The following is a 144,179-nucleotide window of genomic DNA, read 5'->3' as shown; positions in this document are numbered from 1 at the left end:
GCTGCAGGAGAGAGGGAGCAAAGCCTTTCTTTCTTCTCATAGCCAGACACTCAGCTCTTTCTCTGTGACCTTCCTGCCACTTCCTCTTGATCTCACCCGTCTGTACCATTCTCTTCTCTCAGGTAAAAAGCCAACAAGTCTATCTACCTAATTTCCAGACTCATTCCACGCACACAGTTTTCAGCATTGTACCCTTTAAAGTTGTTGGGACTCTCAGTCATTTGGGAAATCTGTCAAATCAACTCTCTTGGTCTATTTTCTGCTGCTTATAACAGTGTCCCTGAAACTGGGTAATTTTTAAAGAAAAGGAATTTATTTCTTACAGTTAAGGAGGTTGAGAAGGCCAAGGTTGAGGGGCACATCTGGTCAAAGCCCTCTTGCTGGTGGGGACACAGCCAGGAGGCTGAGTGTGCTCGTTCGGGTCTCTCTGCCTCCTCTTGCAAAGCCCCGTCCCATCCCTCGATAATCCATTGATCCATTAACGCAGGAATAGATAATCCATTCTTGAGGGCAGAGCGATCACGGCCCAATCATTTCTGAAAGGCCCCGCTTGTCAATGCTGCCACTCTGGGATTCAGTGTCAACACAAGTTTTGGAGGGGACGGACATTCAAACCATAGCAGCAACGACAGGCCTGGGCCCAGAGGGAAGGTCGGCTGGCAGCCGGTGAGAACTCACCCAGGCCGCGGCTGCCTCTGCTAATGGCTCCCCTCCCGCACCCTGCGAGGGAGCCCTGGGCTGGTAAGAGGCTCACACGCGTCTGGGACACACTCTGCCGAGGGCATGGAGATGCCAGTGAGAATAAACACCTGTGGATTTTTACAATAACTAAAAGTGACACATCGCAAGAATGCCAGGCAGCCTCTCATGGGGGCAGGAGCCAAAGGCATTCTGTGCTTGGAGCTTTACCCTGGCATGATGGCTGGTGACTGATGCTGCCCCTTGACTCTATGACATTGCCCTCCCTTGGAGACTTACCGAGCCATTCTTGTGGCAAGAACTTGATTCAGATTCCAGAACGCAGCACGCAGCTTCCCATGCAGGCTGAAGCTGTTGCACAAATTCACACGTTGCCAATGATTTGGCAATTGTTTTCTTCATTTCCTTTCCTTCTTGGACAGAGCAGGAGAAGTCCCAACGGACTGCAAAAGAGCATTTTTTAAACAGTGGAAGTACAATTAAAAGACGCATTCAGGTGAAACTCAGTATTGGAACTTTATAACACTAACACTATTTTTGTTCTCTCTTTCATAAAATGAAACTTCAAAGCCACATTACGTCATATTGTGGATGAAAAGGGCCTGTGTTCAAAAGGGGAATTTCATTATTAACATTACCATGGTTAACCCACGTGCCAAGATTAACAAACCAGCCTAACCCTCGGGCAATTCACTGTCATTTAATATATATTTAGAGCCCACCCTATGTGAAGAAATGGGGAGAACACACACATGGCCCCCTCCCCTCTGGACTTTACAGCCCAAAAATGCAAGGCCCACATCTGGCATGTCTTTTCCATAAGAATATGAAAATGCTACGCAGGCATGGGCTGACCATTTCAGGACTCTGTGAACTTAATGTCTGATAAGGTGCAAGCTCTCTCTGTCTCTTTCTGCTCCACGATGAAACACTTTATGCAGAGTTGGAAGGAAACACCACATTCTTCTTTCTGTTCCTCTGACACTGCTGCTCCCCAAAAGCCACTGAGCTAGAAAAAGGAATGTGGGGCTGAGAAACGTACAGAGCAAGATCTCAAAACTGCTTGGACCAGAAGGGGAGACGGGTATGGGGAAGAGGGAGGGGGCAGAAGTGGGTCAGACAAGGCCACGGTGGGGGTGTTCATGAGCCAGACGTTGAAGGGAGGGGCTAAAGAGCTTGTGTAGACAAAGAGGATGTTGTATGCGGGGGTGGGAAGAGTGGGGGAGGATTTTGGCGGTGAACTTGGTAAGCTAAGGAGGAAAATGGTCAAGTTTGTCATTCTGAGGGAGAAGTTTGATGGCTGGATAGACGACGAATCAGAAAGGCTAAGACTAGGAGACCAGAGAGTAAAGCTGTTGCGATGGCCCAGGCAGAGGTGGGGAAGGCTGAACTCTCAGGTGAGGAGTGTCTGAGCCTTTGGAAGCGCTGCCCAGGCAGGTCTGTAGCCTCTTTACCTTCTTGGTCCCCAAACTGGTCAGCCTGAGCACCTGCCTTTCACAATCACCCTTCCCCACTTAATGAGAAAAGACCTGCCTCTCACCCTTCCAGAGGCAAATGATAATGCAACGTCCCACTGTGGAAAAACTTGGGGCGGGGAGAGGCAAACAAAGAGACAATTCAAAATATAAACATCTGTCTCATCAAAAGATATACTTCCAAATCCTGTTCACTTTTTATCTACTTTTATATAAATATCTTTTTTGTAAATGTACATTTATTAATTGACAAAATTTGTATTTATGCTGTTCAAGTTCATTTTGTACTACTATTAATGGCAGAAATAATTCTCCCCAGCATTTTAAAATTGCATGTGGACTTACAGATGTGTGAAAAATTTTAACGTGTTTTCAATTTGCTTTGTGCAAGAGACGTATAATGGGGTGATCAATGAAAAACTTTCAAGTATAGAAATAATTACATTAGGATAAAATTCTTGGAAGGGTAAAATAGAAATGGGAATTTAAAGAGAAAAATTAATAATGTAAAAATTTTCAATTATCAAGGATGTAGTTTGTGTATATGTGTACATATATATATATTTTTTAACATTTTTAAAATTTGACATGCAGTAAAATTTTCTCCTTGTGGTTTATAGTCCTACAGGTTTGGGCAAATGAATTCACCATCACAATCAAGATACAGAAAAGTTCATCACCTTCTAAAACTTCCTGTATGCTGCCCATCTGTAGTCAGTCCTTCCTCCCCGTCCACTGGTGACCCCTGACGCATACTGTATACTCACAGTTTTACCATTTCCAAAATGTCATATAAATGGGATCATACAATCTTTGGGGTCTGGTTTCAACCATTTTATTGTGCTTATCAATAATTCATTCCTTTTTACTAATAAGTAGCATTCTATTATTTAGATGTATCGGTTTGTTTATTCATCCACTGGTTAAAGGACATTTGAGTTGTTTTCAGCTTTTGGCCACTATGAATAAAGCTGCTACAAACATTTGCAACACAGGTCTTTGTGTGAACGTAAGTTTTCATTTCACTTTAATAAATATCTAGAAATGGGATTGCTTAGTCACGCAGCAAGTATGTGTTTAACTTTAAAAGAAACCCGAACTGTTTGTTGTATCATTTTACATGGCTGTGTGGTTTTACATTCCCACCAGCAATTCATGGAAGTTCCACTAACTTCATATCTTCACCGGCACTTAGGATTGTCAGATTTTTTTTTTTTATTTTAGCCATTCTACTAGCTGTAAAATAGTATTGCATTGTAGTTTTAATTTTCATTTCCTTAATGACATTGAGTATCTTTTTATATGTTTATTTGTCATCCATACATCTTTCTTGAAGTGTTCAAATATTTTGACAACATTTTATTGCAGAGAGTTGTTTTCTTATTATAGAATTTTGAGAGATACAAGTCCTTAGCCACATAAGTGACTTACAAATATTTTTTCTCAGTCAACAGCTTGTCTTTTTATCCTCTTAACAGTGTCTTTGACAGAGTAAAATTTTTTATTTTGATAAAGTCTAATGTATCAATTTTTTTCTTTGATGGTTAGTGCTCTTGGCGTCACATCTAAAATCCCTGGATAGCCCAAGGTTACAGAGATTTTCTCTTATGTTTTCTCCTAGAATATTTATTGTTTTGGGTTTTAAATTTAGGTGTATAATACTTTTGAGTTAATTCTTATGAAAAATGCGAGGTATGGGTCGAGTTTCAAATGTTTTCACAGGACATCCAATCTTGCCAATGGTTTGTGTTGAAACGTATTTTTTTAAATGGATGATGATGAGTATCAACACTGGTATTTAGATTTTACTGGATTTTAAATTTTAAAATTAGATTTGATTTACTTTAAAGAGTAACAATAGGTTAACAAAATGCTTTTCTTTTCAAATGTCAGTGTTGACAATAGGTTGGAAATTAGATCATTTGCAAATATTTGAAATTATGATGAAACATTTTAGAGGAAAGTCTGATAATGTTTGAGAGTTACATAGTTTTCCATAAATATTTTACGAGATATTTTAGCAAAAAAACAAAACAAAACAAAAAAAACCTCTGAAGACCACTCTTAAGCATTGGCAGACAAAACAGAAAGGAAAGGACTTACTGAGGAGTATTCATTCCAACTTCTAAAGCTAATAGTTTGACAGCAGTGGAGAGGAAGGTTAGCAAGAAATAAGTAAAAATATTGCTCCCTGGTTCCTAATCTAGGGGGATATTTGGGTGATATTACCACCAACAAAATTCAGGAAGAGAAGACTGGGGAGGGAGAAAGGAAGTAAGTTCAGTGTCGGTCATGCATTTAGGGTGTCTGTGGATGAAACATGGAAAGAAGCTGTTATTATTTTATGGGGTTAGAGTTTTGTTTTGTTTGCGATTGAGTGGTGTTTTTTCCTTTCTATTTTTTCTTTTCTTTGTGTGTGTGCACACGTGTATATGCATGTGTGTATGTGCTGAAAGGTTGCTTTATGTTGGCTTATTCCTTCAAATTCAATTTAATGCTTGGCTCAGACTAGTAGTATAGAAATTTCTGTGGGCAATGCAAAAGCAAAGCCTCGGGACACATGCTGGCTTGGAGTTGCATTCTACCTGTGCTGCCCTACTGTGTGAGCTTGGGCAACTTACTTCTCTAAACCTCAGTTTCTTTGCTGATAAAATGATGATAATAAGACTTACTTGAAACAGGATATCAAGGGGGACCTTTTCTCTCTTGAGATATCAACCAAGAACAAAGAGTGACAAGTACCCACATACAGGTTCTAACAGGAGGGGCTAGACTGTTTATTTACTTATTTATGCATGTCAACTGAGTTATTAAGTCTGGGAGACGGACTATAATGATGCTAAAGTATTTTTCAAAAACTTATAAAACAAAAAAAGTCATAAAATGAACATGAATCAAAGATCTTATTTAATTCAGTAATTAATGAGGGAACCAGTAAGATGTTATGGCTGGTTCAAAAAACCCCTGAGAAGGTAGGTATTTATAAGTAATTTAGTAAAGGAACATTAGGATAAGATTGTTCATTCAATACAAAACTAGCTAAAGTCCTGCAGGTCCAGGAACTGAGATATTGGGCAGTATCTTTTCTACCAGACAGAAACTATTTACATCTCTACCAGACAAAAATCTACCTATTGGCAGGGCGCAGTAGCTCACACCTGTAATCCTAGCACTTCGGGAGGCTGAGGCAGGAGGATCACGCCTCCCGAGGCCAGAAGTTTGAGACCAGTCTGGGCAATATAGTGAGACCCCATCTCTAAAGAAAACTTAAAAATTAGCCAGGCTTGATGGTGCACCTGTAGTCCCAGCTACTTGGGAGGCTAAGGCCGGAGGATCGCTTGAGCCCGGGAGTTTGAGGTTGCTGTGAGCTGTGATAGGATCACTGGACGCCAGCCTGGGAGGCAGAGTGAGACCCTGTCTCTAAAACAACTACACAACAACAAACAACTCACAAAAACTACATGTTAACCACCCAACGGAAAATCAAAATTGCAAACCCAGAGGAACATCACCAAAAGAACATCCCGTAATCTCCTTTGCCCTACTTCAAAATTTCAGATAATTTTTCTGACAAGGAGAAGAAGAAAAACAAACCAATTAGAGAGAAGTCAGAGGTGCTTTCTAGGGTTAAAAGTACATTTTCCTGTAACGAAACTTAGTTTTTACCTTGAAGCACTACTCTGTGAGATGTGAAAACGCCACCCTCTCACTTCCAGGCCCGGTCGGCCGCTTCCGCGACTCTTCGCGCGCGGCGGGAGCGGCCGCGTCTGAGCTGTGCCGGCGTCTCCAGACGCCGCCGGCCTCGGGTCGCGAGCCGCCACCGAGCCACCACCGAGCCGCCACCGAGCCGCCGCCGAGCGGCCGCCGAGCCGCCGCCGAGCCGCCACCGAGCCGCCACCGAGCGGCCACCGAGCCGCCACCGAGCCGCCACCGAGCGGCCGCCGAGCCGCCGCCGAGCCGCCGCCGAGCCGCCGCCGAGCCGCCGCCGAGCGGCCGCCGAGCCGCCGCCGAGCCGCCGCCGAGCCGCCGCCGAGCGGCCGCCGAGCGGCCGCCGAGCCGCCGCCGAGCCGCCGCCGAGCCGCCGCCGAGCCGCCGCCGAGCCGCCGCCGAGCCGCCGCCGAGCGGCCGCCGAGCCGCCGCCGAGCCGCCGCCGAGCGGCCGCCGAGCCGCCGCCGAGCCGCCACCGAGCGGCCACCGAGCCGCCACCGAGCCGCCACCGAGCCGCCACCGAGCCGCCACCGAGCGGCCGCCGAGCCGCCGCCGAGCCGCCGCCGAGCCGCCACCGAGCGGCCACCGAGCCGCCGCCGAGCCACCGAGCCGCCGTGGAGCCGCCGCCGAGTCGCCGAGCCACCACCGAGCCGCCGCAGAGCCACCGAGCCGCCGCGGAGCCGCCACCGAGCCACCACCGAGCCGCCGCCGAGCCGCCGCCGAGCCGCCGAGCCACCGAGCCGCCGCGGAGCCGCCGCCGAGCCACCGAGCCACCACCGAGCCGCCGCCGAGCCGCCGAGCCGCCGAGCCGCCGCCGAGCCGCCGAGCCACCGAGCCGCCGAGCCGCCGAGCCGCCGAGCCGCCGAGCCACCACCGAGCCGCCGCCGAGCCGCCGAGCCGCCGAGCCGCCGAGCCACCACCGAGCCGCCGCCGAGCCGCCGAGCCGCCGAGCCACCGAGCCACCACCGAGCCGCCGCCGAGCCGCCGAGCCGCCGAGCCGCCGCCGAGCCGCCGAGCCGCCGAGCCGCCGAGCCGCCGAGCCGCCACCGAGCCGCCACCGAGCGGCCACCGAGCCGCCGAGCCGCCACCGAGCCGCCGAGCCGCCACCGAGCCGCCACCGAGCGGCCACCGAGCCACCGAGCCGCCGCCGAGCCGCCGAGCCACCGAGCGGCCACCGAGCTGCCGAGCCGCCACCGAGCCGCCACCGAGCGGCCACCGAGCCGCCGAGCCGCCACCGAGCCGCCACCGAGCCGCCACCGAGCCGCCACCGAGCCGCCACCGAGCGGCCACCGAGCCGCCGAGCCGCCACCGAGCCGCCGCCGAGCCACCGAGCCGCCACCGAGCCGCCGCCGAGCCGCCGAGCCGCCGAGCCGCCGCCGAGCCGCCGAGCCGCCGAGCCGCCGAGCCGCCGAGCCGCCACCGAGCCGCCACCGAGCGGCCACCGAGCCGCCGAGCCGCCACCGAGCCGCCGAGCCGCCACCGAGCCGCCACCGAGCGGCCACCGAGCCACCGAGCCGCCGCCGAGCCGCCGAGCCACCGAGCGGCCACCGAGCTGCCGAGCCGCCACCGAGCCGCCACCGAGCGGCCACCGAGCCGCCGAGCCGCCACCGAGCCGCCACCGAGCCGCCACCGAGCCGCCACCGAGCCGCCACCGAGCCGCCACCGAGCGGCCACCGAGCCGCCGAGCCGCCACCGAGCCGCCGCCGAGCCACCGAGCCGCCACCGAGCCCCCGCCGAGCCGCCGAGCCACCGAGCGGCCACCGAGCCGCCGAGCGGCCACCGAGCCGCCGAGCCGCGGCCGAGCCACCGAGCCGCCGCCGAGCCACCGAGCCGCCGCCGAGCCGCCGAGCCACCGAGCCGCCGCCGAGCCACCGAGCCGCCGCCGAGCCACCGAGCCGCCGCCGAGCCACCGAGCCGCCGAGCCGCCGAGCCACCGAGCCGCCGCCGAGCCGCCGAGCCGCCGAGCCGCCCGCCCGCGTGCCCTGCGCGTGCCCCGTGCGTGCCGGCTCCCGCCAGGGCCGGCAGGCCGCGCCGCGGTGGCAGGCTCTCCGCTGCCTGCACGTTCCAGTCAGAGAGCGCCGAAAGTGGGCTTCTGTCGCAGAGCTCTGGTGCTGGCGGGGCCTGCGGGGCGTCCGCGGACCTCGGGCCGCTCGCCTTGCAGAGCACGCCTCCCCGCGGAGTGCTCCTGCGGCTGCACCGCGAAGAAGCTGGGTCGCTTCGCCTGGGGCCACCAAAGCCATTGGGGACACGGTCATTCCCTCTCCGTCAGGACAGGCTTGGGGCTCCGAGTCCACTGCCCCTCAGTGGCACCCAGGCCCACTCAATGCTAGCTCTCTCATTTTCTTTCTCTCCTTAACAACTCCTCCCCACTAAGCGCAGCCCAGGGCCCCTGTCCGGCGCGCGGGGGACGCGGTGGCACTGGCTACGGCTGATGGCCCAGTCGCCCAGAGCGCCCGAACCCAAGCTCCGAGCGGGAAACTCAGACTTCGCTGCCTTTGTTCCCCAGCCCCTTCCTCACACCTGCCCTGAGGAGATGGCCAGGCCGGCCTCTGCGCCCCTGGCCAGAACGCGGCGGTGGAGGGAGTGGGGACCCCAGCTCACGCTGCACGCGTCCCCACCACGCCGGCTTTACACGATGGGCACGCAGGTGTGGCCTCCGGTGTCCCAGTGCTCGGGAAGCCCTGACCGCCCGCGGTCCGACCGTGGCTGGCCCTGAATCATCGCCGGCGGCGGCGTGGGCTTGTGGCACGCGCGCATTACGGCTGGCTCGGGCGGCAGCAGGCGCCGGCCACCACGCCCTGCCCGCGCGCCCTCTCCCCGTGCGCCGGCCACCACGCCCTGCCCGCGCGCCCTGTCCCCATGCACCGGCCACCACGCCCTGCCCCGTGCGCCGGCCACTACGCCCTGTCCCCATGCGCCGGCCACCACGCCCTGCCCCGTGCGCCGGCCACCACGCCCTGTCCCCGTGCGCCGGCCACCACGCCCTGCCCCCGTGCGCCGGCCACCACGCCCTGTCCCCGTGCGCCGGCCACCACGCCCTGCCCGCGCGCCCTGTCCCCATGCACCGGCCACCACGCCCTGCCCCGTGCGCCGGCCACTACGCCCTGTCCCCATGCGCCGGCCACCACGCCCTGCCCCGTGCGCCGGCCACCACGCCCTGCCCCGTGCGCCGGCCACCACGCCCTGTCCCCGTGCGCCGGCCACCACGCCCTGTCCCCGTGCGCCGGCCACCACGCCCTGCCCCGTGCGCCGGCCACCACGCCCTGTCCCCGTGCGCCGGCCACCACGCCCTGTCCCCGTGCGCCGGCCACCACGCCCTGTCCCCGTGCGCCGGCCACCACGCGCTGCCCCGTGCGCCAGCCACTACGCCCTGCCCGCGCGCCCTGTCCCCGTGAGCCGGCCACCACGCCCTGCCCGCGCGCCCTGTCCCCGTGAGCCGGCCACCACGCCCTGTCCCCGCGGGCCGGGCCTGCCAGGGTCGGCAGCGCGGCTCCTGGCAAAGCCCGCCAGTTCCCTCAGCACCGTGGCCGCCAAGGGCCTGTGTTTTCTCCGAGACGCGGGCTTGAGAACGGCCCCGCGGTCTGGCACACACTGCGTTCTCAGAGCGAAGAGGACAGGGAGGCGCCGCTGCTCTCCGCCCGGCCCGCAGCCCGCCGCTGGGCATCAGGCCACGCGAACGCACACCCCGAAAGGGCCTGAGGACCATCTAACCCAAGCCTTTCCTTCCCCAGGGAGGAAACCAAGGCAGAAAGAACACTGCCCACCGCCCTGCCGCAGCGCGCCTTCCCTCCGCTCGCTCACTTCCTATGGGTTTTGCCTTCCGCTGTGCTTTCAAAGACCCCGTGGGCTGGGTTTGTCTTATTTTAGAAAATCAGTAACCGCTGCCCTTCGTGACTGAGCGGCCTCAGATCTGGACCGGCCTAGACGGCCCTGTCGTGGCCAACTTCGGCGAAGGAGCTGGGCCCCGAACTAGGTCCGGCTCGAGTCGCGGAGCCGGTCCCATCCCGGTCAAGGCGCAGGTGAGTGCTCAGTAGCCCGGCGGAGAGCCTGCATCCGGACCAGGGTGCTGAGGGGCACCCGACAAAATTTTGTGTCCCAGTAGTGGGTTTCACAGTGGGTAGTGACAATCCAAAGAGAGTCTCTCTCTTGGAAAGGTTTGCACACAAGCCGCGCTTAGGAGTGGAGGTAGAACGTGATGGAGGAAAGATGCTGAGTCCAAAGAGGGAAGGGGCAACGGCCACCAGCTTATGAGCAGGAGCAAGACGAGCAGTGCCTCGGTTCCAGCTGGGTGGCTGAGACCAGGAAGCCTCACCGTGGGGCTGCCCAGGTGGCCACTGACTTTCTTCCCTCCGTACGTAACTGAGGGACCCTCCCCTCACCACCAACGTCTCTGTCCCTCACAGCCTGAAATAGCAGCACGATTACAATTCACATTTCTGATAACCGAAATGTTAGCTCTTGTGACACTGGGGTTTTATTTTATTTTAATGACAATATTTCTAAAGAATGCACTTGACTCTCTTATAACCTGCTGTGCCCACAGCCTGGCTCATGGGCGATGCTCTCTGGGCGACTTGGTTCATCTCTTGTTTCCTCGGCCCCAGCTGTGCACTGCCCTTACCTACCCACCCCAACCCCGTTAAACATGTTCTCTTAACTCTTCTCCCTGACTTCTTTTCTTGTTCTTCCATCTACCTTCAGCTGTGATCTCCTTTTCTACAGAGAAAGCTGAACTTTACCATTATCGACACTTTTGACCAAGAGAAACGGGTTCTTTCTCGTGGTACATTTTGATCCACACGAAGAGAACCCAGCCAGGCCCCATGTTTTGTGCGCTCTGCCGTGACCGTCCCAAAGTCTGCAGGGACAAGGGAACATGGCAACTCAGAGCCCTCACCCCACCCCCTATCTCAAACGCGATCCCCACAATCCCTCACTCCCATGACCCGGCCGCCAGCTTCTAGCGCCCCGCCAGCTTCTTCCCTGGGCTCTTCCTGCAGGGGAGACCACAGAGCCGGCCTGTGCATCCCACGGCCCAGGGCGCGGGGGCCAGGGGCGGCGTCTGAGAGAAGAACGGGCAGAGCAGGGACACTGGACTGGGTGCACACACAGGCGTAGGCCTCCTGGGCAGCTAGGGCCAGCTCCTCCTGCGTGGCCATGTTCTGGGATGGGAACTTGAGGGCTGAGAACGCCGAGTCCTCCCAGGCCATTAGGCATATTTATCCACTTAGGAGGATAGAACATATTTTATTCAACAGTTCTTAGATTGATTTATGACTTTAAAATGAGAAAATGCACTACAAGGCTTGTAACTTGTAACTCTTGCCCCAGACCTTGTGAATAGGAGGGTAGGCCTGGACTCGTGTATTAGTTGCAGTTTTATTCACCTAGATTTGTCCTCTCTTTTCCCATAAAGACTCACAAATTCTCCTGAAATAAATTAAAGGAGATTAGAGTAGCTTGTTTGGCCTGGACTCGAGATTAAAACGCATAAGCAAACTTCCACCAGGAACTCTATTTGCAGATTTCCTCTGCCTCTCCAATTCATCAAACCTAAGTTCTCAAAGTCCAGATATTCCAAAAGCAACTTTTAAAGGACTTCTTTATACTTAGGTTGCTGAGCTTATCTGAAGTATGACTAACTCCACAAGTGCATACTCAGGGAATTCTTTCCCATCCTGCTGATGACTCAGAAGGACCCGATTTGCTCTAATGAATTTTCTTGATCTCACAAAAGTAGTGCATGTATTCTGTACTGCAGACTCTGGGTTGAGTGCCCTTGCACTGGTAGTGAGTTTATCCACTATAACGCTTACTCTCCAAGTGGAAGCGAAGCCTGCTAGTTTCTCATGACATGCATTATTAGGTACTCACAGGAAACAGCAGTTTGCCAATTGGAAAAAGTTATTGCCTAGTGTCACTCTGGGAAAAGTGTTCCTGTGACCTAAACTTACACTTAAGAGTAGAATGGCTAAGAAAAACTTTTATTGATATAGAAGTGTGTGAATACTGAGTTTTTATGCCACCAAGCTCTTTTGAATTTACAATAACATCATTAATAGACAGACCTTTGCAATCCATCTGCCATATTTTTAAATTATAGACACACATGTATTTGGTGTGATTATTTTAAGTAGTATATAGGAGGCTCTAAAGAAAGTATTTCCTCTGACTGAAGAAGGCTTCCTTCTTCCTCATTTCTGAAATGTATCTCATGTCCAAATATTGAAGGTTCATTCTGAAAATAATGAACATGCCTTTATCTTAACTGACTTTAGAAAAGTGAAAGAAATCCTTTCAGTTTGGGGGAGCCAGTACAAAGTCAAGCATGCTTGAAATTCAATTCTGGCCAGCCCACCAACTAACTATAAAACCTCAGGAAAAGTACTTAAATTTCTGTAAGTCTGTGGCCTCATCTGTCAAATGGAGGTAGTGATACCTACTTTATTATTTTTTTCTAAGAATTAGATAATAGCAGACATGTAGAGTTTGGCACGGTGCCTAGCTAACAGTAAGCACTCAATAATATATCTGTAATATTGTTGTCATTGGTTTCTGAAATTTGCTATTATTGAAGTATATCAACTCTGCAATTTGTCTATCATTTCTTTCAAACAAATAGCTTGAGTACTTTTTTCAAACGTAGTGGCCAGTCTCAGTGGCTCATGCCAACACTTTGGGTGTCTAAGGAGGGAAAATCACTTGAGGCCAAGAGTTCAAGACCAGTCAGGGCAAAATAGTGAGACTCCTTCTCTACAAAATAGGAAAAATTAGCTGGGTGTGGTGATGTGCACCTGGAGTCCCAGCTACTCAGGAGGCTGAGGCGGGAGGATCACTTGAGCCCAGGAGTTTGAGGCTGCAGTGAGCCATAATCACACCACAGCACTCCAGCCTGGATGACAGAGCAAGACCCTACCTCTAAAACACACAAAAAACAACCGCTGGCGTTTTGGTGGATTTTGTCAGCTACTGCCTGCGTCCTCTGGCGAGCGCGTCTGGAGGTCGGAGCCGCGGCCTCCCACGCCGGCCTCGGCGCGGCGGAAGGCGCCAGGACCAAGGGCGCGAGCGAAGCTGAGGGCGACGCCTTAGCTTCTGGCGGAACACAACACGCACGCTCCTCACACAGCCAGCCGGCATTTGACCCCACACTTTAACCGGGCTCGCTCGCTCGCTCGTCAAACCGCGGCGGCCTCAAAGCCCGGGCGGCGGCGCCCTCTGCCGGCGGCGGCCCGCAATCGCGGGGAGCGCCCGCCCGCGGCTCCGGCTCCGGGGAGCGGCCCTCAGGCGCTGTCCGCTCCTCCCACGCCGCCGGGCTCCGGGCAGTGTGGCCGCGGCGTCTCCGCAGGGTCTCCCCGACTCGGCGCCGGGCGCGTCTCCAGGCTTTCACCTCACACTCACTTACACTTAGAAGCGACTACAGGTGGCCATCCCGTTGGCTGGCGTCTCCGCCTGCAGACCGCACCCGGCGGCGCGGGGGAGCGCGGCGCCCAGAGCCGACCGTGGGCGGCGGGCTCCCACGGGCCGTCCCCCACGCGAGCACCGGGACCTTAGACTGCACGTCGGTGCCCCGCACCCGCCGCCCACTCTCCGGGTCACCGGGTGCCCCGCACCCGCCGCCCACTCTCCGGGTCACCCGGTGCCCCGCACCCGCCGCCCACTCTCCGGGTCACCCGGTGCCCCGCACCCGCCGCCCACTCTCCGGGTCACCCGGTGCCCCGCACCCGCCGCCCACTCTCCGGGTCACCGGGTGCCCCGCACCCGCCGCCCACTCTCCGGGTCACCGGGTGCCCCGCACCCGCCGCCCACTCTCCGGGTCACCCGGTGCCCCGCACCCGCCGCCCACTCTCCGGGTCACCGGGTGCCCCGCACCCGCCGCCCACTCTCCGGGTCACCCGGTGCCCCGCACCCGCCGCCCACTCTCCGGGTCACCGGGTGCCCCGCACCCGCCGCCCACTCTCCGGGTCACCCGGTGCCCCGCACCCGCCGCCCACTCTCCGGGTCACCCGGTGCCCTGCACCCGCCGCCCACTCTCCAGGTCACCCCCTCGCCATTGCCCTGCCCTCCCTCCCCTCCCCGTCCCCGACCCCCCCACCCCCCTCACTCCCCCGCCCCCGCCTCCGCCTGTCCCCCGCACTGCACTTGCCCTGACCCCCTCCCTCCCCCCGCCGCGCCCCCCCCCGCCCTCCCCCCGCCGCGCCCCCCCCTCCCCCCGCCGCGCCCCCCCCTCCCCCCGCCGCGCCCCCCCCTCCCCCTGCCGCGCACCCGTCCTCCCCCCGCCCTCCCCCCACCCTCCCCCTGCCCCCACCCGTCCTCCCCCCGCCCTCCCCCTGCCCTTGCCGCCCTCCCCCTGCCCCTGCCGCCCTCCCCCTGCCCCTGCCGCCCTCCCCTTGCCCCCGCCGCGCCCCCCTGCCGCCCTCCCCCTGCCCTCCCCCTGCCCCCACCCGTCCTCCCCCCGCCCTCCCCCTGCCCCCGTCCTGCCCCCGCCCTCCCCCTGCCCCCGCCGCGCCCCCCCTGCCGCCCTCCCCCTGCCCCCGCCGCCCCCGCCCCCCCCCGCTGCGCCCCCCCCCGCCGCCCTCCCCCTGCCCCCACCCGTCCTCCCCCCGCCCTCCCCCTGCCCCCGTCCTGCCCCCGCCCTCCCCCTGCCCCCGCCGCGCCCCCCCCTGCCGCCCTCCCCCTGCCCCCGCCGCCCCCGCCCCCCCCCCGCTGCGCCCCCCCCCCCCGCCGCCCTCCCCCTGCCCCCGCCGCCCCCGCCCCCCCCCCCGCTGCGCCCCCCCCCCCCCGCCGCCCTCCCCCTGCCCCCACCGCGCCCCCGGACGCTGAGACCCTCGTGTCGGGCGCAGTGACCTGGGGGGACAGTTCATTTTGCACAGAGGCGAAGGAGCGTAAAGGGCATTACTCTGGCCAAGCAAGCTGCACGCCTCACACAGGACAGGCCCCTTTGCGCGGCAGGAAGCCTCTGCCTTAGAGCGAGCGGGTTTCTCCGTCCCGGGAAGTCCCCCCGCGGGGCTCATGCCAGCCCTTAGGTCTCAGCTCCTTCGGGGTCACTTCCTTCCTGGAGTCGGGACCGAGGCGGGCAGGGCCCGGCCACTCAGCCCGCTCTCGGGCCGCTCGCTCGCTCCGGCACAGGCCCTTTCCAAAGCAGACCTGGGGAAGCAGGGGACTGCGGGACAGGCTGCAGCCTCGCCTGACGGCGCATTCCTTCCCCTCGCGCTCCGGCGCGCAGTCCCCCAAGACACAAAGCCGTGCAAGCCTCACCGCAGATCCTCTATTTCTTGTTCAACTGTAATCTTTTTTTCGCTTTTATTAGGGGTTTTTTGGAGACAGTCTCACTCTCCCCCCACCCCACCCCCACCCGCACCCCTGGCTGCAGTGCGGTGGTCACCCAGCTCGCTGCAACCTCAAACTCCTGGCCTCAAGCAATTCTCCTGCCTCAGCCTCCCCAGAGGCTGGGACTATAGGCCACTACACCTGGATAATTTTTCTATTTTTAGTAGAGATGGGATCTCACTCTTGCTCAGGCTGGTCTGGAACTCCTGACCTCAAGCAACCCTCCCACCTGGGGGGGGGGGGCCCAGAGTGCTAGGATTACAGGAGCAAGCTACCATGGCTGGTCTATAATTATTTATTTAAATTTGGGGGGCAATTTTTAAAAGAAAAAGCAAACCTAACCCCACTAGTATTTCCTTCTTTGTGTGCTTCCTTGTAGCGTTCTGCTCTTTCTTCCAGTTAGAGAGAGAGGACTGTTAAAATCTACTGCTATGATTTTGAACTTATCTACTTTTCTTGATAGGTCTGTCAATTTTTACTATCTATATTTGGACACTATGTTATTAAATGCATGTACATTTTATTTTTTATTTCATTTTTATGGGAAGTAATATATTTATTTTCCAACTTCAATTAGGTATAACAGACAAGATTGTATAAATTTAAGATGTATAACATGATGACTTCATATCTGTATATATTGTAAGATGATTAATGCAATTAAGTTAGCTAACTTATCTATCACCTAGTTACCATTTGTGTGTGGGGTCAGAACATTTAAGAGCTGGTCTTACAGCAAAATTGAAGTGTACCATACAGTATTATAAGCTATAATCACTACGCTGTACATTAGACCCCAGTCTTACAAATGAAAGTTTGTACTTTTTGATCAATGTCTCCCCATTTCCCCCACCTCCCAGGCTCTGGCAACCCCTGTTCTATTTTCTGTTTCTATGAGTTCAACATTTTTTTTAGATTTCACATATAAGTGATATCATACAGTATTTGTCTTTCTCTATAATTATTTAGCCTAATGCCCTCTATGTTGCTGCAAGTGGCAGGATTTCCTCCTTTTTATGGCTAATATTCCACCATATATACATATATGCCACATTTCTTTATCCATTCATCCATCAAAGGAGACTTAGGTGGTTTCCATGTTTGTTATTGTGAATAATAATCATTGCAGCATGTTGTGAATAATCCTGCAATGAACATGGGAGTGCAGGTATGATTTCATTTCTTGCAGATGTGTCATTAAATACACACAAATCTTAAGTTATTATATTCTTCTTTATAAAATGAGCCTTTTATCATTCAAGAGAAATCTGCTTTATTTGTTGGCAATGCTTTATGGCTAGAAGTTTCTTCTATCTGATATTAAAACAGCCACATCAGTCTTTCTTTCTTTCTTTCTTACTTTTTTTTTAGAGACAGGGTCTTGCTCTAGAGTGCAGTAGCATAATCAAAGCTTGCTGCAGCCTCAAACTTCTGGGCTCAAGTAATCCTTCTGCCTCAGTCTTCCAAGTAGCCAGGACTACAGGCTAACACCATCATACCCAGCTGATTTTTTTATTTTTGTAGAGACAGGGTCTTGCTATGTTGCCCAAGCTGATTCTGAACTCCTGGCCTTAAGCAATCTTCTTGCCTCAGCCTCCCAAAGTGTTGGGGTTACACCCCACCCAGCCTCTTCTTAAACAGTATATGGTTGTGTTGTTTATCCAAACAGGCATTCTTTTTTCTTTTGACTGGAGGATATGATCCCTTTAGTTTTAGCATAATTACAACTTTGTATTTTCTGTTGGTTCCTGCTATTCCATATAATACATCTCTCTTTCTCTCCATTTTTGCCTTTTGGGAAATTGCTTGAGTAATTTTCACATTTTTTTTCTTTTTTAATATGGAAGCTATGCAGATTTTTATTTTAGTTGTTCATTTAAACTCTGTCTTACTTTTTTTAAAAATCCACATAAGAAATGATTGCTAGGTAGGGTCAACACTTACTAAGATTTACCCACATAGTAGGTATTTTCTTTTCTCTTTATGTATTCTTATATCTAAGCCATTCATCTGGATTCACTTTATTTCCATCTCATGAACAACCTTTAGAACTTCCTTTTTTAGCGATTGCTGGTGAAGAACTCAATTTTTTTGTTTTGTTTTGAGTGTGTCATGAACTTTGTCTCCTATACCATGTGCCCTGTGATGTTTAGAAGAAAAAACACCAGGAGCAAAGATTATTAGATAAAAGCACTTTCACTTACAGGGTTACCATTTATTAATACATTGTGGAATTGTGCTGAGACTCTGTTAGTAGATATTAATTAGTATTATCATATTGCATCTCAAGATAGCTGTATAAATAAATCAAATTCACTACAAACACATTAGTATATATATATTATTATCATGTTAAGATGTTTCTTAACTTTAACTTAGTTATAAATGGCACCTCAAATTTGCTTAAATTGGTATTTCTTTCAATTTGCACCAGGGAGAACATTTTTTCCAGGATACATATTTGCATTTGCTTTCTTATATAAACTGGCATTTCAAATTTTTTGAGGGATCTTTATATTGACCCAGACTTTGGTGATCTCTCAAGAAAATGACCACTTTTCCTTCAGATGAACATTTCTCAACGGCCACATAAACTCTTACTCAACACTCAGGGCTTTAGCTACAGGAGACAAGAAATAAGCAAAAACAGAGAGGCAGACACTTAAGTGGAAAGGAACACTACCCTGCATTGCTAGTATCACTGAGATGAAATACGCAGAATCATAAGTGTATTAAAGTTGATTGCAGATTTAATTCATTTTAACAAAATTCATTGAGAATCAATTATGTGTAAGGAACTGTTCAAAGGCAGTAAGGAGACAAGGAGCTTACCCTCTTGGGTACATGGCAGGAGGAAGAGGAGGACCTCCTAAATACAATAAAAACAGAGCTGCTCTCTGGCTCTTCTCCCAGCCCTACAATACAAAGGACAGAAATGGGAAGGGGATGGATATGGCACGACACTGACTATTTGCTTTAACAAAGCTAACAGGGGTGAATTGTTCTGGGCCTTTGGACTCACACCCAGCAGTAGGGCCATCCTGCACCGAACTCCCAGAGAGAAGAGGAGGCTAGGAAACCACAGGGGGGCTTTGCTGGAAGCTTTTTACCTGCTCAGTTGGGTGTCACTGTGACATGGGACAGTGATAGCAAGGTGTATGCACTCAGCTAGCTTTTGGACTCCTACTTCACTCTTCTGCTCTGAACTCTGGACCTCCTCCCTTAGTAGATGGGCCGTCTTAATCCTAATTATTCTCTGAGCACCAGAGAATTATCTGTATTTTAGGGCTATATAAAAGATTCGTGGTTTACTGGGTAATCCCTAAAAGATGTATGCTTACAATCTTCTATAAAACTAAATTTGCTATCTTTGTAGAAAATAATTTCATGACATTTACAATCAAATTTGTAGTAAATAAATTCTTTATACAGCAATCTCTATGGGGGGGAGAAAGCCTTCTAAATTTCAAATGTCTATGCATTAGTACATATGTTGCATGTGTGTACAGGTGTTCATAGTTTGATTATTTCTTTGTATGATTTTATAAGAATTGTTCTTTTCAAAGTATTATAATTTTATTTTGGCATTCTACTATCACAGTTTAAATGAAAACTTTTTATGTCTCAATTCAGACCATATTTTTTAAAGGAGTGCCTCAGGGGGCAGATAACTTTCCAAAATGTCCCATTAAGATCTCCTAAGTATTCTGTATAATATGTGAATGCTTGTCCTAGCTCCAGAAGGCCTTTTGTTTGGTCAAATGCGTATTTTAGCAGAATTTCAAGGAAATGATTGTCACGTCACTATAGCCTCTTGTAGCAAGACCACATATAAAACACCTTTGCACATGCACAGTATCAATCATCTCACGTGGACAATAAAACTTCTTTTTTAAAGCTTTAGTGCAGGCAGAATGTTATTGATTGCCTTGATTAGGGCAGTTTATTTCTAGATCCTCATATTCCTAAATAATATCAAAGAATTTTCTAATCATTGTATCTTGATATTAAAACAAATATCCTTTAAAAAAAATTTTAGTTTTCAAAGAGTCATGTAATCATTACAAATTGTCGTGATTTGTAATAGGTAAGATCTCTAATGAATGACAAATTTTCTAACCTCTCTCTACTACAAAATATTACGAAACAGCATATGGCCCTCCAGTTCTGTCGCTACCACTTCTCCTTTGGGTGCACTACAAGGTCACAGCATTCCAGCTGTGACCCATGCCCTTTACAGGAGATCTGGAAGCCAAAAAACAGGTACTATTGGTACTGTCTACTTGCTCTCCATCGCTATCCACTGTGGGCATGTGAATAAGAATTAAAAGAAAATGCATTCATCTTTTAAGTGGAGCTGACTATTTGAATTTGATTCAATTAACATCAAGATGGAGAATTTGGTAACTATTCTTCATTTTTACATTAACAGATACCATTAATGCATATGATTATATTTGTCATAGCCCTACTGAAGTATAAAAACATAGCTGAAACAGTTTTTAAATTAAGAAATGATGACCTACAACAGAGAGCAATTATAAAGAAAGTTTTCAATACTCAAGCCAAGTAATGGACCTCCCTCCCTGGTCTTAACTCCCGTGTTTAGAAATATGCCAACTACAGCACACACTATACTAAATTTCCTTTGACTTAGCTTTTGTTATAATTATGTTTATTTAAAAAATGCAGTGCCAAATTAGGCTTCTTAGCTGTTAGTCTTGCAGTTTATACAGTTTGTAAAGTTCCTAAGATAGTATAAATTATTTACCACAAATACTTATTTTGGGGCAAGGTTGGTGAGGTTTCATTTTTAATACCCTTAGAATGAAGACTTTTAAAACAAAGTTCTCCAGGTGATAAGTATTCATTTTTCCTTAGGGTGGGCACTAGAATTTAATCCTTCGAGCTTCTACTTCAGTTATGATCCATTCTCTGAGAACCTATTACTCGGGGCAATGCTTCCCTGCCCTACACTTGCTTCCTGGCAGGCACATCAGACAGGCACCTCTGCCAGTCCCTGTGAGCTCTTCTGGAAGACACTACACAAAAGGTTTGGACAAGCGGTTGGAAGACCGAGGTTCTAGCTTAACAAATACCACTTACTAAGTTGAGGCTTGGGTTAGTCATTTAGCTTCTCGAGCCTCAGTTTCCTCATCTTTAAATAAATGCAGATAAAAATGCTTACTTTGCACAGCTTGCAAAGTGATTGAGGATCAAATAAGATTTTGGGAAAGCTCTTTGTGATCACTGTTAGATGTATTTTTATAACCCAAACTTTGGGGAAGTCAATTATGGCATAATCTAGTATTGGTTAGCATTCTTTCAGTTCCAAGTACCAAAAATACAATTCGAGGAGAATTAAGGTAAACAAAAATATATTGGTTACAAAATTTAATTGTATTTCTATGCAATGAACTATGCAAAAATAAATTTCTATGCAAAAATAAATTTCTATGCAATGAACTATGCAAAAATAAAATTTTTAAAAATCCATTTACAATGGTATTAACAAGAATAAAATACTAGGAATAGATTTAACCAAAAAACCCACCAAACTTATACTTTGAAAATAACATGTTGTTGAAATAAATCAAAGAAGAGCTAAATAAATTGGAAAAAAATCCCATATTCATGGATCAGAAAATGTAACATTAAGGTTAAGATGGCAATACTCTCCAAATTGATCTACAGATTCAACACAGTCCCCAACAGAATCCCACTTGACTTCTTTGTAGAAATTGACAAGCTGATTTCAAAATTCATGTGGAATTGCAAGTCACCTGGAATAATCAAAACATCTTGAAAAAGAGGAACAAAGTAGAGCACTCAAACTTTCTGATTTCAAAGCAAAACTGATCGAGACAGTGTGGTTCTGGCACAAGGCTAGGCGTATAAATCAATGGAATACACTTGAAAGTCAAGAAATAAACTCATGTGTTTATGGTCAACTCATTTTTATTTTTAACAAAGGTGGTAAGACCATTCAATGGGGAAAAATAATGTTTTCAACAAATGGTGCTGGAATGACTGAATAACCACACACAAAAAAATGAAGCTAGACTCTTATCTCATACCATACACAAAAATTAATTCAAAATGGATCAAAGACCTAACTGTAAAAGCTAAAATTATAAAGCTATTAGAAGAAAATTTATGGGTAAGTTTTCATGACCTCATATTTGGCAATGTATTCCCAAATTTACATCAAAAACATAAGCAACAAAAGAAAAAGATAAATTGGTCTTCATCAATTCATCAACATATTTATTTTGTGCATCAAAGGACACTATAAAGAAAGTTAAAAGACAATCTACAGAATAGGGGAGAAATATTTGTAAGTTATATATCTGCCAAGGGACTTGTATCTAGAATATATAAAGCATTTTTACAACTCAATAATAAAAAGACAGCACAATTTAAAAATGGACAAAAGATATGAAAAGATATTTATCCAAAAAAGGTGTAAAATGGCCAACAAGCACATAAAAATATGCTTGCAGGGAAATGCAAATCAAAACTACAGTGAAATAGCAGGATGGATAGAATAAAAAAGTTAGACAATAATTAGCATTGACAAGGATGTGGAGAAATCAGAGACCGGTGGGAATGTAAAATATTGTAGACACTTTGGAAAACAGTCTGGCTGTTCTTCAAACAATTAAGCATAGTTATCATATGACTCAAAAATTCCACTCGTAAGTATATACTCAAGGGAAATTAAAACGTGTATGCAAAACCTTGTACACAAATGTTTATAGCAGCATTATTCATAATAGACAAAAGGTGGAAATAATCCAAACTTCTATGAATGGGTTAATAAAATGTCATATATCCATAGGATGAAGTATTATTTGGCCATAGAAAAGAATGTAGTACTGATACACATGAAACATTAATGAACCTTTAAGACATTATGCTAACTGAAAGAAGCCAGACAAAAAATACCATATATTATATGATTCTATTTATATGAAATATCTAGATAGGCAAAATTTTTTAAAATAGAAAGTAGATTTGTGGTTGCTTAGGGATAGGGAGGATGAGGAGACAGGGAGTGACAGCTAAAGGGGATGGCGTTTTTGAGATGATAAAAATATTCTAAAATTGACTCTCACGATGGCTGCATGTAAATGTGATCATACTAACATCCATTGAATTACACTTTAAATGGGTGAATTGTGTGGTATGCGAATTGTAGCTCAATAAAGCTGTTTTTAAAAATATATTGGCTTACATAACAGTACAGGCGTCCAGACCCGCTACCTCCTGTCCACTCCCCAGTCTTCCTGCGTCTGCTGCCTTTCTCGCTCGGTGGCAGAGGTGACGGCTGGGCAATCCGACCGACCTTTACCGCCTTGTCCGTGAGTTCAGGCTGCCATAACAAAATGCCATGGACTGAGAGGCTTAAACCACAGAAGTGTATTTCTCACAGTTCTGAGGCTGAAAAGTCCAGGATCAAGGTGCTGGCAGGGTTTGGATCCTGGTGAGGCCTTTCCTCCCGGCTTGCAGACGGCCGCCCCTCCCCGCGGCCTCGCACGGCCTCTCCTCAGTGCGAGCACTTGGACAGCGAGGCCTCCGGTGTCTTCCTCTGCTTGCGCGGGCACCAAGCACACAGGGTCTGGCCCCATCCTTATGACCTCCTTCAACCTTCATTACTTCTGTAACAGGGGCCCCGTCTCCAATACACTTACAGTGGGGATTAGGTCTTCAACGGCTGAACACTGTGGGGCCACAAACGCTCAGTCCCAAGCGGCCACCTTAGCAAACCCAGGTGACAGCACACTTCTCTGCCAAAGGGGCAAGCAAGCCCTGAGGATGCCTGCCACGGGCTCCGTGCAGCCCATAATCTTGTTTATGGACGAGTCACTTGACCAGCCAGGCCAGAGTCATGTCGGCCCACCAAACCAGAGCAAGTGCCTTTTCCACAGGGACATTAAGGGTTTCATCAAAGAAAACGGCAAGGTGAGTCCAAGCGGTAAATACCGGGCCCACAGTGCCGCCTGCCGTCAGGGAAGCCGCGTCCCAGGCTGAGGCGTTGCGGAGACCACCGGTGCGGTCGGTCGCAGGTGGGTCGCCAGGCCTCCCGCCAGCAGCAGGGCAGACAGGGTCGCAGGTGGGTCGCCAGGCCTCCCGCCGGCACCACGCCAGAGCGCCGGCAGACGAGGGACGGCGCCGGGGTCGCAGGTGGGTCGCCAGGCCTCCCGCCAGCAGCAGGGCAGACAGGGTCGCAGGTGGGTCGCCAGGCCTCCCGCCGGCACCACGCCAGAGCGCCGGCAGACGAGGGATGGCGCCGGGGTCGCAGGTGGGTCGCCAGGCCTCCAGGCGGCACCACGCCAGAGCGCCGGCAGACGAGGGATGGCGCCGGGGTCGCAGGTGGGTCGCCAGGCCTCCAGGCGGCACCACGCCAGAGCGCCGGCAGACGAGGGATGGCGCCGGGGTCGCAGGTGGGTCGCCAGGCCTCCAGGCGGCACCACGCCACAGTGCCGGCAGACGAGGGATGGCGCCGGGGTCGCAGGTGGGTCGCCAGGCCTCCCGCCGGCACCACGCCAGAGCGCCGGCAGACGAGGGATGGCGCCGGGGTCGCAGGTGGGTCGCCAGGCCTCCAGGCGGCACCACGCCACAGCGCCGGCAGACGAGGGATGGCGCCGGGGTCGCAGGTGGGTCGCCAGGCCTCCAGGCGGCACCACGCCACAGCGCCGGCAGACGAGGGATGGCGCCGGGGTCGCAGGTGGGTCGCCAGGCCTCCAGGCGGCACCACGCCACAGCGCCGGCAGACGAGGGACGCTGACGGGAAGTGCTCGAGAGCCAGAACTCACAGGACTCAGGACTTACAAGGACCTTGGGGATCACCTGACCCTTTCATTTAACACATTTATAAAACTGGTCTATAATAGATGTAAGACAACTTGATATGAGAATCAAGACTCTAGCTGCCATAAATTTTAAGCATGTGACTTCATGTTACTTGGCCTCATTTCATTTTATGAATAAATTGTCTTCTGGTGTTTATGGTTTGGATTGGCTCTTTAAAATTTGTATTAATAATTTGTGATTTCTTTTCAAATAAATAAATAAATATTCACTAAATAAATATTCACTTCCAGGCCTTAAAATAATTGTCAACAAAATAAAAATAATCGTGTACAACTGTTCTCGAAATCAGAAGCGGAAGTGTAGCATGCTCCGGGCCGCAGAGGCCGTGCACCGCGCCCAGGCGGGAGCTGCCTTCTCGGAGTCTGCGTGTGGGAGAGGCTGCTATTTGCAAGATAGTGGGGCCTTTGGGAAACCAATGAATATTTTCATAGATGTACATGTTATAGTGTATTTTTCTGAGGTTATGAAAAAAACATGTTCCGTGTAATTTAGGTCATTTCTATAATAATAAGAAAATTAAAACCAAGTATTGCTTCTTTGCATTGGCTTCGTTAGCCACAATACATAAGAAAATCATGGAAATGATACATAAGTCCAAGAGTATGTCTCCCAGGGAATGGAAACAGATGAGAATAAAACATAAAAAAGAGAGGGTAAGGAAAAAATGGAGTAGGGGTGCCCTCCTGGCTCTCTGCTCCCAGAGCGAAAAGTGAAGAAAGCGGATAGCCACACGCGAGCGATCTGCACTTCCATGGGACCAGCTTTGCAAGCCTGCAGACATCCACCAGGAAACGGAGGGATAGGACCATTTATAGCCTAAAGCAAAGGTCTCCTACACTCGGTGTTCAGGCTCTGGAGTTTGCCTGGACAGGGCTGAGCCTCGTAGGAGGCTGCCTTTGGTGGATATAAGGCAGAGACATTTTACGATCCACACACTATGGTGACTTGGGGCTGGGCCTTTGGCTCCAAAATTTCTAGCCCCGCCTTGGGGGTGGAGCTGAGATAGGAACTGTTCCCGTTCTGGCCATTATCTCCACCTGTGTAATTAAGGACGCAGAAGACGGGAGGCCGCTGGAACAGCCCGGAGACCAGCGGGAAGGGTAGGTGAATCAGCCGTTTCCCCTCCACTGCATCTCAGACTGCTGGTGGGCTCCCCAGCGGGTAGAGAGACCTGCAGACACCAGCCCAGCGACGGCCACCGCCAGTGAGCAACACCACTTACCGGCTCAGAAACTAAACAAGACATGTGAATACCCAAACAAAACCTAAAGGAAAGAAACAACAACTGAGCGACATGGGAAGAAATCAGTGAAGGAACTCTGAAATATGAAGAAACAAACGGAAAACACACCCCCAAGAGGAGCACCAGCCCCTTAGAAACAGACAACCAAATCCTGGCAACCAAAATGATAGAAGAGGAATTTAGCATGTGGATCATAAGAACACTAACCAACCTGCAAGAACAACTCAATAACCAACACAAAGAAACCACAAAAAGCCTCCAGGATATGGAAGAAAAGTTCACTTAAGAGATCGACACAGTGAAGAAAACGTTAACCAAATTCCTGGAGATGAATAATCAACTCAGGGAACTACAAAATACAGTGGAAAGTCTCAAGAACAGGAAAGCCAATTCGAATAACACCAGATTTCTCTAATGAGTCTTTACAAGCAAGGAGAGACTGGGGTCCCACTCTCACTCTTCTGAAACAAAACAATGCCTGGCCTAGAATCTTATTCCCTGCAAAACTAAGCTTCATATATGAAGGAGAAATAAAGACATTCCCAGACAAGCAAAGCCTCAGAGAATTTACCAAGGCTTTCCACTATCTCCACTTCTATTCAACATAGTGCTGGAAGTCCTGGCTACAGCAATCAGACAGGAAAGTGGAATTAAAGGTATCCAAATAGGTGCAGAAGAGATCAAACTCTCACTCTTTGCTGATGATATGATATTATATTTAGAAAACCCCAAAGAATCAACCAAGAAACTCCTGGAACTGATAAATGAATTTAGTAAAGTCTCAGGATACAAAATCAATACACAGAAATCAGAGGCATTCATATACGCCAACAACAATCAAATAGATAACCAAATTAAAGACTCGATTCCCTTCACAATAGCAACAAAGAAATTAAAGTACCTAGGAATATACTTAACCAAGGAGGTAAAAGACATCTACAGGGAGAACTATGAAACACTAAGGAAGGAAATAGCAGAGGATGTAAACAGATAGAAATCCATTCCATGCTCGTGGATCAGCAGACTCAACATCATTAAAATGTCTATACTACCCAAACTGATCTACAGATTCAATGCAATACCTATTAAAACCCCATCAGCATTCTTCACAGATATAGAAAAAATAATTTTACACTTCGTATGAAACCAACGAAGACCCCGAATATCAAAAGCAATTCTAGGCAACAAAAACAAAATGGGAGGCATTAATATGCCAGATATCAAACTATACTACAAAGCTGTAGTAATTAAAACAATCTGGGATTGGCATAAAAATAGGAATATTGACCAATGGAACAGAACTGAGAATCCTGATATAAAACCATCCTCATATAGCCATCTCATCTTTGACAAAGCAGACAAAAACATACGCTGGGGAAAAGAATCCCTTTTCAATAAATGGTGCTGGGAAAACTAGATAGCCACTTGTAGAAGGCTAAAGCAGGACCCACACCTTTCACCTCTCACAAAAATCAACTCACACTGGATAACAGACTTAAACCTAAGGTATGAAACTATTAGAATTCTAGAGGAAAATGTTGGAAACACTCTCCTAGACATCGACCTAGGCAAAGAGTTTATGAAGAAGTCCCCAAAGGCAATCACAGCAGCAACAAAAATAAATAAATGGGACATGATCAAACTACAAAGCTTCTGCACAGCCAAAGAAATAGTCATGAAAGTAAACAGACAACCTACAGAATGGGAGAAAATTTTTGCATCCTACGTATCGGATAAAGGGCTGATAACTAGAACATACTTAGAACTCACGAAAATCAGCAAGAAAAAAATCAAGTAACCCTATTAAAAAAATGTGCAAAGGACTTGAACAGAAACTTTTCTAAAGAAGACAGAAGAATGGCCAACAAACATATGAAAAAATGCTCATCATCTCTAATCATCAGGGAAATGCAAATCAAAACTACAATGAGATATCACTTAACTCCAGTGAGAATGGCCTTTATCAAAAAGTCTCCAAATAACAAATGCTGGCGTGGATGCGGAGAGAGAGGAACACTCCTACACTGCTGGTGGGACTGCAAACTAGTTCAACCTCTGTGGAAAGAAAGCAATTTGGAGATACCTTAAAGCGATACAAGTGAATCTACCATTTGATCCAGCAATCCCATTGCTGGGCATCTACCCAAAAGATCCAATGACACTCTACAAAAAGGACACCTGCACTCGAATGTTTATAGCAGCACAATTCATAATTGCAAGACTGTGGAAACAGCCCAAGTGCCCATCAATCCAAGAATGGATTAATAAAATGTGGTATATGTATACCATGGAGTACTATTTAGCTCTAAGAAACAACGGTGATATAGCACATCTTATATTTTCCTGGTTAGAGCTGGAACCCATACTACTAAGTGAAGTATCCCAAGAATGGAAAAACAAGCACCACATATACTCACCAGCAAACTGGTATTAAATAAGCAGCACTTAAGTGGACACATAGGTACTACAGTAATAGGGTATTGGGCAGAGGGGCGGGAGGTGGGTATATACATACATAATGAGTGAGATGTGCACCATCTGGGGGATGGTCATGCTGGAGACTCAGACTTGTGGGGGGAGGGGGGAAAGGGCATTTATTGAAATCTTAAAATCTGTACCCCCATCATATGCCAAAATAAAAAAAATAAAAAAATAAACAGAAAAAAGAGAAATGAAGAAAAAACATAAAAAGAATAGAAATATTAGGTGTATAAAGTTTGAAATTACAAAATCATGCTCTAATTGCTAAAATTTTTTTTCAATGCATCAGAATCAATATTTAAGGAAAGATAGTAAGGTTGACATAGCAAGAAATAAAAAACGTAAGTAAACAAGTAACCATTGAGCAAACTAAACATAATTGCATTTCTAAAGAAGCATCACAGATCTAGATACAGGTAGTGTAGGAAAAGCAGGTACTCTTGTGATCTAGAGTCTACAAACTGAGTTTTTTTGCATTTTCCCATTGGCCAGGAACACCCATTGTCAAGGAAAGGGCAAGGGAAAGAAAGGTTAGTGCTTGTTCCAAGGTTTGGGAGAGCTGCCCTGGTGTGGGAACGAATTCCAGGGATGCACTCTCCTCAGGAGAAAGGGCAGAGGGCTGCTGCAAATGGAGTCGCAGCAACAGGGACACAGGAACCCTCTCTGCCATATGCCCTCTGCATAGACTTTGAGATGGGGACAGCTGTGTGACTGCTGGGCTGGGTGGAAAGAGGGCAGGGGAATGAATAATTATTCAGGTGCTGAGCTTTGGAACCCATAAAGGTGCCAGGAGAGTGGGTTTGGCCTGAAGAGCGGATCACCTTTGAGTAAACGCTGGAACCTGGGCAAGAAGCACCAGCACCTGAAGCGACAGCCAGCAAGTGCGGTCCGAAGATCCAAGGCCTTTCCCTTATATTTCCTGGGCTGCATAAACCACAGACTCCAAAAGCAAACCCAAGGGAGAGAGTGTGGCTCCTCATAAATGAGGTTGTACTTGCTGTCAACTCTGTGTTGTGGGCTAAGTTCGCTTTAACTTGATTTATAATATAGAAATGTGGTGGCTTTTCTTGTAGCCACGTATACAGACCAATTCTTACCTCTTACTTAAGGTCATTCAGAATCTGATCCCAAGCCACCTTTAAAACTTTTTTCCCCAGCCATTCTCTGCAGCCACTTTATAGTCACAGCACATTAGCAATTACCTGTCTTTAGATACGCTGCCTTTCTCCTAGAATGTTCTCCCACCTCACTCCTGTCTGTCTGCATGGCCAACGCTTCCTCCAGGAAGACCGCTTTGCACACCTGCACTGCTCTCGTGTAGGCCTCCCACAGCACTTTCCCCAATTTGAGTATTGAACAGATGGTATTATTCATCTGTTTCTCTCTAGATACACATTGAATGAATGGCCATAGAAAGAGGTAGCAAGCTACCCAACTCATTCAGTAAATCAAACATAACCCTTTTAACCAAATGATAAAGCAATCTCGCTTCATCATTATCATTATAGTGGACGGTATAAATGCCATCTACCAGGCACAATTCCAAACTTCAGCAAATTGTCTTAATTTAATCCTAACAATGATATAGCTACTTTATTATATCCCTTTTACAGACATGAACACTGAGGCAAAGAAAAGTTCACTTGCAAGTGACAGCACCAGGACTGGGAAATTTGGCTCCAAAGCCTGTGATTTTCATCTTAAATACTAAGAATAGACTCAGCCGTGTATTTTAATGATAGCCTGGCAAACCAAGGAGGCTATCTCAGTCTTGCTGAAGAGGCTTTCGCCTTTCTTACCAAAAAAGTGTTGATAAAAGGTTCTTAGCCATTTTTGTGCCATGGCAAGTGAAACTCAACACAGAAAGTAACCTCCCAACCATTCTCCCTCCCTTACCTCTTAGTAAGAATAAACTTACTGCCAACTCCCACAATCTCAATCACTCCTTAAAGTGGATGTAGGGCTTGGCCCCTGGAACCAATGATAAAGGCAGAAGAGAACCTTTTTTCTTTGGGGAGTTGTCCCTACCTCATTTGGTTTGTTCGCGGGGACACAGTCCTCCATCTCCCTTAGATTGGTCTCGGGATGGCCATGTGTCTCAAGCTTTCTAGAAATCTGAGCCCTGTGTGAAGTCACACAGGGCTGTGGGGCAGCTGGAGCCCAGTGGTCCACAAGCTTCTGGCACCAACTTTCCTAGACTGCTGGAGACTTCTGTGGTGAATTGTGGTGTGGGGGCGGGGTTCCCTTTGCTCTAGTGTTTTAGAACTGCAAAGCATGGCAATGACAAAGGCAGACTGACTTTTAGACAGTTTCACTTAAAAAAAAAAAAATTCTACAGATAATGATGCCCCTTATGTCCTACAACTAGGGCAGACTGCCCCGTGCTACTGCCCTTAGGGGGCCCTGCCCCTCCTCCCTAAAGCCTAGGGCTCGATTCTTTTGAACCCTACGAACCCTTCCGTTTCCTTCCAGCCAATGCCATCTCTCCCACTCACTCTAAAGCTGTCACCAGAGATGGGGTTCAGGGAGAAGCCATCTTTTTAAGGTGGCAGCAAAATGCTGATGAGGCTTTTGCCACTTCTATCTTCCAGTTCAGACTGCATGGCCACTGAGTCTGCAGCTTCAGGGGGCTTGGAAGAAAAGCATCAGATATCAAGTCCTCATTAAGAAAAAAAACACTTAAAATTTGGAACAGGCCAAGACGGGTGGCACATCCTTCCAGTTTCACACTGTAGCCCTGTTTCACAGACTCGCCTGAGGATTAGGTACTTAGGGCAGCAGTTATCAAATATTTTGGTCTCAACAACCTTTTAAAAATTAAAATATCTTTGTGTGTCAGACCTATCAATATACCACATTAGATGTCAAAACTGAGAAACTTTAAAAATGTTTATAATTAAAAATGTAATATGCATAAATATAAAACATATATATTTTTAAAAAGTACGCTTATCAAAAACTATTATTAAGGAGATAGGGATTGTTCTGCATAGAAAAATCTGCCTCAATGTTCAGTTAGTAGAGGACGGATGGATCAGCACATTGTTTTACAGGCTCCATCAGCCACTGGAGCGAAGACGTGATCACGTCATCTAACCTCTGGAAAACACTGTACACTTGGGAGAGAATGAGTGAAAAGGAAATTAACATCTTATTATGAAAATAGTGTTGATTTGGCAGGACCCCAGAAATGGTCTCAGATTCCCCTGGAGCCGCCATGTCGCACTTTAGGAACCGCCGATATAGAGGTTTGACTTCACTATTTACTGCTAAGGGCTTAGGCCCTAAGAAGTTATATATTTTACTCTGTTAAAATGTAAATATTTTCTGTTCACTCAAAAAGATAACTCTAAAGGTCAGGATCTGTGTCTACCTCAGCAAACAATTCAAAATGCCTTTCCTGGAGAAAGACATAAATCCTATTCCTCTAATTCTTCTTTGAGCCAGTGATGCCATCTTACTGGTTCTCTTACAAATGGGTTGAACATAATTTTTAACTTATTTACTCTATTCATATGCTCATGTTTTTAACTTTTGGAAAATTATAGTTTGACATGTTGTTGGCTATTTTTGGAGTATTCAACAAATGTTGTGTAAAAAGGTATGCTTGGGGGGGCCGAAAAAAGATGGCGGATGAGAACACCGTCAGACAGAGTGTCTCTGCAGAAAAGATAGATTCTAGCAGAAATCAGAAGAAAGAAGCAAGAAGACGAGCCTACACTGGATGAGGGTTGGAAGGAGGAGTACCTGAGACCACGGGAGACTCCACGGGAGGAGGTCACGGAGGAGAACTGGAAGCTGGGACCGCCGGAGCAGCCCGGAGACCAGCGGCAAGTATCGGCCATTTCCCCTCCCCTGCATCCCAGACTGCTGGTGGCTCCCCAGCGAGTGGAGAGACCTGCGGACACCAGCCCAGCGACGGCCGCTGCCAGTGAGCGGTAAGCCAGTGACGGATGCGGCACCGGGCACCCAACTCCGTCGGGGCACCTCTGTGTGCACAGACCCGAGCCACGCGGCAGGCACCATATTGCCTTCTCCTCCTCTCCCCCGACCCTACCCGAGGCTGCCCAGAGAGACAGAGAGACAATATAGCCACCAGCTGGAGGCACCTACAGGGAACGGGACCTTCCCTTTTGGGGCCCTACAGCTGACTAAGGGGAACTCAGACTGTGAGTTCCCCGCCAGCCCTCCCAGGTGCTGCTGGCACGGTGATCCCAGGAGAACGGGGCAGACTCTGAGGTTGAGAGACAGAGACCCAGCTTGGGCTCCCTGTGGGTGAATTGGGACTGGCACTGCTCTCCCTGGTGGGGATATAGTTTGAACTCTGGGACCCAGAGGTCAGACCTGCAGACCACATCCCATGCACCAAGGCCTCGCGTTGCCTGGGGCACAGAAGGGATATTTGTGAACAGCCTACTGCGGTGTGTGTGCCTTCAGGGGCAGATCAGCGTCCTAGAGGGCAACCCTCCCCCCAAAAGGAGGCCCTGCACCCAGCCCAGGTGGCGTTCCCGCATAGGGAACCTCCCCGCAGGTAGCACAGCCAGGGGAGGCCTGGTGGCATGTGGTCTGGCCTGCGGGCAGAGGCCCAAGAGTAGCTGCGGAGTTGGGGAGGGTGGAAAGAAGCCAGGCCCGCTCCAGACTGCGAGTGTCAGACAGCCCCATCCCCACACGCAGACTCTCTGACTGGGCTGGGCCATTCCAGCCCCTACCTGAAAGCTTTGCCTGGAAGCAGAGAACAGAACTTTGACCCCTGCTAATGCCATTGGTGTTGCCTGAGGGCAGGCTTACCCAACCCAGCTGTGCCCAGACTCTCTCCTAGACTAGCCGTCACTGAGGGGGAGAAAAGGACACACCTGGAAGTCCCAGGGCCCCACCCACCACCAGAGGCACTAGAGTTCTCTCTACAGGAACAAGAGCTGATAACAGGGCATAAAAACAACAGCATAGCCTGTTCCTCCAAACAAGCGCCACCTACTGACAAGGAGAGCATCCTGCATACCCTTATCAGGACAGGGAGTGGACGAATCGCACCCACAGACACCACCTTCCGGCTCAGAAACTAAACAAGGCGTGTGAATACCCAAACAAAAACCTAAAGAAAAGAAACAACAACTGATTGATATGGGAAGAAATCAGCGAAGGAACTCAGGAAATATGAAGAACCAAACAGAAAACTCTCCCCCAAAGAGGAGCCCCAGCCCCCTAGAAACGGGCACCAACCAAAATCGGGCAACCAAAATGACAGAAGAGGAATTTCGTCTGTGGATCATAAGAACACTCACCGAGCTGCAACAACAACTCAATAACCAACACAAAGAAACCACAAAAAGCCTCCAGGATCTGGAAAAAGAAATGGACACAATGAAGAAAAGTTTAACCGAACTCCTGGAAATGAAGAATCAATTCAAGGAACTACGAAATACAGTGGAAAGTCTCAAGAACAGGGTAGATCAAACAGAAGAAAGAATCTCAGAGCTTGAAGATAACACCCTCCAATTAAATAAATCAGTCACAGAAATAGAGCAGAGAAACAAGAGAAAAAAGCAAAGCCTACAAGAGTTGTGGGATTATGTGAAGAAACCTAACGTGACATTAATTACATTCCTGTTTTGAAAACTAACGAATAGTCTGATATTAGAAACTATCACATTCATAGTTGCCTTTGAATTCTCTTTTAACTTCCCAAAGAAATAAGTAAACTGGCCTAAATAGTAGCTTATTTGACAATATGCAAGAAGCACAGATCACACAATGGACATTCACATTTAATTTCAGACCTACTAAAGCATGTTATAGCTAATCTATATTTCTAACTGTAATTTGTATTACCTGAGCACAGACTTGCTGGAAAGACAAGGATGACTAAGTTGAAAAAGACTCACCTATCCCAGCCATCGAGCTCACGGATCAGGCAGCAGTAAATGCATACTGGACAGACCCCTAGGGACGAAAGAACTGAGCTCTCGGCTCGTATCCTCTGCTGATCTACCACACGACCTTGAGGAACCCCCAAAACTGCTCTAAGCTGCTTTCTCAAGAGTAAAAGACATAAATTAATTGTTCTACATATATAATGTACCTACTATAATGTTCAAATGAGAAAGTGAAAATGCTTTGTAAAACTGTAAATCAGCTTAGCCAAAAATCTCTGGAAGAAAAGAATCAGCTCATATTCAGGGACTATGAATCCTTTTTAATCTTCTAGTTTCCTCATTCATAAATGAGGGATTTGGCCCATAGATAAAGCAGAATTAGAAAAACTAAGTCATTAAAAAAAAAAAATCAATCATCAGCATCTTACACAGTTCAGTCACACTGTTAGTATCAGTAGTGATTATTCCAAAGGCTTAGGGATAATGAATGATTTCAAACAACTTATCCAAGGCATGAATATTAAGGTAAATCTATTTTAAAAACTCAGACACTAATGAAATAGTTGTGTAAATGATATTAAATCACGAAGTTGGCACAGATTTATAAAAGAAAGATAAAATAAGAACAGACATAAAATAGTTTAATGAATCCACTTCCTTTATTGCAGCAACTTCTGTACAAAGCAGCAACTGCAATTTTCAAGGTTAAAACATTAGAAAAGCATTTGTGTGACAGTTATAGTACAGTATTATCAAAATATTACATTTTCAAACTTAGTAATCATCCACCACAGCTCAAATCTTTAAATTATTTCCACAGTCTTAAAAAATATGTAATGTCAGAAAGCATATAAAAAGAATGTAAAAGGGAACCTAAAATACAAATGAATAATGTAACAAATAAATATTTGATTTCAGTAACCGTTAATAATCAGCTTAACACCACCATTCTCTCTAAACCCATTGAATTCTTACCTATAGGAATAATGAACTGTCAAATGCCATTGTGTAATTATTTATTTCCAAGTTATCACCAATGATTAGAACTAAAAAAAGTCGGGATTAATATAATCAAAATTCAGCATAAATAAGGTACAACAATTTCAACACTAGTTAGCCTCTCTAAGAATTAATCATTGAAATTTATTAGAGTACTACAACAACCTTGAAACTTTTGACCTGGTATCTAGTGTTAGGTGAAAGTAATACAATTTTATTTTACGTGAAAAGCTTCTTACATTATTTCACAGACAATATTACCCTCCCTGCATTATGCATATTTAGATATATTTTATGTACTTTTTACACACATGTATAACGCATGACATTTGGTTCCTGTAGTATAGATCACAATGATGTTTTCCTGAATGGGAAAAACTTAAAAAAAAAAAAAAAAAAAAAAAAAGAAAAAAAAAGCAAGTGTACCTGTGTACATGTCAAGATAGCAGCACTCAATCCATACCCTATTATCCATTTTAAAAGTTCACACATGATATTATTTACTGAATACATTTCTACTGTCTTTCCCCCCAAACACTGCAAAACCTGCAATAAATGGAACAATGATATGAGTTATAATGTAGAAAAGAATTTTTAGAAAATCAGTTACTTCATTTTCTTAATATTCTGAATTCAAAATTATCAGATCTCCAATTTATATTAATTGAATTCATACGCATGCAGCAAAATACTGCACCATTGAAAAGAATAATTTTATAGATTTCTATCAAGATTCATGAAACCTGCATAAATTCTAACCATGGAAACTTATACCAATGAATCCACCAAGCAGTATTTCAGATGAAATGTTCTCCATCTTTTAATTGGATAACTGTGTGAAATTACAGCATGCCCTTCAAATGATCAGTTGTTCTCTATGATACCTATGCCCATCAATCTGATTTTGAACTTACGCTTACTAAAACAAAAAAAAAATAATTTAATCTAATGAATCCTGATCACTTTAAAACGCAAAACACCAGCAACATAAATTTCATTATATATACACATATGCATCTGTGTATGCATATACATATACACACACACATATACAGATATGTAGACATAAATCCCTTGAAATGTTTTTAGGAAATCCTTCCTTGAATAAAAAAATGAAAAACTTCACATTAATAATTGTATATAAAGCTTTTTGTAACAGTACCTATGCACTGTCAAAATTGTACTAGTAGACTGTGATGTCAAAACAGACATTTCAAAAGCACAAACTGGCAGTTTTTCTTAACACAAAAGTTTTAAAGTATTAAGAATGGATTAAATTTAAATGTTCAGAATAATCTGTTCAAACCTGAGTGTCTTAAGACTAAGTATATTTGACAATTGAATGAAGTAAGCCTAAAAACATTTCACTAAGAAACCAGTGGTCCATTTAACCATTTGAAGAAACATTATTTTAATGATTTATAAAGGATGGTACAGTATAGTGAAATTCCGCGTAGTGTTTATGGAAATATTCTATTAAATGACATTGCTTTGTCTAAATTTCCTCCAGAAAAAAAATCTGTTAGCATTTCTCAAAAGTCCCTCAGATTTGAGGAAAATTCTAAATTAGGACAGATCTTTCTTCAAATAAATACAAATGATCTTGTTTAAAGAATGATAACATATAATTTTTCAGCATGGTCTATTCCAAGAATTGGATAAATCCTCAACCTTCCCTAAGCTTTCAAGAAATAATAATGAAGAGTGATATAATAGCCAATCAGAATGGTTTAAAAGGGTATTTGGGGACTTTTTATGTTAGTTCTACATTTACAGGTACTCATATAAACCTAACCTTGGGGTCACTTTTTGATTACCATATTTTTTCCCCAATTTTCCATTAACCTGCCCTAATTCTCACCTTTAATATCTAACAGATACCTTCTAAAAATAGAAAACAAACAGTACTCAACATTAATTGGTCAATGGAAGAAGAAAAGCAGTGTCCATTTTGTCTTAAGGTGGAAGAGACTAGAAATAAAAATAATAGCTGAAGGCAAAGTTTGACATTTTATAAATTTATAAAAGAGGATATATGGATGAGATTTGGTTAATTTCAGAAGGCACCTCAAGGCTAAAGGCTTTTTGTACTCCTTTCATCAATCAAAAAATAACACACTTTTATTGCTATTCCAGTAGCAAAGGAAAACTTTACTCTCATGAACTTCAGTCCATCAAAGAATCACCATTCTTTAAGACTGAGATATGGAATTGACTAAAACTGAAGTCTCCATACACATATCAATGGAGCAACTTTCCTGTGTGCTTTCAAATTAATGAAACAGTGAAAGAAAAGTCACCATTCGCCATTGCGATGTTAATATGTCATTGAAGATTTCAGTTACTTCACTAGGCACTGAAGTACCACTCTGGAGGACTGTCCACTGTGTAGAACATTTAGGAATAGAAGGTAAGGACACTCTGATGATTCCCACGGACTAGGAGGATTGGTGGTAGGTCCTTAGATAGAGCTTCTAACCATGCCATGTAGAGAGCACTAGACACAGCACCTTTTCGTGCAACTGGAAGACTCCTGGCAACCAAAACAGAAAGGAAATTGAGCAATACATTTGAGGAGAGTGAAATGTAACAAAAATGATAAATGAAGTCACAATAAAATTAACTAGAATTTACTGTAACTTATTATAATTACAGAATGCTTCTGAGTGTGGGGAAATTCTCCATACAGGAATAGCAACTACAGTCACACGTCTCTTAATGATGGGGATGTGTTCTGAGAAATGTGCCCTTAGGCAATTTCGCCCGTGTCCAGTCATCACAGTGCACTTACGCACACCTAGATGGCAGAGCCTACTGCACACTTGGGCTGCATGGCACAGCCTGCTGCCCCCAGGCTACAAATCTGTACGGCATGGCACTGCACTGAATTCTGTAGGCAACTGGAAAACAAGGGTAAGCACTGGTATATCTAAACATAGAAAAGGGACTATAAAAATACATTATATAATCTTAAGGGACCACTGTCCTACATGCAGTTCATCATTGACCAAAACGCCTTTATGCATTGTGTGACTGCACAAAACAATCATATTACTATTCCTATGTTTTCAATTTTAAACAAAAGAGTTTTAAAAACCCGTTCATAAGAATAGCAAACAAATATATCTATAAACCAAAATACATTTGGTATCTAACACTAAATCCCAAATTCCCTCTTCTTCAATGAGAACAGAATTCTTTTAGAAGAAAGGGATGTTTCTATCGGAATTTAGAAAATGGAAGCTATATATGGATAAACGAACTTCTTCTATTTTTCTGAGTTTTAGTTTCTATTTATAAATGATGGTATAGTGGCTAGTTGTTATGCAGAGTGAAGTTTCTCTCGAAATTTCTACATTTTAGTGTCTTCCATTACAGGTATGTGATCATCAGAAGAACCTGAAACTTTCTGATATACTGAATGTTTATTTTTAAACTAACAATCCTTTAGTATTACTTCTTCCATCACTTGACATGGTTTTTTGGAGGTCTGAGTTTTCCTTATCTATTAAGGACAAAGGCTCCAGAACTGAGAAAATTTGGGTTCAAGTAATATCTAGCTAACCTACTTTAATAGAGGAAGAGCCAAAGTAGGCAATTAGCATCTATATTTAACTCAAGGATAATGCATCTATAGGCAAAGTTGGTGTGGGGAGACCTTGGAGTGGGGATTCAGATAGGAATCTCTCTTCAAATTTAATCCTCCAAATAACTTTCTGGTGTTATTGACATAAAGCAGCAAGCTGTCCAGGATCCAAATTTTAACATGCGACCATCCTACCTCACATAGGTGTGATGGCTACGCTAGTGTTTACAAAGCTAAGCAATTCTGAAAAGGTGAGAAGAAGGGTAAAGGAAAAGTTTCAGAATAACCTATTATGATAAAGAATTACTTAGATTCATATAATGCTTAAGGTTAAAGTTTTTGTCTTTCTTCCTAACTTAAATGATTTCCCCAAAAGCTTAAAGCAAAGTATATTAAAAAGTTTTTTTCCTCCTTGTAACCACTAAGTCATTATGGGTGCTATATAGATATGTACTTGGAATATAAATTAATCCAAAGTACATCATCCTAAAATGAATAACAATAAAATCTTAATACAGATATTACTTACATGACAATAATATTAGCTGTGCTTGAATGTTCCTTTAATAGTTCATTTAACCTGATCTGCCTGTATGTCTGAAATGAAACAGGACAAAGTCATTTCTAGACCATTACAATCGGTTCCTTCCATACCCAATTGCAGTTCTTCTTATTTATGGCTTAAGGATTTTAAAGAACCACATAGAAGATTAACAAAAAGGAAGCAGAACAAAAGAATACCTTGGTTTTATAAAGTTCAAGCTCATTATCTGTTATTCGCCATGGTTCATCTTCTTTCATTTTATCTGCAATATCTTGTTCTTTATCATCTTCGTGAAGTCTGTATGGCTCAATCATCTCATCAAAAGCTACAATACTTAAAAAATTGAAAGAAAAATGACAATTAACTTTATTTAAATTACATAACAAGAAGATCTTAAACACTAAATTCTAATTTGAAAAGTTAGTGCTTCTTATCTATTATGCTCCCCTCCATACCCAAACTATAACAAGCACTTTGACAATTTATTTAAACGATAGCAATGTCTAATCTCTCAAACTGATTAGAAATTCAGAACCATACTGACAATACAGGTTGAGTATCCTTAATCTGAAATGCTTCAAAATCCGGAACTTTCTAAGCATCAACATGATGCTTAAAGGAAATGCTCATTGGAGCATTCTAAATTTCAGATTTCCACATTAGGAATGCTGAATTAGTATGTATAATGCAAATATTCCAAATCCAAAGGAGTCTGAAATTCAAGCATTTGGGATAAGAGATACTTAATGTGTTATAAAATTGCTGTTTTTAACTGCCAAAGCTGATCTCCCTGCATCTACCCCTGCTTCTATGCCCACCCTCCTCAACTTGAATAAATTTTACCAAAGCAGCCAAAATGCAAATTATGTTACTACTTTGCTCCATACACCCAAAGGCTTTCCCAGTTCAAATACCAATGAATAAAAGCAGTGCAAGAAAATACACTAGAACATTTTGAAGGGAGGAAAGGGCAGATACTAAAATTTTAAAAAGATACAGAATTTCTAGATCCAAAGATCCTCACTAGGACAAAAGGCAATAAAAGAACATGAATGGTACTGTAACCCCCTATGAATATGAGAAATATTTTTTAGTATCAAATCTAGTATAAAGCACATGGTATATATTGTTTTATAATAGAAGCAACTCTCCCTGATTACAATCTCAAAAGATATACCTTACTATTTTCCATTTAAAATAAATTCTTTATATCAGCTTCATCATTTCTTCAACATTTATCTGAGAATAATTAAAATTATATCTGATAAAATAAATACAACTATAATTATAACAACATCTGTATACTATTTTCAGGTAGAATATTCCAAGAGTCTGTGCTAGGAGAATTCTGAATACAGTGACTGTAGGTAAATTCTTGGATTCTCCTACTTTAGCAATAAAACAAAACAGTGGAAAGAAATTGGTATTTGGAGTAGGGACTGAATGGTTATAATCAATGTGGGCAGGGACAATGGAAATAAACCACCTTGGCATTAAAAATTTTCAGAAATCACATAGTGATTGAAATCCTCTCCAAAATTGAAAACTCTTTAGACTTACTTTAATATCTGCTATAGGCATGCCAAGTGTCAGTGCTAAATTTTTAAAAATTGACTTCACATGTAACTAATAGCAGGGAAAAAAAACCTCCAGGTACTTAGTTTAAGTTGAATTTGTATCTGAGTAGGCCAACTAAAAAAGGATCAGAAATTTGTAATTTATACAATAACTTACTTTTCTTTCTTTGGTTTGGTATTGATATCTCCTAGGACCATAATATCTGAGAAGTCTATCCGGAACTTACTAAGCAAGGTAGCCATCCTACAATGAAAATGAATACGCACTGAGATACATGAAGGGTGCACAGACGTAGTTTTATTCTATACTGGGTTGAATCCATCTACCTGATGAGCACGGTTTACAGGAGAAGCCTGTAAGGTGCTAACAATGTCCACCTCAATTAATTCACACCATTCATTCACAAGCAGACTTCTAAATCCCCCAGGTAGAGACTACTGTTACATTCTTTTACTTTCTCTGAATCTCTTCCTTGGTATCCAATAGTGAGTAGGCAGAGAAAAACATTAAAAATGAAGTCTGAATAACAACTAGTATTTTAAAGCTAATTTTAGTCAAATTATATTAGTAAGTATATAAATTTCAGTAAAAACTAGTAAATGGATATTATTTTTAGATTATTCTTCCACCCAAGAAGAATGCTTATCTCAAGGCCCAAATACAACTTTGTGGGCCAAACTGAAGATATAGCTAACACAGCAGGTTAATTTCACAGCTTTTTGTGGGGGGAGAGGAAAGAGGGGAACTGGAACAGGCATAGAAAAGGAGCACCAATAAGCCTGACTTTTCAGTAAATACCCTTTTGGAAGCATAGCTGGCAATGAAACACTGGTGGCAATAATAGAAAAGGTGAAGTGCACACACACACACACAAGAAAAGCAATTAACAAAACAGTTTTATTTTCAATAAAATGAGTTTTTAAAGTGTGAGATATTAGAAAACAGATAAGCTACAGGTTTAACTATTAAATTCATTACTAGTATTTCTTGCATAATTCATTAGAAATGAATAAACACCTACTTGAATTCCAGTATCTATCTACCTATTATATACAATGTGCTGAACATTATAGGGCCCACAAAGCTCAAATTTAAGAAAATATAATACGGGCCAGAATGTGAGGAGTGGTAGGTATCAAGTGTATTGTGATTCAGGAAGGAAACATAACAACTAATCAAGGGGGAAAAGGGGGGAAAAAAACAGGGAAAGCCTGAGGAAGAACTGAACTGGGTTTTAAAGAATGGTGTATTTAAACAGATAATAGGAAAGGCAAGTGAAGAGCCATTAATATTTATAGGAGAGACATGAGCATAAGTAGAAGCCTGTTCATTCACAGCATGTTTAGGGCATATGCAGAAGTGTAAGGTAGGGCATACCGGGGGAATACGAAATAGAAATGTAAAGGGAACAGGAGAACATATTATCAAAGGCCTTATAGCAATTAGAAAGACTTTCTCTGGTAGGTAATGGAGAAGTTGTTCAAATATTTTGGGTAGAGGAATCATGTGGTTGAAACTCTGCTTTCCAAGCATGAATTGGCAGGGATGTGTACAATATATGCAGGAATGTCAAAGACAAGGCAAAGGTACTTAAAGTGCAGGAGAAAAGTACTGAAACCAGGACTAGAACTGTGGCAGTACAGACAGAAATAAGGGGATGTATAACAATGGCCTTCTACAATTTCTGTTGTCTAGAAGTCTACAAAATGCATCCCATATATAATATGCAATTTTTGTGTACTTTCTTCCCCAATTAAAAGAACAGCTGCTTAATATTTTAATGCCACAAGAATTGAAGAACCACCTTCTAAATGCTAGTATGTTAAAAATACCACATTTAAATAAAAGTAGGTACCTACAACTTAAACATGAAGACTAAATAAAAGAATGAAGCTATGCTTAAGTAGAATTTTCAGCTTCAGTATAGAACAGAGAAACAAGATTAACATTTTCTGGATTGTCTATTTTTTACCTTTCAAATCTATATTGTGATAATGAAGTGCTACTAGATTAATGCCTTTAAATTTTAAAATGAACTTACGCTCTCCGGTCATGGTCTATTCTGTTTATTTTTCCACCAATGAATACTCTGATCTTACAGTCTTTCCACTTTTTCTTGGTAGTCAGAAGATAAGGTATCAGTAAGGTCAAACCTGAATTATAAAAATACAACATATAATTTACAAAATGCTAACTTCTCATTCAAAAACTTTTAATTCAATTTAGTCTCTAAAGACATGTTCACTACAACTCAATATAAAACAAAATTATTTCTGTCCTTCCTTGATAATTCAGTCAAAAAAGCCATTAGGCAAGCTTAAGCAAGGAGGGAGGCCCAGTGGAATCCGGGTCCATTTGAAGAAGCATGCCAAATGAGACAGTGGACTGGCAGTGTCGGGAGACTCATCTCATACAAGACTGAGGAAATGAGTATATTCAGTGACCCTAGCAGGAGCCAGGTTTAACACTGAAATGAAAAATATGAAAGGGAGAAGCTGGGCTGAAATTGATATTTGATTTCTATGTCTATACACACACACACACACACACACACACACATGCATATTTCCTAGCTCCATCCTCTGGGTGGTCCTGGGAACATATCTAGTATAGCATATGTAATACCTTGATCTTTATTTCTAAATACTATTCTCCACTAAAAGGAACCAGCATTCCTTGGATAAAGGGTTGCTTCCATAGCTGGTGTAGGGAAAGTACAAAACTACAAACTGATCCTGTAACACTGTCTTGTGTCAGAAAGTAAATAAAGAATGACTAGACATGATAAATGGACACAGAAGAGGATTCCACTAGCTAAACATGGGACAAATGGAACATCAAAACAAATAATGAGAGCACAAATTATATCCCACTGAATAAAACAGGAATCAATGACTCCTTCCTGATAGAAATAGACAGAAAGCTCTTCCTTATAGTAATATGCCAACTAATAAACAAGGAAGAAATGATGGGATTGGAAATTATCATTTGGCAATCACAATAGCAATAAATTCAGGAAGAAACATTTATGGATGCTAAAGATAGTGGTATAGGTAAAATGATATATTTAAATACTCTCAAAGTAACTCCTACCCTCCCCTGTCACCCCTAAGACCTGTACTTATAATGGGGGGAGTAATTTTTCAGTGGATAAGCCTGGTGAAAGCCATACTACTCAATGGTCACAGTTAACGTCACCAAGGATGAGTCAGAACTGCCACCTAATGAGATGCAGACAGAGGAGCACAGCATTACTTCTATGATATTTCTGCCACAAATATATAAACAAATTATGATAAAAGAGAACATAGCCCTCCAAATTGAGTGATATTCTACAAAATGGGCTGTAATATTAAAAAAAGTCTTAAGGTCATGAAGCTCAAGATGTACAAGGCAACTTCCACATTGAAGGATACTGAAGAAACCTGACAACTAATTGCTGTGCCTGATTCTGAAACTAATCTATGGGTGAAGGGTGCATGCCATTTCTTATTACTGTTCTCACAACTTCAGTAAATTTAAAATTATTAAAAATATATATTAACCACCTTACCTCCATCATCAAAAAGCCACCAAACATCGATAGTATTCTTTCCTTGTTTTTTTTGAAACTGTGTACTAGCTTCAAGAAGCTTTTGGTCAGCTACATTTAAAGGCACAATAGGGCCTTTGGATTCTAAAGGATTAAGCAAAAAAAAAAAAGATATAAGGGAAGTAAATATTGAAGTCCCTTTTGTTGAACTTCTATTGTTTCCTAACTTTTCTATATTGATATGTTTATAATATAGATAGTTATATATGGTATCCATCTTAAGTATTCAGTTGTTTATAATTTAAACATACTTTAATGGCTACAGATAAATACCTCTTTACAATAACTAATCCAAATTATCTTGCCTAATTTCTAATATTTTGAAGCACTCTGAATGAATGTGAATGTAAAAGAATCATAAATATCAATCAAAAATTATAGTTGGCTGCTAAATTTTGTTGTTTTATTTATTTATTTATTTTTTTGAAAAGCTGTTTTAGTCTAACTGGACAAATCAAGTTTATGCCTGGTCTGTGAAAATATTTCTTTTGTAATCTGGTATCTCAATAATGTAAAGCTCAAGACTTTTTTTTTTTTTAAATAAAAAGTTATCTGTAATATAAATGACAGAAGGGAGCTGAAGACATACTAATACAACCTTACAATTATCACACTGACTGCTTAGTCTAAGGAAAAACTCCCTTGTCTTTATTTACCTTTTGTCCTCTCAGTATGTGACACCCAATTCTAAAGCCATATAACTAGCACATCTTTCTCTGAACCACAGAAAGATGGTAGAGATGTCTTTGAAGGGCACCCATTTGCTGTAAGTCTAAAAGGTAATACACCAAGAGAGCTCCCATTTATATCCCCAGGAAGTTTAAAAAAACAAAAACAAAAACAAAAACAAAAAACAAAACAGTGTTGGTACTGTGCACAAGCAAATGACTATTATGAAACTCCTACACCAAAATTTTAAAAGCAGAAATCCACAGGAGGACATCTGATCACTTTTGCAGAATGTCATTCACTTTTCATGCTGCCATGGTATATGCAAACATGACAAATGATTTTGCACGATGAATAATATGGCTACCAAACCACACTGCTCCATAACTCTCACCTCTATCTCCTCATAAAATTCATGTACGCTGACATGACTGTGTATCTCCCAAACGCAGCATGACTGTGAGAAATATTGTAATTTTTGAAATGAAAAATATATTAGTATCAAAATTGAGCACTTGGCTGCTTACAACTGATGGTAAAGAATGCAAGTGACACTGTAAATAAACCTATTTCAGTGTCCCTACTTATCATCTAAACCATGCAGTTTAAATTAAAAAAAATACTGACTTTTAGGGTTTGAATATTTCAGAAATGCTATCATGATTTAAAAGAATTTGTCTGTGATATATCACCTTTTCCCAAGAAGATTTAATTCTTCAGTTGGTTTAATGATAATTTTTTCTAATCTGCATTTAATAGGTAACTGTAATATCACCTCACCATGGAAAATAAAAACTAAGGTAAAAAAAGAAAAGAATAAGGCTGGAGTCAAAGAGTTAACAGTATGAAAAAAGGGATTAAAATAAAATGATGAAAAATGCCTGCCTTTTTTCAACAGTGGTTGAGTTGGAGTCTTGCCATCCTCTTCCTCGTCTAGATTATATTTAAAAAACACAAAATATAAGTTAATTGCTTTCTTATTAATAAAAAACCTAAATAGAGCAAGCACATTTATAAACAAAACATAGTATAAAGCAACAGTCCACAAAAAAAAAAAAAAAATCAAGGCTGAAGATTAATATTTTCTATACTGAGTGCTAAATATTTTAAAAAGCAAACGTATTTTAGACCTCTCCCCTACATGGCAACGGATTAACACATCTAAACTTTATTTCTATAAAATTATCAAAAAAACTTCAGCAGATTTTTTAAACTTTCATATTTGAAATCAAGAAAGATGTTGAACTATTGCTTATAGAGTAGAAATATGACATTAAAAGACTGATGTTGCAGATAATAAATTTTAACCATGCTACTGCATCACTATGCAAATGACTGAAAAGCAATTTTAGAATAATTAATGTATATTTGGTATTTGTAAAAAACTAATCACTGTATCACCACTTGAAATATTAAGGAATGTGATCAGACAGAAGTCTTTTGCTTTATATAAAATGCCAGGTTATAAATGATTTTTTCCCCAAATATATAAATTTATATATGTATGTGTACATATATTCATCCATTTATATTTAAATATTCTTTTGCAGTTAACGGTTTTCCTAATCTAATTTATTTTCTTAATATAAGCTTGAATTATTTGTTTCGGGTATGTAAAAGTCTAGACTTGGACAAGAAAGAATAATATACGGCAATGCGTCCTGGAGTTAGACTCTAAGATACCAATCTTACCTCTACGTAGCCCTTCTACCAGCTGTGTGAACTTCAGCTAGTTACTGAATTCCTCACCTTTCTCATTTGTAGAAAGGGTTAACAGTACCTACCTTAAGTAAGGCTATTATATTGCAAGCATTAATGCACTGAGCTTAGTGCCTGGCATAAAGTTAATATTCAAAGGGTGTTCTTTCTGTTCCCTTGCACATCATATACTTCAATAATCAAGACAGACATAACCAAATACTATGACTATACACTAACTACACTAGAATGTTCCTAATTCTGTAGACTTTAAAACTGTATAAACTTATGCCTGTTATGGAATATGAACAAATTATCATATTTAATTTTATAGTATTAAATATGCCCTTATAAAGTAGATATTTAATAGTATCTGTCTTTGATGATCACAAAATTTATAAATATAACTATGGACATTCTGTACTCATTTAAAAGAGCTCGGAAATGTCAAGGAAATCCTGACATTTCAAAATGATTTAAACTAAGTTAGACATTTAGATTTTTATAATAAAAAGATGAGTAGAAATATACTGACCCAGTTTCCTTGGCTATAAAAACAATGATTTGATAAGACTGTGACACATATTAATAAGCTAATGTAGGATTAACACCTACATGTATTTGTACAAAGTAGATGTTTGATAAATATTACTTCTTTCCCTCCCATCGCAACTTCACCTATTAATTCCTAACCGACTCTGTAGAGAAAGGATCCAAGAAAAAAGGGCAAAAAAAAGTAAGAGGAAATGAAAGAATGTATATCATAAGTAGAAATAAATGCAGGACATGAGAAACTTTATCAGAATCAGTCTATAGAGTTTTGAGGCAAAACAGAAAAGAAATTATAATCAAACCAGCAAAGAACTGAAAGGGAAACAGGTGTCAACTAAACTTTCAAGTACTACTACTCTAAGTAAACAAGGTAAATAAGAAGGAAAGAAATAAAAAGTAACATTAATGTTTCTAAATAATATTAAAGAGATAAATTACACAGACACATGATTTGTCCAAGGTTATCAATTTCAGAAAAATTGCCATTATTTTACAGGAATCAGAAGTATGATATGGCTTGATGATTTACAGTGCAGATTGCTTTCTTGTGTAGCTGGCAATCGGACAGATGGAGATACTAGACTGAAGAGAGGTGGGAGAGTGAGGGTGGGAGAGTGAGATTTGGAAGTCATTCCTCTTTCCTTCTCATAAACATGAGATACAGATCTGTGGATAAAATTATCTGAAAGTCTCATGAGATTTTTTAATTCTAAAATTACCATGTTCTTTCCAAATTCATATTTAAACTATGCTTCAAATTAAAATGTTTTATTTAAAGCAAGTATAAATAAAAACACACAAGACCATATTAGTGAACAGTCATTTGGCATGGTTTCTGTTCCAGGACCTAATACCTACAGCTAGACACTTGGCAGCCATTTCTGAAAGCCATAAATTTTACCTGACTAACTAAAAATGAACACTACAAGTTTTAGAACAGGTTACTTTATAAGACATATTAATAAAAACCATTTTCCTCCAAATTAAAGCAATACCATTAAAACATTGTTTGAATGAAAATTACCTTTATGTGTAACAGCTTTTTCACCAGGTGGTTTGGAAGTATCTAAATCTGATTTCTTACTATACTCCACACTTAGCACCACATCCTTGGTGCCAGGAGACTTCTCTTGTGATGACAATAATTCTTCTGCAGACACAAAAGTATTCAAAATAGTAACTAAATCATATTTTAACTGTTAAAGAAGACACCGTGGTTTAATAAATAACACTTTTAAACAATATGTTTATTATGAAGTAGTAAGTTTATTACAAATGCTTTCTTATGTAAATAACTATGGCATCCTATCTGAATTGACCACTCAACTATGTGAGCTACAACTTACTGTCAGATACAGGTTAAGTATCCCTAATCCAAAAATATGAAATTTGTTGAGCACCTACGTGACACTCAAAGGAAATGCTCATGGGAGCATTTCAGATTTTAGATTTCTGGATTAAGGATGTTTAACCAGTAAGTACTATACAAATGCAAATATTCCAAAATCCAAAAGTCAAAATACTTTGGGTTTCAAGTTTTTCGGATAAGGGATACTCAACCTATATATGGATTAGGAGCTAGGGAATCAGTAATAAGTAAAACTCATGGAACAGTAGAATCTGGTAGATAAAAGAACACTATGGAGTATGTGAAACAACTCTACCCTCAAAGTCAGTTACACACATAAAACTGCAACATGTTACAAATATTCATATGCAGGTAAGAAGATAATAGACAACACTGAAAAATTCTACCCATGGCTGTAAGTTCCAGAGCAGGGGATACTAAGCATATGATACCATTTCTTCATTTTTAAAGCAGTTTCTTCATTTTTTGGTCAGAGTTAGTAAATATTTAACTTCTACCATACAAAATTCACAGTATGTCCATAATCCTTATCACTTATTTGTGTGAATGAAGAGAAACAAAATAGAAACTATGTGAGTCCAGGTGCCAGCACTATGCAAAGAATTCACAGGCCTTTTCTCCTCTTTAATCTTCACAACAACCCTGTGAGGTTACTACCTTCCAACAGATAAGGAAACTGAGGCTTGGAAGTCATGAAATTTTCCCAGGCTATAAAACCACTAAGAGAAAAAGTTGGGATTTTAAAAACAGATCTGCCTGACTCCAATGCCTATACCCTTAATTCCTCTGCTAAGCTAAATTCCTATCTCAAAATCTTAATGACAAATAGTAAGGCTTTCAACAACATTTCAAATGATTACAAATACATGAAATACTTTACAGTTTCAATCACATTCAAACCTCAGTAAATGACAGAACTATATAATTTATATGCAAAACGGTGATACTTTTAAGAGTAAACAGAAACACTAATAATAATTATGCAGAGTTAACAAGTCAGATACCCTAAACCTCAATCACTGAAATATATTTTGCCAGGTCTACTTCAGAATACAAAAATGCATTTTCCGCAAGCCATACTTTTTTGTTACATGGATAAACACCCTAAAATGTTTCATACAAAACTGTAGACTACCCCTGAAGTAGAAGGTGGGAAGATTAAAACAGTTTAAATACATACACAGATGACAAAGTTCATTATATGCCTCTTAGCAGTTAATTCTGATGATTTGTTTCATTAATTGATAAGGATAAAATGTTAGGGTATGTGTGTGTGTGTGTGTGTGTGTGTATTCTAAATATATAGTATTTTTTGAGCTATCAGGTCATCTAAAGAATATGGAAATTTCCACAGTTTTTATTTTATTTTGTTTTGTTTGAGACAGAGTCTCACTCTGTTGCCCTGGCTAGAGTGAGTGCCATGGCATCAGCCTAGCTCACAGCAAATTCACACTCCCGGGGCTCAAGCGATCCTCCTGCCTCAGCCTCCCGAGTAGCTGACTACAGGCATGTACCACCATGCCCGGTTAATTTTTTATGTTTTTTGTTGTCCAATTAATTTCTTTCTATTTTTAGTAGAGACGGGGTCTCGCTCTTGCTCAGGCTGGTTTCGAACTTCTGACCTTGAGCTATCCGCCCGCCTTGGCCTCCCAGAGTGCTAGGATTACAGGTGGGAGCCACCGCATAGTTTTTATAAAGTTAGCAAAAACAATAATTATGCCTTAAGTTTTAACCCTCACTTGTAAAAATGCTTTAAAATTTACATATTACAATCATTTATATAACATTCTTGACAGGACAAAATTTTATAGTAATGGAAGAAAAGAGTATGGTGGGGGCATAAAGGAGCACAGGGAGGTCTGCATGGTGATAGCATGGTTCTGGTTACAAATCAACACATGATGAATTGCACAGAAGTACATATACACATATAAAACTGGTGAAATGTAAGTAGGGTCTGTGGGTTTTTCCAATGCCAATTTCCTGGTTTAGATAAAGTACTATAGACATGCAAGATGTTACCACTGGTAGAAACTGGATAAAGAATACATAGGACCCCTCTGTACTAATTCTTGCAATTTTCTAGGAATCCATTAATACATTTGAATTAAAAAAATGTTTTTAATGATTTATCAGGTCTTTTCTGAAGACAGGAAACTTTATGATGAAGTTTAGTTTCTCATTATTAATATAACTATTATACGTACAAATCATGACTTTTGTAAACATCAAAGTATCTAATAAAGCCAGGTGTGGTGGCTCCCACCTGTAATCCTAGCACTCTGGGAGGCCAAGGCGGGCGGATCGCTCAAGGTCAGGAGTTCAAAAGCAGCCTGTGCAAGAGAGAGACCCGGTCTCTACTAAAAATAGAAAGAAATTAATTGGCCAACTAAAATATATGTAAAAAATTAGCCGGGCATGGTGGCACATGCCTGTAGTCCCAGCTACGGGGGAGGCTGAGGCAGGAGGATTGCTGGGCCCAGGAGTTTGAAGTTGCTGTGAGCTAGGCTGACGCCACAGCACTCTAGCCTGGGCAACAGAGTGAGACTGTCTCAAAAAAAAAAAAAAAAAAAAAAAAAATCTAATGATTTAGTAGTCATTTAAAAGTTTTTCCTCAGACTATTGTACTTATCATGTATTTTTAAAAATGTGGCCAATAACTAATGTCTGCTTCTCTTAACGTTATGATTTCAACTAAATTTTATTCTCTCCATTAATAATCACCAACCATCATCCAGGTTAGTACAAAGAGAAAACACAATCTTTGGTGGAGTCAAACAGATCCAATCTTAAAATGCCAAACAATAACTCCATGATACAAAATAAATGGTAATTATCAAAATTAATGAAGAACTTTTCAGAATTATATAAAATGTCTTTAAAAAGTAATTTATATTTTTTAAGTAAAAATATTATTTCCAATAAGATTTACCTTGTCCTTGAAGATGAGATATATCCAGACCTTCTTTCAGGCGAATAACCACTACCCCGTATTGTATGTCAAAGGCATCACTATTGAAGTAAAAAAAAAAGTTACAAAGTTTCCATGTTCTCCTCTATAAAATGAAGACAATCGTAAATGATCTCTAAAATTACTTTCAGCTTTAAAAGTCTGATTTTTAAAATATGCTTGAAAATTACTTGGCGAGATATGTATGTTACTCTAAATCCCACACCATTCCTATTCCCTTGTCCTGTAATTCCCTTGAAAACAACTGTGTAGATTAGATTTTTATAGTATCGTGTTTTCCCGAAAAAAAGACCTACCCTACCCATAAAATAAACCCTAGCAGGATTTCTAAGCATTTGCGCAATATAAGCCCTACCCTGAAAATAAGACCTAGTGACGGGCGAGGCTACGCAGCGCATGTGCACAACCCATGCATTTTGTCGCGGAATGGGAAAGAACACGAGCAGCCCTTCTCACCTTCCCCATGAGAGCTCTATTGCTCAACATGAGAGATTGGGGCCAATAGTTTTAAAGGAAACAGAGTTGCAAGAAATTCAGGATGAAATTCGGGGTTTGGAGAGCGATGATGATGTTCCAGAAGAAGATGACTTAACTATATTTGAATAACTGTAGATTGTTGTACAGTACTTAAAAAAAAAATAACACATCCCCTGAAAATAAGCCCTAGGGTGTCTTCTTGAGGAAAAATAAACATAAGACCCTGTCTTATTTTCAAGGAAACACCGTATTAACACTCTACCTATAGCAGCTGTCTATAGCAGTAACAGTATTTTTATCCTATAAAGTAAAATCATAGAAAAAAAACTTTCAGTAATCCCACTATATTTATATTTAAGATTATACCCTTAAAGCCAAGAGAAATACATAAAGGCAAAGAAAATATATTCTATTGAGAATGAGAGCAGGCAGGAGAGTATGAAGAAATCATTTCTGAGAGAGAGTATTTTAACAAAATTTTTAAATTCTTACAAAACTGGCTTAAAAAGTGGTCCAAAGATTTTATATGCATCTTAAGATACATGTATCCATATATCCTTTAAATTTTTTAAAGCACCATCCCCATTCCCTTGTTCTGTAATACTGTAGTTCTGAAAACTACTTTGTAGATCTTTATAGTATTAACACTCTACCATTAGCACAAATGGGAGCATTTGTGTTTTAAATACATTAAAAATCTGAAAGACAGTTCTAAAACCAAACAAACTCTGAAAACTTCACTAAGACCATAAATCTCCATTTTAGCCCCAATTTTTCTCAAATTTACTGAAAGAATTTTAAATTCCAAAACTTCAGATTGGTCTTCAAGAGTGGTAACAGGCTTAACTTTTATTTTTAATTATTATTTTTAATTATACAAGTAATCAATATTCACTATAGACATATCAAAAATGATATATTAATATGTAGCTACATATAATAAAAAGAAAAGGCTAAAATCTAATAAAATAGTAAAATTATTACTCCTACTGACAAATGAAAGAATGTGTTTAGGATATAACGCATAGTTATAAAAGGTTTTTTGTTGTTGTTTTTAAATCATGGAGAGACAATTTGGCTTCATTCCTATGATGAATTAACTGAGGTCAAAAGAGATTCACTGGAGAGAAAAAAATAATAGACATGTTAGTTTTTCTCAGTCATATTTTGAAAGATCTAATTAATACTAGAGAAGAAATTACCTCAAGCATTTAAAAAAACAGTAAATAAATCAACTGAATTAAAGAAAAGCTAGGGAATATAGCTTCCCAAGTTTACTTTGGATTAAAACAGCTAAATATTTTTGCTATAAGCTATAGAAATTTATTTGTGCTTTCAGACCTTACATACAGTTAATAAAAAGAGAATAATACATAACTATACCTAAACTGCACAAGGCATTTAGAATCACAACCAAAACATTAGGTGCTACAAGATAAAGAATGAGTGGTGTCATTGCTTTAAAACTGCTAATGATTTACATGGCTCTAAAAAACCAGAAAGCAGTATTTTGCTGATCCTTTCATTGCAGCCTGACGTGCAATACTTGGAGTAACACTTGACTTTCAGGGCAAACATTCACTTTAATTCCTACAAGGTCAAAGTCAGAAAGACCCATTTCAGTGCTCCCATTATAAGCAACTATAACTAACACTGAGGCAGGCACATAGAATTATTTGTAAAAAAAAAAAAAAAAAAAAAAAAGTCACTTTTTCCATTTTCTGAGAACTATCCCATGTCACTGGTCTTGAGTCTTGGGAGAGAAAAAGCACAGTCCATGGGTCACAGGCTTTATGGTTCATGGCCCACATTATTTAATCTTTCTTTCTACTGTCATTCTCTCCCTAATCCCCGCAAAGAGTATGGAATTAGAAAACCACAGTGAGACTGTGTAGTAAACCCCAAAAGCGGTAAACCCAAAGAGAAACAGCAGTCCTAAATACAAAAAATCAGGAGAGCTCTAATTTTACTAAAACCATTTAACAATAAGTTGGGAAATCTTGTTCATCAAATATATTCCTCATCAGTATAAAGTCATCTTAAAAAAAAAAAGTAGAATATGAGATCTAGTTACTTCTTCATGAAAAGAAAATTATCATATGCGAGGAAGGCAAATAACTATGTGGTTTTATCTAAAACTACAACAGGAGCTCCTGTAAGGGAGATAACTCCATTGAGTTAAAGGTAATCAATACAAATTCATAGAGAAAATAGGACTTGAATCTTAATGTTAGAGCTATTTTATAAATGTGTTTCTTTTTTAAAAAAAGTACAACTAATTGAAGAAATATTTCATAAGAAGAAACAAAGAGTTCTATTTCATCAGTGGTGAGGACAAGAAAAAGACTATGCCTCAATCGAGTATGGCTAAACAAATATTAATAGTAGCATACTAAGAAAGATTAGTAAGTATATCTGGCAAAAACAAAAAAGAAGTTTATTTCTTTTTATTAAAGAACTCAGTTGAAAAAGGCATTTGTGGTAGATTACGTAAAACAGGTGCATACACAAATGTCCACGAACAGAATAAAACCAGAAAGACAGAGTGACAAAGAATAAAAAGAGCCCACTAAACAACTCACAAAAGAGAAGTTACAGCGAAGTAAAAGAAAACCAAGCTATATGATAAAGATCATTAGAAATACCAGTGAAAAATGAATCATCAATTCAAAACTTAATACTTCAAGGGGGTAGAGAAAAGCAATACATTTAAGTACATTTAAATAAGAGAAATTCAAATGACTTTAAGAATAAATCAAATGATTAACTGTAAAATTTGTCTGTGAGGGGAATAAGCCTAAACCTCTGGGGCTGGTATCAGTGATGCAATGCCCTTCCCTCAGCATGCGATAGTACAATGACATAGCTTAGGTGATGGGTCTAATGACATTTGGGAACTCTGCTCAGCAACAGCTGTAGGGACAGGAAAATGCTTACTCACTTAATGGGAAACCAGAGTATACACATGTATATATACACATACATATGTACACATATATATGTATGTGCTTCTATGTAAAGAGACAGAAAAATCAAAAAATTTTGTTAAGACATCATCAATTTAAAACCCAGGTACCTCACGTGATTCTTTTCGTTCCCATGTTTCTCTTAGAAGAGACTATAAGAGAAACAGGCTTCAAAAATTAGGGCAAGCTTCCAAAATTAACATTTTCTGAACCAACTAAATTACTGAATTAAAAAGATACTTACTCTCTATTTCCTGTTAAATTCAAGTAAAATTAAAGTTTCCAAAAAAAAAAAATACTTACTGAAATAAATTTATATACATATCCACATCCCTCATATCTGCTTGCAACCAATCTTTCTTAAATCCAAGGACAAGTGTATTTGGTTTCATACGACCAAGACCAGCAGCCTAAAATATAGGACAAATACAACTTTAAAGATATACTACATTCAACAAAATGTCTTTCGAAGTGATAAAATTGTCCTTCAAACTGACGGCCTCTAAATATTATATGCGCTCATCAGTTAAAAATTGTTCAGCATCCTATACATGCATATTCACTTATAAACTACATATATTAATTATATTGATTGTATATTATTTCTGATTAAATATATGTAAATATAGAAGTTTAAAATGAAACACTTGAATGGTTCTAACTGCACATTTTTGTACTACTACTAATATGATCTACCCAAATTTGCATTTTTTACTAAGAGAAATATGATATATTTAATCTACTCATAATGATACAGTGGAATTATGTTATATATTTTGATAACAGCCATTTAAAACCTAGAAGCAAAAGTCCAAATGGCTGCAGTTCTGAATTACACCCATACTAAAATCTGAATTCTTTCTGCCAATTATGCAAAAGTTTCTGCTGAAATTTAGCTAGTTAATATACCTCCTCAATTGTTCCACCAATTGTCAACCTCATTAGGATCTGCAATTCAATATGATTAAACACACATAACAAGTATACTGTGGTTTTAATTTTTATTTCTGTCACTTAGTTTTCCTCTCTGTTCATATCTTTCATTTTTTTTTCCTTTTACTTAGAGTACTTCTTTATATTCTTTTGCTGTTTACCTGTCAGGATTATCTTCCCTTGCTCTATAGATTCCTTTTTTGTTTTCATGTTTGCTTTAGAATTCAAAGTTTTAGACTTTAAACTAAAAAAACAATTGATCTCTTATTCATAGTTCAACTTTATGTGTTTCTCATTCTTTCCCATATTTTCTTCTAAAATTTTTAAAACTTTGTCTTTTAAAGTGAGGTATTTAATCCATCTGAAAATGAGTTTTGTATGGTCCTTGTAAGGATCTATTTTATTACTCTTGCATGTGGACAATTGTTCCAGTCCATCCTTTCAATGCCATTTCTGTCACATGTTAAATTTCCTATGAGGGTCTCTACTTTTTCTGTTTTATTACATTCATCTAATTGTCTAATTGTCTATCACTACTTCAATAGCACAATGGCTTAATTACTATAGTTTCATGAAAAGGCTTTATACCCAACAAAGTGAGCCTACCCTCATTGCTTATTTTTCCTGAAGATTGCCTTGGCTATTCTTAATCCTGTGCTTATCAAGTTCTAAGAAACACACAACAGAAAGGGCTCAGAGGACAATACTCTGGGCCTTCCACCTATTTTTAACAAGGTAGCTCCATAGTTATGCTACTAATACAGAGCAGCACAAAATTTCTATAGTCCTTTTAGTTCTAAATTACACAGATCTTAGTTTACTTTAATAAAGATATTTTAAAAGATTTGCCATTTGTACTAATATGAATAAATCTAAAATGAAAACATTTCTAAAAACTTGTCTGAAACTAAAATGTAGGCACTTGAATGGCATAACAAATTCACCTGCATCAAGTACTGTGCGCCTTCTCTCAGGTCATCTGCATGTACCGGAGCATAGAATGCCTTCATTTTGTTTTTAATGAGCCATCTCTGATATTTGGTTTGGTCAACAGACATCTCTTTCATGGCTTGCCTTCGAGGGCCCTTTAAATAAAAATATTTAATTGAAAGGTAATCTCTTTCACATTTATAAAAACCATCCAGTTATACTGGCTTGAAACAAAGTGTGTAAATGTGGGAGTGGGAGAAGTGTAACAATAGCATTTTGTTTTCACATAGTGAAGTTTTTCTGATACTTAAGATTACAAAAAAGTAAAGTTAACGAAATAGTTAAGGCACAGAGGTACCAGTAGAAGGGAGAAGACAACTGGAAGAAATACAGACTTAAAAATAAAAAATTTCAGTCCTAAGTAAATGAGAGAAGTTGGAAATTATTGAAAATTGAGAAGAGCAAAATAATAGCCTTCTACTTTTCTACAGAAACTTTCTTAGTTTTTTGTTTCTCCCAAATGTCTGAGTTATTAATTCTAAGTAACTTAATATCATTGAAAATCAAAATGAGCTATATTAATACATTTTCTTCTTCATACTTCTGTTAAAAGATTAAATAACAGAAGAAAAGAACGTTGAGAACTCGCAATTCTATTTTGATTCTTGCAAGCAACACATAAAATGTGTTATACACAAATACATAAAGCAAAAATCTAAAAGTGTGTTCAACAGTGCATACCATAAACACGAGTAAGTAAAGGAAAAATACGATTTATGTTTCCTAATAGGGAAATTGCCCCATTTGTAATGTCTTGTGCTCAAGCCTAAATTTGAACCGATTAGCCTAGAGACAGACTGGAAACTCCCGAGGTCCCACGTGAGGTCTGTGTCTCGACGTATCTTTACATCATCCTACGCACGCACGCACAGCCTTGACTTTGCCACTATACAAGCAGAGGAGCAGCTTTAGCAGGAGTTGGGACGTGAGGCATACAGACACATTTCCAGCACTAAAATAAGAGCTTGGAGAGAAGCTAATCTGAAAAATAAATACTCCCAATTCCTTATATGGAGCAGGCAAACCATCATCCAGTCTATTCTCAATAGCCAAGATGCCAAAAAACAAAAAACTACTTTGGATGAGTTTGCCACTATTTTTTAACAATTTCCTTATTACTTGTTAAAACAAAAATGAATGGGTAATTACCAGTGTTTGAACTTAGAAATTCAGCATTTACTTTGCTCTTCTTATATATCAGAGATGTTAATTCCCATATTTACCATAATTTCCCTCTCCTCTAATCCCTGTATTTTTCTGGTAAGTAAATATTCTCAAGTGTTCTTAGGACTACGAAGTATACTAATATGAAAAACAATATACTGAATTTCATTTTGACTCCTTAGTTATTAAGAAGATATTTTTCTTGGACAAACTGCTCTATAAGGGCAATATAATTTGCTAAAAATCTACTCACAACAAATAAGAAAACAATTAGAGTTCAAAATCTATCTTAAAATGGTACTGAGACCATTTAGAGGCAAAAATATTTTGAAGAAAACTACCTACTAAAAAAACACTCAAAAGATCTGTTTGTCAAATTATTTCCAATCTAGAAAGTCCCACAAATTGTAAATTATATAGAGTGAAAAATATTTTGATACAGAGAACAAAACTGATGCTTACCATATGCACATGGCCACAGATCATCAAGCCAACATTCTTTGTGAAGTCATGAACAAGGTGAAGTAAAGCTGGGCGTGAGTTTGGCGCACCTGTCATAACAAGACACTGTGGCCTGATTTAAGATAAAAAGATAAAATTAGGGAAGCTTATGTTTGGGGCAAGAAGAATACGATTTTATGTTGTTTGTCTAAGAAACTTTCTTTACACAACTGTCCTTAAGACACAGGCCACAGGCTTCTCATAAGAGATGACTTGACCAGGCTTTCTTGGTACATGACAAATGCAGACACAAAACCTTGGAACAAACATCCTGCCCAGTGTCCCTCTAACCTAATAGGTAACATTACACATCAAAATTCTGGTAGGTATTATAAAAGAAGTTACCACATTAATTAAAAAAATATAGTAAATTTTCATCTTCTAAAGGTAATAAATATTCCAATTGTTTCACAGAGCTTGCCAAACTTCTTGAGAGCACAGCCCTGCCTTTCTGTTCAAGACAGATCATTTTCCTTCTTTGCTTGATCACATCATAATTACTTCTACTTCATGACATCAGTCTTCTCTACTCTAGCTTAGCTTTAATAACTATTGTCACATGAGTAAAATCACCTATGGTGAAGAAAAGATTTCTATATAAACTAAAAGTTTTAATTCTAATTAATAATGGTAAAAGCCAAAATTGAATTCAATTGTCTTTGCAAATGCTGGCCAGTGGCATGACTTTTATTTATTTGTTAATGCTTGATTTTCACTAATTAGAAATGGGAATCAATCTTGTTTAATGAAACAATATTCAGGCATCCATTTTATAGGTCCAAACAGATTAGTAAAAATTCCTTAAAAAGAAGAATTTATATAATTGAAATAAACCTTAACAGAAAGCCAATAGCAGACTAAAATTTCTAACTTAAACATTAAATTGACTTTTAGGGTAGTTCCTAAAATAACCTTCTGAAAACCTGAATAAAGACCTTAAAAAGGCTGGGCGCGGTGGCTCACGCCTGTAATCCTAGCTCTCTGGGAGGCCAAGGCGGGCAGATTGCTCGAGGTCGGGAGTTCGAAACCAGCCTGAGCAAGAGCGAGACCCCGTCTCTACTATAAATAGAAAGCAACTAATTGGCCAACTAATATATATAGAAAAAATTAGCCAGGCATGGTGGCTCATGCCTGTAGTCCCAGCTACTTGGGAGGCTGAGGCAGAAGGATTGCTTGAGCCCAGGAGTTTGAGGTTGCTGTGAGCTAGGCTGACGCCACGGCACTCACTCTAGCCTAGGCAACAAAGCGAGACTCTGTCTCAAAAAAAAAAAAAAAAAAAAAAGACCTTAAAAAAATAGTAACTTAGAATTGCAAACTAGCCAAACAACCAATTCTGTTTCGGAGAGTTACTTTGGGGCAATGAAGCAAGCAAGCATACCCCATGACCCAGACTGCTAAACGTCTCCCTCTTTGAATTTAGCAAGTTAACAGCTTGTTAGCTGAAGAGTACACTTCCTGGCCTTCCTAGGATCTGCGTGTGGCCCTGGACCAACGTACAGTTCATAAGACGCTCCTATACCCAAGCCAGGTGCTCTCCTTCCATACCTCCTCTCGTTTTCCTATAAGCTAGACCATGGATGTAGTCATGACTCTGACCACATGAACAAAAATACCTTCTAGAGAATGGCAGACTGACAAGATAAAAAGGAATGTACGTCCTAAATGGCAAAATGCAGCAAATCTGCCTACGTGTCACGAACTATCCATCCACTCTGGACTGTCATATGACACCAATATCTTTCATGTTTGAGCCACTGTATTTTTCAGTCTTTTTTTTTTTGGTAGTTTAACCTATACCCTAACTAATGTAAGCTATTATTTTGGAAAACTAAATTGTAGTCCCTACCTTTATTAAATACTAAACCAAAATGGCATAATTTGTTTTTTATTTTAGAAACGGGTCTCACTGTCACCCAGGCTGGAGTGCAGTGATGTCATCGTAAGTCACAGCAACCTCCAACTTCTGGGCCCAAGCAATCCTCTTGCCTCACCCTCCCAATTAGCTGAGACTACAGGCACACACCATCATGCCCAGCTAGTTTTATTTTATTTTTTTAATTTTTTGTAGAGATGGGGTCTCATTATGTTGCTCAGGCTGGTCTCAAACTCCTGAGCCACCAGCAATCCTCCCACCTTGGCCTCCCAAAGTGCTAGGATTATAGGTGTCAGCCATGTGCCCAGCCCAAAAAGGCATCATTTGGTACAGTTTTACCATGCCCAAAATGGTATAGTACAAAATCTATTATGGGTGACTGAAATAATGAAAGAATAGTAAAGGATTTGACAAATCAGGAGAAAGCTAAATCCTAAACAAATGAGAAAGCTGTGAAGCTACCCGATTTTGTACCTGGAAATCACCAAAACGCCTACAAATCAATAGCAGCAGGTGTCTCTGGAAGTGACAGAGACAGTGTGTTGAAAAACTAAAATGAGGAGGACTGGTTTAAAGTTCACTAACACGCCACAGACTCAAATCACTTTGATCACTGTAACCTGCAACTGTCCCTACCCCTCTAACTGCATATTAAGCCAGGGCTTATCTGCTCGGGAGGGGCTCTGGTCTGGGAGACACGGGCAACAGATGAGAGCAGAAGTAAGCTACTTTAAAGAGGAGACTTCCCTCAAGCTCCTTCCCCACTTGGTTCCCAGAACTAAGGTAGCAAGGATTTACCTACAAACAAGTTTAAAAGATTCTTTTCTGAGAAATCTAATCAGATCAAAAAGAAAGCTTTTAAAATAAATCCCTCAAAGAACCAGCAAAGTCACATTAGGACTTCAACTGACAACCCCCCTCACCAATGCAGAGCTTCCCTCACCAAGGATTACAGATACTTCATTTCAGACAAGGCTAAATCCAAGAACCCAAATTAAAGAAACAGGAAACAGTTAGAAAAAAACTTCAAGGAAACAGATACTACAGATGAAGAAAACAAAATCCTTTGGCAAGTTTGGTGACGACTAAGATAGTGGTAAATACAACGTTAAATTAAAAAAAATTATCAGTTCCAGGGAAAACAAAAAAGCTGTGCAGCAAAGAAAAAGCAATCATAATTTACTACATGGCTAAGCTGTACACATGTTTAAAGCATCATAAAAATATAAATATTAGTATTTATTAGTATTAGTATATGATCCAACCAAAATCATGACATAAAACTATACTGGGAAGGGGGTAAAGGGAAGCGTGCATGCATCTGGTGGGCACAGGCAGATGAAAGACATCAGTGGGTAATGCCTAAAATTAAAAATCAAAAAGTACAGTAGTTCTCCCTTATCCACAGTCTTGCTTTCCTCGGTTTCAGTAGATAAAATATTCCAGAAATAAACAAGTCATAAGTTTTAAATTGTGCACCATTCTTAGTGTGATTAAATCTCTCGACAACCTACTCCATCCGGTCTGGGACATGAATCCTCCCTTGTCCAGTGTGTCCACTCTATCCATCCGCTAGTCACTTAGTAGCCGTCTCTCACCAGATCAACTGTCTCGGTGTCACAGGGCTTGTGTTCAAGTAACCCTTATTTTACTTCATAATGGTCCCAAAGCACAAAAGTAATGATGCTGGCAATTTGGATATACCAAAGAGAAGCCATAAAATACTTTAAGTGCTTAAGTGAAAAGGTGAAAGTTCTTAATAAGAAAAGAAAAAATAAAGTATACTGAGGTTGCTAAGAGCTACAGTAAGAACAAATCTCCTACCTATGGAATTGTGAAGAAAAAAGAAATTCGTGTTAGTTTTGCTGTCATACTTCAAGCTGCAAAAGTACAGCCACAGTGTTTAAGTGCTTAGTTAAGATGGAAAAAGTATCAGATTTGTGGGTGGAAGACGTGGACAGAAATGTGTTCTGACCGGGGACAGCCAGGCTCAGCACTGTCCAACAGTCCCCAGACTCCCGCGCCGTCCCCTGCAGCGGCGAGGGTGCTGCTGCACAGCAGACGGCACGGTGCCTGGGCACCGTGCCCAACACTCACCCAGGAGCTGACAGCCGCACCTGTGGTGTGAGCAGAAGGGCTAGGAGAGGTGCGGCAACTACTGATTCTCATCACAAATGTTTTAAGACTTGTTTTTCCTCTTTAAACTATATTCATGTATAATTCTAATGAAAATTGAATAGATAAATTGGGCTAAATTATTTCTTTAAAAAATGTTCCCATTACTATAATAAGCCAAAGCAACAGGTTTTTATTGACGGCAAGTTAACTTTGACTCTTGGTCATACCCTAAATTCTGAGATACAACTTTTTACATAAAAGAATGATTTGTGTTTTTCTGTCATCCATGATATCAACTACCCAAAATACACTGAAATTAAAAGTTTTCCTCCCAGGGCTCTCATTCCGTTTTATTTTTTATTTATTTTTTCTATTTATTTTTCTACCCTAAAGCAGAAGATCTGTGGTCTCTGGGAACTTTTCATTCTAGGAAAAAGGAGGGGGGTGGTCCAAAGGAGTAACAAAAAGTACAAAGACTTTTTTTTTACTAGGATAGGTTTGGTAGAACAATTCTTACCTAGCACTTATCCACTCTTCAGTGTGTCTTTAAAAAATATTATTTTCCCTTTTGGTTTATTGACAAACATAGAAAAGATTTGTGTTTACCCAGCAGAAGCCAATGAGGGGTGATTACTAATGACAAAAGAAAGTTCATATTGATGAGTGATAAACTATTAGAAAGATAAAAAATATACGTAAGGTCATTTATTGAGGAAAATAGTAATCAATGCTCTGTACTGTAAGGGACTGATTCTTTACTTCTGTAACTGGCTTCCAGTTAGTCAATGATGAGAAAGAAGGAACTAACATGGAAATATTTAGTATTTTAGTAAAATTACAAAATAAAGTGTGTCAGAAATCTTTACCAATTTCACATTCAGTAGTTGTATAGTAGTTATGCAACTTTAATAGCCACAGAGGGGAAAAAACTTTCACTTGATGATACCTATCACTTAAAAGTCTGCAAATAAGAGACCTCCAAAATTTTCATAACATTTTTCTAAAGCAAATAATAATTTTTCTCTTTTTACAGTTTTGGTTTTGAATAATTAAACTGCCCAAGTTCAACTAAAATAAAAAACAATATTCTATTCTTTTTTTAGCAAAATTTTTATGAAGTACTAGTATATGAAAATATCACTGAACAATAATATAGGAACTGACTGGCCAGCTAAGAGAAAATGTTTCCACGTTACCTTCCTTCTTACTTACCTGAAGTTTTTTACGTGGTCTTCCACTCCAGAAAGGCGGACGGAGTGCTGCAGTGCGCTCAGGTAAGTCAGGGCCTGTGTAGAGGAGCCCCAGTTCACATCTGTGGGAGACAGTGTGCATGCAGCGAACACCTCAACAACTACCAATCTCAGACACAGTGAAAACATGCTTTCATATTTAAAACGTCAACTACTGAAATAAACTGTTGTAACTTTCAAGTTCAAATATATAGCATGACATGACCACTATGATAATGTGAACCATAATTCATTTTAAAAAAAAAGTACAATTTAGGAAAGACTGAGATGACAGTGCTGCAGACATGTATGCAGACATACAACTCAAGAGTCTTTTACAAATAAAGTAAACACTTTAAAATTATTGTTCATTTAATCAAAGTCTAAAGGGAAAGGAGCAGATCTCTAATTGTTAAGAAGTATTATTTATCGTACTTAACTGTTTAAGTTATTTGAACAGAAAAATTTAAAAATTTTGTTGAATAAACAACTTGGACATCAAACGATTATTTTAGGCATTTGTCAATTTATAGACAGTAGGCACGTTACAGAAATAATTGCTTCTAAAATGATTTGTCCATTTCATCTCTAGAACCACCACTCTAATCCAAAACCTAATCATTTTATACCTGGATTATAAAATGTTTCCTTATTGTATGAAACTACTACATTGCAACTACTCTTATAATTTCTTTCTAATCTATTCTATTGAGCCCAAGCTTTTCAAATCTTCATTCTTCTGTGTTACATGTTACAAAACTGAATACTGGACCAATCCTAACATACTCTGGCATCATCATCTTACACAGAGATACACTGAGTTATTATCAATATGACACAAACTAACCATTAATTATTCCCAGTTAAAACATGTTTTTCCTATTTTCTCTGTTGCACAGTAACCTAATGGGAAATATACTGTCGTCTAGTGTTTTGTGAATTCCATGGTACTTACTACAGTTCTAAGAACACAGGAGGTTACACATTTATGCTTATTAGGCTATAGCTACTACCAATACTATACATCTGAATCTTTTAAAAGAATAATTTTAAAGTATATTGAGTGTAAAAGGCTAATTATATAAATTTATAATTTTTCTACAAATAGGTAAGAATGGAATTCCATACGAATAAAGTTTTTCAGTAATTGTTTCATTAAACCTGCATGTATTTGAAAAAGAAAACAAAAACTTCATGTGTTCAGAAATAAAGTATTTTAGGGTGTACACTAAGTTGCTTTCAAATATACAATCTTATGTTTAAATATGAAAAGTAACAAAGACCTTATAGGTGTTTTCTAGCTTGATACAATAAACAGAAAAGGCTACTGACCTGGTTTTTTGTAGGTAACATAAATATATAGCCCAAGGACTATCACATATGTTAGCAATGCAGCCCACCAGTTAATGACAAACATCACTATGCAACAAAGAATTGCTCCAATAAGGGATATCCACATGTTGTAGTATTTGAATGCAGGACGCCACCCTAACAATAAAAAATAAATGGATAAATAAAAGTCATTCAGATACCTCATCTGCTTTATACAATGGTACACATGTATTCACAAAATAACTTTCTTTAAGGCTGCCACACTGAGAAGGCTTTTAGCATTTAGTATAGGCTAACATCTAATAGTAAAGTCAAAGAATGTTAGTGATCACAATTGAATTTGATGATTCTTGATGGCCATGGAGAGGGCACATCGATTTACTTCCACATTACAGTATCTCACCAGTTCTGTATTCAATAAACTCTTTACCAAAAAAATAAAAGTCAATCAACCTATTCCAGTGAATGCTAAAAAACTACTTACTGATGGTTTAAAAAAAAAAGGATGCAAATTGAGTCCATGGTAGTATGGTTTTATTTTCTCATTTTTACCATGCGACATAGCCATAATCTAATGAATATATAAAATATTTCAAACAAAATGTTCATGAAAATCATTAAAAATTCCCAACTTGCTAGAAAAACTGAGAGTTAACTATAGAAACAGATACCTTGCATTCAGTGATGTATTTCTGACTTAAGCTCACTCTAAAATATATTGTAGACCATGTTTTTGAATTTTCATTGATAGGTAATTTCACAGTCAAAAGTATTTTTTTAAAAATTGCTTCAAAAAATTTATATTTTCATTACCTGTAGAGTACAATGCACTCTACTTGGGTGATGGCTACACCAGAAGTCCGGACTCCACCACTATACAATATATACATGTAATGAAATTCAACTTGCACCTCTAAATCTATTAAAATTTTTTTAAAAATTAAAACTAAGGCCGGGCGCTGTGGCTCACGCCTGTAATCCTAGCTCTTGGGAGGCCGAGGCGGGCGGATTGCTCAAGGTCAGGAGTTCAAAACCAGCCTGAGCAAGAGCGAGACCCCGTCTCTACTATAAATAGAAAGAAATTAATTGGCCAATTGATATATATATATATAAAATTAGCCGGGCATGGTGGCGCATGCCTGTAGTCCCAGCTACTCGGGAGGCTGAGGCAGAAGGATCGCTCGAGCCCAGGAGTTTGAGGGTGCTGTGAGCTAGGCTGACGCCATGGCACTCACTGTAGCCTGGACAACAAAGGGAGACTCTGTCTCAAAAAAAAAAAAAAAAAAAAAATTAAAACTAAAAAAATTTAAAAGTGGTAAAAAAAAATATCAGCAATTTCATATGGATCAATCTAATACGCCAAAATTTTCACCCACAAACTATTTTTTGGAATATAGCAGGTAATCAGTACACATTTACTAAACAGGTTTCTTTAAAGTTGAATAGACCCAAGTAACTCATAAGTATGATAAAAAGTTCCTTTGTGGATCTTATCCAGTTAATAATAAATCTCTAGTAATATATTAAAAAATATTTTTAAAGTAAAAACTAAAGCTACAGTGTTTGTGTTCAAAGTTCCCATATTTTATCTTTCTTGTTCTGACTTTTAGATCCTTAAAATGAACAAACGCTTTTGTTTCTTCATTTCCTTCCCTAATTTCCAACTGTTGTCACAGTTTATAACAAAGGTCTTATATACTTTTTTGGTTGATAGAGACCCCTTAATGTTAGAATTCTACAGAACTCATTGTGTTAAAAACATTTTTAGACAGGTTAATTATTATACAATAATGTTCTTAGAACTGAAACAGAATCTGCTACACAGCAAAAACCTATTTAAAAAAACAGTAAAATAATTCTTTTACAGTGTTAGAATTAGAGATTAATATTATCTTAAGTTCTCTGAAGACAAGAAACATTAGCAGTGAACTTTATCATAAAGAGATTTTTGAAGACTCAATTTGATTTAACTGTAAAGGCAGACTCCAGATTAATTAGCTAATCCTACACATACCATCTTTTAAAATGTGTCAAAGTTTTATTTTCTCTGAAATCAAAAACATTAATAAATTTACAAAACTTTTAAAGAATGTCAAATCACCTGGAGACTTCGCAAGTGATGCATGGAATACTGAAAAATTGATCAATGCATATGATGCAAGGAAGAAGTTTGAGATAATCGGAGCAATAACATTCAGTTCAGCTGCAAAAGAAAGACATTTGTATTAGACATTTTTTAACTTTTTAAAATTATGAAATATTTCAAACCTTTAGATAACAGCATAATGAATACCCTTATGTCCACCTTTATAAATATTTACATTTTGTCAAATATGCTTCTTATACTTTATTTTTCAGAAATTAAATCCTAGGTATACCAGTGAAATTCCCTTTATACTTCACTATGCCAAATCTGGTATATTCTGTCCAATCATACTGTACAGTTTCACTATACATATATAGTCTACATGCATTACATACTACTCTTCTGGATGTTTTAAAAGTCACATATAGTAAATTATTTATGTATCACTCTGTAGTTTGATCTTTTACTTTTATTATATCTAAAATCACCATATTGATATATGAAAACCAAATTTATTCATTTTTTTACTGCTGCATATTATTCTACAGTTTCATTCTTCTGTTGATTTAGGTTGCTTCCACTTTTCACTATTATAATTAATGATACTAGAAACATTCTTGATATGGCTTTGTGCATGCATACAAGTTTCCTTAGGGTACGTACTAGAAAAAGAAGTGCTAGATTACAGGAAACTTTACTAGATATTGCAAACTTGTTCTCCCAAAGTATGTACACCAAATACACATTTCCCATCATCACATGAGAGTTAGTTTCCACACAGCCCCCCAACACTTAGTGGTATCATCAGCCTTTTAATGTCAACTAATCTCAGGGCTTAGACAAAATCCTTTAAAACTAAAAGGTCCAATGTCTTTCTTAGCAGTGGAAGACCCGCTGGAGCTAACTTGTGATCAGAGGCAAAAGTGCCCAAAATAAATCAGCAAAGGCACCACCTTGATGGCGAATACTAGAACCTTTTCCTTATGCTATTATCATATTTGTTTTAGGGACAAGAACCTAGGAACCTAAACCCTTTAGCTTTAATGGGAACTTATTGATGGCAATAATTTAAGCAAATATATGTTAAATGCTATTATTTGCAGTATTTTATAAACATTATTTCATTTGACTAGAAAGAAACTTAGTATACCGAGCAAAGTAACACTTTGTTAATAATAATTCAATGCTTAGAGCTAATACTACATATGCACCAAAATCTACATTAACGTATCATTTATATAACTAACCAATTAAGATGAATCCAAGAGCAATTAAGAATGTTAAGAGGTAGCCACGAAGAGGTTCATTATTTTTTCCATAACCTTTAGCAAACATCTGGAAAGCTGGGTAGATGTTGTCTTTACATAGAGCCTAATGAAAAAAATGTAAATAGTAATGAAATGCATTAAAATTAGACATACAGATTTGCTTAATAGTTATAATAGGTTAGTCAGGAATGGATCTCAAGTTTCTAATTCCTGGTCCTCTTTCTTTCCTGTCTCATACTACTTCACCAGCAAATTGTAAAGGAGACCGAAACATTTCAAACATTGGAAAGGTAACTGGGTTAGAATACTGCTGAACTATCTGCCTTATCCAACTCCCATAGTGAAATTCTTTTATCTACGAAGAAGAAATCAGAGAAACAGACATACAAATAAAGAATGTTGGAAGTTTGGAAAATATGACATAGTATGACCTACTTTAAGGAAACCAAGCCCAGATCTTAAAGCAGATTAAAGTCCTAATTATAAAACTTAAGCACTTTTCTTAAAACATTATTTATTGAACACTACTGTTTTAAGAAGTAATTCTACACCTTTACTGTATTCACTGGTTATAAATATAACATTAAGAACAAAGGTGTAGAATCAACATTTCAATTCTTTGATTTAGTAATAAAAAATATTTCCTATCAGTATCAGCTGGTTGTTTAATGCTCATTAAAGGGAGATAATGTCTATTCTATTCAATGTGTGGCACAAATTAGGCATTCAAATATTTGTAAAATATTTAGGTTGACATCATGCTGATTGGGACAAAGACAGTTTACTACTTCTGATTTATGGTCTCAGGCTGCACTCTTAGTCTTTCATAAGACAGCTTGAAAATTTATACTAAGTATGTCAAAAAAAAGTAAAAATCCATCATCACTTCTAAAAGACAACTCATAGACTATGCCTTGCAGTAGGTAAATGCACAAGTTTATATAAATCTACATAATTCATTCATATACATAAAATTAAATATACCTGTCATTATATATGTGCATATGTATTTGTTATATATACACATGGGGTTGATAGAAGCAAATAATTTAAAAATAGCAACAATCACAAATTGAAAAATATTACCTTAATTCCTCCTTTAATAAAGCCTATTAATATGAAAACACTTACCTGAAATATTTTGGGAGCACTGACAAGTGATGCTAATGCTGAAGAAAGAGTAGCTGAAAAGATACCTGCAGAAATTAATGGTGCAAATCCTGACACCATGCTCATTACCTTAAATGAAAGTGACAAAAATTGAAAAATAAGTCTCACAAACAATTCAGAAAAGAACACATTATTATGTAGTTACATCTTGATTATGCTAATGAAGGAGGCTAACATTGGGAATATTTGATAATAAATAATAATGGTGTACACATTCCAAATTTTTGAAACAGATTTATTACTGGCCCTTACCTTAAAAAAAAAAAACAAAACTTTTCATTATGTAAAATTTCAAACACACACGGGCAGAGAGAAGAGTATAATGGACTGCTAAGCATTCATTACCTAATTTCAACAACCATCAACTTGGGGCCAATCCCTGCACTATTTTGAAACAAGTCCCAAGTATCATCTAATGCGCAAATGTTTCAATATGTATTTTTAACAGGTAAGGATTTTTGAAAACTAACATAATATTTGCTTAACAGTACCATAAAGCCAGTAGCATTCAAATTCCCAAATTGTCTCTCTTTTCTTAATCTTTTAAAAATAATTTGTTCAAATCAGGATCCAAAAAAAGATTATACATTATATTTGGTTGATGTGCCTCTTAAAAGTCATTTTCAATCCGCGGGTTCATACTTCCTTATCATTTTTATGTCCTTTCTCCTACAGAGCTCCCACACCCTGCAATTTGCTGACTGCAACCCAAATGTATTGTTTAATCTGTTCCTCTTATCTCAAAACTTCTAGTAAACTGGTAGTTAGATCTAGACGGTTAATCAAACTGAGTTAACAAGTTTTTGGTAAGTATATTTCATAGGTGGCATGATGCACTTCCAACGGGAAGGTTGTTTCTTTTTGTGATGTTAAAACAGTATTTTTAAGTTTGTTTGTTTTTTTAAGTTCCTATATTTTAGAGCTGTGGAAATATTTCCTGCTGAAAGGATATAAGGTACAGGATTTGCCTCTAAATAATCTGGCATAGGGGAAAGTTATAAATGAAACAAAATTAACCATGCATTGATAACTAATGAAGTTGAGTAATATGTACATTACTTTGTACATAGTTTATGTATAAGCAATATGTACACTGCTTTCTCTATCTACATGTTCAAATATTTCCCTAGGAAGATTTTTTTTAATAAAAAAAGATTGATCACTAAGATCATGAGACGACAATCTGATAAATCCAAACTGAGGGGCACAATGCAAAATAACTTGGCTGGACTGTTCAAAATGTCAATGTCATGAAGATTAAGACAGGCTGGGAACTCCTCTAGATTAAAGGCTTTTAAAATGACATGGTAACTAAATGCCATATGTGATCCTAGATTAAAACCTGGACCCAAGAAAAATAGCTATAAAAGACATTACTAAGACAAGTGAGAAAATACATAAATAAACTATATATTTAGATAACAGCATTTCACTGATATTAACTTTCTAAAGTGGAATAACTATACTATGCTTACATAAAATATCTTAAATACGTCATACTGATTGTCATGTAACAATGTCTATAACAGTCTCTGAATTGAGGAAAACACACACAGAGAACAAATGGGGAAAAATATAAACAATTAGTAAATATAACTGAAGGATATATAACTGAAGGATTTAACTGAAGGATGGATACACATATATTCATTATACAGTTCATTCCATATCTTTGAAATTTGTCAAAATACAAAATTAAGGTGAAAGGATTGTTTGGTGGATTCAGGTTGCTGTCAGCTTGAACAAGAGTAAGTGCTATTATAAAAATCCCAGCAATGGATGGTGATCATCACCTAGATTCATTGCTTCATTAGTGGAGATTTACCTTTCATTTTTATTGACTAAGAACACATGCCAACTCAGACCAAAGAGATAAAGAAATCAGGTTTTAAGCTATTTCTGGCTATCACACACTTGACTGTAATTTTATGGTTTAAACTGGATGTAAAGCTAGCGATAGACACAATCTCTGCATAAGCCTGATTTCGTGTGTACATAAACTACCTTGTTGACTGAAATGCCTCTCCCCATATCTTCCAGTAGACTTAGGATTAAATATGAAGAATACATTTCTTAACTGTTTTAAGAAACATTAGCATACCTTCCCTCAGATGACTGGCAGGCAGGGATTGGGGGACTGAAACGATTTTCTATTCAGTCCTTTACTTTAGTAGTTACATATATGCTATACATGTTTCATTATCACTATTTTATCACAGTAATTAATGCTAGATTATTTAGCATTGGCAACCATTTCTTTAAAGATAGAGACAGTAAATGACAGGTAAAGTCAAGATAAAAATGAATATATCCAACTTCTGCTATATATACACTTATCAGATCATACAAAATTCACAGCTGTCTGTAATGACTTCAAAGTCAAATTAAGTGAAAAGACAGAAGGAGACAAATGAAGATAAAAAGTGGAGAACAGAGAATATGATATATAACTACCTTGCTGGATTAAGGCAAAACTGACACCATCAGCATTAGATATAACTATTAATATAACCTTTTAACTTTCATGTTGGAGAAATAATTACATTTTTCCTTCTTCCATCAGTTCTTAATGGAAGTAAATAATGCTCATGCTTAGCATCTAGAAATATTATGCTTTAGGGTCTGTTAGGTGTCCTATTTTCTAGTTAAATATTTACTCAATAATCTCTGCATTCCCCAACATTTAATGGTAAAAGATGAGCAGCAAGGATAATGATATTGAATGTAAATAACAGTAATATTAGTGTTGTCGACAATATACAGGGGAAATGAAGATTAAAAAAAAAAAAACATGGTCTTGTTGGTAATGTGAGAAAAAAAATAAAAACAAAATAAATGATAGCAAGTAAATGAAATGAATAGTGAAATGTTATGTGTTGTGGGTGTGTGTTGAAAATAATTTGAGGTTCTAGAAAATTTCAATTAAGCAGGTCTACTTGAAGGCAGGAAGATTTGGATGTAAAAACAAAAAGCAAGGTGCATGCCAAGCAGAGTGAAGCACTGATAAAGGAAGAGAGCAGAGTAAGCATGTGTGCGTGTATAAACACATACAGTGACTGGAGTCCAGTCTAAGTAGAAAGCAGTGGGACTTAAGGTTTGAAGGGTTTTGTCTGATAGAATAGCGCTCAGATTTTGTTTATTAGGCAATGGTGAGTAAAAGCTTTCAGAAGATATTAAAATGTAGAAATACAGTAAGAAACATAAGACTATGCATAAAATTAAAAATTTAAGACCAATAAGATAGCTCAAATCACTTTACTCACTGAAGTATGAAAAGTCAATTATATGTAAAACAGTATTATAAAGTGTAGCTTGTATAGATTTTATGATAGAGACTCCAACTTACTCCTTAGTTATGTTCTATTCACCATTCTTCATTTTCAAAATGACCAGGTATTTATATTTTTAGAGAATCTTTTTCCCATTTTGTATTGCTTTACAAAGTATTGGTTAAAAAATTTACTTAGATTAGAAAAGCAGCTTTACTTATACCAAATTCTCTTTGTTTGAATGAGTCCATAATTGGACTTGATAAAAAGATAACACACTTTTGTGTTTTAAGGCAACACAGAAAACTGACTGGCATCTTTAGACACTGGGCAGAGACCAATGTTTGTGCCTTTTATACACAGTATCAATGTCAGAATGGCCTGAATCATTAGTTGGACATGAATACTTTCTTTCATTCCTACAATTTTGCTTAGTCTTGTGACTAGAAAACAAACTTCTATTATATAATTGGGTTCAATATTGTTACCACTGAAAGTGTAGTCAATTGCTTAAAACTATACAAAAGAAAATAAAAATAATCTCATTAAAAATTTTAAGGATATTGTAAAACTTACATATTCTATGTAAAATACATACTGAGTTCTGAATAAATTCTCAATTTTTCTGTTTACTATGTTTACATAATACTGCAAAAATATTGGAAGCAAATTTTTATTTTTCATTTGGAATCAGCAGAACCATGTATTATATAAATTTACCAGAATATTTTGTTTTAATCTGGATCTATACCTTTGTGTTCTTCTTTCTACTGTCCTAGGAACTTAAACTCTCAGAAATACCATCCAAATTAATTTTTGTAAATTATTTTCCTCTTATATAATATTTTCTCAGTTTCTAAAAAGCCATAAATTTTACAAACTAAAATTTCATTTCATTTTCACTATCTTGATAGAGGTCACCGTAAGTAGTGGATGAACTGATATAGTCGCCAAGTACTTGAGAATCAATGCAACGTTTACAGTCCATGTTTTAAAAGCTCACTAACTTTCAAGTATCCACTCAGAATTAAATTCTGCTAGTAAATGGTGGTTTTGTACTATATGACTTTTAATGGACCATACCTAACTAACACGACTACTGATAAATACTTTAAAAGGTCATTTATGTATAAAGCAATTACAAAGACAACACTAATTAGAAAACTAAACTAATTTCAATTAGTATAGATTTAAATTGCTCGAAATAAATATGAAATACTTAGGTATAAATCTAACAAAATACATACAGGACTCATATGCTGAACTACATAATACTAATGAAAAAAAATCAAAGAAGATATAAATAAATGGAGAGACATACCATGTTCATGGATTGGATATTTAAACATAGTAAACATGTCAATTCTCTCCAAATTGATATACAAGTTTAATACAATTTCTATTAAAACCCCAACAAGACTTTTTAAAGATAAAAATATTTTAAAATTTCATATGGGAAGACAAACTAAACAACTTTGCAAAAGGATAAAGTTAGAGAAATTAATCTACCTGACCTCAAGACTGATTATATAACTATAATAATCAAGAATTGTGGTATTGGTGGAGGGATAGACACAAAGATCAATGGAACAGAATAGAGTCCAGAAACAGATCCACACAAATATGACCATGAGTGGGATACCTGTTTTCTGAGGCAATATATTTACATATTATACACATGTGCGTGCGCATACATACACACACACACACACACACACACAGTATCTTATACTCTATTATGAAAATGTTATCCTTAGGAGACCTTTGTTCTTGAACAGCCTCAGATTTAATCCTTTTGTAGCTTTCTGTTTGTTCAATTAGTGATCTACGTTTTTGGGGAATATAAAGTAATAATAGTCCTCCCTTCTGAGTTATGGTTGTATTCTGAATGGTCAGATCTGATAGCTGTCTGACCCCTAGATAAATATCAAATGTCTGCATAATATAAATTTGATGCTCACCTGGAAGTTGTTCATTAGGCCATAGGAACAAGGATTGCTTTCACAATATGAAAAGTCAAAGTTTAATTTGCAGGCTGCAGAAGTACAGTTTGTTAGCTCTGTTACAATAGTGTCATTAACGTTCCCAGTGGCATCCCGAACAACACAAGAACCTGGAGCACAAATGAGAATAATATAGCTAACATCCATATTCTTTTCAGAATCAAAGTGTTGACTGCATGTATATACTCACTTACAATAGCATACACTGCATTTTTAGTTAAGATAGCTTTACCTTGAACAGAATTTGGAAAGCATTGTGGTCCCCAATATTTAAGAAGTGAAACTGAACCTTTTATAAAGAACATTATTTATACATACACACTTAAAAACCTTGTACATATAGTGTGGAAAATGATATATTAGCAAAAGTATCTCCTGACCTATTTGGTTAAGATGACCTTAAGTAAATATAAAAACACTGTATTAAAAAATGGCAGTAATGTTTTCCTATATTCCAAATATTTTATATGTGATATATGGCCAAAAATCAGACTTCTGGTAGTATCAATCTTTTCTGAGGGAAAACAAGTTGAATATTAATGAATTATAATTCTATTTAAACTTTTGTCTCAAATACAATTATCCTAATAAGAAAATATATGGTATCTGAGATTTGCTTAAAAATAACCCATGGGGCACTGACTGGGTATAGATGAAACAAGATTAACTATGTACTAATATTATTGCTAACTTTTTTGAAGTTGGGTGACACTGGGCTAGTTATTATAGAAAATGCTCTACTTTTCTGTAAATCAAAATTTTCCAGAATGACATATTTAAAAAATTACCTTAAATAAGCACTTCATTATTCATTATAACATACAACTAATAGTAATTATCATTCCTTACACTTTACATATTTTTACTTTCTGAAGCAATTTAACCATATTATTTCATCATATATATATCAGGTAAAAATTTGAGGCATTATACAAAAAAACTGAACAATAAACAGAAAACTAAGTTTGAAAGGGAGAATATTTTAACGACTACAAAGACTACATACAGTTAGTCTTCATTTTTCAATTTCTTCATCTACCTTTCACAGAGCAATGTTTCCAAAACTTAAAAGTACCTCTGAACCACTGAAGGGTCAGGGAAGAACAGCGCCCTGTGGCTCCCACTTGTCCTATAGTAGCTACGCTTTCATGTACTTCATTTTCTGATGTTCTGTACCTGCAATTTTGGAAGGGGAAAGGGTTCCATTGCTTTGAACTAGTTAAGCAACTACTGCTACATAGGCTATCTTTACTGGCCTACCTATTGAACATCAGGGAGAGGGGGCCACTTCCATTGCTCCAAAGACTAGAATGAAATGAGTATGAGGGGCCAGGAGTTTTAGAGGGTTAAACAGAAAATGTTTATCTGTTGTAACAAATTATGTTACAAGTTAAAACATCATCAGTTTTATCATTCCTTAAATTAAGACTAAATTTTCTTTAGCTAGCTTATAACATGACATATACAACCATGCCGGGAATTTTTAGGGGAGCATATCTATCTTGCTAAGGATATATATGTGTGCATAAGGATTTTCAGGATATATAAAAACCAAATTCATCTTTAAATGTCAATTTAGCCCACCATGATGATATTATTAGCATTTCTAACTCTCATGTAGTGAAAGTTCAAAACTGCATTTAAGCAAATTAACAGCAAAGTTTATAAATATAGTTCTGTCATTGCTTCCAAATAAATCAGTGAATATACAGCAAAAATGAAATTTTCTTACTGAACAACAATGGAAACTTCATTATGTAGTCTATGAGCTTGGAGTTTATGATTCTTTAGTATTAGACTAATATTTATTTTTGTTTTATGCTTAAGAAATATAACTAAAATTGGCTTTTAGAAGTTTACATATTTAAAACAATGCTTACTTTTCAAGAAAGTATTTTCTTGAAAGCATACAGTTTCATGAAAGTGTAATAAACTTGAGACAATTTATGTACAGTCACTGTACGCAAATTGCATGTAAATTAATAGTAATAATAATAAAGTTTTTCAATAGTGTTTTTTGAACTAGAATGTTCCTGTAAATTTAAAGAGCCTATGCTGTCACTAGCCTTTAAAGACTTGATTTAAAAAACCAAAAAATTCTCTTTGCCACGAAAACAATTCTTTAAAGCAAGTGTCATTATCTTTGGCAGTAAAATCTCTTGAGCTTCGATTCCTTCATCTATAAAACAGGGATTTAGAGACCGGTTGATCACTTAAAAGTCTTCCCAAGTTCTAAAATGCTATGAGTCCGTGAATGCAATAAAATAGTTTTAAAACCATTTTCATTCAATTTAGGATGTTAGTAAAACTTTTCATTCAACTTAGTATGTCCTGTTCTTCAAAATCAGTGTTTCTGTAGTAAAAAAGGCAGGCACTGCTTAATGATCTTGAAATAATCTTCATATAATAAAATTATATAAAAATATCAATAATCACCATAAACAAACATACTCAGAAATGTGTAGATCAGAGAGTAAAATTCATTTGCTTCTACATATAAACTATGTTTTCTATAAACATATCTCAGAGAAATTTAAGAGTTTACAAATAGGATTTATATAATTTTCTGATTTACTATAATTAATAGAAATCCTGGAAGAGATATAAAAAAGCATTTTGTGGTTCAGATAATGTCACCATTAGTTTTCTTTAAACTGTTTTTGAATTAACATAAAAAACTTCATGCCTTTTTATTAAAATAGTTCTGAATTTAAAAATTAGAAAGTGTCATGAAATATTTATAGTATGTACATCATGAAATTTCTGAAACAAAAAGAAACGTAAGGCTATTTACCTACAGATACTGCAATTCCTACGTAAACCAACGTAGTAATTAAAATGGCTAAGAGTGTTCCTTTGGGTATGGCTGACTGAGGATCCTAGAAGACAAGAAGATCTTTTTAAGTCTATCTTTAAAAATAAATATACATATACCACTTTTTTACATATAATTGATACAATACTTACTGCAAGATCACCTGAGATATTTGCTCCAGCCAGAATACCAGTTGCAGCAGGAAAAAAGATGGCAAATACAGAAAAGAAAGTCTCCTCCTCTCGAAAATCTGGCCCAAAGTTCTCATTAAATATTTCAGCTATGGAGAACAAAATATTTTTGCAATTAATGGATCACAGATTAGACCATAATGATTCAGGTCAAGAGTAACTGGTATATAGGACTCCTAACTTTTCTGTGGTTGATATAACTGGTAAATTCTTGTATATTTCCTAAATAAAGTATTGGTGTTCTTTTCTTTCATGAAGGAATAGTTTACAATCAAAATGATGTTCCAATCTGGGCCATATATTTCAATAGCTTCTGACTTGATTTTATTACCAGTCCAAATGTAAATCAAAGTGTGGACAACCCTCTCATTCTCAAGGTCAAAGAAACAAGGGAGGTAAGGTTAAAAAGAAAAGGAGTATCATACTAATAAAAAGGAGCCATTTTTTCCCACAACTTTCAGCTTACATTACTTTCTGTACATATTTTGGTCCACAGCTTTCTCCATTGCCTAGTGGTGACGTGTTTGATTTTTGAGGCTGTCAGATAATTGTAGGTGAGGCATCCTAAGTAAAGATCTTTTTCATTTCAAGAATAAGTTTCAACTAATCCTACTATTTTCGTCTTTTCTAAAAGATAGAACCTGACACTAAAACAACCAATTAACTGTAATTTATCCATCCTTCCATTCAATATTTAAGTACCTCCCATGTGCCAGGTCCTATATGGAACTATCTAGTATCTCAAAGTAATTAAAGATATAATATAAACAAGCTAGACATTGTTCCTGACTTCATGGAACTTAAGAGTCTCAAAGGGGAGCTACAAAATAAGAAATAGGTCATTATAAACAGCAGTAAACATACTGATGAAAACAGTGTTGTGACAGCGAATAAAAGAGAGAATCCAATTCAATGTGGTTAGAGAAGACAGAATATGTTAATAACGAAGGAGATAATACTTAAGCTGAGACTTTATTGAGCAAGAATCAGCCATGTGATAATCAAGGAGAAGAGTATACCAAAAATAAGCAACATGTATGAAGACTCCAAGGTAGGAAAATGTTTAGCTCTTTCGAGGAAATAAAAGAACTCTTAGAGTAAGGGGGACAATTAAATAAGATTAGAGAGAACAGTGAAGGTCAGATTACATAAAATGTTATAAAAGTTTAAACTTTATCCTAAATAAAATATAAAGGCACAGTCAGGTCACAGACACGCAAGTGACAGTTGTGGGCGACACTGTGGAAGCTGTGTGGGCAATGGGCTGAGGGTGGGCAGCTGCTGCAGAGAGACCGCTTCAGAGGCTGCTGCAGTGGTGTAATCTAGAGATGGAGGAAAACGCGCTCATTAGAAATTAAGAGGAGCAGGTAGGAACAGGAAACACTGAGATCCTGGAGTCCTTTACTTAGATGGAAAAGCCTGAGAAAACATAAGTAGGAGAGACATCAAATAACCAGCTGGATGTATGTTTGGACTTGAAAAGGAAAGATTCAGGAACAGAAACATGTCAGGCTCTTGATAATATTTTCAGCTGTGAAAACAGATACCACTGCGGGAAAGAATACGGGTAGAAGGCCAGGATCATAGTCTGTGCAATGCTGCATTTAAGAACAGGAAGTCAAAAAGGAGTGCAGGTGTGAATAAACAAGAAAAATACATATAAAGGACGGGAAGGCGCAAAGGGGCGATAGGAGGAACAGACACAGCAGCAGTGACTCAGGCAGAACACCAAGGGTGTCTGGCATCAAATCAAACAACACAAGTGTTTCAAGAGCATAACTGAGAGAACTGTTGAGGCAAAGAATGAAACAACTGCACACTGAATCGACCACAAAGTGACTGTGATGCTGACAGACAGAATCCACACGAGAAAGGTTAAGGATAAAACCACTTGAAAGTCTGAGGGGCACCAGGCTGTGCACAGTCTCAGTCTCCCTCCACAGACACACTACAAACAAGAAAACAGGGAAACTGCACAGGTATGGCCTTGACCAAGTAATCAAAATTAACACCATCAGAATGGGGGAGACCAGCAGCTTGTGCCCCCCTGACGTGATACACTGAGGAGAACACATCGTTCACACGGTGTTTCTGACAAAAAGGAATAACCTGAATCTATGGAAACAAATCAGACAAACCCAGCTGTACAAACCTTCTAAAAAACCAATGAGACAGGCACGGTGGCTTATGACTGTAATCCTATCACATTGGGAGGCCAAGGTGAGAGGATACCTTGAGGCCAGGAGTTTGAGACCAGGCTAGGCAATAGCAAGACCCCATCTCTACAAAAAAATTTTTAAAAATTAGCCAGGAGTGGTAGCATGTGCCTGCATCATTCCCAGCTACTGGAGGCCGAGGCAGGAGGATCACTTGGGCCCATGAGTTGGAGGCTGCAGTGAGCTATGATGATGCCCTCCAGTCCAGGCAACAGAGGAAGACCCTGTTTGTTTGTTTTTTTTTTAAAAGTACTGTACTCTTAAAAAATGTCAGTATCACGAAAGATAAAAAAGGCTAAGGAGCTGTTCCAGATTTGGAGGGAAATTAAAATTATGTAAAGAACCATTAAAAAAAAAAAGAAGAAGAAGAAAAGTGAAGAGACATGACAACTGAATGCAATATGTGATCTTGGATTGGATCCTTGAATACAAAAAAATAAAAGTTGTTATAAAGATCTTCATAGGGACAAGTGGAAAGATTTGTGCATGGCCCATATGTTAAATATTAGTACTGTGCCAAAGTTAAACTTCCTCAATTGCTCTTTTCCTTGGTAGAGACAAGCTAAATAAAGTATTTAGAGGTAAGAAGTCATGATTTCTGCAACTTAGCTTAGCTCAAAAGGCTTACCAATCGTAGTAATGAGTAGATATATATGGAATGATAAAATAAATGTGGAAAAAAGGATATTAAAATGTTCATCATTGGTGAATCTAGGTGAAGTGTGTAAAGAGTTTATCATATTATCTTTGCAATTTTTCTGTAGACTTGATTTTTTAATAACAAGGAATAAGTAGAAGATGAAGATTTGAGAAATCTGCTTATGAAAGGGAACTGAAAAGTGTGGTGGTAACTGGAAGGGAATAAAAAACAAGACAGCATTTTCAAGGATGGGAATTACTACAGCAAGTTTATAAGCTTGTACAGAGATGAAAGTTTTGATGCAGGGAAGCAAGTAGATTACCAAAAGACAAATGCCTTTGAGAAAGTAAAAGAAATGGGATCCAGAACACATCAGAGGCACCAGTCTTTGATGAAAGAGAAACACTTCTCATATCAGAAAGAGAAGAAGAAAGAAGAAAATTAATAACACTATTAAGCAGTCATTTGTTTATCGACATAACCTGTTTACAGCTGACATACCTTAATATTAACAAATAAAAAGACAAGCATTATCAAGCACTAAAAAATAAAGTCATATGCCAAAGAATGCTTAGATTAACCTCATCTTGAGATAGCCCACATGTATTACTTGAATACAATATAAACCATTATTATACTATTAACTAAATTTCATAAATTGTCAGTGATCTGAAAAAAAGAAAATGAAAAATGTGGCTTAGCAGGTATTTGTAAATATTTTAAAATAAAGTCATAAGCGATTATATGATATAATTATTATTATATAATTTTTATATAATTATTGAGAACATTTTTAGGGGTAACCATCCACTATAATTTTCAATACTTTTTTTAGGAATAAAAATGACAAAAACAAGTGTTCCAAAAAATGTATAACACAGGAAAAATTAAAGTGAAAAAGTATCATTCATAACTGGAAATGTCACAAATATACTTATGAGTGCACAAAATACAAAAATTACCTAACTGACGCTACTAACATCCATTCTGGCATGCCCAGTATACACCTCTGCCCCTAATCCAGGAAATCAGCAATTTAAAGCCCAATTTAGAAGTAGGCATATGCGCTAATAATCAGAACAGAAATCACAATATAAACCCAAGACCAGCAGGCACAAATAATAAGTGGATGCCCTTGGTTAAGGCAAAAACCCTGAAACAATTTGTATCAAAACTGCCCAGCCAACTAAATCAGTGTCAGATATAGGCCAAAGCAGTGTTGCTCAACATATGATGGATGTAGCGACTGTACTGTACACTGTACTGTATGTCGTTACCAGTCAGCAACAAGATTAAGGAGCTTACACCAGAATGTAAATCTCTAGCCTCCACAGTTTAGTTGAGCTGATTTTATTTTTCAGTAAGACTTTCTGAAAGAGGAAGAACATTGATTTATAGTCTACATCTTTTCACAGATCACTGAGTAGCACTGGGGAAAACAACTCAGGAGAACCAAAGCTAGGCCTTTTTTTCTAGGGCTTACAAAAAAGCGGGTTAGTCAAGTGAAGATACACAAACCTATGAACTTAAGTGAAAAGCCTCCCTCAAGCTACTGCAACTATTCTTTCCAACTTGCATTTTACTTTGCAGAGATAGATTCACAGCTGCCAATCAAGTGGGGAGATGATGGCAGGTGGGGGATACAGATAGGAACTTTAGGAAGTAAAATATGACAAGTAAATCCTCACACAAGTTGTAGAAAAATTTAAGCTGCAATCACACCAAGAGACTAACATTTCTAGTTACTTTCACAATCTTAAGTACTTTAAACTGCTGTGCTTAACTACATCCAAAAGAATGAAAAAGACATGTTAGAACAAAAGTTACAAATTCACAAAATTAGTAGAGAACAATAGCATGTTTTCTCAGTAGCACTGATTTCTCTATATTCTATCATCTTTTGTTGCCAATAATAAAAAAAGAAAGACAAATGATTTTTACTACAATTGTACTGCATACATAAAACTAAATTGTAAATTAGTGTGAATGCCAGACTGTATTCAATTATATTACAAAATAAAATGTACTAAACTAATTTAATAATGGAATGTTATAATATGTACTCTTAAAAAGAATTCAATCTTTTTTACTTACATTTATAACCAAAGAAACCTTTGGGCTTCTTGCTCTCCAATGGGATAAATGTTCCTATGATGAAATCAGCAATAGCAAGAAGTAGAATCACCAAAAGAACAATCTGAGCCTGTAATTTTAAACATTAAAAGTCAAAATCAAATATCTTGTGTCTATACTTTGATTCAATTCTACTAGAATATAACTTGCACAAGAGAAAGGATTTCTGTTCATCTTTATCCACAGTGCCTCAAACGGTGCCAAACACCAAGCAGTTGTTCAATACATTTTTGTTTAATGAACAAACATTTCGTTAAAGAAATACCTTAGAATGGTCAATCTACTGGGGATGTGCATGCCCTCCCACAAAGCATAAAGACACTGTAAATTCCAAAACACTGCAGGCTTACACCATCCCACATCATTCATTCCTGTCTCTTCCACCTTAGCACTACAATCTTGACATGGAGGATATATTTGTCACAAACACAAGTTTTATATAAGGTCCAAACATAATGTTGAATGTGTGATTGCTACAGAAAAAGAAGAAAAAGTACAGAAAGAAGAAGACAATGTGGAGAGGGGAACGCAAGTAGCAATGGGACTGGAAGGAAAACCATCTATGAGAACTACCATCTCCCCTTCTTCACTTTCAATCTCCCAACAAAATTGAGCAGACACTCATGAAAAACTGTGTCATTTGTGGGAACAAGAACTACTTATATGCTAATCATGTCCCAGGTAGCAAGAAATACTGTTTTTTTCAATAAAGTCAATTTGTAAAATGTGTAAATGGACAATTTAATTTTACATTAATATGATTTTAAAATATATAACAAGCTGAGAAAAAAAATATTCTTTCAGAATTTCCTAATTTTTCATTTGGTAAATAGTTTATCCTACGTTTTGGTTTGGTGAAAGTCACATATTTGTGACTTTTGTAAAATCTACAAAAGTAAACATATTTGTGGATCCATTACTCAGGAAACCAAAGCTGTGCTGTCTCATACTCTAATTCTCAACGATGCAGAAAAAATTCTGGGTGCTCTGCCTATAGGTAACATGTGACATTCAGCAATTGTTTTCCAGAGACAATGACACTGGCTTTGGTAGTCAAGACTTCTGAGGTTTCAATAGCAGGAAGCAACAATAGGTTCTCTAACTTCATATGGGTACTACCTTTCAGGTACTGCTCCATGTTTATTTTTAAACTAAACTTTAATATAAATTAACAAGCCAAATATTTAATTTGGACTACATAATATAGTTTCCTGAGCATATCTACTTACTGTAAAACAAGATCGGGGAATTGGCAAGAAGATGGGAAATTCAAAATTTAGAAAGTATTGTGTTTAACTGGATCCTACACTGAGTGTTAATATTCCTCACCTTATCAAGTAGCAAATAACCTTATACATAAACTTCTGTGAAAATGGCCATTTAGGTGCCAGTAGAATCTGAAAATATTACATACTTTAGAGCATTACTAAACATAAACTCTAAAAGTTCATATTTACAGGTGTTCCTATCATGACTTACTTTTGCTTCCCACTCCATTCCAGCTACTGAGATACCTAAAAGAATCACCACTGTAATGGCTCCAATAATTCGGATATCATTGATTTCATCTATCATAAGAATGGAATGTTCCTAGAAAAGATAATTATATATATCTATAACAAGCAATATTAGTTATTTTACACAAACTCCTAAATGTTTTTTGAAACATTTTAGAAATATCACAGCACATTACATGTAGAAGTTGCTTACTTAACAAATAAATGGAAGACCTAAAGGAATGAATTACTTATTTACTATTGAGGTGTCATTTAAGTGTTCGATAACATCAAATGTATGATTAAACATTGCTATATTTAAGGTAGGCTCAGTAAAGCAAAAGAAATTGCTAACAAGCACATAAATTAAATAAAATAAATAAGTTAGGATTTTTTTTAAGTTACATGGCAAAAATATATTTCACATTCATTGTGACTAGTGAACTCAGGCTTCTAATGGTCTTTTATATTGCATGAGAAAAAGAAATACACACACTTTCATTCTGTTGTTCAAAAACACACACTGTTCTCATTCTATTTTTTAAAAGTTTCCAATTAGGTTAAAATTATTTACTGGCTATCCTAGTAAACTAGATAAATAGCTATTTGTGAATTACTACCACTTCTCAAATAAGGCAATAAAAAAACACAAAAAACTAAAATATAACTGAGTATTTTTGATAACTCAGGAAGAATATACCATATTACAACTAAAAAAGAGTATATAAGATTTTAACAATTTTATCAATGCTTTTTTTTAAAAAAAAATTCCTTTGTAAAAGTCAACAAGAAAGAAAAAAATTTGCTTGAATTCCAGATAAATGAGATTAATACAAAAATTAGAGAGAAAATCCCCTAGGAGCCAAAGAAATTATTGCCAACCAAAAGCATAGAAAGTAATATAATATTTAACCAATATAGTAAGAGAGTCATTTCTTAGCTTTTTTGAACCTGAAGAATTCCATTTGACTTCATAAAAGAGTATATACCTCTACAAATGTGAAGAATGTGGCAAAAAAAAAAAGAAAAAAAAAAGAAAAAAAAAAGAAAAAAGAGTATATACCTCTTACTTTGCAAAAAAGTTTAATTACAGGTTTTTTGAAGTTCAATTTGACATCTCTTGAATTAATCTGACATTCCCTACAGCATTTAGATAATCATACCTAAGAATTACTTGAAGAAAAAAAATGGTGGTAGTATCTATCGATTGGTTTTTAGATTCACAGACCGTGACTGCAAGATTATTACAGCTGTGCCTCAATATTTTATATATTAAATCTAGTTTTAAATATTTGTTTCAAATTTGATTAGATTTCTCAATTTAACTTCCCATGAAACAAAATCATTTCTAAACCCTAATCACTCTGATAAGAGTTCGGAGTAAACCTTAAACTTTGATTGCCAAATAAAAATATACACTAAACAATGAAAGAATGTGAACTCAAATAATTATGCTGCTTGCTTACTATATTATAGCCCTTCTTTTTTTCCATCCCTTTGGCCTACACAGGTAAAAGTCAATGCCAACGTAAGGGTCAGTCCTTTACAGATTTTACACTTCTTAATGTACTATATACTAGTGTAGAAAAACAGTTACAACCTAACCTAATACGAACTCTAGGTGTCACTCAACGTTCCTCTCATTAGTAATACTAAGGAATCCTATTTCACCCTTACGTCTTTAATTACACACATCCCAATGACTTTCCAAACAAGTTTTCTGAACTCCACAGCAGTACTATCAAATGCCCTCTACCTAGCTCTATCTGGAACCCCTACCGTTCCTCAAATTAGCACATCTAAAACTAAACTGTCCTATGTTCTCTGTCTCACAGTGAATGGCGTTATCTTCCATTGGGATTTGTATATAGACTTGAAATGGTCCTTTCTCTTTCTCTAATTTTCAGTATCCCATTAATCAAGTCCACTCATTCAATTTCTTTAAAATCTCTCAAATTCACCCATGGTCACATTATTAACATAAACTACCATCTCCTCCCCCAAGACAGCTACTATAACCTTTTACATGGTCTCCGTCTCCAGTTGTGATTCTCAATCCATTCTTTACACCATGGTCAGATACTTCTCTAGGCCCCAAATCTGAGCATGTCATGGTCCCCAATCCCAACCAAGATAAAACCCAAACTTAACTGCAAACAAGACCCTTCCCAATGTGCTGCGATGCTTTTTTCTGTCTCTAGTCTTTAAATGTCTTGCCACTTTGTGCTCCAACCACGCTGAAATATTTATAGTTTTCTTAACACATTACATTCCACCTTTCTGGAAAGGGTAACCTTGTCTACTTTTTTTCTGTATTCTCCTCATAATACCCTACCTTTCCTTATTTGCCCTCTAGTGTCTAGACTCCCTTCCTTGGAGAACTGTTCATTGACACTCCTGTGCTGCCTCCACTCCTAAAGAGTCAATGCTCCTCCACATTATGTTGCCAAGGCCTCCTGTAGTTATCCAATGCTGGCATTCTGATACTATCATTATCTGTCTATCTCCCATACTTAAACTTCTTGAATGACCAGTTTCTTGGATACCACGTCACTGCTTTTCTAACTTCTGATATGGTGGCATATAAGCCTTCAATAAAGATTTGGCAAATGGATGATTAAAAGTGAATTACCTTAAGCAACTCCACCACAGTTTCTGCAAATCCAACCACATACATAGCAACTGCAACAGCATTGGCAAAAGCAAAGATCAGACCAATTGCACCACCAAATTCTGGCCCTAGACTTCTAGATATTAAATAATATGCTCCTCCTAAAGAAAAGGAAAGAACAAAAATACTACAATTAGGATTTAAAATGCCAAACAATACTTTCAATTACACAAGAATTCACAAAACACATGCCCCCAGTAACACAGCAGCTGAATTAACTGGCAAGTCAGTGAGTGTATACGCAGGAAGAAAACATCCAAAAAGAATTCTTCACAATCTACTTCATTCATTAAAAATTATCAGCATCCAGAGACTTCTCCCCATGTCAAATATACAATCATTCCATTTAAATCACACCATTCTCTCTTAATACTTAAATTAAAATGGGGCCACAGCTGCTTCCTCATATTCATAGATACCAGGATTATCTTTCGGTGATTTTCTAAGTAATATATTAATATATTCAATATTTAATAATATATTTAATCTTAATGTAACTTTTACAATCACACTTGATACAATTTCAGTTGCTTATATTGTGGCAATTTGCTAGGAATGTGAATACCAAGGCTAAAAAAAGTCTCACAGCAAATGGCAAAGAACAGCATATAATGGCATCCCAGAGAGACATAGTTTGTAGTCTAGTAAACCCTGCCTAAATGACAGAGTAAACAAAGACATTACAAGAGCTATCATGAAGTACTTTTCTAACTTAAAAAATAAATCATTACTATGATTTGGAGTCAATCTAATTCTTACCTGGAATTTCTAAGAGCTCTCCCAAAATTCTAATTTAAATCTAGCCTTCAGCTCATAATCAAAACTTAGTTTTAATAATAATGAAGTTACATAAAGTTATATACACATTTCTATTATATATGGAAAATATGATAAAATGCTTAACTTGTAAAACCATATTAAAAATCCTTAACAAATGTCAGCAAGTAAAATTCAGCAGAAAGGATACTAATCGCTGACCAAGTAGGGTTTATTCCACAAATGCTAGGTTGTTTTAGATTAAATAAAACTACATAATTTGTGATAATAATAGAATAAGGGGAAAAAAACATATAACCATTGTAACACATGTAGGAAAAGCATGACAAAATTCAACATCCACTTATGATAAATATTCTCAATAACTTTGCAACAGAACTTTATCAATCAGAGAAATACTTTCCAGAAACCTTATAGTTAACATCTTACTTACAGTGATATATTATATTGAACTCATTCTCCCTAAGACTGGGAACAAGGAAAGGATGTTTATTCTCAACACTTTCAGTCACCATTGTACTGCAGATCTTAGCCAGTTCAATAGGCAAGAAAGAGAGAGGAAAAGTCCCAGAGACTTAAAAGAAAAAGTCAAAACCATATCCATTCACAGATGACATGCTTGTTTATGTTTAGAGCAAGGTCAATGACTATAAGGCCAACATATGAAAACCTATTATATTTCTATATACAAGCAACAAAAAAAAGCGAAGATGAAATTTCCCGTTTACAACGTGAGAAACATGAAATACTTAGGGATAAATTTAACAAAGCATATGACCTCTACATTAAAAACTATAAGAAACAATTGCCTAAGACAAACAAAAGAAGACCTAATTAAATGGAGATACACCATTGGAACATTCAATATTGCTAACGTGACAATTCTTCCCAAACTGATTTTTAGATTGAAATCCCAAAGCCTCGCCAAGGTTTTCCAGTTCGACTGGGGGAGTGGGTAAGAAGGGAGCAGAAATTGGCATAGCTAATTCAAAAATTTATACAAAGCAGCCAAGGACCTAGAAAAGCCAAAACAATTATGAAAAAGATAAATAGTTGGAAGACTTAGAACTTACTATAAAGCTAAGCAATCTAGATAGGATACTGGGTAGTATTGGTGTAGGATAAACAATTGATGGTCAGCATACATTCCAGACAATATACAATTGCTTTTTCAACAATGGCATCAAAAAAAAATTCAGTAAGGAATAGATAGTTATTTCAACAAACGGTGCTGAAACAAGTGGATATTTGTACATGGGAAAAGGCTTGGGGAAAGAAAAGCCACACCTGCCTCACATTATACACAAAAATTAACTCAAGATTGTTCATAAACAAAAATCTAAAAACTAAAACTACAAAGCTCCTAGAAGAAAATATAGGAAAATATCTTCAGGACCTCAGAATAGGCAAAGATTTTTACAATAAAAGCACTAGCATAAAAGAAACAGGAGAAACCGGACTTCATCAAAATGTTAAACTTCTGTTTGTCAAAAGACATGATTATGAAAATAAGGCAAGCCACAGACTGGGAAAAAAATACACATAATACATACGTCAAACATATGACTTATATCTAGAATATATTTTTAAAATTCTACAAATCAGTAACAAAAAGACAATGCAATTTAGAAATCGGCAGAAGATTTGAATACATCTCAAAAGATGAAATACGAGTAGCCAGTAAGCAAATGAAAAGATGTGAATTATCATTAAGCATCACGGAAATGCAGTAAGGCCATAGGAATAGTTACAATTAAAGATAGGATGGGTGTAGTGGCTCATGCCTGCAATCCCAGCACTTTGGGAGGTCCAAGCAGGAGGATCGCTTGAGGCCATGAGTTCGAGACCAGTCTGAGCAACACAGCAAGACCTCATCTCTACAAAAATAGAAAAATTAGTCCGGCATAGTGGCGCGTGTCTATAGTCCCAGCTACTCAGAAGCCTGAGGCAGGAGGATCACTTAGCCCAGGAGTTTTAGGCTACAATGAGCTATGATGACACCACTGTGCTCTACTCCAGGTAACAGAACAAAATTCTCTCTCAAAAAACAAAAGAAAAAAAAATTAAAAAGATAAAACACACAATCCCAGCTACTTGGGAGGCTGAAGCAGAAGGATCACTTGAATCCAGGAGTTTGATGTTGCAGTGAGCTATGATGATGTCACTGAACTGTAGCCTGGGCAACAGAGCAAGATCCTATCTCAAAAAAAAAAAAAAAAAAAAAAAAAGATAAAATAAGCATTGGCAATAATGTGGAAAAACTGAAAGTCTCATATACTGCTGATGGGAATATGAAATGGCACAACCACTTTGGCAATATCTTACAAAATGAAACATACCTACCCCATGAATCAACAAGTCCATTCCTAGGTATTTTTCCCAAATGAATAAAAACATACAGCCACAAAGACTTGTACAAGAATGTTCATATCAGTTTCTTCATACTAGCCCCCTCACTAAAAATAAACCAAATGTCCATCAACGGGTACTAAAGAAACAAACTGTGCATTGTTACTACAAGTTGTATAGTAATAAGATAGAATACCATGATACATTGTAATAAAAATGAACAAACTGCTAACATATGGAACACCACAGATGAATTTCAAAAACATTATCATGAGCGAGAGACCAGATACAGAGTACATTCCTATAATTCCAGCCTGGGATAGAAGTGAGGGATTGATCACAAAGGAATGTAGAAGAACTTTCTGCTGTGATGGAAATATTCTACATTTTGATTAGAATAGATATGCTTCCCAAAACTCATAGAACTATAAACTTAAAATCTGTGCATTTTATTGCATGTGGATTTTACTTCAATAATGTTGATTTAATAAGCTGATATAAATCTTTGTTAACAGCTAGCATTTTAAAAATTGTACCCTAGTCAAAACGAGATCCCCAAAAATACTCGTGTGTTGGATTTCAAAAGAAGATTAAATGATTTTAGCCTTCTTAGTCAAGTTCATCAGCTTACTGCCCATAACAAAAGGAATGAAAAAATTTTCAGTTACTTTTAAAGCTGGACTATGCCATTAAATATAAAATTTTTTATTATGTTAATAAAAAGGCAATTAAATGTATCTATCTTTGGGGGGAACCCTAGCTCAGGATCAGCACCTGACATCTGCAAAGCAAAAGACACAAATTCCTCATCACCACCTACCACTCCTCTCCATAATCTCTGGTTCATATCTGTGGCCTCATACAATTCTAGTAATAAAAAGGATCTCAGAGGTCAACATGCCAAACATCTCATTTTACACAAATAAGGCTGAGGTTCAGAAAAGTCTGTAACTTCAATAGGTGAGTAGTAAATCTGTGAAAAGACTCAAGTGATCTGTTATTTAGTCCCACAACTAAAATCAAAATTAGCCTTGCCTCTCTCTTACTGCTGTAAGAGTTTAATAATTTTAAAACTTTTGGAAAAAAATAAAGCCCTCTTATAAATTCCATTACAAACTCAGTCAAAATACTAAAAATCTTTTCCTTGCTGTGATGTGATATAAGAATAAATATATATTTGGACTCTACCCCATGTTACTGGAACAGAGAGCTATGTTCACACAAAAATGTCTGTGCTGATGCTTACAGGAGCTTTATTTACAATAGCCAAAACCTGGAAAAAACCCACATACCCCTTAACTGGGAAATAGATAAACAAACTGTGGCATGTCTATGCAATGAAATGATACTCACCAATAAAAAGGAATGATCTAGTGACACACACAACAATGCAGAGGAATCTCAAAAGCATTCTGCTGTGTGAAAGAAGTCCGACTCTGAAGGTTGCACACCATGTGATCTTATGTGTACGGTATTCTGAAAAACTGTCAGTGGTTGCAAGGAACTGAGGGTAAGGAGAGGAATGACTACAAAGGGGCACAGGAGCACAAGAGGTGACAGAACTGTTCTGCCTTGATTGTGGTGGTGTTTACAGGACTGTTTTTACTTGTCAAACTTATAGAATTTTACACTTAAATGATTTTATCCAAAACATACCTTAAAAAAAAATGAAAAAAAATCTGGAGAAAAGACAATAAACAGTTTAATTGATAGTTTTTTCCCTGGTAGAAGTGCTAGGTTTAGGTTTTTAAGTCTTTAATGTCTAAGCTACTCTGAAACTTAATTATGCATAATGTATATGAACTACTTTTGTAATCTGAGATAAATAAGAAATAGGAACAATCACGGGGAGCTTAATAGCCCACCAAAGAGGAAAATGGAAAATTTGAGTCCATACATCTTTTATTTCCTTTGGAGGAAATGATTAATATAAGAATCATCTATGTATTTGGTGATAGCTATGGAAATTTTATGAAAATTAAATTTTGTTGGTACATTGAGGAATAAATCCAAGGGTGACAATAACAAAAATGTAATAAACTTAACAATGGGAAAGAAAACTATTTAGAAATTTCTATTCATAGTTCAAAATTAAAGATCACCAATGAGTCAAAGAGAAAAATCCATGTCGAAAATTATTAACAATATATGCCAGGTTCTCATCTGTGGTATACAAACAGTGTCTTACTGAACTGAAAACACAATGATATATTTAAGTCTAATAAAACCTCTTAATATAACTGTTACAGAACCACTTCATACAGCTTCTTAAAATATTTCAATGATCTGAAAAGTTATCATTTAAAACAAATTAGCTATAAAAGGAAAGAACTATGGAGCTGAATTCTAACTTAGAACTCCTTGCTTGGTAATGCTAGGAATTAACACACAATGAACAAAACAAAAAAATTGACAATTTATGATAATACAATTTTACCAATACAGAAAACACTTTCTGTCACTTGTAATAACATGGGGGAAAAGTTTTCCTCACTTCCAATGTTCTGGCTTTATATATACACAAAAATGAGGAAGTCTTCAATTATTTCAGAGAAAAAAAGATATGAGTACATAAAGTAAATTCTGACTTATGATGTAGATATTTTAAAAAGATTCATCAGAAGAATCTGCATAAAATTTAATTTTGTTGGAAAGAATAGGTATAATTGCTTCACTTTTGCTATCATCCGTGCAAATGATAAATGTGACTACACCAATGCTATAATAAGTAAGATAATGTATGTCAACAACATGGTATTGTATCTACCAGTTAGGTCTCAAAAAAATAATAGCTACTATGATCTGAACATAGGCTACAAGAAAACAGTATTTTGTCTGATTTTCATCATTATAAACCCAGTTACAAAATGCTCAACAATTATCTGTTGACTGACAGAAATGCAATATAGAACTTCATCTTGGTCTTAGAATAGGCAGGTTTACATTGATTTTAGATTTTCAGAACTACCTGTCTGAAATGTTATGCAACTTGGGTTTTTATTTGAAAGGGCACCGACATCTGCTTTTAACTAAGTCACTTACATGTCCTAATACCAAAAAGTGGTTGAGGAACCATTCCCTTCCATTACTCAGTTCATATAGTATGATATGACTTAAAAACCAGAATTTACATTGCTTTCATCTTATGAACAGTTGCCTGCAGTTGTTTTTATTCTACAAATGAGTCTGTGAATAACACAGATTAATTGAAGATGGGGAGAACTCTGGTCTGTGAAATCTAGGAAATACAGACCTGAGTGAAGATGGCTGCTGGCTAGCACCACCTAAGTTGCAGAACCTGTTGCAAATGATTCATGTAAATGCTCTAAAATCCAAGCTCTTGAGAAGACTGGCATGAGGACTTGCAGAAGAGGAAGGAGCTCTGGGACCTGAGCAGGCTTCAATAACCTGAGGATCACAAACGTGTCCTTCAGGAACAGTCAGGGACTATGCCAGAGATGAATGCAAACTTTACTAGTTACTTGGCACTACTATTCTTACCCTGTGGAGAGCGGGGAACTGAGGAAACGATTCTCTGACCTGCTGCCAGTAGCTATTATTAGCACCCAAAATTCATTACTAAAATCTAATCAAGCCTGAAACTATTTATCTTTTATTTTCTACATTTTTGCTTTTTTTTTTTTTTTTTAAGAAACCCTGAATGTTTCCATATAATATTTGTTCTAGATTTCATAACTGGACATTACATTTGTTTACAAGTTGGTAGTTAATTCATATTAAAGAAACAATCAGTACAACATTTCCAGATGGATATCTGCTTAATCTCTAAAATATACTGTTGAAGCCACTGTTAAAACTAATTAGTCATATTAAATCTCTTACTGCGAAAAGCACACAACACTTGAAAAGTATGCATTTCACAAACTTCTACAAAGCTGGAAGAATATATTGTTCAAAAATACTGTTCAATATTAAAAAATGTATGTTATTTCAGTTAACAAGGTAAAAAATTGTCAAGCATTCCCTCAAAATAGTTATTTATATTAATAAAAAAGATAACTATGCATTAGGTTTAAAACACAGCTCTTCAAAATAAAAATTACTAAACAGAGTTACTATGTTTCCCAAGCTTTGAACAATATTTTAAGTACATTTATTTCCTTATTAATTCCCTTCATAATCAACTTTCAGCCTACATAAAGTTCAGATGAGTCCCCCAGACATCACCACACCCATAGCATCCACCCATTTCCCCTTTGACACCCTAATCCTTTGGATAATTCTAGCTCAATTTACCCTCCTCTCTAACTAGCTCTTACGCAGTAGGCAGTCAAAATCAACTCCTCAGTGGCTGGTAGGAAATCTAATCCAGGCATGCTTGGTACCATCCTAGGGTTTAGTTTAGTTAAAAATGGCAAACAAAACTCACACTCCTATATGGAGTCTCTTCAGTTTGTCTCAAACCCTAAAACTCCCTCTTCTCCATCTTTTTAGCTCTGTGAAATTTTGCTGAATAAGGATTCCTTGTTCCATAGAGATTTTCAGTCCGGAATTTGCTGTCATCACCCTATAGTGTCATTTAACAAGTTCCTCTCTTCCCTGCATGTTCGATAAAATGCTTCCTGGAGATATGGGCATGATGCAATTTAGATCCAACCTGTTGGGAAATAATACTTCACAGTACTTTCATCATGTAAAAGGTTTACAAAGTTGAACGTTATAATTCTCATTCCTCCTTCACTTATTACGTAGAATAATTATCTAAAAAACAAATCCCATCAATTTCTTGGTTACCTTAAGTTCAGGTAAAGAAACTTTCATTCAGGAATTTAACACCAGATTCTTTACCTTTATTTATTGATTTTTGTAAGATGGTCCCCTAGCATGTTTGAAAAGTGAAAAATAAGATTCTATTTGTCATATTTCATTGTGAACTATGGATTTTATTATATATTATATTTTCATCCAAATCAGTTATTATTATTATTGCTGGTCAAATTATCCAAACTTCAGCCAGTGTCAGCTTCAAAGTTTGCTCCTAGATCTTTTTGACGTGAAACTAGTAGTCTCCTTTATCTTCCTTGTTCCCGAATGTGAAAAGATGTCTAAGCATATTTCCTGCCCAGATCTGGAATCAATCATTTCTCCAAAATCTTCTGGTTCTTTTGAGTGGAAATACATAAAGTGGGTACTAGGGTTGCTTGTTGCTTCTGGGTTGGTCATTTTAATGGACAGGTCATTTTATTACTGGTTATTTTAATGGACAGAGCTAAGAAATATATACTTTCAAGATAAAATGCATGAGTCTACTAATACTTCCAATTTAGAATTATGAATACAGGTGCAATATGATCTCAGTTTTATGCCTGTATCTACTTTCTCCCATGTGGAAAATACTGTTTTTCCATGATACCAAAATAAATCTTGTCAGGGGTCGCCAAGTCCATGAGTCAGATACAGAGGAGACAGAAGTGGCTTACGTTCACCGAAATAATCTGTAGGAAACATTCATTGCAGATGATGCAGCCTGTTTATATTCTGTAAAGATCAGCCAGGTGTCCAAAGTCACCAACTAACAATTGAAATATGAAGCTTCATAATATTTGGTCGTTTCTTTAAATTAATGATTTTCTCTTATATTTTCTATAGGTTTCATCATTTCAGCAAATGTATTTACTTCTCAATTGTATAAATACCTGACGATAATGGAAGAACTCCAAATTGTATAATCCAATGTTTTTCCCCTATATGTTCTTCCTTTGTGAACTATCATTTTGATGGAACCGAAGCAAACCTGTATAGCTTCTACATTTTAATACTCTCCCTGACACTTCAGGGCAGAAGACTGGACAAAGTCTTTGTCATAGTTGTATTTGTAGTTACACACATGCACACACACAAAATCAATAATATTGAAAAATGAAATGGCTTTTTGGTCACAATCCAGGAAAATCCTGAACTTTTCAAAGTTCGGATTCAAAAAGGAAACAGTTCAGGGTTCACGCTACCAGTGGATTCATGTCTCTTCCCCATTCCCCTTGAGGCTTACAACCTGGATTCTGAGGTTTGATGGTAAGAAATTCTTTGATGATTTGCTGACCCCCTACAAATAATTAATAGTGCAATCTGTTTCTCCTCCCTCTTCCATTCCCCAATAGTGGCAGACAGAAATGAAGCATGGGGCATCCAGTTCACAGGAAGGCAAGAGGAATCTCTGGGTGTTGTCTGATTAACTCTGTTGGACATATCCACATCTAACATCCCAATCTAGCTCAATTCAGACTAATACACATAAAACTTCTGTAAACGGTGATACATACTCAGCATAGTCATAATTATATTGATACGAGATGCTAGTTTTCCAGGGCCATAGTGATCATATTATGCATCATACTTCTTAACATATGAAGACAATGACAAAAAATGAAAAGCTTGGGGTACAAATGATTTGGTTACATAAATTGAAAAAAATGAACAGCTCAACCTGGTGTGCATGCACACACACATTCTCTTTCTATCCTCCCTATTCTTCCCTCCCTCACCTCCAACTCTACAGATCTTGTGGATGTCAATGAATGAGGCCTAAGGGTGTTCACAGTGTAGAGCTAGACCTGAAAGTAAGGATTTAGAACCAGGTGTATCTCACACAAAGCTATTAGATCATGGGAAAGGTACTCTGCCTCAGTTTACCTCAAATGAGGGGCAATGAGGTTATACTTGTACAATGCTGACCAAATGCCAGGATGCATGTTACTGATCCAAGGACTAAAGCCTGGGAGGAGGCAACAGGATGCAGCCCAGTGGAGGAGAGACTCAAGTAGAAGCTACCAGACATGCTGAACACCTTAATTTAAAGTGTATGTATATGGATCAATATAAAATTTTACATTCATATATACTAGTTTGGAAGTGCTCAGTAGTAACTTTCTTGTCTACGTAGACCTCATATGTTGCTTTTAGTAAGGTAAAAAATAATTAGCAATACAATTTAAATCTCTATTTAGTACATGTAATCTGATGATAATGATACAAAAAGACTGAAGTTACCTCCTCTTACAAATCCATTAGTAGCTATTGCTGAAGTGGACAATCCTGTGATAGTTGTCACAACAGTGGCCATCATTATTACAATGACTGACAGACCTTTAAGGAGAAAGAAAAGAAATTGAGAATACTTTACCTGCCATTATCTAAACTGGTTGGTCTAAGTAAATGAATTTAAGTTATAATACCTAATTCTGATGCCATTTTAGAAAAATCAAATCAGAATTATGAAAAAAAGTAACATTAAAATAAAAATCTGATATAAAGAAAAACACAGATCAGATTGACTCCACTGCTTGAGTTTTATGAGGTTGAGAGCTCAGGCAGAGCTATTTTGTTCACTCATTGTTCTCAAATCAAGCAGGACATAGCTTCACTTACCTATTCCAGCTTGACCCACAATCCATGACAATCTAATGAAGAGCATCACACCCCAAATGTTTAACATACACCGTACCTAGAAGAGAAAAATAAGATACATATGAAGAAAAGTAATCAAATAATACAGCAGTAAACACTAAACCAGCCAAAAGTAGTACATTTGACTATAGAAGATACAGTTTTTAAATCTAATTCCTACCCCACCCTTTTAATAGTTTGTTTTTTGGGTTTTTTTTTTTGAGATAGAGTCTCACTGTTGCCTGGCCTAGAGTGTCGTGGCATCAGCCTAGCTCACAGCAACCTCAGACTCCTGGGCTCAAGGAATCCTGTCTCAGCCTCCCGAGTAACTGGGACTACAGGCATGCACCACCATGCCCAGCTAATTTTTTTCTATATGTTTTTAGTTGGCCAATTAAATTTCTTTCTATTTTTAGTAGAGACGGGGTCTCGCTCTTGCTCAGGCTGGTTTCGAACTCCTGACCTTGAGCGATCCTCCCACCTCAGCCTCCCAGAGTGCTAGGATTACAGGCATGAGCCACCACGCCTGGCCTATAGTTTTTAAAAAGAGCTTAATAACAGGCCGGGCGCGGTGGCTCACGCCTGTAATCCTAGCTCTCTGGGAGGCCGAGGCGGGCGGATTGCTCGAGGTCAGGAGTTCGAAACCAGCCTGAGCAAGAGCGAGACCCCATCTCTACTATAAATAGAAAGAAACTAATTGGCCAACTAATATATATAGAAAAATATTAGCCGGGCATGGTGGCACATGCCTGTAGTCCCAGCTACTTGGGAGGCTGAGGCAGCAGGATTGCTTGAGCCCAGGAGTTTGAGGTTGCTGTGAGCTAGGCTGACGCCACGGCACTCACTCTAGCCTAGGCAACAAAGCGAGACTCTGTCTCAAAAAAAAAAAAAAAAAAAAAAAAAAAAAAAAAAAAAAAAAAAAAAAAAAAAAAAGAGCTTAATAACAGCTTACATTTGAGCTAATGTAAATGCATTGTAATATAAGATAGTGTGTGTGTAAATAAATGTGCTTTCAATTCATAATTGCAAGGCTGTAGAAACAGCCCAAGTGCCCATCAATCCAAGAATGGATTAATAAAATGTGGTATATGTATACCATGGAGTACTATTCAGCTCTAAGAAACAATGGTGATATAGCACATCTCATATTTTCCTGGTTAGAGCTGGAACCCATACTATTAAGTGAGTTTCCCAAGAATGGAGAAACAAGCACCACATATACTCACCAGCAAATTGGTATTAACTGTGTCCTAAGTGGACACATAGGTACTACAGTAACAGGGTATTGGGCAGGTGGGAGGGGGGCGGGTATATACATACATAATGAGTGAGATGTGCACCATCTGTGGGATGGCCATGCTGGAGACTCAGACTTGTGGGGGAAGAGGGAAAATGGGCATTTATTGAAACCTTAAAATCTGTATCCCCATTATATGCCGAAATAAAAAAAATAAAATAAAAATAAGTAAATAAAAAAGGAAAAAAAATAAATGTGCTCATCACAATTATCTGAAGCAGTAGAAACAGAAAAGATACAAGAAGTATTTTAAGACTTCAGCCCTTAAAAAAAGTTCATATTCCCCTTTACTGACATAAGTTTAATTTTTGCTCATTCTTTTATAACATCCTCCTTTTATATGATTTCTTCAGCAGATTTAAGTATGTCAATACAAAATGCCAATTGTTCATTTTTTTTAATTAAATTTTTGAAAGTCTCCCCAATTTATTTTCACTTATTATGCTCATACATGTAGTCTCCTAAAGTACTAAAATCTAAGAGTAAGCAAACAATACGTAGAGCTTCGCATTCACCTTATTGATTAGACAATAAAATCACTACCAGAACTGCAATTTTTCCCTCTACCTCTCCTCTAAATTCCAAAACCAACTCTATTAAATGCTCCCAAAGTCCCAATGAGAAGGCAGTCTGGTCTACTTTAGGTAAAACCTTAGTGCCTATTCTAACACAGAAAAACAGAAGCAAATATGAACCTTAATCACCTAAACCTGTTTGTTGTACTGAAGTAAATTCAAGAAAGGGATTTCTTCTTTATTCTGTTACTTGTTAACTTCTATATACTTCTCTTCAAAAGATAATGGGGTAGCAGGAAAGGAAGCTGGCATATTTCAGCTCTCTTCCTTGCTCAGCTTTCTGAATTTTGATGTTTCCATCAATCTGATAGCTTCATACTTAATCTCCCAAAAGTGACAATATGTGAAATTCACAAGAGGCAATGAAATATAATTTACAGGCAATCAAGGATAATTTAGTTAAATTAATAAATATATCTTCTGTATTAAATTAAATATCCAAAACAAAAGGAGGTACAAGTTATTAATTTGGTCTTCCACAGCACTCAGGTAACAAACTTGTAACAAAGGGAAATAAAAATTCTCTTGAGAACTGATGAGAATATTAGGAAGGTTTTATAATCAACAAATACTGTAATTCTAAAATAACGTCTACATATACATACTAATACACCCTTGATCCAGCCAAACTTCACAACTCCTTTACTTTCTGCGGCATATGTGACCACAGCATCTCTGGTTGGAGTACTTTCTTCACCATTTGCAAAGCCATCTTCAAAAGGTTCCTGGTTATAAAAAGAAATGTGAATTACATTTAAGAATTATTTAAAAATTAAAATCACTTGATAAATACAAATACACTTAACCATATTTAGGAGGACACCATATAGATTTCCAGCAATCAAGGGTTTCTGAATATTTTACCTGAGGAAAACATAAAGCAATAAAGTAGAAGGAAGCCTTAATTACTAAGATTTCTTAAAATTTAAATCTCACAATGACAGTAAACTCATTTTAATAACTTCAAATTGTAATTACACTTTGGTAATATCTGGAGAATAAATACTGATTGCTAGCCATAGGCTAGCTAGGTCAATCAATTCATACTGCATCTCTCCAGCCACAAATTCACATCACCTAGTTGCCACCTTTCCCACATCTGAAATTTCAGCATTAACAGATTAAAACTCCTCTTCCTCACCAATGAATACAGCTTCCCCTTTATAGTCCAAGACAGTAAGAGTCCTGCAGATCCCAAGATCGATTCATAACTCTTCCCTTTACTCATTCCTTATCTGTGTTCTTCAAGCTTTCCTTTGTAATTTTTTCAGATTCAGACATGAGCTGTTTGATGTTTCCTTCTTAGTTTTTTTATTATTTTATAAACATATATTTTTAGTTGACCAGCTAATTTCTTTCTATTTTTAGTAGAGACGGGGTCTTGCTCAGGCTGGTCTCAAACTTCTGAGCTCAAACGATCAGCCCATCTCAGCCTCCCAGAGTGCTAGGATTACAGGCGTGAGCCACCGCGCCTGGCCCCTTCTTAGATTTTTAAATTTCATGTCTGATTCTATAATTCTTAGATTTTTGTTCTTTACTTTCTCTCTCAGTGGTTCTCAATTTTTGTTCTGTCCCAATACACCAAAGGCATATGACACTTTTCAAAATCAGTAACAGAGCCTTAAAAAGAGCATGAAGGGAGAAAGGAGATGGTTTGGGAAATAAAAGATGTTCTGGATCTAAAATCATGTCCCAAACAGTAGCCCCAGGGTTGTTCCTCTACCTATATTTCAATAGCAGAGAACAAAATACAGCTATATTTCAGACATTCTTTCCATAAATGTAGAAGAAGCAACTATTATAAATTAATTATTTAAAACCATTTTCAGTGCTTCACATGCTTTGGGGAATTCTGAATACAATTTTTTATTACAGAAATGAGATGCAAGTTCTGTGTTACCACAGTGTAAAATCTACATAATAATTCAAACTTCCATTTTCCCTTGACCCAACATCTGTCATTTAATTGCACTTAATGCAATATTGCTATATGCTTTTTAAAAGTACTATCAACCTAGATCATCTCTTGGATTCCATTTTTACATAGCACAACTACTGATGATTCTTTGATTTTGAAAAGATACACTAAAAGAAGCCAGATGCAATAATATAAGTATTTTTTTAAAAATAATTTACTAGGCTTGTTAATAATGTTAAGATAAAAATAATTAAATTTTAAACCAATCCTCATGTTTTCATTAACTAACATAGCTATAACCTCAACTACATGAAATACATGATTATGAATCATTTTAAGATCACTAAGAATTTAAATATGAACTTTAATGTTAAACACTTCTGATAGTAGCCCACAAATGTTTTAAAACAGAGCTTAAGACATAATTATAATAATTTTTCTTATAACACAGTTTCATAACTATCATCTACCAATGATTATTGTACTATATTATAAGAGGCATGCCCCCAGGCTTATGGTATACAGAACCAATCGCCCCCATAAAAAATTTAAAATTATTCCAAATCTGCTGTACTTTTTAAACAGCTTTATTGAGATATAATTCACATACCACTCAATTCACCCATTTAAAGTGCACAATACGATTTTTAGCATATCCACAAAGCTGTAAGACTATCACCACAATCAACTTTAGAATATTTTTATCACACTAAAAAGAAACTCAGTGCCCATTAGTCACTCCCCAATTCCCTCTTCTTCCAGCCCCTGGTAACCACCAACTAGCTTTCTGTCTCCACAAATTTCTCTATTCTGACATTACATATAAATGCAAACATATGATATGTAGGTTTTGTGTGTGGCTTCTTTCACTTGGCAAAATGTTTTCAAGGTTCATTAATGTTACAGTATATATCAGTACTTCCCCCCTTTTTACTGCCAAATAATATTTCATTGCATGGATATGCTACATTTTCTTTATTCATCAAGTAGACATTTAGGCTGATTTCAATTTTTGGCTATTATGAATAATGCTACAATGAACATTTGTGTACAAGTTTTTGAGTGCACATTTGTTTTTATTTATCTTGAGTATATACCCAGGAGTGGAATTTTTGGGTTACAAACTTTTTGAAGTGACTGCTTCTAGTCATTTCTCTCATCTCTTCCTTTATATGAGACTACAAACTGTCACTCCTCATTTCAGTGAATATGCCTGCCTATTGTTATCCCTATTCTTGCTGGTATAAACATGGAAACCAGCAACGATTAAAAACATTAGAAATAAATATATAGGAAGTAAAAAAAAAAAAAAAATTGTGCCCAGGAGCCTGCATAGCTAAATTGCAAGAACAATCCACTTTGGCTGTACTTCTACTGTTGACTGTGTTCCAGTAGTCAATGACAATGCCAAATAATAAAAACTGACTCCAAATAGGGATTGAAAACACAACTGTTCAATTATTCAAATAAAGCCAGACCAAAAAAGTCTGCCTGTTAACTCAATTAACTTCAGATAGAAGTTCCTTAATTTTTACTCTAAGGTACACAATGCTCTTGAGTTATTTTATGAAAGAAGACTTTAGAATATATGACCTCCAAGTATTATAAGAAAATACAATATCTAATATACACTAAAAAGACATCTCTCTTCCAATCTCTATTAAAAGAAAACTAAAGATTTGTATACTTAACAGGCTACTTTTTCCAAGGCTAACTATCCATATGGGCTTTTTTTAGCAATGCAAAAGTATGCAGGCATCCTAAAATTTTTGATATGGGTCTTGATCAATATTCCACCTCAAAACAAATTGTAGATCTAGCAATCATTTTTCTAGTTTCCACCATAGAGTGCACAACTGTGTTAAAAAAACAAAGTAAGATTTTCCACTTAAATACTGCCTGTATCAAGCAGTATTTTAAAATAAAGATGGGTCCATACAAAAGGAAAAATTTATCTTCCTCATCTTCTGGCAGCTCTATTTAAGAAAATGCTTCAGTTATCTCTAAAATATAATTCAAAAGTTAAGATCAAATATGTATTTGTTATTACCTGTAGCTCAATTAATAGACTTAAAAATGAAGTTTGGTTCATAATTGTATTAACTTCCTGAAAAACCAGGAGCAAAGTGGAATATATATCTTTTGTTTCTTTAAATACATTGCAGAGAAATAAGGAAATTATCAGGTATGGTATTTTGTCCACATACACCAAAAAAAATTGTATAAAAACCTTATAATCATGGAAAATTTCATATATGCAATTATGAACTATAAACCTGCCATTTTCACAGAAATGAAGGGTTTGTTTTGTGTTTTCCACATTAATAGATAAAAAGTAAAAAACAATAGCATAAATGATTTTATGGATGCCATGTTAAATGAAGTTGGTCCAAATTAACTTACTATTATTCCAGGAAATAATCTTTCAAAAAGTATTAATAGCATTGTGATTCTGAGTCTCCCAAGCAGGGACTGAGGGTGGGGGTGAGAATACAATTGGGAAGGGAGGAAGAGACAGATGAAAGAATAGAAGACCTAGACAGTTAGACCCTCAGTAACCAGAAAAGGAAATGATTAAATTGGTTGAACATGCTCAATTTGAGAAGCCATGAGACAATCAATTAAAGAGTTCTTTCAAACAGTTAAAAACCTCATGACTGAAATTAGGACAGGGGCCAGGGATAGAGAGGTGTAGTGGGTGAAGATATGGAAACAGAGTAAAAAGAAAAACTTACACAGAAAACAACATGGGAAACTGAACATTTTTCTGACTACACAGAAAATACAAGAATAGAAGGGAACTCTGGTCTTCATGGTAATTACTTCTCTGCAAAAAGTAGGGAAAGGGAGAATTTTTACACTTACAGATGATGATCTCTTCCCCAGTTGTATGCTCAGGTCTTCGTCTTGATCATTCATTCTTTCCTCTTTAAAACCATAGTTAACTTTTTATCGCACCTGTCTCCAGCCAAAGTTGCTAACAGTACAGTACATTCTTAAATGCAAGCTAATCTGGCTTCGCCACCCTACAACACCGAAAGAGTTTTATTAAAACATCCAGTGACTTCTGTGCTGCCGAATCTAATGCACATTTTCTAGTTCCTGTCTCACTGAACTTCTGAAGCAGCATTTGATACTGCTGGCCATTCCTTTCTTAAAACATCACACTTTCTCAGCCTCTTCTGCCCAGCAATTAAATAACACCAGTCCCTTCAACACTTGATCCTAGACTTATCTTCCCTTTCTCCTGCTCTATTTTCTTCCTATGGTTATCTCACCAGACTCATAGCTTTAAACATCCATCATCTATATGCGATAAGTTAACGATGGCTTAGGTCCACTTCCAGATCAGTCCTTTCCTCTGAGTTTCAGCCCTATATGTAAACATTGCTGTTACCACTTGGATGTTTCATTATGTTTATTATTCTAATCCTTACCAAAGGAGAAAAAGAAATTGCCAGTGTTCTATAGACAGTGACTTTTCACTAAGTGAAAGGGAGAGTAAAATAGTTTTTCTTTTTTTGGATCTAGTTTTTAATCTCTGGTGGTTTCAATGAACACTTAACTAATTTAAAAAAGTATACTTGACCAGAAAGATAGATTAAATCTTTTATAACAATTAGGATGTAAATATGTTTTAGATTTATTCCTCCAGCCTGAGCAAGAACAAGACCCCATTTCTACTAAAACAAAAAAAAAGTAGCCAGGCATGGTGGCCGCATGTCTGTAGTCCCAGCTACTCAGGAGGCTGAGGCAGGAGAATTGCTTGAGGCCAGGAGTTTGAGGTTGCTGTGAGCGAGGCTGACGCCACGGCACTCTAGCCCAGGCAACAGAGTAAGACTCTGTCCCAAAAAAAAGAAAAAAAAGATTTATTCCTAGATGTACATCTTAGAAATTTACAAAATGTTTTCAGTTAACTGTCTTGATTTACCAATTTATCTTTTACATTTCAAAGGTCATATTTCAAATTTTCTAGACCTAAGAGAAAACAGTATTTATAACACAATGATGTGGTTTAGTGATTTTTTTTTTCAGTGAAAAAATTCTTCTAATATCAAGCTACTGTTTCTTCCCTAATGCTAGAATTTTCTTTGGTATTTTAGAAACAATCTGTGGTAACAGAGATTTCCTTTTAAAATAATGGAGAAAAATCAAGCCTCAGGGAAAAAATTTATCAAGTATTTTAAAAATTACAATTGAAAACCTTACCTAAAGCTTCCTAGTATTTTGATCTATGAAATAAAATTTCAATCCCAATCTCAATTAATAAAACTTTGTACAAAGTAAATCAAACTTTATCAAATAATCTAAAGTGACAGAAAAAACTACATGAACAAGGAAAGAATAGAGGGAGGGAAGATACATAGTATAAAGTTTTTATTCATTTAACAATTGCTTAGTCAGAAGATTTTGCTACGTACAGGGTAGTAGCTATGGCAGAGAACATAGAAATTATAAAGAATACAAAGCTGTATATCCTTATTCATGCTATCCAGTTTCAAATTACTCTGGCAGTCCACATCATCTAAATGTCAAAAAAAAAAAAAAAATCTGATAACCATAAGCCATAAAAAAGTCACAAGTCAAGGCTAGGCACAGTGCCTCATGCCTATAATCTTAGCACTTTGGAAGGCTGAGGTGGGAGGACTGCTTGAAGCCAGGAGTTCAAGACCAGCCTGGGTAAGATAGCAAAATCCTGTCTCTATAAAAAAATAAGAAAAATTAGCCAGGCATGGTGATCCACGCCTGTAGTCTCAGCTACTTGGGAGGCTAACGCTGGAGGATCACTTGAGCCTAAGAGTTAACCCTTTGCACTCACTTGCTTTTTTCTCATTATCCACACTTGACATCCCAGTGCAAAGGGTTAAAGGCTGCAGTGAACTATGATCACACCACTGCCTTCCAGCCTGGACAATAGAGCAAGACCCTGTCTCTAGGGGGGAAAAAAAGGTTACAAGTCCAAGATTAAGGGAAATCATAATTATATAATAACATAATACACACATAAAGAAAACCAAAAAATAATCCCCCCAGGAACTAAGTTTTAAATTCTATCCCAAATTAACATCTATGCTAATGAAAAAAAAAAAAGATAGAAAAGCACTATTTTGTAGTGTAACAAGCTGCTTTCCTAGTTACATATACTTTATCTTCACCTGTTTTTGAGATATTCTTTTACTACTTCCTATAACTATGCAAACACTTAGAAAATATAGCAAAGAAAGGAGTGATTCTTTTTTTTCCCCTCATGACTCTTCAAGAGTTTAATTCTGGATAAGAATTGATTTGTATGTTTGAAATAACTTGGCTTTTCATATTTGAAGTTGGAGCAAACCCTGGCACACAACCCAACCCAATTCAATTCATGTTTATTGAGATATACACCAAATTTTTTATGCTAAGTAATACTGCAATATACAAATAAATAGCTTTTTGAGGGGTTAATTTGTCTTGAAACATGAAGCTGCTAATTTGGTAGAGCAGAGAACTTCCTAAAAGGTAGAATTCCACATATTACAGTGAGTGAAGGTAATTTTAGGATTCTATTTTGAGTAAGGGGACAAAAGACAAGCAAATTACCCAACTCAGGAAACTGTCCTGCTTGAACTTCCCAATCCTCCAGCTATATATTTTTGCTCTTCACCCTTCTTCATCTTTCCCTCATTCCTTTGTTTCCAAATCTGTAGAAGATAAGGATTTCCTAACATGGTCCTCAGAAAAACGACAGCAGAAGGCTTGCACTGGATAGTACCAGGAGATTTTAAAAAACTCTTTGTTCTCTATAGAAATGCCTCCCAAGGAATACAGTGCCTATGAAACTCTTCACCCCATAGGACTGTTACAGACAGCTGTACCATACCACCTATGGAGAAGAAAGAATTGCCATAGTGTTTAGATAATTCATCTGGGAAGGCATATCAAATGTTTAATATTATGTATGTTATTTGATTTTATTTGGAGGCTATTCTGGTAGAGAGAGTAGGTAAAACAGGCCAATCATTCAGTTTCTATGCTATTTTCTAGGATTTCTTTCTCCAGTTAAAAATCCTCATTACCTGTTCAAGCTAGTATCTCATGTTAATCAATGCTCTAGGTAATATACTAGGTTCTTTCTTCCTTTATATATTTTCCTACTACAACCTCTGGACCCTTGGGCCTACCAGTACACCTATGCCTTCTCAGGAAGGCTTGAAAAATAAAACTATCCATATGAGATTCTTTGGATTTGTCATCAATGTTTTGTTACCACCCATAGTAAAATTTGCCATTAAAGAAAAGGTAAAGATTAGTCTGATTGTTTTAGAAGTTCCTATATTTTTCCAACTATAGATCACTTTCCTATTTCTATTAACTTTTCTTAATGTTTTTTATTATAACCCCTCAAACTCTATCCTTTAATTACTGAGAGTTCTAATGAAAATATTTAATTTGAAATGATATAGCTCCGTTGCAGAAATTTTTGTTTTAAAGTATTTTCTCCTGAGGAAGAACTGGGTTATTGCTCCCTCTGACTGTGACGCACTGTGAGCATGGCTGCCACCTTCTCATCTTTTAGCTTTTAGCTTCAGTGCAGCCTCCTCCTTCCCAAACCACCCAACATACAGTTTCCTCTCAGTCCCTTTTATTTCCTTCATAGCACATGGCACACTTTGTAATTTTCTTATTTACTTGGTTTTTTGTAATATATGCATACCCACCTCCACTCCCTCAATATATATTAAAATGAAAAGTCTACAACAACACAGACCTTTCCTGTAATTTTCATCAAAGATACAATAACTGAATATTGAGCTTTTATGGGCAATCTCTGTTTTCTAAATAATGTCCTGAAATAGCAGTTAAAATGAAAAATGTCTACTCTTAAGTCAAACCTAGATTCAAATCCCAGCTCTGCTACTCATTAGCTAATGTGAACTTTGGCAAGTTATCTAACCCCTCTGGCCCTCAGTTTCCACATCTGTGAAATAGGACTAATACTATATGAGAAAATAAAGTGAGAAAATATGATTGTACAGAACACAAAAACTCATATACATTGCTCGTGGAAATATAAATTGGTAAACAATTTTGAAAAAAAGTTTGGGTATTATTTTCAAGTTGAAAAGATGCATACCCTTTAATCCAGGAATCTTATTCCTCAGTATATCCTTAGAGATATATAATACTTCTATGAAGCAGGATACTTGTATAAAAATATTCATATCAGCATTGTTTAAAATTGTTAAAAACCAGCAATACAAATATGCATAACTGAAGAATAATGTAGTATATTTATTAGAAGATAGCAATAAAAATGAATTACAAAAACATAGTATATATGAATGTCATAAACTAAGAGTGAACAAAAGATGACAGACTAAAAATATAGTATATGATTCCATTTACATAAAGTTTTAAAGCAGGAAAAACTAAACAGTCTTCAGAAATATATAAACGTGACCAAAAAATTTTTTAAAAAAATCAAGACCAAGACTCAAAGAAGTGATCACCATTAAGTCAGGGCAGCAGCTATCTCATGGAGGAATTACAAAGGGCTGCTTCTTGATCTGGTCAGAGATTACACAAATGTTCACTTGATAACTTAAGCTATACATTTATGCTTTTTGTTCTTTTTTTTATTCCACAACTAAAAAGATTTTTAAGAGACAAAGAAAATATGTTAAATGCTTAGGACATTGCCTATTAAATATATTGAGTAAGAGTTCAATATATTTTGGCTGTGATTATAGACAACAAATAAGTGATGTACTATTATAACTGTCCATGTTGTAAGTTTAAAACTGGATGTTGAACAAATACATAAAAATAAATACTGCAAAACATCATTAATCTATACTTAACTACTTAGCTTCTTATAATTCAATATTGGCAGAGTTTAAGATTTCCTCTGGAAGAATAAAACAAAAGCACTGACCTTCATGTACAAATATGACATCACCATTCTGCATGGTGGTGGTAAAGGATTTCTTACCTACACCCCACCATCAGCAAGCCAATAGGGTATAGTGCAAAGAACATGGCTTTGAAGACCAATGATCACAGTACTAAAAATGTTTTGCAACTCCTCTGACACTAAAAATTGCTTAATAGGCCGGGTGTGGCGGTGCACACCTGTAGTCCTAGCACTCTGGGAGGCCAAGGCGGACAGATTGTTTGAGCTCAGGAGTTCGAGACCAGCCTGAGCAAGAGCAAGACCCTATCTCTAGAAAAAAAAAAAAAAACAGAAGGAAATCGGCTGGACAACTAAAAATATGTAGAAAAAATTAGCTGGGCATGGTGGCATATGCCTGTAGTTCCAGGTACTCAGGAGGCTGAAGCAGTAGGATTGCTTGAGACCAGGAGTTTGAGGTTGCTGTGAACTAGGTTGACCCCATGGCACTCTAGCCAGGCAACAGAGTGAGACTCTGTCTTGAAAAAAAAAGAAAGTTGCTTAATAAATGATAAATTCTTTCCTTTCCCATTTTCCTTTGTGGCAACTGACAGCACTTTATAGCAGGACTACCTAGGGTTAATGCTAGACTACATGGTCTGAAAATGGAAGCAAAACTTATGGGCCCAGTATTATTTAAGCAAATTTAGTCATAGTTAATGATAACCAAAAGAGTGAAAAATCTTTATTTGGGGCACTGTTAGTTAATATACAAAAATTTGTTTTGTTGACAAACAGCTTAATGTTGATTTAAATAAACCCAAATTATACTTTAAAAATGTTAAAGTTCACTGAAAAATGCTATTGACATCCTAAAATCTTGTGAAATAAAATATTAATAAAGATACATTTAAAGATCTAAATTTCTGGCCAGGCACAGTGGCTCATGCCTATAATCCTAGCACTCTGGGAGGCTGAGGTGGAAGGATTGCTCAAGGCCAGGAGTTCAAGACCAGCCTGAGCAAGAGTGAGACCCCATCTCTACTAAAAATAGTAAGAAATCAGCTGAACAACTAAAAATACATACAAAAAAATTAGCTGGGTATGGTGGTGCATGCCTGTAGTCCCAGCTACTCGGGAGGTTGAGGCAGGAGGATCTCTTGAGCCCAGGAGTTTAAGGTTGCTGTGAGCTAGGCTGACGCCAAGGCACTCTAGCCTGGCCAACAGAGCAGGACTCTGTCTCAAAAAATAAATAAAACAAAATTTCTCATATGGTTTAATAGCAACTGCTTAATACTAAAGTAAGCCAAAATGTTAAATATCACAAAACATAGCTGATTTAGCAACTAAAAATATGTGCATACATATGCAAATTTAGATACCAAAGTAGCTGAGTTTATTCTAACAATTGTCCTAACATTTTTTTCAATCAAGTATTAGCCAATTATATCATCCCAAAGCTACCAACGTTTCCTATCCGTGCTGTCGGTGATTGGTGTATTCAGTGTAATGCTCCCCACTGCAGACTACTCTTTCAAAACAAAGTATTGTTTTACAGGAATCCAATCTGCTCTGGCTAACAATGCTCTATTAATATCCAATGGCATTAATGCAAAGCTCAAAACTGAAGTGCCAAGATAAAAGTGGATGGTGTGACCACGTGACTTGACAATGAACCAAGTCAGAACCGCCGACTGCAGACAAATTGAGTCCTCTACCTAGCCCATCACGTTCTTTATTAACCATTCAAGACTGAGTTACCAACAGAACATTAACAGCATAACTCATACTTCACTTTAAATCCCATACAACTTGCTAAATGTCAACACGCTAAAAGCTTGAAAACAGGCCGGGCGCGGTGGCTCACGCCTGTAATCCTAGCTCTCTGGGAGGCCGAGGCGGGCAGATTGCTCGAGGTCAGGAGTTCGAAACCAGCCTGAGCAAGAGTGAGACCCCGTCTCTACTATAAATAGAAATTAATTGGCCAAATAATATATATAGAAAAATTTAGCCGGGCATGGTGGCGCATGCCTGTAGTCCCAGCCACTTGGGAGGCTGAGGCAGAAGGATTGCTTGAGCCCAGGAGTTTGAGGTTGCTGTGAGCTAGGCTGATGCCATGGCACTCATTCTAGCCTGGGCAACAAAGCGAGACTCTGTCTCAAAAAAAAAAAAAAAAAGCTTGAAAACATTAATTCAAATTATCAGAAAACTTGTATCTTCTAGTATAAATAATATAACTGCGACCTACATTTCAAATTGCTTCATTTTCAAAATAGAAAGAACCAAAAGTTGACAAAGTGATATATTGGAAATACCTGACTAGTGGCATCACAAATGGGTAAAACACTGGAAAGCAATATGCACAGAGAACCATGTGATAACCATGTGATACTATATACCCAGATATTAATACATAGGATGCACTTGGCATTTCATGTAATTCTTACAGGAATGTATGATATTTCTCACTATGAATACAGGCTGACTATCCCTTATCTAAAATCCTTGGGACCAAAAGTGCTTTGGATTTTTGAATTTTTCACATTTTGATATATCTGCAACTATACTTAACCAGGGTTCAGCATCCCTAATCCAAAAATCCAAAATCCAAAATGTTCCAATATGCATTTCCTTTGAGTATCGTGGCATGTCAACACTCAAAAAGGTTTCAGATTTTGGAGCATTTCAGATTTTTGGATTAGAGATACTCAACCTGTACTATATTTCCCATTTTCTGTATAAGGAAACTGATGGTCACAGGTGACAAATTCTTTTTCTAAAGGTCTCAGAACTGTTAGGTAGAAATGTCAAGATATAAATTCCTGGCTGACAGCTCAACCATACAGTCATGTGTCATATAATGTTTCTGTCAATAATGGACCACACATACAACAGCTGATTTAAATAAACTCAAAATTAAATTTCAAAATGTTAAAGTTCACTGAAAAATGCTATTGATATCCTAAAATATTGTGAAATAAAATATTAATAAAGATACTTTAAAGATCAAAATTTCTCATATAGTTTAATAGCATCTGCTTAATACTAAGGTAAGCCAAAATGTTAAATTAATATCACAAAACATAGCAGATTTAGCAACTAAAAACATATGCATACATATACATACAGCTGAAACATTCCTTTTCTAGTGACATCATAGCCATCATAAGGTTATAGTGCAACATAAAACTTACATGTTTGTGGTGATGTTGGTTTAAACAAACCTACTGCCCTGCCAATGGTATAAAAGCATGACCCATATAATAACGTACAGTATATAATACTTGATAATGGTAATAAACAACTATGTTACTGGTTTATGTATTCACTATGCTACACTTTTTATCACTGTTTTATAGTGAACTCTTTCTACTTATTTAAAAAAAAAAGTTAACTGTAAACCAGCCTCAGGCAGGTATTCCAGAATAAGGCATTGTTATTATAAGAGAATACAGCTCCATGTATGTTAATGCCCACAGACCTTCCAGTGGGACAAGACGTGGAGGTGGAAGACAGTGATATTGATGGTCCAGACCCTGCAAAGGCCTAGGCTAATGTGTGGTTTGCATCTTAGTTTTTAACAAACAAATTTTAAAAGTTAAAAAAAAAAAGCTTACAGAATAAGGACATAAAGAAAATATTTTTATACCACTGTACAATGTAATGTGTCTGTGTTTTAAGCTAAGTTTTATTACGAAATAGCCAATTTATTTTTCTTTCGTCTTGCGCTGTCTCCAGGGCTAGAGTGCAGTGGTGTCGTTACAGCTCACCACAACCTCAATCACCTGGGCATGAGCAATCCTCCTGCCTCTGCCTCCCAAGTAGCTGGGACTATAGGCATATGCCACAATGAACGGCAAATTTTTGTAGAGTACAAAAAGGGTCTCACTCTTGCTCAGGCTGGTCTTGAACTCCTGGAGTAATCCTCCCGCCTCCGACTCCCAAAGTGCTAGGATTACAGGTGTGAACCACCTGCCAGGCCTGTTTTTAAAAATTTTTAAGTTTATAAAGTAAAAAAGTTATAGCAAGCGAAGGTTAATTATTGGAAAAAAATATTTTAAAAAAATGTAGTATAGCCAAAGTGGACAGTGCTTATAAAGTCGGAGTAGTGTAAGGTCCTAGGCTGTCACATTCAGTCACTAACTCACCCAGAGCAACTTCCAGTCCTGCAAAAGCTCCATTCATAGGAAATGCTCTTTATAGGTGCACCCTTTTTAAAGATCTTTTCTACCATATTTTCACTGTACCTTTTCTATGTTTAGATACACAAATTCCTACCATTGTAACATGCTGTACAGGCTTGTAGCCTAAAAGCAAGAGGCTATACTGTATAGCCCAAGTGTGTAGTAAGATACACTATCTAGTTGTGTGGAAGTGCACTCTCCAAAGTTCACACAATGACAAAATCGCCTAACGACACATCTCTCAAAATGTTAGCACATACCGCCGTCGCCAGGCAACACATGACTGTACATGCATGGAAATGAATCCAGGGCACATGAAAAAAAAAAGCAAAGACACGAAAGGAAATACTCTTAATAGATATTGCTGCACTCAGTAAGATCTGTGACTTTGCTGCTTTTTAACCCAAGAGTTTGAAACCAGTGTGGTAGTAACGAGACTACATTTCTACAGAAAATTTAAAAATTAGCGGGGTATGGTGACAAGCACTTGTAGTCCTAGCTACTCAGGAGTCTGAGGTAGAAGGATCACTTCAGCCCAGGAGTTGGAGGCTGTAGTGAGCTATGATGATGTCACTACACTCTTGCTGAGGCAAAAGAGCGAGACCTTATCTCAAAAAGGGAAAAAAAAAGTCAGAAATTCTATACCTGGAATACATTTTTAAAGAAAATCACAATAATTGAATTGAAAAATTAAAAATGGCAAAATGGAAATGGCAGAAGAAGAAAGGAGTAAAATGTACTGACTTACAGATTCAAGAGATTCAAATACTCCAAATCTAGGTATAACTGTTCAAAAAAAAAAAAAAAGAAATTTAAACTCAAAAAGGATATACAAGAAAAACAATCCGAGGCATAAACTGCTAAAATCCAAAAGCAAAACAAAATCTTGAAAACAGTAAGAGAAACATAAAATAACATATCATATACAGTTGGCTGACCTCTTATCAGAAACAATGGAGGCCAGAAGACATTTTAACACATACTCAAAAGGCTGAAAAAAGAAAACCCTGTCATCCAAGAAGTCTATATCCACCAAAACCATTCTTCAAATCTCAAGTAAAATAAAGACATGTTTAGATAATCAAAAACTGAGAGCATTTGTTGGCAACTGACCCATTACAAGAAATGTTCAAGGGAAGCAGTATTAGAAATGACGAATGGAGGCCAGGCACGGTGGCTCACACCTGTAATCCTAGCACTCTGGGAGGCCGAGGCGGGTGGATTGCTCGAGGTCAAGAGTTCAAAACCAGCCTGAGCATGAGCGAGACCCTGTCTCTACTATAAATAGAAAGAAATTAATTGGCCAACTAAAAATATATAGAAAAAATTAGCTGGGCGTGGTGGCGCATGCCTGTAGTCCCAGCTACTCGGGAGGCTGAGGCAGGAGGATTGCTTGAGCCCAGGAGTTTGAGGTTGCTGTGAACTAGGCTGATGCCATCGCACTCACTCTAGCCTCGGCAACAAAGCGAGACTCTGTCTCAAAAAGAAAAAAAAAAAAGAAATGAAGAATGGAATAAATGTGCATAATAATAAAAAAAAAGATGTATTTTTTCTTTTAGCTTTGCTTTTTTACAGCCATATGACGATTCAAAGCAAAAAGTACCTTTGCACCTTCCTTTTGCTCTCCGTTTGCTACAACAATAGGTCCAGTCGTCATCTGTGGCATATGTATCTTGCCCTATAAACCTGTATCTTGCTCTTGGTCTACAATCCCATCTATTTCTCCTCAATAAACTTCATCTTTGTGCAAGAAAGAAAGAGAGAAAGATAGAAAGAGGTACAACAATGTATTGTTGGTTTAACATTTATCTGACAAGAAGAGCATAAGGAAAGGGACAGTGATCTGTTTTAAGACTCCTACATTTCAGCTAAAGAAATTCAACATTCTAAGTATTCATTAAAAAATAACATAAAGATATAACTAGAAATTCAATAAAATAATTAAAATGGAATACTAAAAAGTATCTCATCAGCACAAAAGATGGCAGGAAAGGAAAATTATAGAAACAAAAAACATAACAGAAAACACTACAATGGCAGGCCTTATTATAACTGAATCACAATAAATGTAAATAGACTAAATAGTCTACAAAGAGGAAATGGCAAATTATCATACATGTACTTGAGAGTTATACAAACATTCACTTAAAGAAAATGTTTAAGTGAATGAGTAACAATGGAGTGACAAAGGAAACTTTGATTACTTGACTAGTAATTAGTTTTTAAATGCTAAATGGGGAAAGTAGGACATAAAATTGTAGTTTAAAAATATACAAAAAATGCAAAAACGATGTTAAGGGCTTGAGGTCTATAAGTTACTTCTCTATTTCCCAAAATTTCTATAATATTTTCTCTTCTTAATGAAATAATAAACATTTTCAAAAAGCAAAGTACAATGAAACTCTTGGAATAAATTTTTAAAGTGCTGGTTTTGAAAAGGGTTAATCCGGCCATGCGCGGTGGCTCACACCTGTAATCCTAGCACTCAGAGAGGCCGAGGCGGGTGGATTGCTCGAGGTCAGGAGTTTGAAACCAGCCTGAGCAAGAGCGAGACCCCATCTCTACTATAAATAGAAAAAAATTAATTGGCCAACTTATATAGAAAAAATTAGCCGTGCATGGTGGCCCATGCCTATAGTCCCAGCTACTCGGGAGGCTGAGGCAGGAGGATGGCTTGAGCCCAGGAGTTTGAGGTTGCTGTGAGCTAGGCTGATGCCATGGCACACACTCTAGCCTGGGCAACAAAGAGAGACTATCTCAAAAAAAAAAAAAAAAAGGGGGGGGTCAATCCTTAAAACTTGATAATCCTTAAAACTTGAGACTGAAATTTTCCAAAAATGTATAATTCACTGACACTTTTTTGTATTGACATTTAAAGCTCTATTGTTATTTTGTGTTAGCATTATGCTGGATGGAGATGTTGCAATAATGACCAAAACTCAGGTCCTGTTCTTGCATCTATTCTAAAGGGCTACTATAGACTGCTATTTTCTGTGAACTTTGGTTCCATTTTTCATAATTTTCTTATCTTCTGTCTCTGCAAAATGCTATTTCTAGCTGGATCCACCTTTGCCAGTGTTCAGTTTCTCTTCTAACCTGCCCCGATTCTGGAAAACAGATAGCCACATTTCTAATAACTGTGTATAAATGAAGAAGCTCTTTTATGAGAAAGCTTTTTCGTTATTTTCCTTAATTTCTGAATCTTAACCTTGTTTCCAGTCAGCAAGTCTGCCAAATAATTGAGATTGATATAGATGAGAAAGTATAGTATTTTCTCCAAACCAAATCTATATTTCTAGAAATTTATATATAAATTGGTACCGAGGTTAATCCCTGACCAGCTTTGCCAGAAAACACTTCCCCTTTAAAATATTTCTTCACAAATGCTTTAAGAACACAATTCTTATGACAGTTTTATTTTAAACTAAAATTCTTAGACACAAACTGGTGATTAAAGAAATGAAAAACAAATTCAAATTTTAATTTGCAAAGAAAAATTCTTCATATAAAATCAAGAGTTATTCATTATAAAGCTTAATTTACAAAATAACAAACCTTGATTACTTAGGCCTAAAACCATTAGGTTCTATAAAAGAGAGGTAATATCTAGGCCCAACTATTCATCAGAATTCAAACTTATCAGTTAATATCTGTTAACTGAATTTTAAACATAATTTTAATTTAAAATTTTAAATTTCCTATAGGATTTTAATAGGTCATTTAATGAGCAACATACACTTTTCCCCAATACCAACCTTTCCTAATACCCAGTGTCTACCACTAAATGATAATTGGGTATTAATACCCAATATCTTTCCTAATGTGCAGTGTTACCAATCTACAAGTTGCTACTGGCCTCTGAGTTTGTCTATCTGAAAACTACCTAGTTTGCAAGGTTATTGTGCTCAGACTACAATGAGCTCCTGAAACATGTAAAATGTTTAATGATTGGTAACTTAATTCAATTCAGTATAGTTACCTAAGAGTTAAAGCCAGGTCTTTGATAGTATTTGTCTCTTTTAGGGTATTTCAAAGTTGAGAATCAGTCCATTAATGAAAACAACTAACTATGTACTATCCTCAGGGACAATCCAAATGTAAGACTCTCAGAACATGGTCTAGGACACTGGTTTTCAAACTTGACTCTCTGGGAATCCACAGGAAAGCTTCTAAAAACTATATACATTCTAAAGATGTTGAATAAAACATACTTTGATTATTTAAAAAAATAAAAAAGCACTGCATATATTCTTTGAGAGAGAGAAAACTGTAATTTTCCCCCAGCTGGTCTTTCAGAAATTTTGGAATCACTGATCCAGAAGAAAACAATAGGGAGACAGACACATGGTTTCAAAAGGGTCCCACCTCACCAAGTACAGCTTATAGGCAAATCACAACCTTGCAAAATAAGACTGCTACTCCAAGACCTTTTGAAAACCCACTTACTCCAAAGTTTTGATTAGAAAGTTTGACCAAATGCAGGTATGTAAGTTGAGAACACTTTGGACACTAACATTTTATACAATACTAAGAAATTCTTCACATCTTTCCATTTAAAGACCCAAATCTCCACTCTTAGAAACAAATTCCACTGATTCAAACACTTCATTGAGGACCAAATATGTTCTGAACACCTTTATTTGAGGAAGGTCTTATGCAAAATTAGAAGAAAATTTTGACTGCTTAATGATTTTAAATTAGTGGTGACTAATGTGAAATGAGGGAAGAAGCAATGAAAGAATGAAAAGAGGATAAAAGTTCCTTTAGATATCACTTTCCTTAACAGCACTATCCAATAGATCTTTCCATGATGGAAATGTTCTGTATGTCTGCTATCCAATATGATAACTTCTAGCCACATGTAGATATTGAGCACTTAAAATTTGACTTAAGATATGACTCATGCCACCAAAGAACTGAATTTTTTAACATAATTTTAATTTAAATTTAATGGCCACACGTCACTAGTAGTTGGAAAGCACAATCCTAGAATGTTTAAAAATTTAGATCATACTTTTGGGAGACACAGATAGGAGATGGCAGAGAAAATAGAATAAAAAAACAAAACTTTGTAAGATTCCATTTATAAGCTACTTTCTTATACTTCATTTTTTTTTTCTTTTTCTTTTTTTTTTTTTTTTTTGAGACAGTGTCTCACTCTCTTGCCTGGGCTAGAGCGCCATGGCATCAGCCTGGCTCACGGCAACCTCAAACTCCTGGGCTCAAGCAATCCTTCTGCCTCAACCTCCCAAGTAGCTGGGACTACAGGCATGAGGCACCACGTTCGGCTAATTTTTTCTATATATTTTTAGTTGGCCAATTAATTTAGTTTTATTTTTAGTAGAGACGAGGTGCTCACTCTTGCTCTGGCTGACTTCAAACTCCTGACCTTGAGTGATCCTGCCACCTCAGCCTCCCAGAGTGCTAGGATTACAGGCGTGAGCCACCGCACCAGGCCTCTTATACTTAATTTTTTAAGGATTTCTCTACTAGGAAAAGATACCTCCATACACTGACACTGAGGAGACTAAATCTTTTCTATTTTATCTTCAGTGGATGAAATAAACATCAGTCATAAGTATTTAAAAAGAAAAGAAAAAAATCACCAAAATAACAAGAGCTTATATAGTATTAAGTTGTTGGCTATTGGAATGAACACCAACCAAGACTCAAGAATATTTGTTCCAATTTCCAAATGTGGCTCTGCCGAAAGGTCCTATGATTTTGGACAGGTCACTTAGCTTCTTTGGGTCTTAAACTCCAAATGTGCAAAATAGGACAATTTCCCTGTCAAATATTCTTTAGAGATTCTAGACAGCAAATATAATGTACATTAAAAAGTTTTGGATTTTGGATTCTCTTGTACTACATTAATTTATAAAGAATGAAGTCTATCATTCAACACGTATTGATTGAGGATGTTACTGTGTCAGGCCTGTACCAGGTACTAGGGACATAATGGTAATCACCTACAGACATAGTCTGTTTCTCACAGAGCTTAAAGTTAGCTTGAGTCAACTCAACCACATATTATTATACTACCACTGACTGAAATAAATGCTGTGAGGGAAAAGGGGTTTGTCCTAGACTGCAGGATGAAGGCTTCTTCCCTAAAGAAATTAGAACTAAAGTGACATCTTAAAACTGACAGTTAATAATATATGAACTGTTCAGGGAAAAAAGCACAGTGAAAATTGTAAAGCAAAGGAATGTCTGAGCCCATGGACACTATGGATGTACCAGCCATAATTAGGCCCTGCAGATTGTTACCATTCTACTAAGCTATTTTTGCTTTTTGGATTTTTCCCTTCTTCTAATTAGAAATCCTCAAGTTCTCTATCAGCTCCGAATTTTTCATACTAGCTGTAAGATGGCGCTGATGGAGGTTCTAGGGAGAAAAGGGAAATATAAAAGGCCACTGGCAGATGGCAGCTTTCATATTTTAAATGGGACACTACTTGCATGTTTTAAACTTCAGTGTTTTAAGTAGTTTTCCTTATTGTTTATCCTCAGTTGGCTTTCCTTTTGTGGAATCAACCCACTAGGTTCCTCACCTCTTTGTATCCTATATGAAAAACTATTGGTTTTCATGGTTTTACCTGGTGAAGAACAAAAGAATGAAAAATATTTTTATGCTAAGAATTAAAAGCTGTGTTCTCAAGTTCTATTATTTAACAAACCAGTAGCTACAATCTTATATATAACTTGTTTACTCCATTGTAGAACTAATTTGTAGAATGAAACCTAGTCTTGAATCCACCTCCCATACTTGCTCTTTCAAGTCTTCCCTCTCTCCATAAATATCAACTCCATTCTAAACAAGGGAAAAAACCCCAGCATTACTTTTTTTATACATCCTTCATTCAAACCATCAGCAAATCCCAGTTAATTTTACCTTTGAACCACATCCAGCACCGTCTCAACCACTACCACCTTAGTAAAAGTCATCATCATCTTAACTGAACCATTGCAACAAGTTTCTCATGGGTCTCCTGGCTTCCATCCTTGCCCACTTACAGCAGTGGTCCCCAATCTCTGGGCTGTGGCCTGCTGGGAACCGGGCTGCGCATCACCACCTGAGCTCCGGGGCACCACCCCACTGCCATCCACGGAAAAACTGTCTTCCATGAAACCAGTCCCTGGTGTCAAAAAGGCTGAGGATCACTGATTTACAGTATATTGTCCACACAGCAATCAGGGTGATATTTGAAAGACATAAGTCAGATCATGTTAAATCTGTGCTGAAACCCCTACGATGCCTCCTGACATCAGTAAGAGTAAACTCCAAAGCCTTTATCAAGATCCACAAGGTTCTACAGGCATCCTCAAAATACAGCCCACGGGCCACATGCGGGCCACCTAGCACATTTATCTGGCCCTCCGGGTGTTTTTGCTGCCACTGCCTGTCCTGCTTAGCAGCCTACTGACTCATCCCGGGCCCACAGTGCGCACTCTCCAACGGTCTGAGGGACAGTGAGCTGGCACCCTGTTTAAAAAATTTGAGGACCCCTGCTCTACACGATATCTGGTCCTCGTTACCCCTCTGAGTTCCTCTCATATCATTTTCCATCTCATCACCTCAGTCTTGCCGCCTTGTCTCTCAATCACACCAAGCACATTCCCACCTCAGGTCTTGGTCCCTGAGGTTCCTCTGCCTAGACTATTCTTTCCCCAGTATTTGTGCAGGGTGATCCCTCTCTCCCTTCTAGTGTCAGCTCACGTATCAGAGGCCTTCTCTGACTACTGGAAAACAGCACCACCACAGCCATCACCACCTAGCCACCTTTAATTTCCTTCACAGTACTTACATCTGACTTATTTGTTTATTGTCTCCTACAACTAGAATGAAAGCCCTATGACTTTGTTTTGTTCACTGCTATATTCCCAGCCCTTAGAACAGTGCTGTCATTGATGTTCAGTAAGACTTTGTTGAATAAACAAGTTGACATTCATTTCACTTCAGTATGGAACCAATTTAATTAGTACTATAGATTTCCCAAATACATATATGAAACATAGGATTAAAAATCATTGAAAGCAAACACACACCACTCATAAGAACCAAGAAATTCTATTTTGGTCCTTTGAGTCTCACAGGATTGAAAATGTATGAAAATAAATATACGCAGAGAAGATATCAATTATGATTATCAGTTTATAGATTTTTGCCACATTTTAAACCCAAAATTTATCTTTTCTTCTATGCAAGTAGTCAGTTGGTGTGTACTTGGGGAATGCATATAGCATTATGGGTACGCCAGACGTCAGTGGCAGGTGGCATGGGTTTAGCAGGGCAGAGGCCCTGGCTAAACTGTGAAATAGGCCAAACTTGACTTTGCTACATGTACATGGTTTTTCGTCAGGGTCCCACTTTTCCTCAGTCCTAGAAACTATTCTACTCCTCCTCCTGCCTCACATGACCCGCTCTTGCTCCTGTAGTCCTTCAATGACTCACGCTATATACTGATGTGACAAGTAGTATGTGAAATTTCTTGTCCAGGAATTAACATAGCCCACTCAAAGAAGTAGATCAGTGTTAGAGAAGATACTGTAACTGTGTAGTGTTTCACTTAATGTCCTTGTTAAGTAACAGGAACTGTCCACCTGGATGTGTACACTCTATGAACAAATCTTTAAGTCCCTATTCCCTGTATAGAGATGAATGAAACATTCAGACACTAATGAAGGAGACAGTCATATTAATCAATAACTACATCATCGCAAGCATTCTTCCTCTTCATTTCTGTCAAATATGTAGTCATTCGACTCTCAGGAGGTCAAGGTGGAGAGGTAATGATGGTAATACCCACAATGTACCCCTCAATACTGCTGCCATATTAGAGCAGGTCTAAGGGATAGGAAGGAGGAGGAGATAAAAAGAAGAACCTGGGCTACAAGACACTAGCATTAGAGTAAGAAAAACATGGTTGTGAAGGCCAGCTGTACTTTTTTGTTTGTTTTTAGGGACAAGGTCTCACTGTTACCAGGCTGGAGTGCAGTGGCTATTCACAGGCAGAATCACAGCTCCCTGCAGCCTCCAACTCCTGGCCTCAAGTGATCCTCCAACCTCACCCTCCAAAGTAGCTGGGACTACAGACGTGCACCAGTGCCTGGCCTCCAGTTATACTACTTCTATGATAGTGGCTATTAAGAAATTTCTTCTGTTTCTGTGAGCCCATTTTATCATGAGTAAAATGTGCTTATGACTTATTTCTTAGGAATTAAATGAAAAATCAAAGTTAAATGACACGTGAAAGATGATATAGCTGCTCCCTTTACCTCTTCTCTTTTGTTAATGAGAAAGGCAAAAAATAGAGGAGCCATATACAAACACTTCACATACCATCAGCAAAAGGCTCCCAAGCCTTGACCTAAGGACAACTGCAAAACTAATGCTATTTTAGAAAAACAAAACTGTTTTCATAATGCTTTAAACCCAGTAGGAGCTAGTATGATTGTCCACCACTCTACTTTTCCACATTTGATAATCATCCTCTCCATTATGCATGTTGCTGTTGTCCATCAAATACCTGTTACCCTCCACTTTTTATTTCTTCCTATAGGGGAAGAAATCCATACTTTGATTTTTCACAATAATTTTTTTTTTTTTAAATCATCTCCTGGCATCAGCTTTGAAGAGTTTCTGCCTTAACCCTCTTCTCTCAGCTTCCCCAACACGGCTCTCCAAGCTATTTCTCACCAGTCTAGTAGCTCTTTCTTAACTTCCTTAGCTAGTGGGTCCTCAATCATCTCTAAAAGACCTTTAGACATTCTATATGCCCAAGCCCAGACCCTATTTTCTGTTATCTACATTCTTGCTAAGTAATTTAATCCATGACTTTAAACCACCATACCTTTATACATATACATATGTGTATGTACACACACATATACACATATGTATATATTCTTCCCCCTTCTATGACTCTTGGAATCAGATGTCTCACAGGCTACTCAAACAGAATTCTCCCTCCCCTATACCCCCAGTGAATTTCTTCATTAATTTTAGCCACTTCTGGCAACAGTACCAACATCTATTCAGTTGCTCAAGTCCATCCAAAACCTGAGAGTCAAATTCTGTCTCACTTCCACATCCAATCTATCCTGCCACCAACCCTCATTATCTCTCACCCAGACCACAAGAATAGCATCAGTCTCCCTGCTTCTATTCTTGCCCCGCAGCCAGGGATGTTAAAACAAAATGGGATCATGTTGCTACCTCACACAAAATCCTTCAATAACTTCCCACTACATTTATGAGATATATTGAGCTCCTTATAGCTCTTTGGACATACCTCTCTTTCTCATCTCACTAACTTCACAAATGCTGTCCTTTGGCCTGGAATGTTGTTCCACATTATCATCAACTTATTCTTCAGGTCCCAGCTTCAATGTCACACTTCTGGAAAAAGGCCTTCCCAATATCCAATTAAAATTAGGTCTATTATATCCTCATAAGCATCCTTTGCTTTTCTTTCCCAGAAAGAAAAAATACTCTGTAACTACGTTACTTGTCCAACTATTTGGTTAATGTCTGCCTAGGCAGAGGCAGTAATCTGTTTTACTAATCACCACATCATCCCACAGTGCCACAACCCAGGAGTCAACGCCTAAGATAACTTCTTCCCCAGCAAATATTTGATAAACGGAGAACTCATGTATCCTGGTCCTAGGATGGCTACATAATAAAGCAATAAGCACCAGGGATATTTAACTATTTCCCTACAGTTAGACATTTAGGCAAAATACCTTTACACAGTCACAGTGATGCATAATAAAAGGAATTCAAGTGGAAGGAAGACAATTTAGATATTTTTGCCTAACTATGTCCTGCAGCATTTGCCTTTTACTTCTTTTGTTCTTCCAGAGTTCCCAGGACAGAGTTAGACCCATGTAGACAATTAAGCACTTAGGGGACCAAAGTAGAATACATGACAATCAAATGCTGGAATTAAATGTTACAGAAATACTAAATATTATAATTCACTGAGGGTTAGAAGCAATAGAGAAGGTGAGAATCTAAACAGGGTGAGGGACAACTTTCAGAGGATCCAGCCAACCCATGCCACCCTTCTTCTGCCCACCTGTCCTACAAAAATGGTGGATAGCCATTTCTATACAACTTAACATCACACATATTTCTTTAATCCATCTGCTAAAATTCTATGCAAAATTACCTTTAATATGTGGCTATTAGGTAAGCCAATAAAACAGTGGCCATAAAGAATATGAGTGGTAGAAGGTAAAAAACTACAAAGAATTCATTACACTACCTTTTGCATAAATGAAACTGAACATTTTATATACTACTTCCATCTAATAATGTAGGAAATGAGAGAATCTAAAGTTGAGCTGAGATCCTAGAGTTTAACTCTGTACTTTCTGAAGGGCCAATATAAAAGGGCATTGAACAGGGCCATTTATTTTTATTGTACTTTTTTCCTAATCTTCACAGAAATTCTGAAAGCTAAGGCTGAGAGGTTGGGTTGGGTGACTTCTTCAACTAGCATACAGCTAACAATACAGGTGTTCTGTTTTATAGACACTTTGAACTGAACCAAAACTCCAAAAACAAAAAACACACAGAAATCCAAAGTTTTGGAGAACTTGAAGTGCTCTGTTATTGAACTTAATTTAAAATAAAAAAAAAAAAAACTTACCTAGGAAGTTCAAGATATATATCCTTCAGTTTCAAAAGTCTTTATAAACTTTATGAGTAAACATAGATTGCTTTACTGTTATACTGCTTTGGTGATCTAAACTGCTTTTGGTAAATCTAAAATATCTCTATATTTTCAATAGTAAAAACGCCCTAAGAAAATTACCAGCTCTATATGTACTTCAGTCTATAAAAATTTTTGAGTTCTGAAAAGGAATAAAAGAATAAGATTTGAAAGAAACTACAGGAGCATGAATAAAAGAAGTGTTTTAGAAATTGTTTTGCTTCTGATATGACAAAATACCACAATGGAATAACAGTAGTATTATCTAAAGCTAAATGATGTCAGGCTTTTAAACAATCAATAAGCTGTAAGGGTTGGGACCTCAGTAATTATTTCAAACTTTGTGAATGTTACATCATCAAACACTGGGACAAGTACAGTCTTGGTATGAAATGACTGTAGGAAATCAAATAATCATACCCAAAAGAAATCACATAACTTACTGGATTTAAACTTTTCCACACTCATCATTTCGACCTATGTAATACCAACTCCTTGCATTCACAACGTTCCATCAATGTAGTCACTACACACATGTAAAAGCAGACTTCACGTAATCCCAACTCATAAAAAAAGTTAAACATTAATCGATTCTCAAAAGCATCAGTGTTATCTCAAAATAACAGCTTTGAACACTGAAAAAATATAAGTCTTATGTGACCATAAAAAATAGAATTACAAAAATCAGTAAGAGTTTATGGGTGGTTTTCTGTTTACAAAGTAGAACTGCTTATGCAAAGAACCCAGAAGGTATTTCTGGACAACCTCCATAGGAAAACCAATTCTCCGGTTTCTTTTTTCTTTAAAGACTCACCTCCTCTCTCCCTAATTTTTTTTTTTTTTATATAGCCCTCTCCCAAAAGGTTTACATTACAAAAAGATGGATTTAAGCCATTATCAGAGGCATGTCCCAAGACTTAAGATTTCTATGATTCTTTGCATAGTCAAGACTGCACGAATTGAACTTTAATAATTCACAGATCAAACACACCCTGCTAAGAACTTCCTTCAAACACCAACATTCCCACTCTTGGGATCCTCCATAGGTATACATAACCCACACAACACAATCTTTAAAAAGGACACAGATGGTAGGTGCTCTCCATCCTCTCCCAAGATCTCCTCACCTAAGCCTCCAGCCCATTCCCTGGCCCATAAACACAACATTCAGAGGGGTGGTAATTGTTAAGCGTGGGTGAGAAAGAAAGCGCACGCGAAATACCTAAGTGGATGGCTGCGGCAGGATGTTAAATGCAGCCTCTCCAGTATCACGTAACTAGCCAAACCCGCTGCAAACTTTTAAGAGATTAAGTTACATTCCTCTGCAATTCCACCCTTGACAGCTGAATCCAGAGATGCCAGCCAGGCGTGCACATCCATTCCCGCCACCTCACCCGGGGAGAGCGGGTGCCACATTGCGCGGGCAGCGTGCACCAGGGGCTGGGGAATGAGGTGGGGCTGGGCGAGCTCACCTTTTCCAGCTCGTCGTGGAGCTCCGCCAGGCTGGGCCGCAGCAGCTTCTCGCCCAGCTGCGCGGCTGTGTGCCGGTAGTGGTCGATCCTGGGCACGGCGTCCATGGTGTTGTGGCCGAAGGTGCGCAGGTAATAGGTGTTGGTGTGGGTGTCATAGTAGTAGTGCTGGTGGTGCCCACTGCCGCCGCCGCCCGAATGCAGGCTGCTGCCCTCGCTCAGCACCGTGTCCCCGCCGTTCTGGAAGCTCACGCTGGGCCCGTCGCCTCCGACCCCCGCTGCATCCGACAGGCTGTCTTCCGCCGACGAGGAGGCGGCCGGGTCCACAAAGTTCACGCGGAAGCGGCCCTTGGCTTCCTCGCTAGCCTTGGCCGTTGCGCTCTCGCTGCTGGCCTTCGCATCCGCGGGGGGCTCCTCGCCCCCAGCCGCCGCCGCCGCCGCCGCCGCCGCCGCCGCCGCGGCCCGCCCGGCGCTCTCGGAGACCAGGTCCACCTGGAAGCGGCTCTGGCTCGGGGTGGGCCCCAGGGGTCTGCCCAGCCCGTCCCCGGCTGCCGCGGCGCCCTCACCGCGGACCCCGCCGCCGTCTCGGCCCGCGGCCGCAGCATCCTCCGGCGCCGAGGGCACCGCCGTGCCGGGCAGCTCTACCCCGGCGGCGGCCAGCGCGGCGGCCGGCGGCGTCTCCCCGAGCCCGGCCAGCCTCGGGGCGCCGGAGGAGGGCGCCGTGGGCCCGGGCTCCATCGCCGCCCGACCCCGACGAACCTGGAGAGCCTGGCAGACGTCTCAGGCTGCGCGCCCTCGGCGCCCCTAGCCGGTGCCGGCCGCGGCCGCAGGGCCAGGCGAGGCAGTCACGGTCCCGCCGCCCGCTCGCAGCCGCTCGCCAGCGCCGGACGAGAGCCGCCGGCGGCCGAGTCAGCGCGCGAGTGCGCCGGGCGCGGCGCGGGGCCCGCGGTTTAAAGCCTCCGCGGCGGCCCGGCGGCAGCACGCGGGAGGCGGGCCCGGCCGCTGCCCGCCCCTCAGCCCGCCCAGCGCGTCCGGCCGCGGCGAGGGCGCTCCCTCGGGGCCCGGCCTCGGGCTACCGCGCTGCCCCACGCGAGAGCGGCCCCGCGCGGATCGGGCCGGCCGCGCCGCGGACACCCGGACAGCACAAGCGACGCGGCCAGAGAGCAGGCGCGGCCGCGCGATGTCGCCGGGAGAGCGCCGCGCTGCCGCCTCCCCTTCCGTCGCCTCCGCCAGCCGCTCCACCTCCCTCCCCCGCCGCGTCCCTCTCTCCGCGCCGGGCCGAGCCAGTGGGCCGACTGCTCAGGCCGCGCCGCTGCGACGGCACGCGGGCCTGCCCGGCCGACGCCGGCAGCCGACGCGCCGTGACAGCTGCCACCACAGCGGCTGCTTCAGGGGCTCGCGCGCGCTCGCTGCTCTTTTTTTTTTTTTTTTTTCTTAGTTCTGCAGTCGCAGTAATTGGGCCGAGCAGGCGAGATCTCGCGAGATGCTGCAGGGCTCCGGGCGGTTTCCCCCCAGGCGCGAGGTACCCAAGGCCGGGCTCCGCTCGCCCGGTCCCAGCCGCTGATGCCAGGCTTTCCCGTAGGGCCCGCGGGCGAGGCGTGCCCCAGCCAGGCTTTCTCGAGGCCCGGGGTCCCCGGCCTCCCCGCTCTTACTCCGGGCCGGAGCCTGCTGGGAGGCAGGATTTCCTCGGCCGCTTTAGTGCGGTGGGCTCCCCGCGCGGCGGAGCGCGACGTGCGTAACTGGGGAGTAGCCCGGGGGCGCTGCAGTGGGTGTGTCCAACTTCCGATGACACCTTCTTGTGGAAGCTGATGTTTGAAGGTGAGAAGGGAGCTTCGTTGTGGTATCTCATTGTTTCAAGATAATTTTTAATTTGGAGCATTTCCAAAAATGACTTGAAGAATACAACGACTCGTGAGTGTACCAGGAAGCTTCTGCATGGTTTGTGAAGAATTCCTCTGTTTTAATAGAGACGGAAAGGAACTCCTCTGCAGGCTTGATTTCTATTCTATAAAATGTAAGGGAGTGTAACTATTTTCCAACTTCCTTCGCAATAGAATCCTCTTGTAACCTAAATTCTGTCCAAAGCCCTGAGAAAAATCAGTGAATGGCAATAATGGCAATGAATGGCTTCCTCCAAACACTTGTTTTTTATTTATGTATTTGTTATATTTCTGTATTTTTAAATTTTATTTATAGGGATAAACACCATCCTTTGCTGAACCCTTGAAGCACTATTAAAGAGCCTTAGAGTTTGTAGAACTGTTTGAAAATGCTGTTAAGTAAAAGCTGCAACCGGGCAGTTTTCAAAAAATTGTCACGGCTGTGATCTTGTTTAACCTTGACAACTTTTCAGCTCATTTCAATTATCTACTTTAAAGATGGAGAGAGGAAGGAACAGCCAGCATAGTTGGGTTCAGGTGCGTGTTCTCCTTTTAGCATGCAGACAGCTAGCTAGCTGCCTTCTCTGTGTGTCCTCACGTGGTAGAGAAAGAGTTCTGGGGGTCTCTTCTTTTCTTGTAAGCACACCAGTTCTATGGGACCAGGGGCCTACCCTTATGACTTCATTTAACCTTAATCACCACCTTAAAAGTACTGTTACCTCCAACACAGTCACATGGGGAAGGTGGTTTTGGGCTTCAACATATGAATTTAGGGGGACAAAATTCAATCCATAGCAGATGGCAAGTCTTCAAGGTTTTCTGTGGAGGAATGACACGATCTGGCATATTTAAAGGCTCAATCTAGGCCGGGCACGGTGGCTCACGCCTGTAATCCTAGCACTCTGGGAGGCCGAGGCGGGCGGATTGCTCGAGGTCAGGAGTTCAAAACCAGCCTGAGCAAGAGCAAGACCCCGTCTCTACTATAAATAGAAAGAAATTAATTGGCCAACTAATATATATAGAAAAAATTAGCCAGGCATGGTGGCGCATACCTATAGTCCCAGCTACTCGCGAGGCTGAGGCAGGAGGATTGCTTGAGTCCAGGAGATTGAGGTTGCTGTGAGCTAGGCTGACGCCACGGCACTCACTCTAGCCTGGGCAACAAAGCGAGACTCTGTCTCAAAAAATAAAAATAAAAAAAAATAAAGGCTCAATCTAACTGTTTTATTGTAAATAGACAACGAGGGAAGTGATAGGGGCAAAAAAAGAAGCAAAGAAAAATGTTAACAGGTATTTCAACAATCCAGGAGATGATGTGGCTTTGACCACAGTGGATAGCAGTGGAAATGGGGGAAAGTGGTTTAATTCTGGGGAGGCAATAGTATTTGCTGATGGATATATGGTGTGAAAGAAAGAGAATCCAAAGTTTTTGGCCTCAGCAACTAGAAGAATGGCACTGCTGTTTCCAAGATTAAAGGAGATGGTGAAGGAACAGGTTTGGGTGGGATGAATATCAGAAGTTTGTCTGAGGTATTTCTTCAAGGAAACACACAAATGTATAGTAATAATAAGTGATAGTCATTCATATAAATGTCAGCCGGGCGCGGTGGCTCACGCCTGTAATCCTAGCACTTTGGGAGGCTGAGGCGGGCGGATTGCTCAAGGTCAGGAGTTCGAAACCAGCCTGAGCAAGAGCAAGACCCCGTCTCTACTATAAATAGAAAGAAATCAATTGGCCAACTAATATATATATATATAAATTAGCTGGGCATGGTGGCGCATGCCTGTAGTCCCAGCTACTCGGGAGGCTGAGGCAGAAGGATTGCTTGAGCCCAGGAGTTTGAGGTTGCTGTGAGCTAGGCTGACGCCACGGCACTCACTCTAGCCTGGGCAACAAGCGAGACTCTGTCTCAAAAAAAAATAAAAATAAAAATAAAAAAAAATAAAATAAATGTGTACCTGCAAACTGAGAAGTTCTAGAGGAACATAGTACAATGAGAATGCAAAATAGACCAGTCTTGGTCAAGAAGGAAGTGACTTTTCAGCAGAGATTTGAAGAACAATTAGGACCAAAGTGCAGCTTGCAGGGGGTTTCAAACAAGGGAAATACTGTGGACAGATTTCCCCATGGAATGAACAGGGCCTGTGTAAGGAGCCTGAAGTCGGTTTGGTTAAAGCTGCAGGTCCCTACGCCCTGGCCTCAGACTGGCAGGGATCAGGCTGCACAGCAGGCGGAGAGCAGCCAGTGAGTGAGGGAAGCTTCGCCTTTACAGCTGCTCCCCATTGCTGGCATCACTGCATAAGCCCTGCCGTGTCAGATCAGCAGAGGCGTTAGATTCTCATAGGAGCTTGATCCCTACTGAGCACTGCATGTAGGAGGCATCTAGGTTGTGTGTGTGCTCCTTATGAGAATCTAATACCTGATGCTCCGAAGTAGAGCTAAGGAGGTGATGCTAGCGCTGGGGAACAGCTGCAAATACAGATTATCATTAGCTGAGACGTCTGATTGCACAATAAATGTAATAATGTAATGCACTTGAATCATCCCGAAACCCCTACCCCTGGCCTGTGGGAAAATTGTCTTTCATGAAACTGGTCCCTAGTGCCAAAAAGGTTGGGGACTGCTGGTTAAATCATAGAGATTAAGGAGCAAGAATAGTTAAGAGATGAGTCTTGAATCTAAAAGCCCTATAGAACCATTAATAGGTTTCCAGGAAGACAGGGACACATGATCAGATTTGGATTTATTACAATTCTCTCTAGTTATATTGTGACCAGAAGAGTGAAGAAGAGAGACACAGTCAGCATGGGAAGGCAGGACACAATTTCACTGATCTACTCATAAGATGACAGTAATAATAGCAGCTAACATTTACAGAGAATTTATGTCCTGGATGCTATGCTAAACACTACACATTCATAATCTTAACTCTCACAGCAATACTATGAAGAAAATCATAGGATTACCCCCATTTTACAGATGAAAAACTTGGTTAAGTAAAAAAAATAATGCCAACATCTTGTAACGACTAGATAAAAGATGTACAGGTAGAAGGGGTGGCCTAAGAGATGAGAACAAAACCAGATGAACGCATTTGGGAGTGGGATCAGCTGTGTTAAATTGGGCCAAAAGGCAGACAAAGATGAGAGTTGAATATATATTGAATTTAGTAACATGTATTAGCCAACAAGATGAGAGAGTAGTATTGGGAGGGGAAAAACAAAGGTCCCAGGAGATATAATCAAAATATATATGTGAAAGTTGTAGAAATATTGTCAGGAGAGGTCTCCTTTAGTTAACTGTTAGCAGACTTTTGGTTCTCAGATTTACCAGGTGTCAATTTATAGACTAACCTTGAAGAACAGACTCATTGTCTTTGCCATAGTGAAACCCCACTTATTTTGCTCTATTTCCCCTTTTGCCAAAAGGTCAGCTTTTTGTTTGTTTGTTTTTGTTTTTTATTTCAGCATATTATGGGAGTACAAACATTAAGGTTACGCATATTGCCCATGCCCCTCTCCGCCCCCCCAGTCAGAGCTTCAAGTGTGACCATCCCCAAATCGTTGCACATCTCACTCATTGTGTTTGTATATACCCATCCCTCCTCCCCCCCCCCACTGCCCCGACACCTGATAAATATTATTCCTATATGTCCACTTAGGTGTTGATCCATTAATACTAATTTGCTGGTGAGTACATGTGATGCTTGTTTTTCCATTCTTGAGATACTTCACTTAGTAGAATGGGTTCCAGATCTATCCAGGAAAATATAAGATGTGCTATATCACCATTGTTTCTTAGAGCTCAATAGTACTCCATGGTATACATATACCACATTTTATTAATCCACTCATGTATTGATGGACACCTGGGTTGTTTCCACACCTTTGCGATTGTGAACTGTGCTGCTATAAACATTTGAGTGCAGGTGTCCATTTTGTAGTGTCATTTGATCTTTTGAGTAGATGCCCAGTAGTGGAATTTCTGGATCAAATGATAGATCTACTTGTATCCTGTAAGGTATCTCCATATTGGTTTCCACAGAGGCTAAACTAGTTTGCAGTCCTACCAGCAGTGTAGAAGTGTTCCTATTTCTCCGAATCCACGCCAACATTTATTGTTTGGGGACTTTTTGATAAAGCCCATTCTTACTGGAGATAAGTGATATCTCACTGCAGTTTTGATTTGCATTTCCCTGATGATTAGAGATGTTGAGCATTTTTTCATATGTTTGTTGGCCATTATTCTGTCTTCTTTTGAAAAATTTCTGTTCATGTCCTTTGCCCATTTATTGATAGGGTTGTTCGATTTTTCCTTGCAATCTTCCTGAAAGGTCAGCTTTTGACAATGTATGTATCGATGAACTTAGTAATCTGTATTTGATGTACTTAGAATTTTAGAACTGAAAGCGACTTAGGTGGTGGTTATTCCAAACCTCTCGTTTCACAAATGCCAAAATAGCCTCAAAGGGACTTAAAGTACAACTACCCATATCTGCAGCATTAGATCATGTAAGGTACAAAGCCATGTAGAACCTTGAAAATCAGCTCTTTTTTTTTTCTTTCCATTAAACAGTAAGTTTTAGTTAGACACACTGTGCTGACATTCTGCCTGGTTGTAGTTTTGCTTTTTTACTAGATGGCTTTCAGCATAGAGATTAAGTCAATGATATTTCCCTTGAGAAATAAAGTTATTATCCTGTCATGGAAAAAAGAAGAAAGTTACCCTAGAAAAGCTTGTTTATACTGGTAAATATCATAATTTTGTTTTCTTACCGATCTCCTAATCAATTTCTTCTTTAGCTAAAAATATTATAAAGATTTTAAAGTCAGTCATAGAATTAAACATTAATCAAAATCTTACTCTGCTTTTTCTCTAGACTTGATTGATTGATTGACTGATAGAGGCAGCATCTGGTTCTGTTGCCCAGGCTGGAGTGCAGTGGCTTTCCACATGGCTCACGGCAACCTCCAACTCCTGGGCACAAGCGATCCTCCTGCCTCAGCCTCCCGAGTAGCTGGGACTACAGGTGCAGATAACACATCCAGCTGATTTTTGAAAAAACTTTTTATAGAGATGGGGGGTTCTCACTATGTTGCCCCAGTTGGTCTGGACAATATTTAAATTATTAATCTTTGTAAATTATGTCATTCAAAAAGTACAGCCCAAGTTTTTTAAAAATTTAAATCTATTATGTTTTGCTTATCCAAATAGTAAGTTCACAACAAATGCATTTAAAATAAAAGTCTCTTTCTCATTCCCCACTTTGACCTATACCTGTAATTTGTCATAAAGCTAGTAAAGGAAATCTCTTCCAACTTAAATTCTGTACTAGAAAAGTTATTTTCCCTCTATACTGATTTACTTTTTTTTTTTTTTTTTTTTTGAGACAGAGTCTCACTTTGTTGTCCAGGCTAGAGTGAGTGCCGTGGCGTCAGCCTAGCTCACAGCAACCTCAAACTCCTGGGCTCAAGCGATCCTCCTGCCTCAGCCTCCCGAGTAGCTGGGACTACAGGCATGCGCCACCATGCCCGGCTAATTTTTTTATATATATATCAGTTGGCCAATTAATTTCTTTCTATTTATAGTAGAGACGGGGTCTCGCTCTTGCTCAGGCTGGTTTTGAACTCCTGACCTTGAGCAATCCGCCCGCCTCGGCCTCCCAAGAGCTAGGATTACAGGCGTGAGCCACAGCGCCCGGCCCTGATTTACTTTTATACTTCTAATTCTACCGGCTATGGACATTTGCAAGCTTAAGAGTTCAAATTGTTATCAAATATTAATATTTGAAGTAAATACTTTTACATAATAGCTCAGTGGTTACAAATATGGACTCCAGCACCAGACTGCCTGGATTTGAATCTCCATTTCACTACTTACTAGTTCTGTGACCTTGGACTAGTGTGACCTCTGTATCTCAGCTTCCTCTCCTGTAATAACAATGACAGCTACCTTATAGAAGAGTTATAAGGGTTACATAAATTTCTTTTCATAAGGTGCTTATAACAGTCCTAATACATGGTAAGGCCTAATGTATGTAAATATTAAATATCTAAAATAATATTTTATTCAAAAAAGAAATAGTACTAGGGCAAACCTTTTAACTTGTATCTTTTTTTTGCAAATCATCCTGTTTAGTTTTTTTATTTTGCTTTTTGTTTTGATTCTGAGAGAAATTTAAGTAATTTGGCTGGGTGCAGTGGCTCATGCCTGTAATCCTAGCACTCGGGGAGGCCAAAGCAGGAGGATTTCTTGAGATCAGGAATTTGAGACCAGCCTGAGCAAGAGTGAGACCCTGGCTCTACTAAAAATAGAAAAAATTAGCCAGGTGTGTTGGTATACACCTGTAGTCCCAGCTACTGAGGAGGCTGAGGCAAGAGGATTGCTTGAGCCCAGGAGTTGGAAGTTGTGAGCTAGGCTACAAAGTGAGAATCTGTCTCAAAAAAGAAAAGAAAAGAAAAGAAATTTAAGTAATTTTTAGAATAGCATGTAAACAATTTTTTTCTCTTACAGATTTTTAAATCAAGTTAGTATCATTATGTTACTACTGCTTATTTGGAAGATGGAACAGTAGCCCAGACTAAGGATGATTCTTACTCATCTTAAATCCATTTTTTCCCTTCCACTTGATCCTTTAAAACTAATGTGGACTACTAACATGGTATTGGAACATTTTGTCCTCTACATTCACTGTATTATACTTTCAACAACAAAAAAGTGATTATTTATTTATTTTTAATTTTTTTGAGACAAAGTCTCACTCTGTTGCCCAGGCTAGAGTGCCGTGGTGTCAGCCTAGCTCACAGCAACCTCAAATTCCTGGCTTCATGCAATCCTCCTGCCTCAGCCTCCCAGGTAGCTGGGACTACAGGGGTGCACCACCATGCCCAGCTAATTTATATATATATATTTTTTCTTAGTTGTCCAGCTAATTTCTTTCTATTTTTTTAGTAGAAACAGGGTCTCACTCTTGTTCAGGCTGGTCTCGAACTCCTGAGCTCGAAGGACCCATCTGCCTAGGCCTCCCAGAGCGCTAGGATCACAGGCATGAGCCACCACACCCGGCCAAAAAAGTGATTTGAAACACAAACACACTTATAAAACACACATGTACACATACCTTAATAATTAGTTTAATTGTATCCCCTTTATGGAGTCAAATAATATAATGCATCCCCTAACTAAATTGCATACCTAAATTTTCTTCACTATTAATGAAAACTCTTAATGTTTTAATTCTCTTTTATGGTCCTTAATGGTCAATCCATTTTTTTTTTCACTTTCAAAAAGCCATAGGTATAATTGAGATATTTTTATAATTGTTCTAAGACGCCTGAAATTCAGAAAACCATAAATACGGAAAGGATCTTAAAGGTTTATGTAGTAAGTCCCTACTTTAAAGAATAATTATACCTTTGACACTCGTCTTTTTTAAGAAAAGATTTTTTTCTTTAGCAACATATTTTAATGGTTACAAGTCCTTATGCCATAGCATTGGACATGTAATAATCACTCAAATACTATTTAAGAACAGGACATTCTTCCTAGTGGCTAAATTAAATTATTCTTATAATAATTCAAATTATTTTGCTTCTTATACTATTCTTCAGAGGTTATGGTAACCCATAAAAATGGAAGGTTATTTTCAGTTTTATTTTCTAAATGATTTCCTCTTGTATGTCATTATAGAGCCCAGCTTCTATGTAATTATTTTTATTACTCTCCTCTGGGCCCTTTCCAAGTAATTTAATCTTCCTTTAAATGTGGGCCAAAACTATTAGGTTCAATATTCTAGTTTAAAAAAACAAATTGATGCTTATAAAGGTAAAGACAGGTTTTTACAGTTCAAGTAATTGTTTTTACTTAAAACTAGGCTACCAGCTGACTTTTGTATGTGGCCCTGAGTATCAACCCTTCTGATTAGTCAAAAAGCTTTCTGTTTCTAAGAGATTTGAACTAAAAGTCTACCTCAATTGCAACCAATTTCTAAAGACCTAAAATTCTATAATATATATCAAGAATTTCATATCTATAAGAAGTCATGGAATTAAATATTTATATTTTTCTAATTGTAAAAATGTATGTTTAATACAGAAGTCACAGGAAAAAGCAAAAGGAAGTAATATTTATAATGCTAGCATTGCAAAATAACATTTTCCTTTTAGATTATAGTATTACAAAATGATTTATTGTATGTTTTGTAATTTTTTAAATTTACCTGTAACATGAACATTTCTCCATATATAAAATGAATGTTTGCAACTGCATGGTTTCTGATGGCTTCATAATATTGCATCATTTAGATTTATCATAATTTACTGACTGTATCACCCATTTTTGAACATTTTATTTCTTTATAAATAATAGCAAACAATGCAGTATTGAATACCTTTGTGCGTATATCTTTCTTCGTAATCATTTCCTTAGGATAAATTCTTAGAAGTGAAATTGCAAGGTATGTATATTTTTAAAACTTGTGGCATAGGTAGCAAAATTGATTTTCAGAAAGGTTATATCAGTTCTCCTCCTATCAGCATTGTCTTTGGAGCACATGTCTTCTACCACCCTTATAAATTCTAGGTAAGATCCTTCTTAATCTTTGTGAATCTAATTAGCAAAAGATAGTTTAAGATCACTGACTGCTAGTGAGGATGTACTTTAAAAAGTTTATTAATCATTTATATTTGTTTATTTCAGAATTGCCTGTTAATATCTCAGTAGGGAGTTGCTGTGTTCTAGATGGCTTACTTCTACTCTGTCTTATTTTCATAATAGTGTACAAACTTTTTGTTTTGTTTTGTTCTTTGCTGGAGTGAGGAATTACCTCTCTGTGTGCAGTTTTGAAAGTTCATAATAGAGGCCCTTGCCTGCCCCAGCCAAATTGTGAGCATACCACCACATATGCTAGTCTTGTTCTAAGAGTTTTGCATTTTGAGCGATATGATGCAAAGTCCAGTTACTGGGACTCTTAGCTGCTTATATCTATCTATCTCACTTCTTCTCTCCCTAGGGAACTGCCTAGCCTGGGGGCAGCCCAAGACAACGGCTGACTAAAGGTCTATATGATGGGCCTTGACTCTATTTGGGATGATTCTAAAGGGCCATCTTGTTAGAGTCGAGATACGCACAGCGTTACCAGACAGAGAGACAGAGTCACCAAGGATGCAATCACACAAGAGGAGGTTTATTTTCTGGCTAGCCAGGGTCCGAGCCTCAGTGCACCAGCGCAGTGGTCACTCTTTCAGGCAGGGACCCCGACCGGAACAATGGTATGCCTTTTATTCTCATGGTGCACAAGCTGCGCACAAGCTGATTACGCGTGGATTATGCGTTGACCTTTAAAATGATTGGTTGCCCACTATTGCCTTTTGAAATAATTGGCGGGTTGGTTGCCCTCTATTGCCTGATGAGGCAGTCGCCTGTGCTTTAATGACCTCATCCCATAATTCCCCATACAGCCCTGTAGCAAGCAAGCAATGACCAGAAGCAAAGGTTTGCGGTTAGCTCATTGCCCCACCCAAGTAAATTCCCGACAATTGGAAAAATTCCTCTGCCCTACAAATTTTTCTGCCCTTCCTCTGCCCTACAATCTTAGCAAAGAGTACCCTGTAGGATTCACAGAGGCTTCAGCTGAGTCCTCCTTGTGGGTCTGCCCAGTCCTGCCTTCCTCATTTCCTTATAATTGTATCTCCTGAGAGTACTCCCCTGTAGACGTTCTCGGTGCCATTCTCCACCTTAGTCTGTTTCCAGGGAACTGTCTATTTATTCCAGTGGCAACACTCAAAGAAGACTGTATTGTATATTATTCCTGCCACCAAGACCCTCTGGAACTACTTCTCTTGTCCTTTCTGTATCTGGTTCTTCTTCCTTTCATCTTCCCCATATTCTTCCAATAATTCACTCCATTTAAGTTAACCAGGGTTGGGTTTTGTGCCTTACAAGCAAGAATCAGTATTAAGACAATGTTCTTTGCCATTTTTCTGGTGTCTTTTACTTACCAATTGCAAGAGCTTTTTATGTATTGTGGGCAAAAAACCTTAAACTATTAATAAACTGGTTTTCTACAGTGTGTCAGTTGCATTGAGGTTTTGGTTATCATAGTGTTGGCATTCTGTTATATAGAAACTATATTGCTGTGAAGTATCTTAGTCTTTTTCTTTGTGATTTTTACCTTTGATATAATGCTTAGAGAGGCCATCACCATCATAAGATTTTGTATATATATAAAAATTAATATGTAGTTTTTTATTTTAAGGTTTTGTTTTTATTCCCTAATTCTTATGACACATATTTTTGCTTTGGTATATATGGCAATGATTTAAGTATTTCCTACAAATAATTTAGCCGAATATTTAGAACATTTTCTATGTTAAAATTCGCTATAACAGTATCCTCAAATTTCAATGCTTAAATAAAGATAGGCATTTCTGATTTACTCAGACTGCAGTGTGAGATTATCTATCTGAGCTGCCCAGGCAGCTGTACCATTCTTTTTTTTTGAAACCTGCAGGGTGAATTCATAAATTTTTGAACTCAGGGTTAGAAATTAAGTTGTTGCTTGACTATTAATCTTTCAAATGAGAAAAATGTCATAAATTGTTGGTTCGATTTGGATTAATAGGGTCATGTTTGTATTTTTTTTTTATTTCGGCATATTATGGGGGTACAGATTTTAAGGTTTCAATAAATGCCCCTCCCCCCACAAGTCTGAGTTTCCAAGCTGTACCATTCTTATCTGTGTTAGGGACCGACCTTCCACAGCCCCACCGGACAGAAGAGCAGAGACATCGAGGATGCAATCACACAAGAGGAGGTTTATTTTCTGGCTAGCCAGGGTCCAAGCCCCAGAGCACCAACGCAGTGGCCACTCTCGCAGGCAAGGACCCCGACCGGAACAACGGCATGCCTTTTATCCCCATGGTGCACAAGCTGCGCACAAGCCGACTACGCATGGATCATGCGTTGACCTTTAAAATGATTGGTTGCCCACTATTGCCTTTTGAAATAATTGGCGGGTTGGTTGCCCTCTATTGCCTGATGGGCCAGTCGCCCGTGCTTCAATGACCTCATCCCATAATTCCCCTTACAGCGGTGTAGCAAGCAAGCAATGACCAGAAGCAAAGGTTTGCGGTTAGCTCATTGCCCCACCCAAGTAAATTCCCGACAATTGGAAGAATTCCTCTGTCCTACAAATTCCTCTGCCCTTCCTCTGCCCTACATCTGGAGGCTCCTACCTCTGGGTTAGAGATGGGAGCCTTCATTTGTTTCTAGTTTCCAGTCAGTGGGAAGGGGGAACTAGAGAGTGGAAAACAGTCAGCTTGTTAATCTCACACACACGCACACACACACATACACACTGCATCTTATTGGCCAAAATTTAGGCCCTTAGGTATGCATAACAGCTTGGGAAATAAAAGTCTTTTACTAGTGGCCAGTGCATCAATCACATGGCCAGCCAAAACCCAGAGTCCTGGGTCTCCCATGATGATGAGCCCTGCCAGTAGGGAGAAACCTGTGTTTCAAAAGGCTATAAAACATTTTTCATACTAGTATTAAAGTGTCAATTACATTGAACATGGAACTGAAAATGCACCTACATGGGATATTGAGTGAAACTTAACACATAGCTAACATTTTAAAGGGATTTTTCCCTAATAAAAGGGTGTGTGTGGGTGTGGTATAGATGTGTGTGTACCATATCAATTCAAAACTTCTCTTCCTCCTCTTCCACCACCACCACTACCATATGTTGGAATGTGGGACGTGAGTTGAGAAAAGAGGTTTTTTTAAGTAGATGATTTTAAGCTTCTTGCCATGCTTCTGGTATTCTTTTTTTGTCTCTGAAATTCTGTCTTGTGCAGGCTAGGTGAATATGAGTAATGATGTCACAGCGGGTGGTCCTGAGGACAAACCGAGTGGCACATGGAGAGTCAGAGAATCAAAGTTTATTCCCCAGTGGGCTCAGAGGGGCCTCACCACCAAATTCTGAGCACCATCTACCCGGGTTTTCCCACTTATTAAGTTGGGGTGGTCCGAGGGGTGGGGTACCCGGTGTAGGTTACTGGATGTCTCACAATAGGTTAAAATGATGTTGATGCACCAGGCAATAAATTTAGTGTTATGCTGATGCCAGGCAATAGACTAGTTGATGGACCAGGAAACAGGTTAGTGTTATGCTGATGCGGGTCTTCCTAAGTGGGGGTTGTTCCTGATGGCCAAGTGATAGACAGGGTTTCCCTTGTCAATGATAGAAAGAATATATTCCTATGATTGTTTAAGAGCATTTGCCATTTATGAAACAAATGTATCATGAAATGTAATATTCCTGAAAAAGAATGACCCAAATCTAATTTAGGAATGAATATTAAAGGTCTAATAATGAAAAAGAAATTAAAAATTCCATCTTCTAACCTAAATATAGAATCTGTTCTCAGTACTGGTACTAATTTTTATTGTGATGGTTTAAACAGTTTCATATTCAGCCTCATTTTATTTTGGGATTATAAATGCCCAAACCTTAGAATTCATTTTGCAAATCTGAGAATGACTCAGAAACTAGCATAAGATATCCCTTGGAACCCTAGGATATTAGTCTGCGTGAACCATGGATTTGATGTAGAACAGGATACGGTGTTTTATTTCTGTATTTGTTATGACACATACATAGAGAAATGTTTAGAACGTGCAGTCTGTGTACATTTTGATGAAAATTATAAAGCAAACCTGTAAATTAACATCTAAGTCATGAAATATAACCTTGCCAGGATCCTAAAAGCCCCCAAGTGTGCTCTTTCCAGATCACAGCCCTTTCCTCCACCTTCAGATAGTTTGTGATAGTCATTTTCTTAGTTTTACTATCCGTATGTACCTCACTAAACATAATATAAATGGATTCAGGATTCATACTGTATGTTTCTTTTGTATCTTCTTTTCAGCATGTTTCTGCAATTAACTCATGTTGTTTGTGTTGTAGTGCATTTGTTTTCATGATATAGCATTACCTTGTATGGACATACCACAAGTAATGTAGCCATTCAGCTGTTAATGAATATTTTGGTGATTTCCAGATTAGCTTTGTTTTTGTGAATACTGCTACTGTGAACATTTTTGTGCGTATGCCATGGTAAATATGTGAGTAGGTTTCTTTGTAGAGTATATGTTAGGACAGTATTGCTAGTTCATAAGGTGTATACTGTGTTTCTCCAAAAATAAGACCTACCCAGAAAATAAGCCCTAGCAGGATTTCTAAGCATCCGCGCAATATAAGCCCTATCCCAAAAATGAGACCTAGTGATGGGCGTGGCTATGCAGCATATCTGCACAACCCATGAATTTTGTCCCAGAGTGGTAAAGAAGATGAGCAGCTCTTCTCATCTGCCCCATGACAGCTCTATTGCTCGACATGAGAGATTGGGGCCAATGGTTCTAAAGGAAATAAAGTCTGGAATTCGGAGTTTGGAGAGTTTTGATGATGTTCCAGAAGAAGATGACTTAATATATTTGAATAAATGTAGATTGTCGTACCGTACTTAAAAAAAATAACATATCCCCTGAAACCCCTAGGGTGTCTTCTTGAGGAAAAAGAAATATAAGACCCTGTCTTATTTTTGGGGAAACACAGTATGTCCTCACCTTCAATAGATAATGATATATTGTTTTCCCAAGTGGTTGAACCAAGAATGATATGATTTTTAAGATTCTTTATTATGTCTCCAAGTACTTGCTAAAAGTTTCTTGAGAGAGGAAAAAAACTAGTTATGCTATAGTATTAGATTTTATTTATGAAATGAATTTTAAAATAACATCTAGAAAGGATGGAAATCCATTCATTTCTAGTCAGTTTTGAAAAGATACCTCAATGAGGATGATATGAATTCTATACTGTACATATTATTGAATTATTGAGGTTTATGAACCATTATCCATGTGGTTTCTTTTCTTTAAAATATTTAACAATATTACAAAGAGAACTACTTTTAAAAATATTTTATATATGTACAAATATATTTTAATATATGGTAAAATAAAAGTTATAAATATATAAAATGAAAAACAAATTCTCTACTAATTCTTCTCCCTAAAGTTCTGCATTAACTGCCTAGTTAACAGTTTCTTTTGTGTGCTTCCTAAAAAAGCTATATATCAATATTGCTTCATATACATAAATGGATCATAATGCACAGGGTATTTCTTCACTTTTCTTAAACACCATGTATGATTCTATCTTTCTTTTTAATGCTAAATAATACTGAATTGATTGAGTATATAACAACTTATTTAACCAGGCAGACTAACTGATGGATATTTAGATTTTTTTTTTTTTGAGACAGAGTCTCACTTTGTTGTCCAGGCTAGAGTGAGTGCCATGGCGACAGCCTAGCTCACAGCAACCTCAAACTCCTGGGCTCAAGCAATCCTCCTGCCTCAGCCTCCCGAGTAGCTGGGACTATAGGCATGCACCACCATGCCTGGCAAATTTTTTCTATATATATTAGTTGGCCAATTAATTTCTTTCTATTTATAGTAGAGACGGGGTCTCGCTCTTGCTCAGGCTGGTTTCAAACTCCTGACCTGGAGCAATCCACCCACCTCAGCCTCCCAAAGTGCTAGGATTACATCCGTGAGCCACCGTGCCGGCCAATATTTAGATTATTTTAAGGTTTTTGTTATTACCAGTAATGGAGAAGTAAATACATTGGGATATAAACTTCATAATTTTTGATAGTTTATTCATTAAATTCCTCACTATAGAATTATGGGTTAGAATGTATAAGCACTTTTTAGATTTTTATACATGTTGCAGAAAATTTTGTTCTCCAGAAAATTGTTTTAATTTACATTCCTATTTGATGTTGCTATTTGCCAACATCATGTATTATCAGAATATTTTACCTTTACTGCTTTCATAGTTGAAAAATATAATTTATTTTGGTTTGCATTTATTTAATTATGAGTGAAATTGAGCATGATTCCATTTGTTTTTCTGTTAAATGCCTGTTAATATCCTTTGCCTATTTTTCTAATTAGGTTGTTGTGGGTTTTTTCTTAGTGATTTGTAAAACTCACAAATTTAAGAAATTAATGTTTTTGTCTATTGTGTATTGCAAATATTTTTCCCATTTTGTTAATCAATTTTTTTTTTTTTTTGAGACAGAGTCTCGCTTGTTGACCAGGCTAGAGTGAGTGCCATGGCATCAGCCTAGCTCACAGCAACCTCAAACTCCTGGCCTCAAGCAATCCTTCTGCCTCAGCCTCCCGAGTAGCTGGGACTACAGGCATGCGCCACCATGCCCAGCTAATTTTCTATATATATTAGTTGGCCAATTAATTTCTTTCTATTTATAGTAGAGACGGGGTCTTGCTCTTGCTCAGGCTGGTTTCGAACTCCTGACCTCGAGCAATCCACCCGCCTCAGCCTCCCAGAGTGCTAGGATTACAGGCGTGAGCCACTGCGCCCAGCTTTGTTAATCAATTTTTATACATAAATTTTTTGTGACTTTCAGGTTGTACATAACTTTCAAATTGCTTAGAAGCCTATTTTATGTGTTGCCATTTGTCTTGTAAATTTATAATGACAGCTAAATTTAGTTCACATATAGGTCAGCCTTTTTTCCCCCTTATTTTCAAAGGGGGTAAAAAAGCACTAGAAGGAACCACTGTACATGAATAGGATGAATCTAATGAGTTTAGGTTGTTAAAATGTGTTTAACATTTAAATGGCTTCTATTTCCTCCTTCCTTCAGACATCTGAAAAGTCAGTAGGTGGGAAAGTTTTGTTAGTAAAAAACATTATCTTACCTTACATAAAGTTTGTCATCTAAAAAGGTAGGGGATGCCTTTTCTCCAACCTTCCTTCAAACTACTGGTCCTCACTTCACCTGAAACACTATATTAACAACTAGCAGAAATGCTAGCATCTCTTATAAAATTTATCCATGGTTAAATGTTGG

At 38.8% G+C, this 144,179-nt stretch overlaps 1 protein-coding gene and 1 long non-coding RNA gene across 3 annotated transcripts in view; both read right to left on the bottom strand.

The window, feature by feature from the left end:
• LOC142873699 (uncharacterized) overlaps window positions 1-5,979 on the bottom strand; it is a 26,175-nt gene extending 20,196 nt beyond the window's left edge. Inside the window, exons 1-2 of the long non-coding RNA XR_012921654.1 lie at window positions 5,841-5,979; window positions 979-1,142 (exon numbers count right to left, since the gene is read on the bottom strand). This is a non-coding gene — a long non-coding RNA (uncharacterized LOC142873699). The remainder of the gene's footprint in view (window positions 1-978; window positions 1,143-5,840) is intronic.
• Window positions 5,980-34,303: 28,324 nt separating this feature from the next.
• SLC12A2 (solute carrier family 12 member 2) lies at window positions 34,304-127,283 on the bottom strand. Of its 2 annotated transcripts, XM_012740367.2 has the most exons (27): window positions 126,352-127,283; window positions 99,790-99,909; window positions 97,295-97,370; window positions 96,917-97,012; window positions 86,744-86,883; window positions 84,095-84,205; window positions 82,577-82,685; window positions 77,588-77,715; window positions 77,415-77,499; window positions 74,579-74,730; window positions 69,310-69,417; window positions 68,158-68,281; window positions 66,926-67,027; window positions 64,825-64,980; window positions 63,476-63,575; window positions 58,234-58,345; window positions 56,562-56,702; window positions 54,988-55,094; window positions 51,203-51,282; window positions 47,926-48,051; window positions 45,537-45,584; window positions 43,944-44,066; window positions 42,432-42,543; window positions 40,547-40,633; window positions 39,010-39,145; window positions 38,798-38,865; window positions 34,304-37,215 (listed from the first exon to the last, which is right to left on the bottom strand). In XM_012740367.2, the coding sequence occupies exons 1-27, from the start codon at window positions 127,084-127,086 to the stop codon at window positions 37,080-37,082; spliced, it is 3,618 nt and encodes a 1,205-aa protein (XP_012595821.2). In that variant the 5' UTR covers window positions 127,087-127,283; the 3' UTR covers window positions 34,304-37,079. The 2 variants fall into 2 exon arrangements, with proteins under 2 accessions (XP_012595821.2, XP_012595822.2); XM_012740368.2 differs by lacking the exon at window positions 45,537-45,584.
• Window positions 127,284-144,179: the final 16,896 nt, after the last annotated feature.

The sequence above is a fragment of the Microcebus murinus genome, chromosome 11 (assembly GCF_040939455.1).
Source record: "Microcebus murinus isolate Inina chromosome 11, M.murinus_Inina_mat1.0, whole genome shotgun sequence".
In the NCBI taxonomy this organism is placed as follows: Eukaryota; Metazoa; Chordata; class Mammalia; order Primates; family Cheirogaleidae; genus Microcebus; species Microcebus murinus.
The sequence above is the reverse complement of the archived record's forward strand: the minus strand, read 5'-3'. Positions and strand labels throughout refer to the sequence as shown.

Coding starts and splice junctions, on each gene's coding strand:
- SLC12A2 (XM_012740367.2), bottom strand. CDS start 127,086: ATGGAGCCCGGGCCCACGGCGCCCTCCTCCGGCGCCCCGAGGCTGGCC. Junction 97,371..99,789: donor GCTGGATCAAGGGTGTATTA/GTATGTATATGT, acceptor TTTCTCTTCTAG/GTACGGTGTATGTTAAACAT. Junction 69,418..74,578: donor GCCTAATGAACAACTTCCAG/GTGAGCATCAAA, acceptor CTTTCATTTAAG/GTAATGAGCATGGTGTCAGG.